The sequence below is a fragment of the Camelus dromedarius genome, chromosome 30, assembly GCF_036321535.1.
Source record: "Camelus dromedarius isolate mCamDro1 chromosome 30, mCamDro1.pat, whole genome shotgun sequence".
NCBI classification, from domain to species: Eukaryota; Metazoa; Chordata; class Mammalia; order Artiodactyla; family Camelidae; genus Camelus; species Camelus dromedarius.
In genome coordinates, this window is record NC_087465.1 from 2554894 (window position 1) to 2674223 (window position 119330).

Below are 119330 nucleotides of genomic sequence, written 5' to 3' on the forward strand. Positions count from 1 at the left end.
CTTCAGCATTTGGCCCTCTGGGCTACACTTGGCTCCTGGACTTGCTTGTCTGCACTGTCAAAGGGCCTGGGCAATTTGGACTCATACAGTCGTCTACCTCTCTGACCTCTGATAATTGCCTCCAGATTTTCCTCTCTTTCACTTAAGTTGGGAGGAGAGACAGAGGGAGAGAGAGAGGATGGATGTGTGGCTGGAAATGAGTTATCCTGGCCTATCTCTTTAAAACTGTGTTGAATGCTAACATTAACTTCTGATATGGAGGTATTTATGTTGCTTATGATATTAAAATGAATGGCTAAAAATAACTTTTGTTTGCTCAGGAAAGCCAGAAACAAGCGCAAGGCCGGTTGGGCACGTGTGGGTTAGAACTCTGCTGGGCAGGCAGTATTACAGATGAGGGAAACCACGGAGGCCAGCTGATCCCCCTTTTTTATTTTCCCTTTTTTTAGAAAGTAAAAGCTGGGGAAGAGGGCTGGCTACCTCTGAGGCTACTTAGACTGTGTGTGTTTTTCTGGAAAACATCTTCATTGTTCAGGGTGAGAAGCTGGAGGTTTATTTTTGTGCATCTCTGTTTTTAGCTGCAGATCAACGTTGCTGGCTCACGGTGGAAGCCCCTTGTAGGAAACACCCCTTACTGCACGTGTCCCTGGAGCATAGCAAGAGCCAAATTATCATCCCTAATGGGCTGATTGTCTGGGGAGAGGAAACATCTTGATACGTCCCTGAGATAGATGTGTCATGTCAGAGAAAGTGTCACAGGTCCTCGACAGCTGACACTCAGGGACCGCTAGGGGTGCGATGCCAGGTGCCAGGCCTTCCAGCTCACCTGCCCAGGGACTGCTGTCCATCACATCTCATTACCCAACTGTGTACACTTGGCTGCCATTTTCCCAAAGACACTTACGCAGTGGTATTTTGTAACGACGTCAATTCTTTTCCTGTCTGACCTAGAAGATTACGGTGACTCAATGCTGGCTGGTCAACCTTAAAGATTAAATCGAGGACATTGGCTTAATGATTTTAACAGCTAGTGTAAAGGATTTCTCAAGTGTGAGAATCATGATATAAGATACGGCTGGAAATTCTATTCAATCTTAAAGAGAAAGTAAGTCACACAGCTCAAGGCGTACTTCATGACTGTGTTTCTTAAAGAATAAGCTTCACTTTTTAAAAGACGTAAACAGAAATAAAGACATGAGTCTTAGGAAGAATCAACAGGTGCTGAACTTGTAAAATGCTCTCCTATGTGAATTAGGATCAAATTGTATGTTGATAACTGTGCAAGAATTCTATTCTGATTATGAGAATTATCTTCTTAGTTGAATTCCATTGGGTTAAACTTTTATTTGATCTAGTTCAGGATTTTTCAAACATTCACATGCTTAACAATCTTAGGGGCGCATGGCCATAATGCAGACCCCGGGCCACGTCCTCAGACCTCGGCAGGCAGGTTAGCTGGTTGCCCGGCCCTGAAGCACCTTGCCACGCTGTTCTGGCCACTGGACGCAGCACTCAGGTCAGATGGAAGGAGCAGCGCGAAAGGCAGCCTCCTCTTTGCCTCATAGAGTGTGATTTCCCTCAAATTTAGCAAAGCCTTCTCTTTTCTCTGAGAAAATCAAGTCAAATGATTTTATTTAAAAAATACTTGGTACAGACTCTATGGATGAACAGAGAAGCAAGATAAATATCAACAATACAGAAGCTCCTTTTCCTTTGGGATTTGTTTCCCCTGCTGCTTTTTTGGAAGGCAGCAAGCATTTGAAGCTCTTGGGAACACCGCGTAAGAGGAGAGACTCCACCCTCTGTGCCTTCCGAGTCCTACGCCATTGCCTACTGGGCTTGGCTATCCCACAGGAGCCGTAAACTTGATGTGCATAAAAGCAGGGGTACCATCAAAATCCCAATGGCATTTTTTTTTTTTTGCAGAAATAGAAAAGAAAACCCCCAAAATTCATATGGAATCTCAGATGATCCTAAACACCAAACATTTTTTTGAAAAAGAATAAAATTGGAGGACTCAGAGTTCCTGGTTTCAAAACGTGTAACAAAGCCACAGTAATCAAAACAGTGTGGTGCTGGCAGAAGGATGGACAAACAGACTAACGGGGCAGAACAGACAGCCCGGAAACACACCCTGGCGTTCGTGGCCACATGATCCTTGAGGGAGGTGTCAGGAACATTCAGCTGGGAAAGGGCGCTCTCTCCAACAATGGGTGATGGGAAAACTGGATGTCCTCCTGCAGGAGAGTGCAGCTGGACCCTTCTCTTACAGTGAATAAAAATTTCCCTCAAAATAAGATTAAAGCCCTTAACATAAGACCCCAAAACTATAAAACTTCTAGAGGAAAACATAGGAGAAAATCTTAATAACATTGGATTTGCCAATGATTTCTTAGGTATGACACCAAAAGCACAGACAATGAAAGCAAAACAGACAAACGGGACCACATCAAACTTAAAACACTTTTGTGCGTCAAAGGACTCGATCAACACCGTGAAAAGGCTGCGTATGGTGTGGGAGACATATTTGCATTTTGTGTTCTTTTGTGAGATGGTCAGTCAGGTTTGGCCACCAAAGGGGAGTCAGGAGAGGGGCAGGAGAATGATGCTTCTTACACTCCCAGGTCCCAGAGACGGGGCGGCAGGCCATGCCGTGCAGGGCCATTTGAGGGGCACACCAAGGGAACCAGCTCAACTCAGCAGTTGGGGGGCTGAGAGACACAACGCCTTTACTGGGGTTCAGCATGGGCTACACAAGAAACAGGCTTTGGTACATGTGAAGGTCACTAGGTCACAGTCAGGGAGAGGGCAGGGACCAGCCTTCTCGCCCTGATGCGCTGGTCCCCAGGGCTGAGTGGTCACAGCCTGTCGGTGAGGCTGTGGGTGAGGCAGCAGGAGAGTGTGAAGTTGGAAAGTTGACAACATAATTGACAAATCACATATCAGATAAGGGGTTAACATCCAGAACGTATAAAGAATTCCTACAACCCGACAACAACAAAAATCAAATAACTTGATTAAAAATTGGGCAAAAGACTTGAACAGATATTTTCCCAAAGAAACATAAAACAGCCAAGAAACATCTGAAAAGATGCTGAACATCACTACTCATCAGAGAAGTGTAAATAAAAACCACAGTGAGACATCATCTCGTGCCCACTGGAAGGATTACTATGAAAAAAACAAAACAGAAAACAGCAAGTGTTGGTGAGGATGTGGAGAAACTGGAAACCTTGTACCCTGCAAGTGGGATTGTAAAATGGTGCAACCACCATGGAAAACAGTGTGGTTCCTCAAAATGTTAAAAACACAACTGCCATGTGATCCCGCAATCTCACTTCTGGGTCTATATTCAAAAGAATTAAAAGTAGGGTATTGGAGAGATATTTGCATAGCTGTGTTCATAGCAGTACTCACAATAACCAAGAGGTGGGAGCAACCCAAATGTGTATTGATGGATGAATGGATAAACAAATGTGGGGGGTCCATACAATGGAATATAATTCAGCCTTAAAAAGGGAGGAAACCCTGCAGCACGCTACAATGTGGATGAAACTTAGGGACATTGCGCGATGGGAAATAAGCCAGTCACAAAAAGACAAATACGATAGCATTCCACTCAGATGAGGTTCTTAGAGTGATCAAATTCATAGAGACAGAAAGCAGAATGGTAGCTGCCAAGGGCTGGGGGAGAGGGGAAAGGCAGAGTTACTGTTTAATGGGTAGTTTCAGTTTTGCAAGATGAGAAAGTTCTGGAGATGGATAGTGATGACGGTTGCACAACAAGGTGAATGTACTTAACACTAATGAACTATGTACTTAAAAATGATTATGATGTTAAAAAAACAAACTAGGTGTGTCCCTTTTCCTGTGACCGCCCTCTGCTCTGCATTATGGGGATGCTTTGTTGGAAGCATCAACAGTAACTCTGAATGATGTCGGCAGGAAAGGAATCAATTCCACACATACCATGTTTAACTGACTTGAAGATGTCCAGTGTGATGGATGCTTTTGTGGTGGATGAGGCCAGTGCTGCCCACATCCCCCTCTTCAAGTTCATCTCTTGGAGAGCTGACGGGGACAGCTCTCCGCTGGGCACCCCATCCTGGGGTTTGCCTTCTGTTGGAGGGAGCTGCCCCACCCAAGGCTACACCTCCTACTCAGTGACTGGGCTCTGTGGGGTTCAGAGCTCCTACTCCCCCGCCTTCAGGCGGGACCACCTGCAGGGCCACGGGCGCAGGGCTCCCTGGGGGCTGCCAGGCCTCCATTTTTATTCATCACAGATCAGCCTCTCCGTCTCCTCCTCCTCCATCCTGCCGCCCCTATTGTTCTGGGGAGCCTTCCCCAATCAACCTTCTGCACTCAGATCTCCCCAGAGGCTTTTTTCCTGGGGAACCTGGCCTAAGACAGCATGTTCCCATTTGATTGAGAGTCTTTTTCTTTCTTAATGTTCCATAAAATAAAGGTGTGACTTACCACTCATGGCGTCTTAGATTCCATAAAATAAGCTGGGAGATAGCCAAGGGCAAGGGTGGAGGTGGCGGAGAAAGGGCACTGGTGGAGACCGGAGCTCAGAGGCCTTGGGCACCGTGCTGCTTGCTGTGTTTAGACTTTGTCTTGGAGGAAGGTCACATAAGCAAATATGGTTTTGGAAAGATCTGCCCGGTTGAGGGGTGGATAAAAGATGGAAAGGACAAGGTTTGGAGCAGAGGAAACAGAGCCAGCTGTGTACGCAGGTGGCATTACAGAGGCGGAATCGCCAAGGTTTGTCCACTATCATGGCTGTGCAGATTTCTGGCTTGGGGACCAAATTGCAACAAGCCTGAGAGGTGGTGATGGTCTGCAGGGTGCCCCGTGTTTTATATGCCACGAACAAAGAGGAACAAGGTTCCCAGTGACACTATGACCTGCTGTTGACTGTGGGACGCATCCTAGTCTCAGGTATGTCAAAAAGTGGGGAAATGCACGTATTAGCATTGAAGAACTGTAGTGCCTGCCCTCTCCCTCAAGTCAGGTCGGGCCACCTGCTCGGGACGTCTCCTTCAGCCCTCGGCGAGGGAGGCGCCCCGTTACGGCCTGGGCGGCCGTCAGCCTGTGGGCGCCGTTGTGAACCTTCACGAACAAACACCCACGGAAGCCGAGCGCGTGGGCCGCTCTCTTGCAGGGTCAGGGATTCAGCAGCTGGAACAGGAAAACATCCGGCCGGATCGCCCGCGGCTGCAGGTGTCTCCCGCGGACGGCGGGCCCTGACGGAGCGCTGTCCCTGCCCCGGCGGCGGGCGCGCGGCCGGCCCGCGCTGGGCGCCACGCGTGTCGGCGGCGGGGGGACGGACGCGCTAGAGCGCTTTTCTCTTGCAGCAACTGGCCCAGGAACTCCCCGGCACCAGACCCTTGCTGGCTGTGTATGATGCTAATGGGGGATGCAGTGTCTGAGCTCAGAGGGTTTCAAAGAAAGGTCCGGGGGGTACTGGTGCTGGATCCAGGATCTCTTTAAATTTCCAAGCGATTGTCCCTTGGAGTACACATTTATACCGCGGTCACAGCTGGATGTTTTTCCCGATGAAAATCTGAGTATCTTCAAACACAATGTGTCTTGTTCCAGTGAGGACTTTTCGTCACCGTGTATAACAAGGAAGACTCTTTGTGGTCTTCTTCCATGCTGATGTGACTCAACTAAAAGGACAATGAAAAAAAAAGACCCTTAGAACTTTTTGCATCGATCATTTTAAGGAGCCTGTCATTTTAAAGGAAATTGAGAGTTTCTCTGTTCACTCTGCCCATTTTGAGCTTTGCTGGCAGATTACCAGGGTCAAAACCGCCCACTGAGAGAGGTTGCTTATCACCCACTGAGAGAAATCTGGGGCTCACTGACTCCAGCTCACCTTCCCAAACCCTCCCCACTGTGCCCCGTGGGAATCGCGGCCCACCCACAGCACTCGGCGCTAGCGCTGATCTCGTCTTTGCTTGGCTGTTGTCCTAGTCTTGAACACTCACTCCTCTTCTCTCTCCAAACCCTAACCAGACACCAATACCCGCTTCGGACCCCAGTTTATCCTGGAGCTTCTCTTAATCGCAGTTGTTCACAGAGACTGATTTCTTCCCTCCTATAAGAGTTATAACTGGTACCATCTGACTTCTTTATTTTATTTTTTTAAAATTCTAGTATAGTTGATTTACAATGTGCTACTTTCTGGGGTACAGCACATTGATTCAGTTATACATATATATGTTCTTTTTCATGTTATTGTGATAGGTTTTTGCAAGATACTGAATGCGGTTCCCTGTGCTAAACAGTAGGAACTTGTTGTTTATCTGTTTTATGTATAGTAGGGTGTATCTGCAAATCCTAGACTCCTAATTTATCCCTCCCCCACCCATTCCCCCCAGTAACCATAAGTTTGTTTTCTAGTCTGTGGGTTTGTTTCTGTTTTGTAAGTTCATTTGTGCCATTCTTTTAGATTTCACATGTAAGTGATATCATATGACATTTGTCTTTCTCTGTCTGACTTACTTCACTTAGTATGATGATCTCTAGGTCCACCCATGTTGCTGCAAATGGCATTATTTCATTTTTTTATGGCTGAGAATTCCATTGTGTGTGTGTGTGTGTGTGTGTGTGTGTGTACACACATATATCACATCTTTATCCAGTCACCCGTCTTTGGCTATTGTAAATAGTGCTGCTATGAACGTTGGGCTGCATATATCTTTTCGAATTAAGAGTTCCCTCCAGATATATGCCCGGGCAGGAGTGGGGTTGCTGGATCATATGGTAACTCTACTTTTGGTTTTTTAAGGAATCTCTATACTGTTTTCCATAGTGGCTGCACCAAATTATATTCCCACCAACAGTGTGTACCATCTAACTTCTTTTGTCTCTTTTATTATGATAAAATCGTTCATTTCTCATCTTCTGAATCACATGGGAAAGTCTTCATGGGTGGGAATTTTCTAACCTATTTATATATTCTTTTGTCTAGACACAGGATGCAGCAGATAGAAAATATTTAGAAATAGCTCGGTGAACAAATGAATAGATGTTAATTTACTGGGAGGGATGGAAGTGTTCCTGAGACTTCTTGTTTGGGGCAATAAAAAAAGAAACAGCAGCTTTGCCACCTGGAAGGGTAGGAATCTGCCCGGAATGCCCTGGAAGAATGTGCCCAAGAGACTGACTGCAGGGACCAGAAGCATCTATGTGCTGGAAAGATCGACTATGTAAAGCTGTTAAACACACAGAAAAGAGACTTGGAGAAAAATCAATCCGTGTATGTGTATGCTGTGCTAAGCATTTGAAATAAGTCAGGGAGGTCTCAAAAAATATAAGACAAACCAACTTAGTCGGACTTAGAATCCTCAGAGCAACAGATGAACACTGTAAACACAGCATGCTTTACTTATAAAACTCTTGGCTTCTCTAATTGTCTTATTTATCCAAGAAATATTTCCTGAGCAGCAATCATATGAAAGACAGTGTGACAACGCCCCAGAGAAAAATCAAGCACTATCCTTTCTGCTAGAGCCTTCCCATCTAAATGAGCTATTTGCCAAGGTCATTAAATCCAGGTCACAAATTCTGAGCTGTGACGTTAAGTGAAGTAGAATTTAGTGGAAGAAATAACTGTTAACTGAGCTGGTGGGTAAGAATGTGGGAGCAATGTGAGCCGCCTGGTTAGAAAGATTCTGGCCTTTCTCCTTCTGATCCTGGTGGCTGGCTCGTCCCCCACCTCAGGCTGTGTGCTTCCTCCAGGTCACCTATAGCCTCCCCAGCCCTCCAGTCTCCCACTCCAGGCCCTTACCTTGGCTGCTCCTTTTCCAGCCCTTTCATTCCACGGGGAACACTGGATGCTACCAACCTAACCTTCAAGTCTCAACTGCCATGCCAGCTCCTCTGACCACCTGTGACTTGGTGAGGGACATTTTCCCTCTTCATGTAATAACTGAGCATATGCCAGCCACACAAAGCATTTTCATCTTTATTTAACTCACTTAAAACAGAGCTGCATGGTAAATTCTATACAACATTCACTATACACACACACTTTTAGACCAAGAGAGGTAATTCTGGATACGACTCAGCTCTCGGTAAACCATGAATGACGCCGGGGATGCCCAGCACAGACTGACAGACTCCTGCATGGAAGGGGAGTATTTCCACCTCTGCTCACCCCCTGCCTTAGCACGCTGCATCGCGATCAGCCAAACCTCTCACCTGGACCGCGGGCTCCTTGGGGCCGGGCTCGTAGGCAGGTGGACAGCTGTGCCCCAGCCCAGCCCCTCGTACCTGGCGCGGATGCGAGCTGCGGGCGCGCGGGGCAGGAGGAGCGCCAAGCCACTGGGCGCGTGCGCGTGCACGTGTGTGTGTACGGGTGTGCACGCATGCACGTGTCCGTGCGTGTGTGCACGGGCGTATGCGCGTGTGCGCATGTATACGCATGCGCATCTGGTATGTGCGTGTGTGTGCGTGTTTGCACATGCAGGTGCGCGTGTGCGGTGGGACGGGACGAGTTCAGGGTTGTCCCCCGGGAGTGCGCGACACAGCCGGCAGGGTCCCCGTGGCTGCCGTGGAAGGTGCGCCGGGACAGCGGTCCTCAGGCGAAGGCGACCACCCGGGCTGTAAAGGGCCTCGGGCCTCCGTCCTGCGGGGCAGAGCGCGGGCCGGCGGCGGCGGCGGCGGCGGCGGCGGCATCATCGCCGCGCTGCGGACAGAGTCCGGCTCCCCCCACAGCCGCGCCGGGGCCCGCGGAGCGTCCCCGCCCGCGCCGCAGGGGGCTGCGCGCACCTTCCCGCGGGGGACCCGCGGCCTCCCGATTCCACTGGCTCTCCGTTCCGTCCCGTCGCTCCCGACGTCACCCCTCCCCACGCTGTCACAGGCTGACTTTTTCATAGCCTCTTGCAAACTGTTGAAAAAGGGACCAGGCTGAAAACAAGAAAATAATTTCCGTGCAGAGAGCAGGGACCGTTCGCGACCGCACTGTGTTCCTGCGAAGGACGGCGCCGTGTGACCGCAGCGGGCCAAGCACGCCTTCGCGACGGGGACGTGGGTGGCGTGGCGTCGTGCTGCAGGTACTTCCCAGCCTCCAGGATGTTTTGCGTTAGCCTCAGTTCATGCCACAATCTTTCCTCATGAGGATGAAACGGCGTTTATTTAATGAACATTAATTTTTTTTCTTTAACACACTTTTCATTTCAGAATCTTTTTAGATTTACAGAAATATTGGGAAAGTAGTGCACGGAGTCCCTGAATACCCCCGACCGTTTCCCCATGTTAATATCTTACCCCTAGTGTAATTTGTCACGACATTGTGACGTGAATGACCCAAGAGTGACACGTTAGCATTAACTGAGGTCTCTACTCACAGTTCCCTAGTTTTTATGTGATGTCCTTATTCTGTTCCAGGGTCCCATCCGGGACCCAACGTTACATTTAGTTGTCACCTCTCTGGAGTCTCTCTTGGCTGTGATGGTTCCTCATTCTTTCCTTATTTGGGGCACGTACTAATTTTAAGAATTATTTAATTTCTGGAATGCTCCTTATTTCTCTAGGAGAGCGGAGTCCTACTCAGTGAGTTCATATGACACCTTGAACCCATTTTAAGAAAATAAATGCCAGGTTGTGAGCTCCTGGGGGATGGGAGTGGCTTCTGGATATCGACCCACCGCTCGGGAGTCTAGTTCCTGGCACAAACTGGTGCCCAGGACATAATGTAGCCAGTGTCTTGATTTACTTTTAACCATGTCGCCACAGTTATAATGACCGATGGGCTAAGGTCCCTTCTCTTAAGGATCTAAAGATAGAGGTAGAGACAGTGAAGTAGAAAAAAAAATATTTTTTTATTTGGGAGGCTTGCTGGACCCCACGTACAGAGTTCCGTGAGGGAGACAGCGATCATTTTTGTTGAGGCCCTTGGGGGTTGAACTGAGTCAGGAAAGCCTTTTGGGGGAGGGCTGAATCTTGAAAGATGACTTGGTGTTCAACCAGCAGAAATGGGCAGAGAAATCTTGTCTTAGTTTATTATGGTTTAGATTTTCTGCCGTTTGAAACAATCTGGTAACCTCTAGCTTTTTGAAAACTCATTTACTTTATGCCAAAATGTAACTTCCTGATTAAAAGAGGAAGGAAAAATAGAAAGGTGCCTTTTGAGTGGTGCTGTTTGAATAGAACTTTTCATCACTTTTCTAGTGATGATGGCTATCTGTGCTGTGTAATATGGTAGCCACTAACTTCCTGTTAACAGAAGGAAAAATAAAAAGTTGCCTTCTACTGGGCACTTTTAATGCATCCAGCGTGACTGAGGAACACAATTTTAAATCTTACTAAATTTTAGTTAACTTAAATTTCAATAGTTATATGTAGCTAGTATTGTATTGACAGTGCAGGCTTAGGACAGTAACAGAGATCTCCTGGGCAGGACAGGACAGCTGATTTCAGGGAGAAAAAGTGGTTTAAGAAGAATGAGATACAATTTCTCTGAAATAATGAAGGTTTTTAATATCAAGGGGAATAGGACTTTGGAAAAATACTATTTTCTGTGCTCCCCAAGGCATCTGCCTAAGTGCTTGGAATGCTGCCAATGGGTGTGTGAAAGATTGTTCTGTGAACAGCCTGGTGATCAACTGGGAGGTGTCGTTTACACTAGACAAGATTGTTTGTTTTCCATTGAGGCATTTTATTTACACATACGTATTACATCCCTAGCCAGAGGGTCCCAGGATTTTTCCTCCTGTGTATTTTCATCTTGCTTCCACGTGATCCGTGATGCCCGCTGGGGTTGGTAGCAGAGTGAAACCACACTGAAGAGATGGGAGCAGGTTATTCTGCCATTTTCTTGAGATCTTTGAGCTGCACGTCAGATCTGGGCCCATCGGGTTCGGAACAATTTATCCAGCTCCGTGGTCATTGATGGTTTCAAATGCGCCGGTGTAACCACCCTTCCCCATCACAGCGGGGGCCGGACCACGGCTTTTGAGCACTGCCTGATAGCATCCCGGGGATTGCCTCTCTTTAAGGAGCGGTTGATGTGCGTGAGAGCGTCAGCCAGGACGTTCGCACCCAGCATCGTGTGGCCTGGGAAGGTGGCGGAGAGAGCTGGACAGTTTTGAAGGCCCATCAGAGGCTTTCCAGTACCAAGGGGTTTGCAACTTGTAAATACTTTGCAGTTTTTAGACATAGGTATGGATTAACACTGTCTAGCAGACACTGTGAATGGCAGTAGAAAATGCACACCTAACAGGGAATAAGGAGAATGCCAGACGTGCCCACTTTTTGAGGGTGTAAGGGGTTCAGAGTCTCTTCACAGGAGAGTAACTGTTCTCCAGTCCTCCAGGCCTTTCATGGGGGTTGCAGTTTTAGTTTTTGTTTTTCTTCCACAAGCAATCTGATTTTGGCCTAAATCTTAGCCCCCGGGGAGAAATTAGTGATTGTATGTTATCACGTGCTGTGTTCTTTATCCCTACGCCTTTCTCGCTTCAACAGACAAAGGCACCTTGGTTAATTGAACTCAGTGGCCTCCACATTGTTATCAACTCTCTGCCTTGGAGAGGGGTTGGAAGTTTCCTCAGAAAGGACACACTCTCTAGGGCAGGCGTGGCGGGGGGAGGGACCTTCAGGAGGGGTCCTAGGGAGAGGGGGAGCGTTCTCTTGAAAGGCAGAGGGACAGAGCTTACATGGGCAGTTCCCTCAATTTTAAAAAGGCTGCACAAAACGTGGACACACTTTTCCCTCATAGCCACGTAGGTGCAGGCGGAGGAGGTCGCTTTGGGAAGAACCGTGTGGTTGGGCAGGTGCAGAGGAAAAGAGAGGGCTTTGCCGTGTATCTTGCCCTTTGACTTTTGTTCTGTGTGCAGGTAGTGTCTTTGACAAGGCAATTACATTTGAAATAATGAATTTAAAACAGGTAAAACATGATGCCCCTCCTCTCTAATTGTTAAAACAACTGCCGAGAGTAGGTGCTTCGTTTTGGTGTTCACAGTACGATGTATGCAGATTAAAGACACTCTAAGTACTGCTCCGTGTTGTTTGTGGATAGAGACATGATTACAGTGTAGGAACAGGGATGGGGAAGACGCGTAATCCCCAAATTAGGCTAGTAGCTACCTCCGGGAGGGACGGAAGGGCGGGGAATGGGGACTTTTCAAGTGGATCTGTAACGTTCTGTTTCTTTTCATGAAGCTTACGACATGTCAATGTTATTGACTGTCCGATTTTTGTGGGGGGGGGGGTTGGGTGTATTTATTTATTTATTTTTGATGGAGAGCCTGGGGAGTGAGCCCAGGACCTCATGCACGCTGGGCACGTGAGCTGTGCCCTCCCCCCTTTGACTGTTCGATTTTTGCTGTGACTCCTGTGTGTTACACGTATGCATGTGTATATCACAGGTTCAGACTCAGGTATAATTCCGTCTGACTTCAAGCCAGCGCCCGTTTTGGGCGTCTCCCTCAAAGTGAATAGTCCCAGCAAAGGACAAAGCTCCTCCCAGTAGGAACTACCACCGGCAGCCCGCGTTCCCGGCTCTCGGCGAGCTGTCAGTGGGGGCGGTCTCCCAGATGCCGTCCGCCTCTGACCCGGCCTGCCGTCCAGGAACCCCACAGGACGGGGCCGCAGCATCGCAGGGAGTGGTGGCTGGTGGCGTTGCGCGCGGGCTCGCGGGCCGGGGAGGGACTGAGCTCCTGGCAGGGACAGCACTGTCATGTTATTATTCGTTGGGGGTGAGCCCGCAATGTGCCACTGAGGCCACCGGGGCAGCATGCCCTCAACGAGACGGCTCTTTCCTTCAAGCCACTGCCTGGTGTCTGGCTAGAAGGCAAAGCTCCAGGGTTTACAGATTTTCCATTAATTCTGGGTAATTCTCTGACTGTCATCTTGAAGTCCTTCTTTGGCTTCAGCACTTGGGGAATGTCGTCTATGTTTGAGGGAGCAGGTCTCCAGGCTGCAGCAGTGACCTGCACGTCTGAACACTCCGGATCTAAGCAGTGCCTGTTCTTCTAGGAATCGGGGGACTTTTAGCTCCTTGTTTAGTCTCATTCACTCAGAAACCAAACTTGAAATGTACTAAGTTGATAAAGTGCGAGGTGAAGAGGGTTTGGGGGGGTCTCAGAAGTCAGCCTGAGGGTCCCCAGAGAAGTGTAAGCTCGGAGCTTCCCTTCCACATGCCCCCCTCCAGCCCCCATTAGGAAGGCAGGTGCTGACAGCAGGGGAGAGGGGGCAATCATATGCAAATTTCTGGTTCCAAGTTAAAATGTTTTCTTTTGCATATTATCAGTCACCCAGCCTGGAGCTATCCGGAGGAATTTTCGCATCCACTGGCTAGTGATGAAGGCAGGATAAGAGGCCCTGCAAGGGTCAGGTAATATGTGACAGACCTTCAGAACAAACATTTATGGAGGACTTACTTTGTATAAGGCAATTGCAAAGAGCACCTCCTCCCAAGAAAGGGTGGTAGACTCCCTAAGTCCTGCTAATGGAGTTTAACAACCAGGAGGATTCGGAGGAGACTGGGGGGGCGGGGGGTGGATGGCTGAGGCTGGTTAGGGAACATAGTTTGCCTTGATCCCAAATGAGTTTAGAAGACCCGAGAAGGAAACACCTTTGTCTTCCTGCGCCCGGATTGTCTGTGACCTGGCTCATGATATCCGGGTTATCCAGACTAACATTCATAGTTTAAGACTTCTGTTTAAAGCCCACAAGTCACTGTGCTCCGTTGCTATGTATATATGTGTGCATGTAGTGTTATATAAACTGTTATGTAAGCACGTGTGATTTGGTAAGCCACAATTATGGCATAATATAGAATAGTTTAACCTCCCTAAAAAAAAAAAACTCCTGTGCTTTGCCTATTCAGAGCTTCCCCAAACCCTTGTCAGCACTCATCTTTACCTTTGTTGCAGTTTTGCCTTTTCCAAAATGTCCTACAACTGGAAGCGTACAGTGTGTAGCATCTTCTGTCTGGATGCTTTCCCTTAGTTATAGGGACTAAGATTCAACTGTGTCTTTTTGTGGCTTGATAGCCCATTTCTTTTCATCCCTGAGTAATATTCCAGTGCTCGGATGTACTGCAGTTTGTTTATCCATTCACCTATTGAATCATATTTTTTGGGTGCTCCTTGTGTTTGACAGTGATGACTAAAGGCGCTGTACACGTTCACATAAAGGTGGTTGTTGTGGACGTAAGTTGGATGAATACCTAGAAACATGATGGCAGAGTCACAAGACTGTTCAGCTCTGTGAGAAACTGTCCGGCCATCTTCCAAACTGCGGTCCTGTTTTGCATTCCCACCAGCAACGAATGAGAGGTCCCGCTGCTTCCGCCCTGGCCAGCAGTGGATGTTTTCAGTTCGGGGGACTTCAGTTGTTCTCAGACGTATGTTGTGGTGTCTCACGGTTGTGGCTCTTCTACTTACAACTTTCCCTTGAATAAGCAGCTAAATGACTTCACTCCGTGCGTTGAAACCTGATATAGGCCTCTTTTTGTTAGAATTTTCCAAGAGTTATATTGAGAGTGTCCTAAAATAAAAACTTAACTGTTATGTTACGTAAGCACATACGCTTTGGTAAGTCACAGCTCTGTTTAGTTGGGGCATAGCCTCTGTATGATCTGAAAATTCTGAAGAATAAATTACTAGAGAAGCAAACAAAAATGATTACTTTAGCATTTATTGGACACTTACTATAGACTTGGATAGAAAAAAACTAATATACAAGTTTCCATCATCCAAGCTCATAATCTAACAAGTGTATGTGTTACCTGTACTGTGACTTGAAAGAAGCTTGAAATAATGACCCTGGACAAAGTCAGTAGAGAAGATACATTTTTGTTGCAAATTTGGGAGGGAACCTTTTTATTTAACCATGTGTTATTACCTTTAAAAAAAACACAATTGGCATAAAGGATATCACTTTTTATATTCCACTTTATATTCTTTTTCTTAATTTTATTTTGTGTTGAAGTGTAGTTGATTTGCAACGTTACTTTCAGGTGTACGGCAGAGTGATTCGGTTGTACATATGCATGTATATTTTTTTCAGATTCTTTTCCATTATAGGTTATTATAAGAATTTGAATAGAGTTCCCTGTGCTCTACAGTAGGTCCTTGTTTATCTATTTCATATGTAGTAGTGTGTGTCTGTTGATCCCAAACTCCTAATTTACCCCTTTCATGTCCATTTTGTATTCTTAAAATGACATACTATTAAATTCAACAGAAGCTTTCTCTCTGTGGGATGTTCCAGAGGGTCCTTTCTCATTGCCTGCATCTCTGCGGGGAGGCCAGGCTGATCTTTGCTGCTCCTGCTGGAAGCCCGGGGAACTCATCCATCTCAGATTGTACAAGTCGGCAGTTCCTTAGTCCTCCCTGGGATTTGGGTTGGGTAAGAATGATTTATGCTAGGAGGTAATTTTATTCACATTTCTCCATTGTTTCAGAAGGCTGAAGTTGAGTAATGATGTAACCTCTTCACATCAGCGGGCCTATTTAACCCTACTTTTGGTTTATTTAAGTTAATACTATCCGGTACTTGCCTATTTTGATTTTCCCGTATCTTTGAACTTTGCCCCCTCCTTATTCTTGATAAACCTGGGGTCTGCCCTTACCATCCTGCTTGGTCTCTTAGGATTTGCAAATTACGGCTCTGATTTGGTTTAGAAAAGACATTCCTGTGCATTTTTAAAAACTCTCCACCCAGCAATTACAGATAGAGTCACGAAATAGACTTGAAATCCCCGGTTACAGGATAAAGGAAAGATAAATCAGTGGGAGTTTTGTCTCCCTGTCATGAAACCTAGTTTTTGACCCTGAGAGTTAGGAAGCCTGACAGTCACCCGCTGCTTTGTTCTTGGTCTCTGATTCCTCGTGCTGGTGTCAGCGCCCACACGGTTCCGTGTGACTGGCCGGCTCGCTTCGGCCCGAGGATGCCCAGGGTAGCGCCGACCTTCCAGGCATTCATGTGGGTGGTAAGAAGAACTGGGCACGTTCCCAGCATTTTCTTAGTGTTCCGTAATCACCTTCAGATCTGACTCACTGGGGGCTGTCATGCCGGTGAGGCCAGAGCTGTAGATTTGAGGCAAAAAACCCTCAGGTATCGGGAGTCAAGCTGTCATTTCTGTCTGTCTGGAGGCCAACATGATCTCAGAGCACCTTTCTGCTATAGATCCTCAGGGTAAATAAAGGCGAGCTTGTTCAACTGCAACAGTCCATAGTAATAAGTTTTTACTATAATAGGAATGGCAGGTGGTCGTTGTAGAATATCAGAAAGTAGAGCAAAAATAAAAATTAAAGCCTATCCCCAAATATGGAGGTGCCTTAAAAAACTAAAAATAGAGTTACCGTATGATCCAGTAATCCCATTCTTGGGCATATATCTGGAAAAGAGGAAAACTCTAATTCAAAAAAATATATGCGCCCCAGTGTTCACAGCAGCACCATATATAAAAGCGAACACGTGGAAACAACATAAATGTCCATCAACAGATGACTGGATAAAGAAGATGTGATATATATATATATATATATATATATATATATATATATATATATATAATGAAATATATATATATAATGAAATACTACTCAGCCATAAAAAAGAATGAAAATTTGCTATTTGCAGCAACATGGATGAACCCAGAGATTATCATACTGAGTGAAGTAAATCAGACAGAGAAAGACACAAATGTCATATGGTATCACTTATATGTGGAATCTAGAAATCTAGAAAATGTAAATCAACTTATTTACAAACCAGAAACAGACTCACAGACATAAAACACAAACTTATGGTTACCAAAGGGGAAGGGGGTGGGGAGGGATAAATTGGGAGTTTGTGATTTACAGATACTAACTACCATACATAAAATAGATAAACAACAAAGTCCTACTGTTTAGCACAGGAAACTGTATGCAATATCTTGTAATAAACTATAATAGGAAAAAATGAGAAAAGAATGTATATACATATATATGTATAACTGAATCACTTTGCTGTACACCTAAAGCTAACACAGTATTATAAAGCAATTTAAAAAAAAGAAAGAAAAAAAAAGCCTAGCTCACCTTCTTCACCCCAACTCGCTACTAACACCGTGCACGCCGCTGGGTTGTCTACGTGCACCCGTAAGTCCATTATCATTATCATTATCATTATCAAAATGTATCACACGGTACCTGCTGTTTGGGGACCTATTTTGCCAGCCAGCCATTCCCATTTCAGTAGGTTTTCTTCTCGTGGACAACCCCACCCATATTTGGACTTCCCACAAATGTCCTGACTGTTGGTTCTGCAAATGAGTGTCCACTCCGATGTCCTGCATTGCGTGTGGTTGTTATAACCTACGTGTAAGGAACATTTTCTGTTTCTGTCAGAATTTGCCAAAGCTAAATACTGTGTTTCGTCAGAACTGGTTCTAACCAACGGACTTGGTTAAAGCACCATGAACTTCGAGACGCCCTTGTACAACAGACCTTAACTGGGCCTCACCGAAGACGGTTTCTCGACCAGTGGACAGTGGGGCTTGTTTTAACCAGCCTTGTACCATGGACTCCCCCTGCAGGGTGCGAGCTCTTGTGCCCAAGTTAACGTTACTGCACACCTGACCCCGCCACTGTCGACCCCCGACTAGCCCCTGGAGACGACTCCTCAGTGGGTTTCTTTACTGGCGTGTGTCTCCTTGCCTGGCCAGGAGGTAGCAACTTGACAGTGTTTTCTTTTTCTTTGGTCTCTGGTGGCCTTTACTTTATTCTTTGAAACTACAGGGTTAAAGAGATTAATTAGGAAGCCCTGGATGCCAGTATCAGAACTGCTCCACATGCCGACCTGATCTCTGCAAAGGTACGTTGAGTTGGGCTGTTCGGAGACCCGACCCCGAGATGGTAGCTCAGCCCAGGTGCCTGGCGTCCCCATTTGAGGACCCCCCTGGCCCTGGCTTACCTGTTGGCTCCTCCTCCAGGGCTGTGTGTCCCCCGGTCCATGTTATCATGTTTTCGATACGGGGATTTTTAGATCTGTTTCTTTCTGTGTTTCTTTAAGGTTGGACAGAGTTGTCTTAGAAACAGTTCTTCTGAAGTTTGCTTACTTCCGCAGTCTGCAGGTTTGCCTGGATCTCTTAAACAAATAGCTGGATTTTGGAGCCACCCGCAGCAATGACTGGAATTCATGAGGCTTTGGCCAGGCCTCATGCGGTGTGTAATTTCCTGAACGTATCAAAATCCAGGGTGTCAAATTTTGTGTTATAAGCACTTCATCTCAGTTTGACAAATCAGTGTCTCTATTCTCTATTTCCTTTTGCCTTCGATGTAAAAAAAATAGATTTATTTCTGATTTTTGAAGTATATATTGCAAGTTGCAGAGCTTGGGTGTTCTCTGTTTCCTCGAGGACACGCTGTCTCCTGCCGGTTGAGGCGCTTGCCTGCTGCCAGGTTGAGTTTCCTCGCTGTGAACGGAGGCAGCACGCCTGCGCCAGAGTTAGTCCTCGGACTGAAAAACAGAACTGCTTGAAAGCATTGATTTGTGGGTACTGAGTGTTTTATGGACTGAAAATCATTTATTATTTTAACCTGCATTTTCTGTTCTCTTTCAGAGCGAGTTACTGTGAACAATCCAAGACAGCGCTGGCGGGGCTCCGGACGCGGGCCGAGGAGCAGTGGAGGTAGGACTTGCCTGGTTCCGGGTCCTGTGGTTTGGGCTCTGCAGGACCTTGGCAGTCCTGGAGTCTGCCCTCCAGCAGGGCCGGCATGGTTCCCTTGAGGAAGGTACAAGTGCCAGAGAGCCATCTATTGAGATGACTTCACGTGACACCTGGAACATTTCGCCTTTAAAATAGTGGCGCGATGGAGTAAAACGTGTCTGTGGGGGAATTCATGGCCGTCGTGATTGTGCTGGCAATGGTGGTTTTGTGTGTGTGCTGACGACAGTATTGAGCACTGTTCAAGGGCTGTTCACGTGTCCCCTCTTAATTCTGACACCAGCCTCACTGGGGCAACATTGTTATAATCATCTAAGTTGGTCCTTCTTTTTTCTATTTTTGTTTTACCTTTTTCATCGTGGTTAAAATACACATGACATAAAATTTACCATTTAACCAGTTGAAAGTGTACAGCTCAGTAGCACTAAGGACATTCACACTGTTGTGCAGCCATCACGCCCACCGTCATCTCCAGAACCAGATCACCTCCCCAGACTGAAACTCTGTCCCTATTAAACACTAACTACCCCCACCACCACCCAATTCTACTCTATCTCTGTGAATCTGACTCCTCTGGGTGCCTCCTGTAAGTGGAATCATACGACATTTGTCCTTTTGTGTCTGGCTTATTTCACTCAGCCTCATGTCCTCAGGGTTCATCCATGTTGCAGTGTGGGTCAGAATTTCCTTCCTCTGTAGGCTGCACAATATTCCATTGTATGTATAGACCACATTTTGTTTATCCATTCGTCAGTGGGCATTTTGGGTTGTGTCCACTTTTTGGCTGTTGTGAATAATGCTGCTGTGAACGTGGATATCCATAGACGTCTTCAAGTCTCTGCTTTCAGTTCTCTGGGGTCTGGACCCAGGAGCGGAATTTCTGGATTATATGGCAATTCTCTGTTTAATTTTTTGAGGAGTCACCATTCTGTTTACCAAGCAGCTGTACCATTTTACATGTCCATATGCAATGCACAAGGGTTCTGATTTCTCCACATACGTGTCAACAAATATTATTACTTTTTTCACATTAAAAAATTTATTCTTCTACTGAAGTTTAATTGATTTACAGTGTGTGTTAGTTTCTGGTGTACAGCATGGTGATCCAGTTATACATATATATATTCTTTTTCATATTCTTTTCATTATAAGTTATTGCAAGTTATTGAATGTAGTTCCCTGGGCCATACAGTAGGACCTTCTTTACCTATTCTATATGTAGTAGTTTGTATCTGCTAATCCCAAACTCCCAATTTATCCTTCTCCCCTCTTTCCCTTTGGTAACCATAGGTTTGTTTTCTATGTCTTCCATCATAGTTTATTATAAGATACTGAATATAATTCCCTGTGCTATACAGTAAGTCCTTGTTGTTTGTTTATTTTATATATAGTGGTGTGTATCCATTAATCCCAAACTCCTAATTTGTCCCTCCCCCTCTTTCCCCTTTGGTAACCATAAGTTCGTTTTCTTTGTCTGTGGACTCTGTTATTTTTTAGGCTGGTAATTCTTGATAAATGCCTAGAAACTTGATGGAAATGGAACAGAATTGAAGCGATGTGATGTTCGTAAACACAAATCTTTACTGTATCATACATCTGCGGTGCATAACTTTGATGGCTGATTCTTAGGAGAAATTTTAATTTCTTTACATGTTTGACTACTGCTATGACTATTATTTTTAATTAATTTATAAACCTTCAGTAAGCTTGGGGAAAATGCATGAGAATTTTATGTTAAAAATGGCTCAGATACATTTTAATTATCACTCTTATTGAAGGGCTAAAGGGAGCCCTATGACCTCAGGCAGGGAACTGATCTCATTCAGATCAGAATCTATTTTGAAGTCAGTGCTGAACATAAGACTTTAAAAAAATGAAAATTTTTAACAAAAAAGGCAGTAGAAGGTTTGAAAAAAGAGCCAGAAGACTTTCCAGACATCAAATAACTCTTACAAGTCAGTTGACTTAGAAGGAGAAACCCTCCGGGTTCAGTGGTCAAGAGGCAGGAAAGTGAGGTTTTATGAGCAGAGAGGCCGTGTCAGGAAGTCTGCTCACCTGGATGCTCGGTGTGTATTTTTAAGATGTTCGATTTTACTTTATTCTGCCCGTGGTGTTTCATCCCCTCTGAGATGGGGACAACTATTACAAATTATTCCGAGTCATTCTACTACTCAGTGTTGGCCATCGAATTCCCAAGTGCCCGTCAGGCACTTGCTCATTTTCTTCCTGAGTATCTGTATGTTTCTTCCTGATTTGGAATCCTTACCTTCTTGACTCAGGCCCTTTGTTGTTGTTGTTTTAAATTTATTTGAAGTGTTTGATTTATTTTTAAAATTTTGATTGGGGAAGATAATTAGGTTTATTTATTTGTTTATTTATTTATTTTTACTGAAGTACACAGTCAGTTACAATGTGTCAATTTCTGGTGTACAGATGAATATATGTATGTATGTGCATGACTGAGACATTGTGCTGTATTTATTTATTTTTTTAATGGAGGCACTGGGGATTGAACCCAGGACCTCAAGCATGCTAGGCACGTGCTCTACCACTGAGCTATACCCTCCCCCCTTTGTTGTTTATGTATGTTGCAAGTATCTTCTACTCGCTGGCTTATATTTTCATTCACTGATTCGTGTCTTTGATAAGCAGAAATTTTTATTTTTAATGTGGTCCAATGTATAAAGTCTTTTCTTTTATCATTTGTGCTCTTTATGTGTTTAACAACACATTTGCTGATGGCAGGCCATGCAACTTCTCCTGTGCTGTCTTCTAGATATTTTACTGTTTTCCTTTCATATTTTAATCTAAAGTCTTTTTGGAGTTTAGTTTTAGATCTGATGTGAGACTTCTCCCATATGGATGTGCCACTGCCTGGGCACAATTCATTGGGAAGACTGTTCCTTCCTCACCACTCTGCAGTGTACTCCTTCCCAAATAGCAGAGGTTGGACATATAAAGGTCTCTCTTTGGCTATTGATTCTATTCCACTGGTCTTTTTTTCTGTCTTTGTATCAGCATCACATTGTCTGGATTATTGTAGTTTCTTAATAAGTTTCATATCTGGTAGAGCAGATCTTTTCACCTTGTACTTCTCCTTCAAGATCTTGGCTTTTCCTAGTCCTTAGCCCTCTATTTTAATTAGTTTCTCAAGTTACACACACACACACAGGCCTTTGGAATTTCAACAGGCACTGCAGTTACTCTCTGGTTGATTTAGGGGATGAATTGACGTTTTTACAGCATTGAGTCTTCCAATCCATGAACATGGTACACCCCTCCATTTATTTATGTCTTCTCCAATTTCTCTGAGTAATGGTTACAATCTTCTGTCTTGTGCTTTTCTATTAGAAATATATCTAGCCACTTGATGTTTTTATGCTGTTGCAAATGGTATATTAAAAAATATTTTCTAGCTCCTTTTACTGATTTAGAGAACTATAATTGATTTTTGTCTGTTGACCTTGTATCCAGCAACCAATCTTACTTATTTTTTTAAAAATCTTTTTATTATAAAAACTTCTGAACAGATACAAAAATAGGTAGAAGACTATAGCAGACTCCCTGTACCTATCACTCAACTTCAGCCATTCTCAAATCAAATCATACACTCTTATTTCGCTTACCCACCTCCCGTTTCCAGAACACACAAAATATTTTCTGGGATGTGCACCCCTGATGTCCTATTAATTTCATTTATATCTATGTCAGTATTGATGGAATTTATTAATTCTAAACATGTATTATGTAAGATCCTTTGGCTTTTCTTCACACAAAAAGCATTACTTGTAAATAAGATTTGTATTTCTTATTTCCTTTACATATGCATTTTATTCACGTCTTTTCTTGCCTTGCCAACCTGGTTAGAGCACCAGTACAGTAGAAGTAGTGATAGAACATCCGTGTCTTATTCCAGTCCCGGAAGGCAAGCTTTCAACCTTTCACCACCACGTCTGGTGTTTGCTGTAGGGTTTTTGTCAATACCCTTTGGTTGATGAAGGAAGTTCTTCTCTATTTTTAGTTTGCCAAGAGTTTTTATCGACAATGGGCATTGCGTTTCTTCAGCTGCTTTTTTTCTGCGTATATTGAGATATTTGTATGACTTTTTTCTCCTCTATTCTGTTAATTTCATAACTATTTCATTTAGTGATTACTTGGTTGGCTAATTGATTTTTAAATATTAAACTGATCTTGCATTCATGAACTATCTTTAGTTAAGTGCAAAGTATTATCTATTTTCCATATTGCTGGAATGAGTTTATTAATATTTGGTTTAGAAAGGTACGAGTGAGATGGCCTCATAATTTTCCTCTTTTTATAGTATCCCTGTCATTTTTTGGAACTGGAGTTACACCAACCCCCTGTGGAAAAGTTAGGGTAGTGAAAGAGTGTGTGTTTGGAAGAATTTTTCAAGGTGTGAAAGAGGACAAGTCAAAACTGTTTCAGCTCCTTTTGAAAAGTTTGTTAGTGCAGCACAGGTAGGCAAAGCAAATTTCTGTTCTTTGTTTTTTACATCAAACCTTAAGAGGTCGTGGCTTTCTGTGTCAGCCTATGAAATAGCCTCTTTGGAATGCTCTAAAATCTTCAGAAAAATAGATCTGCAAAACTCCTCATGTCAGTGTCCTAGACCTCACTTGAAAGCTCAGATCTGATGATAACGTGTTGAATATACCATTATTGTTAGTTGAAGATTCTGTCAGTATGCACACATTGGGGCAGACTTCAGCATAATTTAGTATTTTTCCCCCTTTGTCAGGGCTGAATACAGATCCATTAGATGCCTCGGTATTGATCCTTTTTAAAAAAATAGTGGTAAAATATACATAAATTAAAATTTACCATCTTAACTACTTTTCGATGTATAGTTCATGGTATTAAGTACATGCACATTGTTGTACAACCATCACCACCATCTACCTCTGGAAATCGTTCATCATCCCAGATTGAAACTCCATCCCCTGTTAAACGCTGACTCCCATCCCTCCTTTGCCAGCCCCTGGGAACCACTGTTCCACTTGGCGTGTCTGTGAACTCAGCCACTCTGAACACCTCATTTCAGTGGAATCATTCAGTATTTGTCCTTCTGTGGCTGGTGTTTTTCACCTAGCATTGTGTCCACAAGGTTCTTCTGTGTTGTAGCATGTGTCAGAACTTTCTTCCTTTAAGGCTGAGTAATATTCCACCATAGGTATAGGCCACATTTTGTTTATCCATCCATCCATGGACTCTCGGGTTGCTTCCACCTCTGGGCTATTGTGAATAATGCTGCCATGAACACAGGTGTACACATATTTGTTTGAATCCCTGTTTTCCATGATTTTGGGTGTATATAAATTTGTTTCTTGAGTCTAGAAAAAGTTATTTTCAGTTTAGTTAAGCCCACTCAGTTGAACACTTTCAAGTTATGTGGAAGACGTCAGTGACAAATAGAGCAGATTCTGGCTGGTGGGGGGCTACAGGTCTGATGGAGGCGGATTGCTCAGAATGCTGATGCCCGTTCGTGTTCTGGTCGTACCCATCAGGACAGTGGTTTTCATCCATGACTTGTAGCGCATTAGCTCGGGACCAGAGCCCAACAATAGCAGGAGATCTGAATTCTCATTTTTCGCTTTAGCCAAAAATTTAAAGTCGGCGTTACGGAGTCAGACAGCCCAGCTCTGCTGCTTAATCGCTGTGTTACCTGAAGCCACTGACTGCCCTCCCTGTGGAACGGGCTTGATGCTGCCGCACTTGGTGTGGTGGTGTCACTGTGGGCCCTGGCAGGGGCCTCTCGGGGTGCCCGGCACAGGTGACCTCGCAAGGAGCAACGTGCGGGCCCCGCCCGCGCTCCCGAGCTGGGATCCCCGCCCCCGCCCCCTTGGAGCCAGAGGCCGACCTGCGCCCATCCGCAGCGGGGCTGGCCGGGGGGCGGAGGGGCCGGCCGCGCTCAGTATCAGCCCTGGACAAGGGTTGTTATTTTTCCTGTCATGTTTGTTGGGGTCCAGCTCCAGTTTGTTTTTCTTGCAGAAAGGCAGGAAGGCCAATTTGGAACACACACAACTCACATGTCATCGGCGGTGGCTCGCCCAGCGCCTGGCATTGGCTCCCTGACAGTTAAAAGGCGCGGGTGGGCGAGCCCCGGGAACAAGGAAGGGGAGGGAGAAGGCGAGATGCTTATCTGCGGCCTCGCGGGGCCCCATTCTTCTCGGCCGCGCCTCCCCCGGGACCGGGCCGGCCCCCGCCCCCCGCGCCGCGGCCGCCGCCCCTCCCTCGCCCGAGTGCGCGGGGGAGCGTCCTGCCCGCCCTCAGGACGGGCAGTCCGGGTCGCGGGAGCCCCGCAGCCGGCGGGAGGCCGGGCCGGACGGGGAGAGAGCAGTTAACACTGTAGACCCGAGAGGTCCTGCGGTGATGGGAGCGGAGCTGGGTGGGTAGTGCTGGGGGGCACCCCACGGGGCGTCCCCGGGCCTTAAAGCGCGCGGTGGTGGGTGCGGGAGGCGCGGTGCGCGCGGCCCTGGAGACGCACCCCAGCCCCGCAGACTGGTGAGGGTCCCCCTCGTTCCGGGGGGCTTGTCCTTACAGCTGGGTAAAATTGGAAATTAAAAAATATGTAAACAATGACATTTCCAAAATCAGGCTCCCTCAGTCAGTCTATTAGCATCTCTTTTCGGGGTGAGGGGAGGGTACAGCTCAGGAGCAGAGTGTGTGCTTAGCGGGCCCGAGGTCCTGGGTCCACCCCTCAGTACCTCCATTCAGAAAAGGAAATAAATGAACCTCATTACCTGCCCTCCCCACCAAAACACACAAAACAACAACAAAAGTTTTAAAAAGTCAAAAACAAACAAACCTAATCCCCCCCAATAAAATTCCGAAAATTAAAAAAAAAAAAACCACCTATTTTGGGGAGTCAGTACCTTTCAGGGTATTTAGCTCCGAGGTATCAGTGCTCTCACCTGTAACATGGCTAATGGTTGGCTTTGCTTTGCAGGGGTTTGAGAGGGCTGGGCGTAGCACAACCCTACCCCTAGTAGTCACCCCACAAATGACAGCTGTTTTGTGATTTCCTGTGTCATCATTTCTTTTTTTTTTTTTTTTAAATGACGGTGGTTGTAGTTAGAAGAGAAGCGAGAGTCATGGTTTTCAAGTTGTCTTTGAAAAGTTACACTACCTGGTGGTGTAAGATCAGCACATTAAACGTTCAAAAAAATTTTTGCTGAATCAACTAATACTTTGTGGTCATTTCTCTTTTGTGTATTTTATCCTCCAACTGCACAATAAGGCAGCAGCCTTGTCTTCCATTTCCTTGAGACAAAATCTGTCTTTCCTGTCAGCGTTCTGTCGTGTTGAAGCTGCTTCTTACGTGGATTCTGCTTGATAGCCCCCCAACCCCGTCCTCTAATGCGTTTCACTTGCTTGTCAAGCTGGTCACAAGCCCCGTGCCAGAGGCAGTGGGTCCGTGTCCACAGCTAGCCGCAGCACTGCCCACCCCACAGGCCCTTGTTCAGTGTACCCTGACTGCTTGTCGAGAGGTGGTGTCTCTTCCTCATCACATGGAACCTCGGCCGCCCCTGGGACTGCTTGGACCAACGGACCGCAGCGGAAGTATGTTCTGGGACTGGCAAGCCCGGGTGTGAAGGATGGTTTCTGTGCTGCTGCTCTTGGAAGTCCAGGAGGTAGCTGTCTGGCTACCACGGAGACCCTGCAGAGAGGGACACTGAGAGGGAGAGGGCCCAAAACCATATAGAAAGAGAAGGTCAGCTGTTCCCTGCCCTCCTGACCCTCGCTGGCCTGCTAGGCACGTGCATCTGAGTGGCAGATCAGCCCACAAGCAAGACCAGCCCAAGACCTAGCCTGGCCCAGGCTGCAAAATCACGAGCAAACCAATGGTGACTATTTTAAGCCACTAAGTTTTAGGGTGTTTTCTTCTGCACAACAGCTGATCAGAACGTCAGATAAACTAATGTTGAATCTTTGTTGAATTATTTTCAAATGTTTAGTGAGAGTGGTTTTTGATTCATACAACTTTAGTTTATTAAAGGTGATCTTGTGAAGACTGAATATGTGACAATTTTATAAGCACTGTGTTTTTCTAGGTATACCAATGTGATCATTCTTATGATTTAATTCTCCATTTCTTTTTCCTGGTCATTTTACATTAAAATACAAGATATTTTCAAAGTGTTGGTCCCAACTGACATCATAGTATAAATGTTAGCCATACTGAGAGTTTTTAATGATTGTTTCCCTCTATTTAAACTTAGTAAATGGTATGTTTTTAATTTTGATGAAAATATTCACAGTAAAACAAAAAAAGTTTAAAAAAAATGTGAAAGTTTGAGCTCCCAAGAAGCAAAATAAGTGTAAATGCAGCCTAAAACAGAATAATCATTGTTTTCCTCTTTTTATTTTATTTTTGTAATTGTGGTAAAATACACATAACATAAAATTTACCATCTTAACCATTTTTAGTATTAACCATTTACTGTCCAGTTCAGTAGCATTAAATACATCTACACAGTTGTCCAACCATCATCACCATCCATCTCTGGGACTTCTTCATCTTCCCAGACTGGAAGTCTGTCCCCATTAAACACTCATTCCTGTTTCCCTCTTCTCAGCCCCCGGCCCCCACCATTCTACTTCCTGTCTCCATGAATTTTTTTACTCTAAGTACCTCACATAAGAGGAATCCTGTAGTGTTTGTCCTTCTGTCATTAACTCAAGGTTCATCTACATTGTAGGATGTGACAGAATTCTCCTCCTTTCAAAGGCTGAGTAATATTCCATGGTAGGTATGGACCACATTTTGTTTATCCATTCACCCATCAGTGGACACTGTGTTGCTTCCACCTCTTAGCTGTTGTGAATAATGCAGCTATGAACATGGGTGTGCAGATATCTCTTTGAGTCCTTGCTCTCAATATACCTCTTAAAAATTTTTTTTTAGAGGAGGAGGGTATAGCTCAGTGGTAGAGCACATGCTTGGTGTTCACAAGGTCCTGGGTTTAATCCCTGGTACCTCCATTTAAAAAATAAACAGATAAATAATGACCTCCCCCTAGAAAAAATTTAGAAATTTTAAAGAAAGGGAAACACACACACACAAATGTTTGAGGTGTAATGTGACAAATAAAATTGCCTTTATGTCTTATTTTTCTCTTTTAAGAAAAAGCATTTTGTACATGGTTTCTGCTTTCCATTGACCTCTTGCTGGGTTTTTTGTTTCTTTCTTTATTTTGTTTTTGTGTTAACACATAGTTTTATAGCACTTGATGAAGGTAAGATATTTAAGTCAGCAGGGTTAAATTCAAGTCACTTCATTAAAAATTTTCTTTAAATCACTAAGTTTCTGTGACACCTGGGTGAGTTCCCTTGCCTGTCCGTGATTCCGGTCCTCGTATGTAACTGTGGGGGACAACACCAGGCTGTGGCTGCTGGTAAGGACGGATGAGCTGATGTGGGTAAGGGCCGGGCACGGGGGGCGGTGCTGACAGGTTAAGTCCGCTCTCGCCCCCCACCAGCTTTATCGAGGTGTAATTGGCAAACAAAAAGTGTGCATGTTTAAGGTGTGCAGTTGATGCTTTATATACATGTGCACTGTGAAGCAGTCACCACAGTCAGGCTAATTCCCGTGTCCGCTTCCTCCCGTAGTTGTCTTGTGTGTGTGTTGGGGGGGGGGTGGTGAGAGCTCTTAATTCTTGGCAGGTTTCAGCCATCCCTACAAGGCAGTGATGTTAACCACAGTCACGTTGCTGGACTTTAGCTCCCCAGAACTTACTCATCTTGCACAGCTAAAACTTTGAACCCCTTGTCAGCCAGCATCTCCCCATGTCCCCTCCCCGCCCCCCCCCCCGGCCCCTGGCAGCCTCATTCTGTCCTCTGCTTCTGTGTAAGATTAGTGCTGAGTTGGTTACTGCAGGGTCTTCCTGGCTCAGGAGGCCCCCCAGCCATTCTGCTGCCTCAGACATCGCCTCAGCCTCTCGACTGGACTGGATGCACACAAGGAGGGCGTGTAATTTCTAGGTTATGGGTCACACTTTCACGATCCTTTGCATATCCAGTAATTTTTCATTGCATGCTGAGCATTCAGGAGGATGTATGTTCAGGGCTGTTCGATGATGCCATCTTCCTTTAAAGACTATTGAGTTTCTGAAAAAGAATATGAAGATGAATATATGTATGTGTTTGCATGACTAGGGCATTGTGCTGCACACAAGAAGTTGACACATTGTAACTGACTATACTTTAATTAAAAAAAAAAGATTATTGAGTTTTAATTCTAGCAAGTGGTTAATAGTGGGGTCTCTTGATCCTACCAGGTGAGTCTGTTTCTGTTTGGCCTTCATCCTGGGGTCTGGTCCTTATTCTGGGATATGTTCTTTACTCAGAAGGCATGACCTTTCTGGGAGCTGAGTTGAATGCCTGTGGCCGTGGGAATCCAGCTTCTCCCTGACCTGGGGACCCCCGTTGAGCTCTCCTCTGCAGCGCCTCTGGGAACTCGCTCTGTGCTGGTGGGGTCCAGCTGCCAGCCCAGGACCAGGGGCAGCTATCACTTCGATTCTGCCATCCCCTCTCCCTTGTCCCTGTCCCCACGAATTCCAGCTGCCCCCGCTGCCCCAACCGCCTCCATCTGCCTCTACTTACGTCGTAGAGGTCAGGGCTGTGTGCTTGGGTTCCACTCCCTGCATTGCCGTCCGATATGACCCTGGGCTGAAAGCCAGGGTGAATTGGGGCTCATTTCGAGTATTTCCCTTTTCTCAAGGATTGCCACCCTCTGCTTCCTGTTGTCCAGGGCTAGAAGACATTTGGTTTATATACATGGACAATTTAATAGTCATCTGCGGTGGGAGGCTAGGGCTGGTACGAGGTACTCGGCCAGAACTGGAAGCTGGGAGTCTGAATCTTGGCAGAAGCAGCAAACCTTTAGGCTAGGAGCACTCAAGTGGGATTTACCTCTGTGGTGTGTATGATTTTTACACTATTCTGCCTAGCTTAATGCGCTTCTGTTTACATAAAATGGTAGCCTTCTATAGCCTAAAAGAATTTTAAAAATGTTTTCAGCTCTTATTTTTGTTTAATTTTATTTTAAAATTGAAGTACAGTTGATTTACAACGTTGTGTTAATTTTTCGTACAGCATAGTGATTTGGTTATGCATACTCTTTTCATATTCTTTTTCATTACAGGTTATTATAAGGTATTGAATATAGTTCCCTGTGCTGTACAGTAGGATCTTGTTGTTTATCTGTTTTATGTATGGTAGTATGTATCTGCTAATTCCAAACTCCTGATTTATCCCCCTCCTTTCCCCTTTGGTAAACATAAATTTGTTTTCTATGTCTGTGAGTCTGTTTCTGTTTGGTCAGTGAGTTCATTTGTATCTTTTTTTTAGATTCCACATATAATTGGTATCATACTTGTTTTTTTCTGTCTGACTTACTTCACTTAGCATGATCATCTCTAGGTCCATCCATGTTGCTGCAAATGGCATTATTTTATTCTTTTTTATGGCTGAGTAGTATTCCATTGTATATGTATACCACATTTTGTTTATCCAGTCATCTGTTGAAAGACATTTGGGTTGCTTCCATGGCTTGGCTGTTGTAAATAGTGCTGCTGTGAACATTGGGGAGCATGTATCTTTTTGAATTAGAGTTCCCTGAGGATATATGCCCAGGAGTAGGATTGCTGGATGATATGGTAAGTCTATCTTTAGTTTTTAAAGGAATCTCCATACTGTTTTCCATAGTGGCTGCACCAAATGACATTCCCACCAACTCAGCTCTTACTTTTAGAGATAATCCCAATCCCAAAGGGTAGAGATTTGTCAAGGTCAGAAGCTGGGGGAAGGGCAGAGCTGGGTTCTCTTCTTGGACGTGGTACTTCCTGTGGAGGCAGGACGGCTCGCTCGCTCTTGTTATCTTCCCGTTTCTTGTCTTTGACTCTTGTCGGTAGAGAGTAATGAGAAGCTAGCTGCCGAGGGAGTTGGGGAAATGTGGTTTTTGGAGTCCTAGCCAACCTGTGAGTCACTGAGCTGTATGGCAAGTCTTCAAAAAAAATTAAATCTAGAATTATTATATGAGCCAGTAATTCTACTTCTGGGTATACTCCCCAAAGAACTGGAAGCAGGGAATCAAATAGAGGCTTGTACATCCATGTGCATGGCAGCATTGTTCACAGCAGCCAAAGGTGGCAGCCACCCAAGTGTCCATCCATGGATGACCGGATAAGCACATGTCGTTCATCCGTACAAAGCTGTTGTAGCAAACCTTGCAAAGGAGGGAGATTCTGACACAGGCTACAAAATGGATGAAACCTGAGGACTTCAAGCTAAGTGAAGTAAGCCGGTCACAGAAAGAGAAACACTGTATGATTCCACTGATACGAGGTTCCTAGAGGAATCCGATTCACAGAGACAGAGGAGGACGGTGGTTTGCGGGACTCGGGAGAGGGAAGCGGGGAGCTACTGTTTAACGGGACAGAGTTCCAGCTTGGGAAGATGAAAAAGTTCTGGAGACAGATGGTGGTGATGGTGGTGACACAACAGTGTGAATGTTCCTAACGCCACTGAGCTGCACGGCTGGAAATGGTTACGATGGTAAACTTCATGTTCTGTGTATTCTACCACGAGTAGAAGAAGAGTTACAGAGCAGAACATTGGGGGAGGGGGCGTGGGGCTGAGAGACACTGATCAGTAACCCACACAATAGCTAATAAGTTGTCATCACTTTCTGCCGCTGTCTGAATGTCGATGGGATACAGTGTCCCAGCTCTCGGGCCCTGTGTGTTTGAGACATTGCATTAAGCTGTGGAGCATTAGAGAATCAGGACCCTTCCTCGTGGGCCAGGTGGGGCTCCCGAGTCCTAAAGGAGGCGGCGCAGAGTCCTTCACGTGGTAACACGTGAAAACACGCCAGGCCCTGGACCCATTCTACAGAAATGGCCCCCTTGCCGGGACACTTACAAGGGCGAACTCCATTTAAATACAGCTGAGCCTTCAATAACACGGGTTTGAGCTGTTTGGGTCCACCTACATGCAGATTTTTGGAAAAATAACCCACTTTGGTGCTGCAGGGTGGGTTGGTTGAATCTGCTGATGGGGATGAGGAACTGGGACACGGGGGACCGACTGAGGTTATACGTGGTCTTTGATGGAGTTTGGGGTGGCCCCAGTCATCCCCCCACCCGGCCCCGCCTTGGTCAAAGATCAACTGCTCACAGCCCACAAATGGTCGTGTGGGTTCCTCTCAGGTGGTGTCTGGCCCTCACTCCTGGTGCATTAGGAGTCTTTATCTTGGGGTCAGTACTGGCCTGAGTGGAAGCAGAGCTCTGGAGGCGGACCGACCTTGATTCAGCTCTGGGATCTCTTTTCTCTCCCGAGTTCTGGTGGTTTTCATTGTTCCCCATCTAAAGTGTCATCCTGCCCCCCTGACAGTCTCAGACACGCCCAGCTCTGTCCTGGGCTGGGCTCTGCCTTCCAGGGGTTTCTCTGCTCACCTTTTCTCACGTGCTGCCCGTGGGGACAGTGCTCAGGTGACCTGCTCTCCGTGGCACGGGACACAGCACAGAACCTCTCCGAGGTCCCAGTGTCGTCCCTGTAAAGTAGGGTAATAATCATACCTCAGAGGCGTGCTGTGAACATCAGAGAACAGCTGTGTGACAGTGTTTGTAAACTGCAGAGGTGAGACACAAAATACCACCGTCCAGTACCTTCTGTTAACGGCTGAGCATTGCTGAGAACTGCTGTCTGTCACTCCATCCACCTCCCTTTCTGGCTGTTTGTATGTTTATCTATATGGATACACACACAAGTAAGAGAGACATACAGACACGCGCAACTGAGTCGACCTATTTATTTCTGTGTTCAGTGAGAGCCGAAGAGAGTACGTTTATCCCTCAAGGGCCAAATAAAATCCCTGGGCTCTGCACTGATGGGTCCTGTCCCAGAACCAAGTCCCGGGGCCAGAGGAGCGCCCCACATTGACCTTGGGTTCCCTGAACCTTTTGACAATCAAAGATCAATTTTGAGTCAATCAAGGATTTGATTTTTGGGAATCAGTGCCACCCGAACTCCAACAGGGTGTCACGTGGAGGAGCAAAGGGGTGGAAACGTAAGGGAGCAGCAGTGTCCGCGGTGGCCTTTCAGTGAAAGAATGTCTCTGTGTATTTATATTCCTACATATTGACGCATTTCTCGTTCTGGAGAGAGTTCCGTCCTTACGGAAGGAGCTGGGACACATCTGTTGCTCTTTCTTGGATGTTGATTTCACGCCTATGCGTCGGTGCAGGCCGAGTGGTATGGGTCTGATGTGAATCCAGTGTTTAGTCTTGCATCTTAATACACTGTACGACTCAGAATTGACAAGAAAGGACTCCTGGCAGGTCAGAAATGTCCTCGTGGAGTATGAGTGAGACACAGGAATCGAACAGAGAATAAGCACTATGAAAAGAAAAAAACTTACCGTTCAGGTTAGGCCAGTGTATTCATCAGCAGATGTGTACTGAATGCTTGCCACGCTCCAGAAACTTCCAGGGAAGCAGTGAGGAGGGCGCGGAGGAGGATCCACTGTCTAGTAGACCAGCTGGTGTCCAGCGCTGTGCAGGGAAAGCTTAAAACCTGGGATAGGACGCCGCTGTAGAGGGATCCAGGGTTTTGCAGAAAAGGGGAGGCCCGAGGTCTGAGAGCCCCTCCTTACTGGTGCCCAGCGCAGAGCAGGGGAGGAAGGGCCTGGCCTGGGCCGCCTGCTTCAGGGCCCTGGCATGTCGCAGACCTCTCTGAATCTTCATTTCCATTTGTAACGGGAGGGTAGCCCCCATCCCTGGCTGTTATGATGAAGGTGGTGATAAATGCAGGGATGACCAGTTCCCAGCCTTCTCTCCCAGCACAAGAGACACAGAGGGCCCACAGAGCCTGTCTGAAGCCCCGACTGAAAGCCGCCCCTGTAAGAAGTCTGGGTGAGTGTCCACGGACAGATGCCTGCATAAAGAAGATGTGGTGTATATATACACAATGGAATACTATTCAGCCATCAGCCATAAAAAAGAATGAAATAATGCCATTTGCAGCAACATGGATGGACCTGGAGATTATCATTTTAAATGAAGTAAGTCAGACAGAAAGACAAATATATAATGTTGCTTATATGTGGAATCTAAAAAAAAATAGAGATTTTATTTAAAAACCAGAAATAGACTCATGGACACAGAAAACAAACTGTGGTTACCAGCGGGGAAAGGTGGGGGAGGAATAGATTAGAAGTCTGGGATTAACAGGTACACATTACTGTATATAAAATAGATAAACAACAGAGACCTACTGTGTAGCACAGGGAACTATATTCAATTTCTTGTAATGGAAAAGAATCTGAAAATATACATATGTATGTATGTATATGTATAACTGCATCGCTTTGCTGTACACCTGAAACCAACATTGTAAATCGACTACACTTCAGTAAAAAACAAGAATTAAAAAAAAAAAGAAGCCTGGGAAAACGACAGAGGAAAAATTCCACCTGGCTTTGCCCCTCCCTCCCTGAGACTTGCATGTTGCTGCTCTCAGAGGCTGGTCATCTTTCAGATGACCCCTCCCTTAGCTGCCCCCCCTCCTTCCCCTTCCCCCTTTCCAAAAAGTAGCTGGGTTTCTGTTCCAGTTTTGCAAACACCATTCTCACCCAGGTGCCAAGATAAACGGCCGACAGGGTTCACGTGTGAATAGTCCTGGAGGGTATTTGGTTAACCTTCCCCCAAAACCCGCTGACCCCGCTCCCCCCAGGGTAGCTGCCTCAGAACCTGCTGTTCCCCGTGGGGGTGGGGCAGGTGAGAAACCAGGAAGCCGAGATTTCTGCCAGGGTCTAGAAAAAGCGCAGAGATCATCTGTGTGCTGCGAAGTGGCTTTCACACAAAACTGATAAAATCGTGCTGTTTTTGAAATTAAGATGTTGGCACGGAGCGGGCACAGGTGCGGACTAAGTAAGTGGTGGCCTCATCCGGACTCAGAGCGGGTGGCCGCGGTCAGCCTCCCTCGGGCTCCATCCCCGTCCTGCAGTGGGGAGTATTGGGAGACACTGGTCAGTGTGTGCAAGAAAAATAGCTGGAAGGTGAAGTGCCTTCTGATAGCGTTTAAAACATTCCTCCAAAATACACAGATTTAACGAAGAGAGGAAAAATTGAGCGACGATAACACTGTCGTCGGAAAACACAGCCTGTTTCTAGGGAAGCGGCGATGTTTTCCTTTGTCGTAAAAGCAGAATGTGACAGGGAACTTGAGGATCCAATTCCTGAACCCAAGAGTCAGGAGTTGAGTCAATTCCCTTGTTTTTGTAGATTTAACAAACAGCCTCAGAAGTCTGTGTTCTTGGAGAAGCTTAGCCATTTTTGCCGCTTCACATCTTGAGTTTCCTAAATTACTTTTCTGTAAAAGTCCGTTTCGTTTTTCATTATTATTAGTCTTAAATAAAAAAAAAAAAAGAAGCTTATGCCTCCCAAATCTCAGAAGACACATAAACAAAAACGAAGCCAAGGGAGACAGATGACCCCACCCCTTTAGTGAGTAGGCTGACAGCGGACCTGAGACAATTTCAGGTGTCATTTGTCCTTGGAGAACTTTTTGAGAACATTTTCCTCTACAAATGGGATGATATCTTTTTTTTCTTTATTGAAGTGCGGTCAGTGTACAGTGTTGGTTTTGGATGTACAGCAGAGCAATTCAGTTATACATATATGTACATACATACATATATATTTTGAGTTTCTTTTCCATTAAAGCTCATTACAAGAAATTGAGTCTAGTTCCCTGTGCTGTACCATAGGTCCTGGTGGTTTATCTGTTTTATATATAGTAGTGTGTGTCTGTTAGCTACAAATGGGGTGATGCGGGACCCTGCTGTTCTCCCTGAGCAGTGCACCCCCAACACCTTTCCAGGACAGGAGTGTGTAGCCGCAGTGGTCCTGGGTGCTGCGTGGCTTCTGGGATGGTCTGTCAACGTTAGCAGAAGGGATGAACTTCTACTTACAAGATAAATGGACTGGGGATGGACCGTCCGGCGTGGCGGCCACGGTCACACTGCTGCGTGGTGTTGAGGAATGTGGTTAAGAGACAAGGTCCCAGGCGTTCTCATCACAAGAAGAGTGTTTTTTCTTTTCTTCTTCTTGTATCTGTTGAGAAGATGGGTGTTAGCTGGACCACTGTGGTTGTCTCTTCACAGTGTGTGTGAATCACACCATCATGCGGGACGCCTTCCACTTATCAGGGATGGACGTCAGTTGTTTGTCAGTAGAAGTGGGGAGAAAAGAGGGACAGAGTTCCTGCCGTGACAAAGCTTATAGTTCAGTGAGGGATAAAGAAACAGGGAACTGAGACACCACCCGGCTGTAAAGGGCAGGTGCGGGATAGAACCACAGCTTTCTGGAAAGAGGTGTATTTAAGCGGAGCCTTGAAAGATACGTGAGAATTAACCAGACCAAGAGCCAAGGGAGGCTGTTTGGGGCAGAGGGGTCACGGGAAACCAAGTGGAGGTGGGTGTGGGTGTGGGTATGGCCAGCGCACCGGGGTGGGGAGGTGGGGACCTGCGGCACCAAGTCAAGGTCAGAGGTGACAGAAGCTCCCTGAAACATGGCTAGGGAATCCAGATTTTAGCCCAGGTGCATCGAGAAGTTGTGAAAGTGTTTGAACAGGAGACCGACGATCCGGTTGGAAAGATTATGCCGACTGAAGTCTGGGGAGGGGCTTGTCGGAGCGCTGGAGGTGACGGCGACACCAGGGAAGAGGCTGCTGTAGACTTTGGAAAGGGGACACAGAGAGTGGAGATGGAATCGAGATATTTAGGAAGTAGATGGGAAAGGACTTTCATTATGTCTGTAATGGGCATGGAGGTGCGTGGTTACGCCCCCCTAAGAAAGGACTTGCCACCTGGGGGGAGGTCTGCCAGCCACTCGGACTGCCTCCCCAAGGCCCTTCCCGGTGGCTCACAGGCAGGGACTGAGTGATGTGGCCGCAGAGGCCGTTCCTGTGGGCTCCGTGAGGCTGTCCCTGGGCCTGCACCACAGCTGAGGTCCTCTCTACCTGGCCCTGCCTTCACCTGCTCCCCAAGGTGCCCACCCTAAGGGCACCGGGCGGAAGAGAGAAGGAGGGTTTCTGGCAGCTTTGCTCCCTAGGGCTGGGACTGAGGCCGGAGAGCCAGGCTCGGGGTGGGGGGTGGGGAGCAGATGGGGACCGCGTGGCCCCAGGGTGCTTGTGGCTGGTCCATCTGGAGACACCCAGTAGGTGAGTCACTGACCTTGGTCTTGAGGTGGAGTCTGCTGTGAAGCTGCATGGTCATGGCTGGATCTCTCTCTTAAATCAAAGTACAGGTGATGTACAGTATTGTGTAGTTTCTGGTGCGCCGTGTGAGGATTCAGTGACACGCACACACTCTTTCTCACTGTAGGTTATCACAGGTTGTCCACCAGCTCCCTGTGCTCTGCAGTAGGTCTTTGTTTATTTTTTTAACTAATTTTTTTCACAGATGTGTTCTCTCTTGCTGTCTTTTCCTGGCATCTCTATGCTCACGCTTTTTTGAAATACGTCCCGTTTCTTGAGTATGCTTTGCTCTCTTTAACCCGAGTCCTTATACCATCTTCTCTGCCTGCCTGGAATGTTCTCCTTTTCTTCCCCAACCTAGTTTGTGCTCCTCCTCCTGACGCCGGGACCTCTCCCCGGAAGGCGTCTCAGATGCGCCAGCTCTGGCTTAGGGACCTGACTGACACCCTCGGGCCCCGAGGATGCGTATCCCGGCACGCAATATTATAGTGGCCGATTTTCTTCCTTGTGTTCTCCCCAAAGTGTATACACTTCACGAGCAAACGGACTTTGTCCGACTTGTTGAAAGCTTTATCCGCAGCACCTCCTGTGGTCCTGACACAGGAAGTGTCAGTAAGTAATTGCTGAGTGAACCAATGATAATTGAAGGAAAGTCTTAGAAAGAGGCAGAGGACTGCCCGGACTTAGTGCAGAGTCAGAGACAGAAGAGTAAACAGTGATACGAGGGGGCGTGGCCACCAGGTAAGGGTCATTTATTTACTAAATTAACCAGAACTTGTTAAACTAGCACTGTTGGACATTTAGGTCCTCCCAGCATTTTCTTAGAGATCTGTTATTACACACAAGGCTGTTATAAACGCTCTTCTCCATATAGATTTTGTGTGTATTTTGAAGTATATCCTTGAGATAACTGGGTAAAAGTGGAATTTCTGTGTCAAAAATTTCATGTTACTAGATTTTTGATATCTGTCAGTGACCTTTTGTCCACTAGAAACATGATTTTATTTTTGTGCTTCTTCCCAGCCCTGAATTTAACATTTTTGATGCGAAGTTTTCATTTATTTATCTATTCAGTTTCAAAAATTGTGGTACAATGCATATAACATAAACCTGACCCTTTAAACCATTTTAAGTGTACAAGTCAGGGGCATTAAGCACATTCAGAATACAAAGCAACCACCATCACTGTCTACCTCCGGCACTTCTCTTCATCATCCCAAACAAAGCCTGTGTGTTCTAAGCAAGGCCTCCCCAGTCCTCTCTCCCATTTTTTGGGAGAGGATTTGTTGCATGTTTGGGAAGAAATTTGGGGTTTAATTGCATTTTCATCCAGCAGTGGGAATGTTAATTGACTCTTAAAACCTTCCGATTCTGCATTAAGCCAACCCTTGGGAACATGGTTGAACAGAGCTTTGAGAAAACAATATTCAGGCCCACGTGCCATAGAATAAAGAGCCCTTAGGGTTGTTTTTCTTTTTTTTTTTAGACCCAGGGGAGCATTCTTTTGCAGTACTCAAGAGTGCCTCAACTTGAGAGATTTTTTTCCAGCTCACAGTTTGAAATAAGCAAAGACCAACATCTTTAGGATTTTGGAAGCTTGTCCCAAGCTAGAAATAAGACACAGGAGGGTTCTCGTTGCTTCTGCAGGTGAAATTCTTCATCCTAAGTTTTGATGACTAAGTGTGATGAGGTGGCGTGTTCCTAAGTGGTAGCCGTTTAAGACCGTAAAGAAACATTCTGTTTCTGCTTTGAGATGCTTTTCCAGAGAAGAGAGATTTGCACTGATTGTCACAGCTCCATAGCAGCTTCTGGGGGCTTCCATGAGAAGTCAAAATAACCGGGGAGAGGTTGAGAGACTCTGGGATGGGAGGAGCGTCTGTCTGCGACCTGGTGGGGACCCTGAGGTTAAGGTGTGTCCAAGACCACTGGAAACAATGGCCATTTGCAGCTCTGCCGGGTCCTGGCTCTGGGTTCTTTCACTGTGAGAATTACTAAGCAAAGAGGAATTGTATTGAAACTCTGGGCAAAACAGGAGGAGAATTTATGGAGGATTAACTTTCTTTCATCTTCTTACCTTTCAAATCGGGGAACAAGCCCAACACACTGAATTAAGGGGAGGAGCCTTCTTAAAGGCTTTGAAGTTTTTCTTTGCAAAACAGGGTTGAATTTATCTGAACTCTTTCCCTTCAAAGTAAAAGCCTGATAAGCAAACGATTTCCTTTGTGCATTCCTCTTTCTTCGTGAATTAACAGAGATTATGCGGTAAAAAAAAATGGACCTGATAGGAAGTGGGGCAAGCCGACCCTTTAGAATATTAATAAGTGCTGATGAGCTCATATGAATGACAGAACATTTTAAAAAAAATTGGAACATTTATTTTATTGTACTATTTATTTATTTATTTGGGGCTGGTGATTAGGTTTATTTATTTGTTTATTTAGATGACGGTACTGGGGATTGAACCCAGGACCTTGTGCATATTGAGCACCTGATTTTCCACTGAGCTATACCCTCCCCTCAAGAACAGTTTTTTTTTAACGATAAAAAGTTTTTGGCGGGGGGCGGAGACGAGGGTGTGGCTCAAGTGGCAGAGCACGCGCTTAAGTAGGCACGAGGTCCTGGGTTCAATCCCCGGTACCTCCATTAAAAAAATAAACTAATGATTTCTCCCCCACCTAAAAAAAGTTTCCCTTCTGCACTTTGGAAGCAGCATAAAAACCTTAGGACGGTGATAAGGTTAACAGGTGGAAAAAAATCCAGAGAAAACTGACCCTGAGATGTCTGCATCTCGCTCTACTTAAATTCAGCCACAGCCGTCCCATGGTGGGGCTCTTATGTTAAAGTCTCTGAAGAAATAAACAGTAGGGCGGGTGTAGGAATGTTTCATGACAGCCAAAACTGACGTCTGACACAGGGCACCAGTTTTGAAGGCCACAGCACCTTCAGAATACTTTCTGGATCGCGAGCGTGTCCTGCAGTGGGCTCAGAGCGGCTTGGGTCTGGCCGGCTCTTGACCCCCCACCCCACACAGCCTCTCTGGGACTCAGCGTCCTCCTCTGTGCAGCGGGACAATCAGGAAACTGCTTCTGATGGTGGGAGGGGCGCCGTGGGATTGTCAGAGATGCTCACTTTATGTACCACCCCCCCACTATGGTTGCTTTCTTTCTTTTTTTCCTCTCTTTTTTTTAAATTGAAGTACAGTTGATTTACAATATTGTGTTAGTTTCAGCTGTACAGCATATTGATTCAATTATGTCTGTTTTTTCAGATTCTTTTCCATTGTAAGTTATAACAAGATATTGACTATAGTTCCCTGTGCTGTATAGTAAATTTTTTTTTAAAATATGGAACGCTTCACAAATTTGCATGTCATCCTTGCACAGGGGCCATGCTAATCTTCTCTGTATTGTTCCAATTTTAGTATATGTGCTGCCGAAGCAAGCACGTAAATTCTTGTTTATCTATTTTATATGTAATAGTTTTATCTCTTAATCCCATACCCCTAATTTATCGCTATCCCCTTTCCCCTTTGATAACCATAAGTTTATTTTCTATGTTTGTGAATCTCTTTCTGTTTTGTAAATAACTTAATTTGTACTGTTTTTTTAGCTTCCACATATAGGTGATATCATATAATATTTGTCTTTCTCTGACTTAAATCACTCAGTACAATAATCTCTAGATCCATCCATGTTGTTGCGAATGACAATATCTCATTCTTTTTTATGGCTGAGTAGTATTCCATTACATATATTATATGTGTATAATGGAGGCCATTCTGATCCTTCATGTGGGGTCTGTTTGTTTGCGCTTAATTTTTTCTTTCTGGAAGTATACAGAATTTTTTCTTTGTCTCATCTTTTTTTCCCCATATATATTCTTTTTTTATACTCCCTGTTCTGTGGTTGCAATATCTTCTCTTAGTTAATATTAGTTTTGGGGGGCAATGTCTTTCCTCTGTGTAGTCCCTTTTTTCTTTTTTCAAGTAACTTTCTTCTGTTTCTCTCTCTCATTCTTTGATGAATTTCCTCAGCTATTTGGTAACCTGGTTTTGTTCTCAAATGGGGGGAGACTGAAAAATAGGTTGGATGTTCTGATAAGAAAGTCTTTGCTGTCGGAAGATGGGCCTGGGCTGGTGAAGTACACATCGCTCAGGCCTGTGTTTTAGGTGTTTCTCCCGGAGCAGGTCACGTTCTCTGGAGAAGACATCCTGTCTTCTGCCAGGAAGGGGAGGCCTGCCCACCAGCCCTAGGAGACCGAGGGGGGAGGGTAATGGGGCCTCAGCCACCAACCCCTTGTCTCCACGGTGTGGACCCGCCCCTGTGCACGGTTTTAATGCTCCTCTGAGAGGAACCCTTGGTTTTTGCTCTGGTTGGGAGGTGACTGGTGATCTGACGGCTGCTTGTGTAGACTTCCCAAGTCCCCCACCCCCACCTCCCGCGGTCCCAGCGGGGCAGTTCCGGAGGTTTCCACAGACTCGTTTTAGTCAGTTGGACTCTTCACTCTCTTTTTAGGGTTTTGTTGTCTGGGGGCCGCTAGTTCATTCTCTTCCACCCGTCTGCTTTCTCGCACCCAGAGTCACTGCTGTTAACGCCTCTGTTTCCTCCTTCCTTGCGGATTTCTGCATGGACAGCTCTCCTTCCTGCCATTTCAGGGGAGCCCCAGAGCGCCAGAAGTAGGGGGCATCCTCTCCTGTGGCCTCTGCTGCGGAGAGTCTTTGCACGCGTCCTTGTTATGGGTTTTCTGACTGTCGTCTTCTCCCCAGGCCTTTTCCTTTCATTCCTTATCTGTCCTGTAGCAAAGCAGTTAGGAGAGCATTTTCCCCTCATGTTAGACAAACTATCTTTGAATGATACATTTCAGACCATTCATCTGACAAAAATTATTCTGCTTTCTTCATTTTGATGACACAGACACCCAGGGAAAGGAAGATTACATGACAGACCAGAGTTGAGAAGGGAGCAGGTCAAATGTCATACAGTAGTTGACGAACTTCCATTCCAAGGGCAGGTGTACGGTCACACTTACATTCTCAAGGAATGGTGCTCACCATCTGCCAAGAGGGCCAAAGCCCTTAGAATAACCTTGCAGCAAAAATGTTTTTAGGCGACTGTTGGCCTAGTGACATAATACAGCATAAGTCCTGCAAAGGGAAAATCTGCTAAAGCTTGCTGGCCTGTGTTTTTGACAGCACCTTACTTCTGAGAGTGGTGGCGAGGCGGCGATGAAAGTAGTATTTGGAGCGCGGCACGGGAGAGGAGACTGCTTTACAGTGTTGCCTAGCGCAGCATCACTCTGGCCCGACCATTAGTGCTCCTCCGCAGTGCGGACGGAAGCCTGCGGTCCCGTGACACTGGGGACTGCTGTTTACTTTTTGGCACCTAAAAAATAGTCACTCAATTCATGGAAAGCTTATGGTGTCCTTGATTTCCACCAGAAGCTTAGAAACATTCTGAGAACTCTGAGGAAAACCAAAGAAGACAGCACCCCGAATTCAGAGTGACAGATCTGCAGGGGGGTCAGAGCCATGTCACACACTGCAGCCAAAGTTCCTGCCTCCGCCTTTATTCACCAACTGGATAATTAAGCCACTAAAATGAAAGCCAGTAAGAAAAAGAGGAAAGAACACAAATCAGGAAATAAAGGAAAGTGTTTAACATTTATTGCATGTGTGTCCAAGCAAATAACATTTATAGTTATGAGTGAGGCATCTTCGTGGGCCTCAGTGCAGGCTCTGGAGGTAGCGTGTTGAACTCGGAGTCTTTGCCATTTGATTTCCTTTGTTGAACAGAAACCTTAAAAGGAACTATAATTGGGAATTTAACACAGGCAAAGTCCTAAGCTCGGGGTTTTCTGTGAAGAGTGCTATTACTATGTCAGATAGCCGCTGTCTTCCAGGAAAATCCACCTGTCGTGTGCAGTTCCTGTGGCCACATATTCCGCCGGGAGCTTGCTGTGAATAAATGCGCATGTGTGGGCAGTCCTCATTTTCACAGATTCTGTTCTTGTGAATTTGCACACTTGCTGGCGTTTATTTGTAACCTCCAGAGACGTGCTTGATGCACCTTCCCCGTCATTGGCAGACTTGCGCAGGGCTGGGAAAATCTGAGTTTCCCACTGAGCCTTTTCCAGCCGAGGGGGAAACAGGGGAGATGCCTTCCTGCTCCAGCTTTTACTGTCAACATGTGTCCTTTTCTCGGTCTATTTAGTGCCATGTTTTTGCATTTTTGTTGGTGATTCCACGGCTTAAAACGTCTCCCAGGTGTTGGGCGGAAGTGCTGTCTGTTGTCCGAAGTGCAGGGCGGCTGTGATATGTCTTAAGGAGAAGCTTTGCTCAGGCCAGGGTTACAGCACTGAGTTCAAGTTAATGCATCAGAAATATGCATGGAGTAGGGGGTCTTTAAACAACACACATAAAACATGGCTGCGTGTTGATCCGTTGATGCAAATGTTGTGACCAGAGACAGAGGAAAGACCGGTATTTCCCCAAGGAGCAATTACGGTATTTGCTCAGTGTTGGCGGTGACTTTATAGAACACGACTACCGCGAACAGGGCACGTGTACATACACACATACGTACGTAGTACACCCGTGTGCACACATGCAGAAAGCTATCTTCAAGGAAAATCAATCGAGTGGAGAAGATAAAAATATAAGAATAAAAGAAGCAATACAAATGGAAGCATTTGAGTGACAACTTAAAGAGGCTAAAACAGGTTGGCAGCTGAATGGAGAATGAATGAATCCAGCGAACTGGTTCTTGGAATCCAAGTAAAAATCTTCCCTGGCAATGAAAGGGAGCACGACGCCCACTGCTTGGCTGCCTTCTGCTTGTTTTTCAGTGCGAGCAAAGCCGTATCCAAAATAAGGAGGGACGCATTCATGTTACATAAGACTCTTCCTCGTGGAGGGACTTCCCTCGTTTTCCTCTGTAGCAAGAGCGCTGTCTGATCTTTTCCTGCCATCTAACAGGGCGATTGAAACCGCTGCTTAATGTCTCCCGGGCAAGTTCAGGTGCTCTGAAAGTGACAGATAATCTGCCTTTCTGCCAAGCGTCAGTTCCTGCTTTTCCTTTTGAGCAGTGGACCAAAGCGTCCAGGTGGAGACTTTAAAACCAGAGTTTGTGACTACTAGATGAAAAAGTTCACTTAAAAGGGCCGTTCTCAGAGGAGGGTGATGCAAAAACCACTTTGACTTTTTGTCAGATGCTTGAAGCCCCTTCAGAAATTCTGGCTGAGACTCACAGAAGAGAGTTCACAGCTTAGGTATAATGATACTCTTGAGTCCATTAATTTAAAAAAAATTTTTTTAAAAAATCACTATTTTCTTCCAGTTTTATTGAGATGTAATTGACATAGAGCACTGTATGCTTTTTTGGGGGGGGGAATAATTAGATTTTTAAATTTTGTTTTATTTACTTTTAGTGGAGGTCGTGGGGATTGAATCCAGGTCCTTGTGCATGCTAGGTACACACTCTATCACTGAGCTATGCCTGCCTTCTTGAGTCCATTAATTCACTGTTTCTAGCATTTGATCACTGACCCGCAGGCTTTGTTCATGGAGGAGACATTAAATTGTTTATTCTTCTTCATTTCTTCTTCTTTGTCCACATCTGGTGCTCTTAATGTTATCTCCCCAGAAGCACATTCAGCTCCCTTTGGCTGGCTCTGTCTCCCTTCCCGGTGGGTTGGTTCATCAGTCCAGTACCTTTACAATGGAACAACTCACCCCAGGTGTCCCCCAGCTTACCCCTGTGTCCCCAGTCCTTCTCCTGACTCCTCAGCTCTTCCAGTCAATTCCCAGTGTCATTCTTCTAGGTCAGACTTGATCTCCCATCTCGGATCGCCTGGTCTTAGCTTTTCCCAGAGCATTTGTCCTGCCAGACCCACAGGTAGTATAAAGAGAACTTAGAACAGCTTATCTGAGCTCGGTCATTGTTAAATGCCCTTGGTCTCAGTGAGCATGACCAAGAAGAGGAAGTCCCTCACCCACGGAACAATGAGCGGGTAGCCTTGGCAAGAGCAGCCTTCCCAACTGTACATTTCCTTGGTGATGGCTGCCATTATGTGAACCCCCCCATTTCTTCAATTTCAGATCCCCAGACCTTTGATTCTCTTGCTTTTGGCTTTGAAAATTAGTTTGCTTAATGAAGAGTTTATGTCTTGTGTTTTCTTTTCTCATCCTTCTGCAGAAGCCTTTGTTACTACATCCTTAAAAAGTTACCAGGGTACTGAATGATGTTCACAAATTTTACTTTAGCAATCAGGATACCTAAAAGGATTAAGAGGACAAATGAGAGGGATGGATACTGAATATAGTCCCCTGTGCTGTACAATAGAAACTTGTTGTATATTTTATATACAGTAGTCAGTATCTGCAGATCTCGAACTCCCAATTTATACCTTCCCACCCCCATTTCCTCCCTGGTAACCTTAACTTTGTTTTCTATGTCTGTGAGTCTGTTTCTGTTTTGTAAATAAGTTCATTTGTGCCTTTTTGTTTTTCAGATTCCACATATAAACAATATCGTATAGTATTTTTCTTTCTCTTTCGGGCTTACTTCACTTAGAATGACAATCTCCAGGTCCATCCATGTTACCGCAAGTGGCATTATTTTATTCTTTTTTATGGCTGAGTAGTATTCCATTGTGTAAATATACCACAGCTTTTTTACCAGCCACCTGTACTTGAACGTCAGAACAGCTGCCTCCGCGCTGTGAGCAGCGGTGCCTGCTGCATTGCTGTTTTCTTGCTGTCCTGCTGAGCCGCGCACTGCCACATGCACCACCACATGCACAGCTGCTCTAGGGCCTGTGGCATTTGGCTCGTTTCTAATTTTTGATTATTGGAAATAAGGCTGTGACGAACCCTTGTGCAGGGCCCTGTGCCTGCGTGCTAGCGTTTCCCCAAGTTCTGTCCGCGAGTGTCATTGATCGGTCACTTTGTATGCAAGTCTCCTACCTTAGAGGACAACATGAAGCTTTTTTCCAAAGAGGTTTTTACCACCCTGTACTCTCACTAAGCTAATCAGTGTTCACTGATCGCCTGCAGTCTGTTCAGGTCTTGAGGGGAAAACAGTAAACAAAACAGATGAATCCATGGGCTCATTACCTTTACTTTTCAATAGATGGTGACAAATAATAAATAAGGACATAGTATTCCAAGTGATTAAAAAGACTGGAACAATGACATGTAGGAAGGGGGCAGAGGGGGAGGGCAGGCTGCTCCTTTTAACACGATAATTGGGGTGGACTTTCTGTCTCTCCGAGGAGGTTAAGGTCAGACTGAAAGAAATGTTCCCTGATGTTGGTTTGAGTTTCCACGTGTTGGTTACTGCTGATGTGGGTTTTTACACACATTGTCTTGGCTGTTTGGGTTTTTCCTTTTATGAAGTGCCTATTCAAGTCTTTTGCCCATTTTTGTATCATCTTCCTTTATTTTCTTATCAATTCCTTAAAAGTGGCTAATTTGCTTACTGGGGTCTCTTGGCGAACCCACTTAGTATGTAGTCAGACTTCACTGTCTTCCCTGCGTGAAGCTGTGCTTGTTGCTGAGTTCTTTCCCTCTGACTTGGTTTCTTGGTGGGAGCCCTAGTGCTGATGCCCAGCGCTGCCCAGTGGGCAGCGTACGCTCAGATGCCAGGCTGAGGCTTCCAGTGATGGGCCTGGGCTGCTGGGCCGGTGCCCTTGACCTGCCCTCGCTTTCCCAGGGAAGATGCCAAATGGCGCCTTCTTGCTTCCTGAGCCACTGGGTGACGGCGTAGCCCACCGCGTGCCACCCCGGCCTCTGTGCCCTGGAAGATGCTGTCCCCCCACCCCCCACCTGCGAATACACTTCCCATCTGCTCTGCTGCTTTTCTTCCCACCTCCTTTGGGAAATGCCCAGCCACCCTGGAGTCTCTCCTGGTCCCCACCCCCAACCGGAGCTTGGGTTGGGACCCCTCATTGGTCTTCCTGTTGCATCCATTCTATTCCATCATCACCTCCCTCACCACAATGCCTGCAAAGTATTAGCGTCTTAAAAAGGAGGAAAGGTCTTAGCGCGCTGTGCTGGGTACTCCAGGAGGCTCAGGGCAGCCAGCTAATCCTCGGGAGCCCAACGCCCAGCACAGGGCTCAGCGCACGGTGGGCACTGATTAATGGTTGTTGATGTGGAAGTTAACGCTGAGACGTATCCTCAAGGTCATCGGCCTAATGAGTTGCTGGCTGGCTGCATTTGAGGCAAGCCATTTATGAAGGTGAGGACTTTCTCTTGTACCATTGACTCAATGTAGGATTTGTTTCCCAGCACACAGGGGCGGGTAGTGGTTTGAGGTGGACGGGAGGAACAGGGAACACTGGGAAGTCTGCTAGGACCACGACCGGCCCTCAGAGCCGGGTCGAATGCTGGGTGAAGGCCACGATCAAGTCCTCGGGAGCAATTGCTGCCCTGGGTCCCTGAAGAAACAGGCCACTCACATGTGGGGGAGACCTGCAAAGCCTGATACAGGCTCGGCGTGAGCGCCTTGTGTGGTTTGGATGAGTTTGAAGCAGCCGCCGTGCAGACTGTGTGCTTGTCACACTGTTTATCTTTTAAAAATAGGGCAGTGGTTACACAGCTGAGGCCCTGAGCCTGCCCAGCTCCCTGTGCGGCTCTGCCGGACCCCGGGCCTGACAGCACTTCCTTCCTGACCCCCAGGGCCTTCCTGCTCTGGCCTTATCGCACAGAAAACTTGACACTGCGCTGGAATGCTCTTAAGGTCCATACATGGAAATCCTCGCTTTCTGCATTTACAGACAAGTGTCATCTACAAAACGCTTGCTTTATTTCCAGACTTAGAAACACTTTCTTTAGTCGGTGGGCTTAATACGACTCCAAAGGAGCAAGAAAAAAAAGCACTTTCCATCACCATCCTTTGTTTCTCCCTGAAATTTTAATCTCTTGTTTTTGAGCCACAGACATAAATAATAAGTATGGCATATATGTACCTAGTCCAGGAGACAGAGGCTCGGGGCACAGCTCCCCACACGTGGGGATTATGCTTGTTTTGATTTCCTCCGCTTTGTTACGTCTCCGCCTTAGAGAAGGAGGGGAGTGGTTTGCTTGCGAATGTTGTTATATGAACAAATAAACTGTATCCTGACATGTCTGGCTTCCCTTGCCAATTTTAAGTGTTTTAGCAATCACAGTGGTTTTTTGTCTGTTTCTCATCATCTGAGATCTCCTGATGTACTTTCTTTCTCCTCTAAAATTTCAAGGTGGATATGAGATAATCGTCACGTTGAAAATTAAGATTGGCACAGGGAGCTATATTCAATACCTTGTAATGGCCTATAATGAAAAAGAATATGGAAAGGAGTATGTATTATGTATGTGTATAACTGAACCACTATGCTGTCCCCCAGAAATTAACACATTATAATCCAACTGTACTTCAATAAAAATTATGTGTAAGATATGTATTATATATAAAAAAGTAAGGTTGGGAATGCCAGGTCCATCAACCAATACTGGATCTTAACAGGGGACTGTATTCGGTATCTTGTTGTACCCTTTAATGGAAAAGAATATATGTGTATATGTATGTGTGTGACTGGGGCATTATGCTGTACACCAGAAATGACACACTGTAACGGACTGTATGTCAATTGAAAAAAAAAAGAGAGAGAAACAGGGCTTACAGCCTTTTTTTAAGGCTCTATTTTCAGAGCTATTTAATATTGGCGAAGCTAGTGCCACAGAAGGCACTTCAGGAAAACAGTGTGAACAGCTCTCTGCTTTGCAATGTGGTAAAGACAAGCCCTTTTGAAAATAATTTAAACTTTGGCATGGTGCTGATCTGGAAAATTCAGGGGGTTCAAGGAGAAGAAATGCCGCCTAAAGGAGGTTCCTGGGAGTGTCTTGGCTTTCTCAGTTCAGTGGCTTTTCATGAGCTCATCCGCCTTCCTAAGATATTCCGATCTTTTCCCCTGGGTTGGGGGAATTTCCTCAGATGTGATTAAAGACAGGGCTGGGCTGTGTCCTCCGCAGGCAGAAGAGTTAACGTTGGAAACAGGAGGGCTCTTGGCACCTTTCCCGATTTTATTTCAGAGGAATTCCCGCTTGAAGAACTGCTTCCATGATGGAAGGCAGGGGACGGAGGAAGCCTTTTGAAATGTATTTATTTTTTAATTTGAAAGTTGAAGAGTGCACCCCCCCATCCTCCTTGGGAAATTACTTAAGTAAGAGTCAAGGGAAATGGTTTGAAGTCTCTTTTTCAGGATGAGTAAATTAAACAAGTGAGGGATACTGGAAAACACTCATTAAAGGTGCACCACCGTCTGAGTCATCATTCCCAAGTGAACATGAGTCCATCATGCGAGGGGCGGGTGGGCCCCTGGTGACGGTGGCCCAGGGCTTTTACTGGTTCCTAAAGAATGAGGTGGCTTTAATGAAGCTGCTGTGTGTGACTGTGAACTCCCCTGTGACGTGTCTTGAAGGAGGAGACTCACGGAGAGGAACAGGGACCAGCCCTGGGCTGGAGCCCGAGGACAGGCTTCTCTGCAGGCGGACTGGAGCGGGCATGCAGGGCCGAAAGGAGGTTGGGAGGGAGCAGGGCCTGGACCGTGCAGGGCCTCGGGTCATGGTTAGAGCTGCAGCTGTCTTAAATTGTGGTAAATCTACGTGACACATAGTTAACCATTTAACACCGGTAAGTGTGCGATTCAGGGGCATTAGGTATGTTCACATTGTTGTGCAACCGTCCCCACCATCCACCTCCAGAACGTTCTTCGTCTTGTGAAATTGAAACTCTCACCCCATAGACACTCACTCCCCTCCCCCTCCCCCAGGCCCCGGCAGCCACCACACTCCTTTTTGTCTATGAGTCTGACGACTCCTGGTCTATGTCATGGAAGTGAATCCTGTGGTGTTTGTCGTTCTGTGACTGGCTTATGCCCCTCAGCATGCAGTGTCCTCAGGGTTCATCTGTGTTGGGGTATGTGCTAGAATCTCCTTCCTTTTTAAAGCTGAATAATACTCCATTTTATGTAGAGACCACATTTTGTTTACCCATCATCTGTCGATGGACATTTGGCTCTTGTGAACAATGTTGCTATGGACAGCATTTCTGTGAAACGCTGTAAAACGGGAGGCAAGAGTGTACAGATACCTGTTTTGAGTCCCTGCTTTCAGTTCTTTTGGGGTTATCCAAAATGGAATTTCTGGATCACATGGTAATTCTGTTTTTAATTTCTTGGGGTGGGGGAGGTAATTAGGTTTATTTATTTAATATTATTACTTTTTTAACGGAGGTACTCGGGATTGAACCCAGGACCTCGCGCATGCTAAGCACGCGCTCTACCATTGAGCTCCACCTTCCCCCACTGTTTTTAATTTTTTGAGAAACTGCAATTCTCTTTTCCACAAGAGCTGCACCCTTTTACATTCCCACCAGAAGTGAAGAAAGGATCTAGTGCTCCACATCCTCGCCAACACTTACTATTTTCTGTTTTTGTTTGATAACAGTCATCTTAATGAGTGTGAAGAAGAGATGGAATTCTTAAGTTAGAAGCCATTAAAAATTTTAACACGGGAGTCACCGAATGTGCTCCTAAGTTATGCATGCTACGCGAGAAACCCGTGGCAGTGGACACTTGCCCAGAGGACTGGGAGAGAGGGAGACTGACTTCTCCCTGAATACCCTTTTATACTTTTTGAAGTTTGCATCATGTGCACTCAAAAATAAATAAGCGTAATTTTTAAAATTAGCTTTGCCAACAATGTATTCCAGCGCCCTCGTCTTTCATCTTGTCTTGGATCAGTAAAAACTCCGTCCTGAGACTGGAACTAGGTTGCGAATTGGCTTTGAGAACCCCACCTAAAGCGCTTTGCAGCTTCCTACGTGGAATTGCTGTGCCGTGGCCCCTTCCCTCTGGGAAGGCGACACACTGCGGAAACTGTTAAGTCTTAAGAGAGGAGCTGTTATTTCCAGGGCTGAAGAAGAGATTCACAGTTTCGAAAGACTCACTCTTCCCCTTTTATCTGTCCTTGTTTACCCTGATGGCAAAGTTCACGTGAGGAAACCTGTCCTCCCGGCACTTTCCTTGCCAGGGAGTTTGTCATGTTGCCGGGGACCTGAGTGCCTGCGTTTATTAATATGCACTACACATTGTGTTTATTTCTGTTCCATCAAGGTTTTGCCAGATTATGGCCTGTCTGTGCCTGATAGGGGCTGTGTTTGTGCATGAGCACAGGGTCATCTGATAACAAACTGTCGCATCGTGCGATTAAACGATGTTTAAAATGGGTGTCAGCCAGGAGAGTCTGACTCCCAGCTCGCTGTCAGAAGGCCCCGTCAACAAAAGAAAGTTCAAGGTATCTTGGAAGAGGTCATTGATTACAACCAGCGTCTTGATCGCTCTGGACGTGTTCCTTCCTGCAGAGACACAATTAAAATAATGTTGTACAGTAGAAATTTTTCATTGTTGGAGGAAATTTACCCCCCCCCCCAGAGGTAAATCAGTGTAAAAATCTGTCTCATTTTCAGGAAGATAAAAAGGAATACTTTTAGAAATTCACTCAATGAATTGTAGAGGGCTTGATGCTTTATTACATGCGTCAGTTCCCAGAAGCTGTTTATCACAACTTTCCCTACAGTATCCAAGGCCACATGGGCAGGCTGAGAGCCCCGTGGGGGCTGAGACTCTGTTTCACTGCCTTCTGTCTCCCTGGTACAGTTTTGTGGCGCACACTAAGTGCCTAGGAAATTTCCGTGAGAGGCTGGGTGAGTCGGGCAAGTTAAATCCAGTTACTAGGCAGGAATATTAACTCAAACTCCAACTTTGACTTGTACCACTTAGGCTGTATTTTCTGTATTGACACATCTCTCTGCTTGATCAGTGCTATCATCAGCGATATAACTGAATTCGTCTGGGAAGAATCGGGAGACAGTTTTGTCCCATGGCTGAAGCTCAGAACAATGCCACCCGCATCACTATTGGTTTTCCCAAGAAAAATCCCAAAATTAAAGTTTGTCCTTATTACTTTTTGGCCTTGGGCTTTTCTCCTCAATACTATGGGCGTATCATCTTGTTTGACGTCCTTTGACACTTAAGAAAAAGTGCAAAAGGAATGAATTGGTGTTCCTTTCCGTGAAGTCTGGTAATTTTAGTAATCCTTTGCCCTGTGAGATACAAGGCAATTCTGCTTCCTCTGTAGTCTGTTTTTTCTTCCTTTCTTTCAAAATAACCTGCCGTCTTTCCAAAATAAACATGAAGGGGAAATACATTAGTGGGTATGTAATCACCCAGGTATCTGCAGCGCATGCCTCTGAGAAAACAGTCAGAATAAGAGTCATCAGAAGTTTATTCTGGTCTTACACAACAAGTCAGTGTTCTTGTCTTTTCTTTATAAGATTTTTAAAAAGAGGCATAGTCACATAAAAAGTTGGCCAGAGTGAAAATTAACTAGCGATCTACCTGGAACCTATTGTCTCATAGCCTTCCAATTCAAAGGTTGTGATCTTGAGTGAACACCGTCAGATTAATTGTTTTACAGATCTCCAGCATTCTAGAATTACAGTACCGGTTCCATTTTTAGTCAGTACTTACAAAGCCTCATTTGGATGATCTTATCTGATAACTATGTTAACCGTATAATTACCTTCGTTGTGTGTCTTAATCAGAAAATGCATACGTAGTATTCGTTTTTATATACCTTGAATTTATTTATTTGTTTATTTATTTAGGGAGGAGGTAATTAGATTTTTTTTTTTAACGGAGATACTGGAGATTGAACCCTGGACCTCATGCATGCTAAACACGTGCTCTACCAGTGAGCTACACCCTCCTCCCTTAAAACATGTTTTTTTGTTAGTGGGGGGGGAATCCTTGAATTTAAGCATTCTTCTGAGATTCCATTTAGCCCTGCAGGGTCAGTGATATTTAAGAAGCATTCAGAAAACTGGCTTGCTCAAAGACTTCATCCAATCCAGTAATTTTACTGCTTTCAATTTATGGTTCAGAAGATACGGTAATCACTCCCCTCCTCCTCCTCTAGTTCATCTGCGTCTTTTCATCATTAACAAATATTTAACATTTATTCTCAATGGTGTACAATGGGAATTCACAGTTTTCAACTGCTGCCCTTAGCTCTCAGAGCAGGAAGCTGACCTAGGAGTCAACTCCTGATTCATTCTGTGTCATTACTGTGGCCAGGACAGACTGTCAGAAGCACAGTGTGTATTTGTTAATAAAGATCCCGCTCTCTTGGAGTCTGTGGTCACTTGTAGGGAGCCAAGCAGAACTGTCTGTGTGCAACCTAACTCACAGGTGCACAGCCTCCTCCAGTCTGAGGAGGGAAAGTCTGCCCGATGGCGTCGCTGCGTCATAGGTTACAGGGTTCACTCCTCTTGGGCAAGTCAGCTGCTTTTGCCGGGACACAGGTTCATGAGGCTGGAGGATGCTAATTACAGATCACTCTTATCTTGTCACTAAAGTCACAAGGAGGCTTATTTGCCAGCTGAAATCTTTTTAAAAAATTCCTTTTCGTATTCTTTTTCATTGTAAGCTATTGCAAGGTATTGAATATCGTTCCCTGTGCTGTGCAGTAGGACTTTGTTGTCTGTTTTATATGTGGTAGTTAGTATCTGCAGATCCCGATCTTCTAATTGCAAATCCTGAGCTCCCAATTGCAATGGGAATCTTAGAGCCAAAAAAACCAAAATTACAAAAAAATGTTTCAGTTTAGACTGGCTGCACCCTCGAATTTCAGATTACCCTGAGAGTAGCATGTGGAGTGCATAAACCTTCCTTTCCCTTCGAATGCTGGTTGATGACAATTCTGCATGCTAACAAGTCCCTCCAGCCAGGACTCTGGAGGGACAGCCGGTGGCAGTGAGGTCACAGCGACACCCCTGGGTGGGTGAGGAGGGTCAGTGCGGAGGCTGGAGACCATCTTTCCCGTGCTCTCCATCTGAAATGGACCGAGGGCTTGACTGGGGCTAGAGGTGGGGTAGGAGGGACAAATAACCTCCGCCCAGGACTCAGGAACTCCATGTCATTGTATCTTTAAGGTGCTTACAGCAATGCCTGTCACAGAGTCAGCACCCGACAGGTTTACTTATGTAAACAGCGGCTGTGATCACTGTTTCCTGTTAGAATCGCAAGATTAAAATAAAGGGAATAGCTCAGCGGTAGAGCACATGCTTGGCCTGCACGAGGTCCTGGGCTCAAGCCCCAGGACCTCCATAATAAATACATTAACTAACTAACTAAATAAAGCTAATTACCTCTCACCCCCCAAAAAACAACAAAAAATAAAAATAAGCTTCAAGGTTATATTATACAACACAGGGAATATAACCAATGCTTTGTAACTACTAATGGAGTATGATCTTTAAAAATTGTGAATCACTATTTCATACACCTGTAACATAATATTGTACATCAATTATACCTCAGTTTTAAAAAATTAAAAAACAAACAAACAAAAAAGCTAAAGAGCAACCTGTTAATAAATTTGAAACCTTAAAAAACAAACCACATTTATCACCTCACATAGTTAACATTTTGTGTGTGTGGTGAAAACACTTAAGATCTACTCCTTTATGCCTGCACCCCAGCGTTCACAGCAGCACTGTTTCCTACAGCCAAGACGTGGAAGCAACCTGAGTGTCCATCGACAGATGACTGGATAAAGAAGTTGTGGTATATTGATACTACTCAGCTATAAAAAAAAAAATGAAATAATGCCATTTGCAGCAACATAGATGGACCTGAAGATTATCATACTGGGTGAAGTAAGTCAGGCAGAGAAAGGTAAATATCATATGATATCACTTATATATGGAATCTAAAAAAAATGACACAAATGAATTTATTTACAAAACAGAAACAGACTCACAGACATAGAAAATAATCCTATAGTTACCAAAGGGGAAAGGAGGGGAGGGATAAATTAGGAGTTTGTAATTAACAGATACAAACTATTATGTACAGAATAAACAATAAGATCCTTACTGTACAGCACAGGGAACTATATTCAGTATCTTAAAATAACCTATAATGGCAGAGAATCTAAAAAAGAGTAAATATATATATACACACACATATGTAACTGAATCACTTTGCTGTACACCTGAAACTAACACAACATTGTAAATCAACTATACTTCAATAAAACTTTTTTTAAAGTTCCCTCTGCTGTTAACATGTGGAAAATAAATAATGAAAAGAATTGCATGACAAAAAAAGGATCTTCTAACAAATTTCAAATATACACTACAGTATTAATAGCTCTAGTCACCATACTGTGCATTAGATCCACAGAACTTGTCTTATAATCAAGTTTGTATCCTTTGACCTGCATTTCCTTACCCCCCAACCCCTATCCCCAGACCCTGGTAACCACTTTTCTACTCTATGGTTCTATGAGTTCAACTTCTTTAGAATCCATGTATAAGTGAGTACTTGTCTTCTGTGTCTGGTTTACGTCACTTAGCATGATGATGCCCTCCAGGTTTATCCATGTTGTTGCAAATGGCAGGATTTTCTTCTTTTTTATGGCTGAATAATATTCCGTTGGAGTATTCCAGCACCTGACACTGGGGAGGTGCAAAGCAGGGAGTGGGGAGCTGCAGAGAGTGTGCGCGCGCACGCGCGTGTGTTTGTGTTTGCGCATGCGTGTGAGGGGTGTGGGCACAGGATGGCAAGGATGAGCCACGGGGCCTCGGTTTTCCGGGCTGGACTCCCAAGTCCTTTTTGGTAAAATGTCGGGGCAGATACTCTGTTCTAGAAGGGAGCTCTTTTAAGGCGGAGGGCGCTCCAGGCTGCTGGTGGCTCGCACCTGCCACCTGGGCACAGCAGCATCTTCACTGGCTGCTTGATGGAGCTGAAGGTGCGGGCAGCCCTCGACTGCGCACTTTTAACAGGTGCGCCCTGAAGGCGTGCTTGGGGCTGTGCGGGGCGGGGAGGTGGCCCCCTCCTCCAGGGTGGGGAGGATCCTTCCACGGGGGCGAGAACTGGAGTGTCTCCTGCTGGGTGGCCTCGGCGAACGCGGGGCCCCTTCTGCCGCCGCTCTGCTCAGCCTGGATGCTCTCCCAGAGGCAGCGAGAGGAGGGCATCGCCGTGCTCGGGCCGAAGTCGTCTCCTGGGAACGGCATTATCTGTGTCCTTTCCAGCACGTACGCTTTGTAAATAGTCCGGAGTCCCCACTTCCCTGCTTTGTTAGCGTGCGCTGTCGTCAGGGCCTGGAGCCACTTGGCCTTTCTGTCAAAGACACTTGTTTATGTGTCGTCTAGAAAGCCGACCGCTGCCGGGAGGGAGGCCAGCTAGCCTGGGGAGTGTGTTGGGAGTGCGGGCCAGAGGGTGTCTTGTCTCCCCCTTTGACTTGCTGGCCTGATGGGAGCTCAGTGGTGTAAAACACAGTGAATTTTATAAACCGAGTTTCCACAAACAGGGAGATGGGAAACTGCTTCCAGCCTTCCGGTAAATTGCCATGTTTCTCATTCCTCTGGGAATGATCTTCTAAGCTGTTAGGATTTAAATTCTGTGTTATCCACCTCAGACCAGATACCACTGCCAGAAAAAAGGGGAAAAAAGGGAGGATAAACATTAAATAAAAAAGAGGGACTGTCGGGCTGAACAGGGCTGTCCTCTGCAAGGAGAACAGAATAAAATACCTTCTCTCTTGTTTATTGTGGTAAATCACACAGAACATGAATTCATCATTTCAACCACTTCAAAGTGGCACATGGTAAATTTGCAACGTTGTGTGGGTATCACTGCGTTCTAGGACATTTTCACCACCTTGCCTACCCTCTCCTTTTAAACAGCTAAGATTCCATCTGCTAATAAAGAAACCAGACAATTTCAGTCAGCCGTGATCGCAGTCAGTTCATAAAATACCTATTATATATCGACCATCCTCAAGGCACTGCGGCCTAGCTGGATTCCTTGCTGTGGGCCATTATGAAGAGATTTAGAGACGTTCTTACTGTATCGTTTTAGATATGAGCAGATATGTGGATATTTTTTAAAACTATAGGAGAAATTCTTATGGGGATAAAATATATTTGCCCTGATATTTGTGAAAAGATGGGTAGGTTTTGTTGACTATTTACCATTTTCCTTAGTTGGATGGAAGGTAATTTGACGTGAAGAATATTTTGAAGAAATCTAGTTTTATTTCTTTTATGTTCAGGGGGCATCTCTGCTAAAAGAAAAGGGGAGGTAAGAATACATTTGATTATTTAACTTAATAAATATCAAGATGTACTATATGTAGTGAAGTAAGTCAGACAGAGGAAGACAAATACTGTATATTTTCAGTTATCTGTAGAATCTGCAAAGTAGAACAAATGAATAAATAGAACAGAAAAGAAACAGACTCATGGATACAGGTAACAGACTGGTGATTACCAGAGGGAGGGCTGAGGGGAGGGGTCAGACTGCTGAAGGGGATTAAGAGGTACAAACTACTAGGTCTAAAATAAGTTATAAGGATGTATTGTGCAGCACAGAGAATATATTCAAAATTTCATACTAATTTTGTATGGAGTGTAATCTATGAAAATATAGAATTACTATGTTGTATACCTGAAATTAATATAATAATATAAATCTATACTTCAATAAAAATAAAAATAAACAAAAATAAAGATGTAGATAGATAGATAGATACAGATGTACAATAATATTGCCTCACACTGGTCAGAATGGCCATCATTAAGAAGTCCACAAGTGATAAATGCTGGTGAGGGTGTAGAGAAAAGGGAACCCTCCTACACTGCTGATGGGAATGCAGTTTGGTGCGGCCACTATGAAAAACAGTATGGAGATTCCTTAAAAAACTAAAAATAGACTTACCATATGATCCAACAATCGCACTCGTGGGCATATATCAAGAGAGAACTCTAATTCAAAAAGATACCTACACCCTAGTGTCCATAGCAGCACTGTTTACAGTAGCCAAGACGGAAACAGATGGTTGGATAAAGAAGCTGTAGTATATATATATACAGTGGAATACTGCTCAGTCATAAAAAAGAATAAAATAATGCCATTTGCTGCAACATGGATGGACCTGGGATCATCATGCTAAGTGAAGTAAGTAAGACAGAGAAAGAAAAATATCATATGATATCACTTATATGTGGAATCTAAGAAAATAGCACAAATGAACTTATTTACAAAACAGAAACAGACTCACAGGCATAGAAACAAACTTATGATTACCAGAGGGGAAAGAGGGGGTTGAGGGATAAATTAGGAAAGTTCAGAATTTGCAGATACAAACTACTATATATGAAATAGATAAACAAGGTCCCACTGTACAGCACAGAGAACTGTATTCAGTACCTTGGACTAGCCTATAGTGAGAAGGACTATGAAGAGAAACACACACACACACACACACACATATATACATATATATAATATACATATATATATAACTGACTTACTGTGCTGTACACAGGAAGTTAACACAACATTGTAAATCGACTATACTTCCATAAAAATAATGTCCTTTATTACTATTACCCAATAATGAGGAGATACAGAAGCAATGTGGTTATCCCATCAACGGTTTGACAGCTGAATTTGAACGTGATGATTTTCCAGAAGCTCTTCTTGCTCACTGATGCCACCTTTAAGCAGGCTGCACCTCTCCTTTCGTTACTTAAAAAAAATTTCCCTAGCATATACTCTTAGGGGAAGTGCGAAGTTAAATTTCAGAGAATCTCGACAAATTCCAAGTTATTAGAGCCCCAGAGGTCACTAATCAGCAAGTGCTCTGTGACTGCTCTCGCTAACAGATAGCTTTGTAGCAAAATGATCTCATTTGCTAGAAACCCACAGTTACTTCCTTCTCTGCAAGCTAGTTACAGAGTTCTAGTTGTAATGTGAGTCACTATTTCTAGCCAAGTGACCCATTCAGGGCATTTGGGTCCATTACATTCTGGTTTCTGCAGAGTACTGGGCATCTGGTATTGGGTGTGCCTTTCAGACGCACCTTGCATCCATCATTGATCATTTTTACAGTTTACAGATCACCTCTCCACCTTTTGCCTCCATACTCTGTTGTTCTGAGTGTTGCGATCTTTTCTTCAACTTTGGGACTCTGCATTTGCCTCTTCCTTTGTTTGTCACTTACAAGGGCTGATGCAGCATCATGTTTTATCCAAGGCACTGTCTGCAACATTTTAGTTATAAAACTGAAATAGAGATACTGAGTTATTTCCATGTAACTGAAGCGAATACAAGAATCGACTAAACCAGGTAATGGATTCAAGAATGTTTCTTATTCTGGACAAGCTGAGCTTGAAACTGATTTACTAGACCTGACCCAAGGGTTTTTTTCCTTTTATTCCTCTTCAACGCAGGATTTCCAGCTCCAAAAGTTACCTGAACTTTCTTGAGAAAGATCAAGACATAGAATTTTTGTGAAATTCCTGAGAGGCACTTTAAGCAAACCCAGCACCCAGCCCTGGATGACATGAAGTGTATCAACGATCAGTTGAGGTCTCACTGACCCGATGGAAAACTCCAGATTGATACTGCTTTTGTTGAACAGCCCATGATTTCATTCATTTCATTGGCAGGGATTCTGAGTGAAATTGATGAGGGCCGCAGAGCAGAGTTAGTGAAGCGAGGGACGTGTCAGTGTGCCCGCCTTGGCCTCTGCTGTCTGGGTGCCCCCCACCCCCTACTGTTTGCTCTGGCCTCTCCCTTCTAATCCAGCCCTCTTCTAATCCAGCTCCTAAGGCTTCACGCTCGACCTTGACCTTGCTTGAGCCTCCTGGCCCACAGCCCTGGAAGGGCTCCTGTTCCGCTGGGCATGGCAGACTTTGTTTTCCATGTAGGCAGCAAACTCACACACCACATACACCACCCACAACACACACACCACCCACAACACACACACCACCCACACTTACACCACACACACACACACCACACTTCACAATGCACCATACACCACACACACCACACACACACGACGTCTCAGATGCAGCACCCACAAAAGCCCTTTCCTAAGTTTTACACCGGATGGACTCTTACACCCCATAACCTTTCCAGGCAGTTGTTGTTCTGCCCGTGGTCTACCTCCGTGCCCCTAATAAAACAGCTGTCCAGCTCGGTCCCGGCCCATCGGCATAGTGCCCCTTTCTGGCCCCAGAGCTGAGGAGACCCAGCCTTAGGGCTTCTGCTGGGGCTGTTGAGAGGAACGCACCCTCCCCTTTCCAGCTGGGTTTGGAGCTGTGAGTCGTAATCCTGAGTTGCTGGAAGCCATGAGGGGGGTGTCTCTTTGAGAGAGGAGCCAACACAGAGAGACCAGGACGGTGACTTCCCTGCCAGGGCCCCTCCCCCACTTCCCACATGTCACCCTGAAGCTTCATCTTCGCTCAGATCAGTTTCAGTTGGATTTCTGTTACTTGCAGCCTAATAAGTTTGGGATAGTCGGTGATTTTTAGAGAAAATTAGTTATCCTTCTGAGTTTGAGTCCACAGAATTTCTCCAGGACTGACATATTAACTTGTGTGTTTAGTCAGTATCTTCTTTCCACCAGTAAAATTTATATTTACAAGCTACATGGCATATGGATACATACCCAGAATGGAATTGCTGGATCACATGGTGGTTCTGTGTTTAACTTTCTGAGGAACCACCATAATGTCTTCCATAGCGACCGCACCATTTTACATTTCTTCCCTCGTTAGTCTTATGTAAAATACGCATCAGCAGAACATACGTGATCTAGTAAACGTGGTTCCTCATCTGGACCATTAGCTTCTAGGATGAGCTGTTACAGGACAAATCCTGTGACGGTTTCTGATAAAGCCATTGTAAGCAGAGTTATCAGTTGTTGGTTTTTCAGTATACTGCCAAATTGGCTCCTATCAGAGGATCAGGGTCCATACGTCTTACGCCTGCCAGACTTCCTGGAAGCTGCTCGTTTACCTTCACTCTCTGATGACTGCATCCACTGGATGTCCGTCAGCCAGTATGGAACTCTTGACCAGTAACCTGGATCCTTAGGAAGAGAATAGAACATTCAGAGAAAAGTGAAACAGAACTATTTTATTTCAGTATATTTGAGAGAGTATGTACTCAGGTTTACTTTAAAAAAGAATTAAATCCTTAAGAACAAATGCAAAGAAGACAAAGATGCCTAAAAATTGTCCCTTTAGGAACCCAGACGTGTTAAGAGGGGACCCATTTGTCAGAGGGGGAGGTTCAGGCTCTGATGCCTTCAGTTCCCAGAGCCGGACAGTCCTGTAGAGAATGGAAGGAACCATTCTGCCTACGCTGAATCTTTGACAGATCTCCCGCAGGAAACAAAACCATCCTGGGGGAGCCAGGGTCCGTGTCCTTGCAGCCCATCCACATGTGAGTGACGTCCAGCGAGGTCCCTGGAGGGAATCCAAGGAGAGTTTGCTGATGGAGAGAGTTCTGAAAAGGATGTGGAATGGAAACATGGCTTTTGAGGGGAAAATGGTCTGTTGTTAAATTTCTGACCGTTTCTGAAAAATCTTGTTCCAGTATTTTAAACAGGTATTGATAGATAACGAATGACAATGGTACTAGAATTCTACTGGGAGCACTGGAAAGTGAGATAAAGGGTTTTACTCAAAAATTTAAATATCCCCAGTACATGGGAGGGCACATCCTTTGCAACTACTTAAACTAAGATAAACACGTTGGGATGGCAGTGTGTCAATACATAAGGGTGGGAGGTAGTTTCTCAAAATTCTTGCAGGGGCTGGGTGTTGGCATCACTTTGTGGATGAAGCCACAGTATTAATGAGAGGAAGCGTGCCTGGGTACCTGGCTTACCATCAACCTGCAGCAGCTGGGCCTGGAGATCTGAAAACAGAGGTGAGCCTGCAGTCGTGCAGCCATAGCCTAGGTGCTATTTCGAGCCAGGAAAAGTGAAGCTCGCGGCCACACAAAGGGCCTCCCCGATTGTGTATTGCTTACTTCCTCACATTGTGGGCCTCCAGGATCTGCTGGCAAATGAGGCGGTGAGTCAGGACCCAGCAGCTGATTCCAGGGCCTAGATAAGGCATCTGGAAATCTATCCGTGAGCCTGAAGGGCTGGTGAGGCGGCCACCCACTTTATCAAGGCTGCTCAGGTGGTCCTGCTGGGCCCCAGCGGGGCCGAAGTGCAGACAGGTTTGGGCCAGGCCGCGTGAATCTGTGGAGTGGGAGACCCAGGCTCAGCCCCGGGAGGGAGTCTCTCTACTCAGGGAAAAGCCAGGGCTGTGCCCAGCACTTGGAAGGAACTGAAACGTTCTTCTGTGCATGAATTCTTTCAGTGAAACCTTAAGGATACATCCCCAAAGGTTGCAACCCAGATAACAGCTGAATAGCCTATTATTTTTCCTAGAAATAGGCAGGCAGTGAATACACAAGCTGACCCCCTCACTGTGCCTGGGGCATGAGTCTGCCCTGCCCCCCAGCTGGTCCAGCCTGACCTCTCCATGAATTCCTCCCTTCCAGGGGTTCTCCTCACCTGAGGGCCAGGTGATGGAGGCAGGATGCCTGCTGGAGATTCAGCTGGAGTGTTCACACTCATGGGTCCCCACAAACTCCTGCCTCCGAGCTATTCTCCCCAACTTTTGTCAGCCATTCCCCCGTGTATTCACTTCCAAATGCAGGACCATCTTCCATGTCTCACTTTTCTCTGTCCCGTACCTAATAGTTTGTTTAGGTATTTATTTATTTTTTATTGTAGTAAAATTCACGTAACATAAAATTTACCAGTTTAACCATTTTGAAGTATACAGATCTATGGTATTAAGTAAATTCATTTTATGGCACCACCACCACCACCACCACCATCCAGTCCCAGGACTTTCTAAAAAAAATCATCCCGCACAGAAACTCTACCCATTAAATAATAACTCATTCCCCTCCACTCCCTCCGGCCCCCAGGAACCTCTACTCCACGCTCTGGGGCCTCACATAAGCTGAATTGCACAGTATGTGTCCTTTTGTGTCTTCCCTCCTTCCCTTCCACCCCTCCTCGTCCTTCCAGCACATACCGGTCGCGAGCCTACCTGTGCTGGGGACGCCGCAGACAGCATGGCCGTTCTTTCATGGGATGAACTAATGAAGAAGACAAATAATAAATGCCTAAAGTGAATAAATAACATGACTCAGGAGAGTAATAAATGCTCTAGGGCAATCAAGACGTGTGCCAGGGGCGGTGTGTGCTCCTGGACGTAGCTCTGCGGGGTTGTGGGGGGCGCCCCCTGAGGCCTGAGCGAGACCCGGGAAGGGAAGGGTCAGCTCCGCCCCGAGCTGTGGGAAGAGCCCCCGGGGCCCCGGGGCAGCCAGGCCCGGGGTGGGGACAGGCCGGTGGGCTGGGTGCGGCAGCCGGAGCGCGCGGAGGCGCCGTGGGAAGGGACGTCAGAGGGGCAGAGGGCGCCTCGGTCTGGTTGGTTCTCAGAGGTGTGACGAGGACCCGGGTTTGATCCCAAGGACCATGCAAAGCCTCTTAGGGGGCATGTGACACCATCACGCGTGCACTTAGAAAAGCCTCCTCTGCCTGCGGGAGGCGCGCGGAGACGAGCGGGGCGAGAAGCGGGGAGGCCAGGTGGGCGGCGCCGCCGAAGGGCAGGGGCGCGCTGCGGCGCCCACCCTGCAACGCGGCTCCCGGGCACCCGCCCGCCTTTAGCTTAGGCCTTCTAGCTTGCTAACACCGATGAGGAGCCAAGCAGATACTGTGTTGTCAGGATCAACCCCCGCCCCCCATCTTAATCGTGTACTAACTAGTAGAGTGAATTGACTGAATTTCAAAGGTCAATAGGGAAACGCTTTAAGAAAATTTTAAAACAAATTTCCCGCAAGAATTTCTATATGCCAGAGATGGAAGAGACAAATTCAGTTCTTTCATCTCTGTCTGATACCACATAGTGTTGATGTAATTTTAAATATCTCCTGGGGTGTGTTTTTATTGTTTCTTAAAGGCAATTGTTTTCGTATTTCAAACATCCTTCTATTAAGAATTTAAATTGTAATTTTTTTTCTATTGTAAACTAACAAAGAGCCAGGGAGTGTATATTCAGTATGAGGAGTAATTAAAGACAGTTGACTGAGGAATTAAAAAAAAGTGTGACCCAATACTTTTTGAATTAGTTTCCTAGATCTATTAAATTATGTTGGATGGTTTAAAAGGAATTCCTGATCTCCTGTAAAATTGTTTATTTCTGATACTTGTTGGTTACTAATCTTAATCCTTCACTCATCTCTTGTCCCTTAATCCACGTGAAAAAGGGGGAAAAAAGCAGCATTGATTAGCCGGGCTAAACATCAAAGGAATGATCTTCCCCACAGATTGGTCCCTCCACTCTCTTAATTGCTTTGCTGATTTCCCCAAACCTTTCCCATGTGTCTACTGAACTGCTCTGCTCATTCCTAAAGCCTCAGGTTTGTTGCCAGAAGGTCTTCCTTTTTATGTTTTTTGTTTGTTTGTTTGTTTGTTTTTCTGCTACAAGTTCTTGTCCAACTAGTGGTTCTTGGAAAATTGTGTGGTGCTGCCCTGCGATCAGCACAGGGAATACCAGACCTCAGAAACTCAGCCCCACCTCGTCTTGTGCATACCTTAACTAAAACTCAGGTCTCTCAGGTACTCGTTTCTTTAGAAAGTGCATTTATTTCCGCATGAACACAATCAGAATCGCTCTGCCTTTTTTGTTTCTTCTTTTTTAGGAATGAAATTAATGTGATGATAACCTCCTTCTCCCCAGACCTGGGTATCGATTTCTGCTTCATTTTTCTGGCCCCTCTTCTAAGTTCTGAAGACACTACCAAAGAGGAGTATTGATCAGCAGGCTGCCTGTCACTTCCTTGGGCACAAAGGACACAAGCCCTGTCACCTCCATGCCCCAGAATAGACCTAAAGGTAAAGGGTCAGAGATGAAAGGCCTCTGATTAGTCCTCCTTTGTAATCAGCCTCTCAGGAAGCACTGAGCCTCTGTTTACACCTGTCCTTGGAGTTTAAGATGGAAAACTTTTACTCCCAGGTCCGTGCACGGATGGAGGTGAAGCAGAACTCTTATCTCTCCCGTTTCTTACGGGGAGAGACGGATCGTTTGTTGTTAAGGGGTTTGTCCTTTTAGGTAAAAAGCTTCTGTTTCCTGGGTCTTTCGTTGGTTGACCACACTGCTGGGACTTCATCTGTTACAGAAATCAACACTTTAGGCGTTGAGTAAAGAACACCCCAATTAATTTCCTCCAAAGAAAAGAACGTGCAGACCCTGAGGGACTCCTTTTTCTTTCCTTAAGTTGCAACGATGCCATTGATTTCATTGTTAAGCCAGAGCAGAGAGGGTCAAGGGAGTTTCAAGAAGCCTAGAGAAGGAATGCAAGAAAAGTCATTACTCATCCCCGTTCACTGAGTGGCCGATTACAAGTTAGGACAGCAACTCTGAACCGCCACCTGGAGAAGAGAAATTTTCTAAAGTGGCCTTGGCTTAACCCATCCCCTTGTGGTTAACTCAGTGACTCACCTTTAAAACCCTGGTCCTGTCATGAAATTCTGGTAATCCTTTGTTAATATTCCGTCGATAGTCTCTCCTTTCCGGCCGCAGATTATTGCCGTAGAGCGGGCATGCGCCGCTCATTTGAGTTGCAGTCTGCTCCCGCGCTCCCCCAGCTCCCAGTCACGCCCTGGCTGTTTGTGTTCTCACTCATCAGGTCCGGGAAGTCACTTACATGCGTATCTCCTACGTTATGTCCAGTTTCCACAGCTGTGAACACATGACTATGCAATATGTCCAGCAAGCTGCAAAGAAGGAAAACATGTACGGAGTTTAACTTGATAATAAAAGTGGTTCTTGCAGGGGGAGGGATAAATTAGGGGTTCGCAATTAGCAGATACAAACTACTGTATATAAAAGTGACAAACCACAAGATCTTACTGTATAGTACAGGGAACTATATTCAATATCTTATAAAAACCTATGAAAAAGAATATGAAAAACGATATGTATGTGTATAACTGAATCACGATGCTGTACACCAGAAATTAACACAACGTAAATCAACTCTACGTCAGTTAAAAAAAAAACAACCCAGGGTGGGCATTACGCCTGGTGATTTGGGGCAAGGACAGCCCTCCTGGCCTTTCTCTCTCCTCCTGCCCCCTTCCCCGGAGGAGGGAGAAGGAGAGGCAGGTCTCTCTGGTCTCAGAGCAGTAGTTTTCAGTCCTTTCCCTTTCCAGAACCTGCAAAGCTCTCTCCCAAATCTGTCCCATCTGCCTCCCAACCCCACGAGAGCTCCCTCTTCTCGTCTGTCCCACCCCAGCTGAGAAGCCAGGGAGCAGGTATGTCTGGGGTTAGGTAGCTGCCCTTTCACCCCACTTAGTGGATCATTCTGCACCCCAGTTAGAACCCTTGTGTTTGGAAAACATGATTGGAAATTGTTTCTGCAATCAGCTGAGTATAAGTAACTATAGATATGAGGCCCCCTTTTTTTTTCAAAGTTTAGACGTGATCAGCTCTGTAGACCCCTGATTTGCTCAGAAGCAAATAACACATGAGCTCAGTTTCCCTAAACATATTTTTTTCATGTGTACATCCAACTCTGGAATATTTCTGTTGGTAATAAAATGTAACATTTTGGGGAAGAGTCCGTATAGAAAGTAATTCTATTTGTCCGAAGTTTATAGATTGTGACACTGCACCTAGCCAATGAGGGTCCCAGACGTGTGACTCAGAGGTGGTTTCCTTCTGCGCCTCCAGTGTCCTGAAAGAAATAGAGTGGTTTTCGGGGACCTCTCTGCAAATACCAATCTTATTGTGATAAGCCAGAAATCTGCCCTATTTGTTTTAGAGTATTTTCCATCCACATCGAGCCCAGTTGGTAACTCGACTTGTGTCAGAAAACAATTCGCATAGATACCAGGATTAGTAGGCCTTTGAAGACAGTGTCAGTCAAGATAGGGTCACTTTGTACCCTCTTGCTCCTAAATCCCGCCGAAGGTTGTCTCCTCCTAGCTGCCCGGCCAGCCTGGGTCACTGATTAACAACCCCTGGGCTTGGGACCGCTGCTTGCCCAACGAGCGTATGATGAAACTCAAACTCACTCGCTACGCCGTGTCACCGGCCAGGAAAAGGTGCCCTTCAGAATTAAACTGGTGTGGCCGGGTTAAGTCAGTACAGCGTTTATTGTTTGCTTGTTTGATTCATTGACTTTATCATTCTCTCTCACACTGTATGTACATCTTTCTGTATGTTTTTCTGAACCATTTGTACATGGGTGCTTCTCCCACGCCCACCAGTATTTCCTCCACACATTCCCCAAAGCGGGTATATTCCCTTACAGATTCGCAGATTAATGATCAAATTTGGGGAATTTAAAATTATTTCCAAACTGTGATCTAATATGTGTCCCATATTCTAATTTCTTTCTTTTTATTAAACTCTCATCCTACATTTTTTGTTGTTGCTGTTGTTTTGGACGAGAGGAGGTAATTAGGTTTATTGATTTATTTTTTAGTTTTTTAACGGTGGTACTGGGGATTGAACCCAGGACCTCGTGCATGCTAACCACAGCACTCTCCCCCTGAGCTATACCTCCCCCCGCCAATTTATTGAGTTTTCCAATAATGTGCTTTATAGCTAATTTTTAAATTTTTAATATAGAATCTAGGCCAGGATCATTGTTATACTTAGTTATGTCTTGTGAGTCTCCTAAAATTTGGAACAGTTCCTTAGTCTGTGTCTTTTACCATTAATATTGTGGAGGAATACAGGGCAGCTACTTTTTCGAGTGTCTCAATTTGGGTTTCTCTGATTCCCCTTCGCTACCCACCCCAGCTTTATTGAGGTATAATTGTGTAAGTTTCTTAAATTTTCTGGGCCTTGGTTTCTTTGCTGCAAAAAGAGAACAGTGGTGGTAACTTCTTAGGGTGATTTTAAAGATTCAATGTATTGATATAGATAACTAGTAACTGTTCACTATGTTATCAGCTATTTTTATGTCTTGAAAGTATTAGTCTAAAAAAATGTGGTCTGTACATACACTGGAATATTATTCAGCCTTAAAACGGAAAAAATTCTGTCACATGATACAATATTGGTGGACTCTGAGGACATTAGGCTGAGTGAGATAAGCCTGTCATGAAAGGACTATATGATTCCACTAATGTGAGTACACAGAGTTTCAAATTTATGGAGAAAATAAAAGCCATGGTTTCTGGGGCTGGAGGAGGGGAGCATGGGAGTCAGTGTTTCACGGGGACAGAGTTTTAGCTGGAGAAGATGAAAAAGTTCTGGAGATGGGATAGTGAGGATGGTTACACAATGATGTGATGGTGCTTAAAGCCGCCTAACTGAACACTTAGAAATGGTTAAAATGGTAAATTTTGTGTTACGTATCTTTTACCACAGTAAACATTTTGGAAAACTTATTCTGACTGCTGTGTGGAGGATGGGGGTGGAGGGCAGGAGGACGCAGAGCCAGCAGTCAGGGGCTCCACCCATCTGGTCTAGAGAAGGCAGTGATGATGCTGGAGTTTCATGGAAGAAGACGCATTTGGGGTGCAGTTTGCAGTAGTAAAACCTTAAGGACAGGAGCTTGCTGGAAGGTTGGATAGGGGGCTGAGGACAAGGAGAGCTTTCTTCTTTCTGGCTTTAAAGGTGGGTGATTTCAAGGGGGGAGGGTATAGCTCAAGTGGTAGAGTGCATGATGAGGTCCTGAGTTCAATCCCCGGTACCTCGTCTAAAAATAAATAAATAAATAGGCCTAATTACCCCCCCCCCCCCACACACAAAAAGTTGTACGATTTCACTCTCTGTATCTTTTAAACGCTAACTCCCTGTCCCCTCCCCCAGTCCCTGGTACCCACTATTTTGCTTTCTGTCCCTATGAATGTGGCTACTCTGGGTACCTCAAATGAGTGGAGTCACATAATACCTGTCCTTTGGTGGCTGGCTTATTTCACTGAGCATAATGTCTTCAAGGTTTCTTCATGCTACGGCATGTGACAGTGTTTCCTTCTTTTTCAAGGCTGAGTAATAGTCCTTTGTATGGATATATCACATTTTGTGTATCCACTCATCAGTCAATAGACACTGAGTTGCATCCATCTTTTGGCTGTTGTGAATAATGCTGCTGTGAACATGGGTTTGGTACAAATATCTGTATAAGTCCCTTTTTTCATTTCTTTTGGATGTACATCCAGAATTGAAATTGCTGGATCACATAGTAAGTGTAAGTTTAATTTTTTAAGGAACCATCATACTGTTTTAATTAATTAATTAATTAATTATTTTTTAATGGAAGTACTGGGGACTGAACCCAGGACCTCGTGCATGCTAAGCACATGCTCTACCACTGAGCTGTGCCCTCCCCCCAGTTTACTTATTGTTTTTAAGGTACTATCTGCTGGCTTCTTTGTACTCCTGTACCTTGGACCTTGCCATACATGTGATAAGTGCTCAACAAATATTATTATTACTTTTGGTTATTTTCTTTTTTCTCTCCTTTCTATTGAAGTATAGTTGGTCTACAATATTAGTTTTGGGTGTACAACATGGCGATTTGGTATTTTTGTAGATTATGCGTCAAAGTTATTATATGTTCAGTTTGTCAGTTCCGTGTATACTGTGAGACTGTTTATCCAAACTGAAAGGGACAGTGAACAGAAATCTAGGTAGTTAACCAAGGAAACCACTGGATTCCCCTGTCTCCTGACCTGTCCCCTACCCACCCTGTCCCCTGTCTCCTACACCGCCCCCCCCCCCCACTCCTCACCCCCGTCTCAGACACACGACGTTGGGGCAGTGTGCCGGGCTCCGCGCCGGCGCTCCTGGTTTCGCCGGCAGTCCGTGCTGCTGCTGCTTCCCGGGCATGTTGTTTCTTTACTGATTCATCCATCTGAGCGCATCTCCTCCCTCACCTCCTTTCCCTTCTTTTAGCAGAGAGTTAGGGGACAGAGATAAAAGACAGACTGAGAATAATGAGAAAGCCACGGACCTCTCTGGCTCCAGAGCCCCTCTGGGAAAACGGAAGGGGCCCCTCCGCGATGTCTGCGCCCGGCCGCTCTAGGGAGCACGAGGGGACCTCCGGGCCGAGGGCAGCTGCTCTGAGCCGGCCCCGTTGAAGGGCACCGAGCTGGAGCCTGGAGGTCACGGCCACCGCTGGCGCCTGCTCTGAACCTAGCAGACAGCGTGCTCTCCTTGCACGTCGTCCATGCCCGCTTCACACTGTTGACCTGGAGAGATGAACGGCCTCGTCACCTCCCGGGGCTGCAGCCGCCGACCTCCCTCCTCCCTCCTGCACAGGCAAATATTTACCAGCTCTCCGACATCCCAGAGGTCAGCCCTGAGGAGGTAAAGGCAGTGTTCAGAGCCCCTGGAAGCGGAGACTTCACGTTTATTCAAACCAGCATTGAGAGACTGACCCCCTAGGGAGCGTCTTGAAAAACTTTTGGTCTCAGATATAAGCTTGTAGACTCTGTGAGCTTCCTCATTGTCAGCATCAAGTCCAGGGAATGAGAAAAGAAGGAAAAAGAAGAAGGGAAAGAAAAGAAGAGCTGAAGGAGAGGGAGAGAGATGAGGGGGCAGTCCTGGCGGCCAGGGTGATGGACACACGTCTTTCCTTGACGTTCAGCCCAGCCGTGACCTGCTTTCTGGATGCAAACTGAACTGGGGGAAAAGCAGGTCCCATGGAGAGCATCAAGCGCCTAACAAAGTGAGTTTTGGAAGCATAACCATCCCATTCATTCAGTCAGGCTCTAGAACCCAGATAAAGCCCTGAGCTGGAAAAGATGTGAGATCAGCTGTTGGAAATAAATAAAACACGTCTTGAACTGAGCATCACAACGGTCCTTGATTTTTAATCCTCATCGTAATCATGAGAGGATGGTGTTGGATCCCCATGGGCCAAGAGAGGCTACCTCAGGCAGAGAGCACCAGTGACCTCCGGAGCCCACACAGCACGTGAAAGGTGGGGCCAGGCTGCCACGGTTGTTCTGTGCTGACTCCAAACCTACCCTCATTGCACCGAAGAATCTTTACTGCCACTTGAACCCAGACCACAACAGATTGGGCTGGAAGCAGACCTCAAAGCAAACAGCAGCAGAGCAGACCTCGGGAGAAGCAGCCGGCTGGCAGGTAGTCAGGCAGCGGGGACCCGTGTGGGAAGGCCGGGGAGGAAGGCGGCCTGGGCACCCGCGGGCCCGGCTCCCACGCAGCCCGCCGCCTGCGAGCAGGTGCTGGGACACGTTTCCTCCGATTCCACGTCCATTGTTCTGCCGTTGTTGCACCGTCTCACTGTCTATCACGGACGGAAATGAAATTGGTCTGGAATGGTTTCCTCTTCCCACAGTCTTCCCCGGCTGTGTATTGATAGATGGCTTTTAAATATAATATCCTTACAGACAGGAAAATTAAGCTGATCTATCCATTTAGTGGCCAGAATTGTTTTTTGTTTCTGTTTTTTTTCTATTTTAACATGAGACAATGCATTTGCCTCTTCAGTCCTCCAAGACTTCCTTATCATACCATAGTCTAAAAAAAGGTGACTTAGTTCCCTGGGTCATCCGGCTGGTCAACTGGAGATGAGGGGTCAACACTCTGGGCCCTGGGCACCCTTCTCCCCAGTCCCAGGCCACGGCCAAGGTCACAGGTTTACAGAGCTGGGTGGGAGGAGCCAGACCCCTGCACCCTTACCTGGTCTTTCTTGCTGTCTGTCTGTTACCTAGAGATGTTTCCCCCTTACTTTCCGTGGCTCCCAGAAAACCCCTTCCTTTCTGTGTTTAGGTTTTTGGTCTGTGGCTTGGAAACAACATGCTGTTTCTTTTTGTTTTCTTTATCTGCAGCTCAAAGCCTCTTTCAGACCCTGGGCAGAGCAGGCTGGTATTTGGCTTTTGTTACTGCCCCCTGTCAGTATAATTAGTTATTTCTGTGACCTTAGAAATGTCTGTTAAAAGTACATTCCATTTTCGTTGTAAAACTTTGTCCCTAAGCCAAGATATGGAAACAACCTAAGTGTCCATCAACAGATGACTGGATAAAGAAGATGTGATATATATGTGTACACACACACACACACACAATGGAATACTACCCAGCCATAAAAAGAATAAAATAATGCCATTGGCAACAACATAGATGGACCTACAGATCATCATACTAAGTGAAGTAAGTCAGACAAAGACAAATACTGTATGATATCACACATATGTGGACTCTAAAAAATAAAACAAACTAGTGAGTATAACAAAAAAGAAGCAGACTCAGATATGGAGAACAAACTCATGGTTACCAGTGGGGAAAGGGAAGGAGGGAGAGGCAACATATGGGGGTAGCGGGGTAATGGGGGTAGCGGGGTAAGAGATACAAACTGTTATGTGTAAACTAAGCTACAAGGACACATCGTACAACACAGGAATATAGCCAATATTTATAATAACTATAAATTTGGAGTATAACCATTAAAAACTGTGGATTACAATATTGTACACCTGTAAGTTATATAATATTGTACTTCAACTATACTTCAATTAAAAAAACCTAAAAACCTCCACTTTATCCCTGATTTTCTTTTCACCAGGTCTTTTCTGCTCGGATCCAAAAGGTATTCAAATAGCTTTTCTGACACTGGTGCCGACAGTGCTTACTTTCCTTAATCCACACCATGAACACTGCTGTTAGATGACTGTTATTCGCACTAATGTTTGCAGGGGAATTTTTAGAAGCACTTTCTCATGCACGCATGCATTATCCCATTTATCTCAAATAACCCATGAGGCAGATACTAGAACCAGCCTCTGTTTTGCAGATGAGGAAGCTGGGTCTTAGACACTCCAGATAATAACGCGCTCATCCACCGCTCCGGACCGGCAGTGCTGGGGTTGGAGCTGAGCCTGTCCCACTGGGAGGCCCGGCCACTGCCCAGGAGGGTTCCACTTGGGGCTGGCAGAGCCTTTGACAGTGAACTGACGGGTGGCTCAGAAAGGTCCCCTGGGTGATGCCACGTGCTCATTTCCACCTTGAGCACCGCTGATCTCTTGGATAAATTCCACCACTGTTTTCTTTACTTCTACCATTAAATATAATTCCTTTCAATCTGTAAAAAATTTATTCAAGAAGCCAACCCACCTGAAATGATTATTTCACCTTCTGTACTATGAAATCCTTTAGAAGAGTGATTGGCCTGAAGGATTATATTTGCTTCTCAAAAGGCCATTCTTTCTTGTCCTGAAGCACCTTTTGGCTAGAAGACTCTGGCAGCCTGTGCCCTAGTTGGAACACTTGAACTGGAACAGAATTTTTACACTGTTTATCCTCTGGTGAGGGTTTTAAGGGGAAAAGTGTCAACATAAATTTGGAATTTCCTGACTTCTGCAGATTTGAGTTATAATCTTGACAGGACTAGAAAGGAAATCTTAAAAAAATATTTTAGAGTGTTTTATTGTGGAAATGTCCCCAACCATTTTCATCCCATTTTCCCAGAGAAACCTGACAGCTTGGGGAGAGGGGAGGGGGGAGGGCAGAAGAACAAAACCCAACGGGCCACATCCTTGAACTCTTTTGTGTGTTTAGAACAATGTCCAGTTAAAATCAAACAATATTGCTGCTAAATGCGTCTAAAATAGTCCTTGGTGAGCGCTCTGGCCGTGGCAAGGGCGTTTTGGAGGGCTGGTGCCAGCCAGGGCCTCTCTAAAGAGGGAGGGTCTGATTCGGACCGAGGCAGCCAGGCCTTCTAAGACCCAGGATCGTCCCCAGGGCCCTGCCACCACCTGATGCGCGCCTGGGACCTGGAGCCCCAGCCCGGGGGCGGGCGGCGCGCAGAGCGAATACCAGCGCTGCGCCCGCCCGAGTGGAGAACAAAAGCCGGGCAGGGCCGGGGAGCGGGCCAGGCTCGTAAAGGAGGCGAAGTCACGAAGTCTGGCCCTCCGGCCAGATTTCCTCGGGAAGGTGAGGTGTGGCCGGCACTGAGTGTGTGCACCGCCTGGGAGGGGAGCACGCCCTGCCTTCAGACGGCAGGCGCGGGGGCCTGGCCCGCCGCCAGGGAGCCAGACGCCAGCCCCGGGCCCTGGGCAGTGGGAGCGGTCGCGGGCCGGCCACACAATGGCATTATCTCGGCGCAGCGCGGCCGCAGGGCCGCGCGCCGCTTCCTGCCCCGGCCCCGCGGCACAGCCTGTCCCGCTTCCCGCCGCCTTCGGCCGCGCTCGCGGGCGCGCCGGGCTCGGGCAGCGGCGAGCGGCCGCCTCTTCCTTGGGAACTGCAGACGCTGCAATGCGGTCATCCATTGTATTTTTATCCCCCTGCAAGGACAGCCGATCATGAGTCACCTGGGGAAAGGGATTAACTCTCAAAACAGTTTAGGTCATGCAGGCGACCGCCGGGCTTCGCAGAGGAGGGAACACAGAACCAACCGTCTTCGGAGTCACAGCAGCAGCGTCACACACAGCGCAGCTTGTCCATCTCAGCCTCCCAACCCGCGCCTGAATCCCTGAGCTCCTTCAGAGGAGGGAAGCAGAGAGCCGGGGGCAGAAGAAAGCCTGGCAACTGTGTTGGAAGGAGCTTGCTTTTAACCTCTAGTCGTTACTGTCAATATACTTGGGCCGAACTTGGTCTAAACTGGTACTGTGCTCTCAAACACCAACTTGGATTAAATTCTAAAAATGTAAAAAGTCGTTAGACCCTGGTCCTACCAATGTGTCGGGAGGGACGAGAAAGACTAGGTTTCGTTGTTTTGGTTCATTTGGTGGCCCTGGATTTGAGACGTGATTGGATTATTAAATCACTGACCAAGTCTTTGAAACTACATGCCTTTGCCAGAAGGTTTAGAACCTTTAGCAGCCTGCTTCCAGAAATCAGGGGGTTCATCCAACAGTTACCAGAAATGCTCTTAAGCCTTCCGCTTCCGGGTCAGGACTGTTTTGGCAGCCGGGGACTTGGCTCCTGGAGGAGTGTGGGACCAGGCTGGTTTTGGGGGAGCTGAACCCTCTGCTTTGTGCTCAGTGGCCACTCCTGCGCTCCCAGTGCAAACCAATTTCAGGAGACCTGGACAGTGGCTGCTCCTGGTTTGTCCTTAACGCCTAGATGGCTTTTCTCCCTCACCCGTGTGTGTGGCGGTCCCTCCCATCCCTGCTTTTGTGGAAATGGGCAGGCTTTTTTGGCCTGGACTCAGCAGGATGCTGGCAAATGTTTAACAACCAGCAACAAACAGCCCTGATCAGACATTTTTCATGCTCTTTAATGGGCCAGCCTAGAAACATAGACTTTTTAAAGCCATGAAATGTCTGCAGCATACAGAAAAACACAGAGAATCATATAGCAAACGTTCAGATGCTCACCAGCTGCCTTTAGTGAAATCTGTACATTTTGTGATGTTTATTTGAGAGTTTTCTTTTAAAGAAACAGCTCAGGACAGCTTGGTCACGTCTCGGACCTCCTTTGCCTCTCTCCCTGCACACAGGTGACAGCTGTCTGAACGCCGGCCCCTGTCTTTCCCTGCCTGCTGGACAGATGTCCTCCAGGCGCTCCCCACTGTGGAAAGGCTGGCATCCCTTCTGATGACTCAATACAAGCTTGTCAGTATTTTTGGATGCCACCCTTGGCTGCATGTGTTTTATGTACAAAATGTAATGTTTTCACACATCTTAGAATTTGAATATAGGCTGTGTTATAATGCCTGTATAGGCTTTTGGATTGGCTTTATTGAGGTACAATTCACATACCGTGCAGCTCATCTACTTAAAGTGAACTTTCAGTTGTTTTTAATATAGTCACAGGATTGCATAACCACCACCACAGTGAACTCTACAACATTTTCGTTAGCTGCCTCCAAAAAAACCCTGTACCAGTTAGCACGCAGTCCCCTTCCTCCCACTTCCCAGACCGAGGCAATCACTAATCTGCCTTCTGTCTCTATGGATTCGCCCATTCTGGTCATTTCATATAAATGGAATCTGACAGTATGCGACTTTTTGTGTCTGGCTTTGTTCTCTTAACATCACACTTTCATGGTCCACCCGTGTCGCAGCCTGCCCTGGTACTTCATTCCTTCTCCTGGTCCAGTCTTCCACTGTATGGAAGTATCACGTTTTATTTATTTATTCGTCTATTGATGGATATTTGGGTTGTTCCCACTTTTTGGCTATTATGAATAATGTTGCCGTAAATATTTCTGTGCAAGCTTTTGTGTGAACACGTTTCAGTTTGGGGGGTATGCAGATGGAATTGCTGGGTCATAGGGTATATGTATGTTTAATCTTTTGGGGACCTGCTGGACTATTTTCCAGAGAAGCTACAGCAGTTAGCTGTAGGAAGGTTCTAATATCTCCATCTCCTCGTCAAAGCGGATTGTCTGACTTTCTCATTACAGCCCTCCTAGTAGGCGTGAACTGCTATCTTGTTGTGGTTTTGATTTGCATTTCCTCAGTCACAATGATAGTGAGCATCTTTTCATGTACTTGTTGGCTATTTTTTTTTTTGGTGAAACGTTTATTCAGATCCTTTGTCCATTAAAAAGAATTAAATTTCTTTTTTTTTAATTACTGAGTTATATGTAAGGGCACTTTGCATATTCTAGAGAAAAGTCTTTAACAGATACACACTTTGCAAATATTTTCTCCCATTCTGAGGGCTGTCTTTTCACTTTCTTGATGGTGTTTGCTCTGTGTAACCCTCTGAAACTCTTTAAGTTAGTAGACATGGATAAACAGAATTATCCAGTTAGAACATGGAACACTAGCACATTAATTTTAACAGATTTCATCTTCTGTATAGTACTGAACCGTGCATGTGTATTGTGTGTTGAGCTGTTGATCCATTTGCTCATCAGGGGAAATTTGGGTCATTTCCAGTATTTGGCTGTGACTTAGAGCCAGTGTGGACATTCTTACCCATGTTTTCAAGTGTTTGTTGGAGAAACTCCTAGGAATGAAATGCCACATCTCCCTCACATGCTCCTGGGGTCTGAATGCCTGTCTTTAGGTTCATTGTCAGAAGTTCTTTCTTACCAGCAGTGTATTAGAGATCTCAGTGTGGGACACCCTGGCTAATACTTAGTACTGTTTGACAGTTAAATTGTGGGTATTGAGATTGAAATGGAATCTCAGCACTGTTTTAAAATGTGGCCTTGCTGGCTATCAAACTATGGCAGCCTGTGAGGGACAGATTAGCTGTGGTGCCGTTTTGTTGCTCGTAACACAGAGTTGAGAAATTGTGGCAGCAGTGCGTTCTTGTGTGCGGCTAGCTCGGGAGACCCTCCTGTGAATAGAGCAGGGTGAGTAATGGTGCGGCATGTTGCGTGGCTCCCCGCACTCTCTGGCTGGCTGCGTTACGTCGCTGATCACGTAGGCTGCATGCAGTGGGGGGCGTAGTCTAAATCTGCAGCGTGAGCTTTTGCTGTGGGTTAGAGTCTTTGGATATTTCCCTCCAGTAAGTTTTCCAAAGCCAGGAAAGTTCAAGAGTTTAATTAAAGATCATTGGTCCTTTCAGCTGTGCTGCGAGGGTTCTCCAGAATAAGTCAGGAAATCCTGAGCTGGTCTGTCTAAATTCTACTTCACTGAAGTGGTGAAAGATGAAAGTTCAGCCTCAGAGTTATTCTTCATTGACAACTGGGGTAGACTCCAGTTTGCACCAGATTTTCTTGGCCAGACTCTCTCACCTCTCTGGGCAGTGGGTGAAACCTCAGCCTTGGAAGCTCAGAGAGGTGTAGGCTGTGCAGAAGAGAGCTCTGACCCCTGTCTCTGCGCCAGTGACCATCTAGTGGTTGCACACTTTAGGCTTTGTCTCTAAATGACTGCGAATGTGCCATTGACCAGACGTGGAACCATCACACCAGGCAGAATGGGCTGAGAATGGAAACGTCCTGGTTCCCAGCCCTGCAGATGTCCAGCTTCTGCTGGTACTGTCTACCTCTTGAGTAGTTATCATGGAATTCAAGAGAGACCTGGATTAGATCTGTTTAACGATTCAGCTTGTCGCACATTAGCACTGTCTTACCAAACTTCCCTGTGCTTGGGTTCCCTCCTCTGTAAACTGGGGATGATGATGTACCACCATCCCCCAAGGGGAGTGTCAGGATTAAGTGAGATTATAAATATAAAGTGTGGGAACAGTGCCTGGAAAACAGAAAATGCTCAGTAAGTGTGATCTCGGACTATGACCGTATTATTACTATTTTCTTCCAGTTTTACTGTGATTTAACTGACATACCACATTGTGTAAGTTTAAGGTGCACAGCATAATGATTTGACTGACATATGATTGTATTAATATTAACAATGCATCCAATAAAGTCAGGGGAAAATTAGTTAATTCTTAACGTGCACAAAAATTTGTTTGGCTAATAAACCTTTAAACTTTCTGGAGATCATTTGGGTGCATTCAATTACATACAAACCCATTGTAGGTCTTCTCAATACATGGTCAAATTGAACTTAAAAATAAAGGAGAGTAATTTTACACACAAGGTAAAAATGTAGCTTTAATAGGTGGTCTTGTATATCTGAATAGTTCTTATGATTTCAGGACATATATATTGTCACAGAAATAGTCTATGAATTAATTTTAATATTGAAAACTCAGAAAGCACATATGGTACCATATCAACACAGCAAATATTTTAAATATCATATTTAAATTTTATTTTACTGAATGCAGACTACAAATGGAGTTCATCTTTAAAACAGTCTGGATTTTTAACTTCCTGGCTATTTTTTTTTTGACTTATATAATTAAGAACCATTCAAGTCAACATTTAAATAAACAGTTTTAAACAAGTCATAATTAATTCCTTCCTATTTTTTATCAACCAAGAGAGTTGAGAATACACACACACACACAGAGTCCTCCCTACTTAACATCTGGTTGGATAGGACATTTCAGGTCACAACTGTAACAAATCTAAGTTTTATATAAATAAATAATAATAATTTAAATTAAAATAATAATTTTAATTAAAAAATAAAGAATAAAGAATTCTTTATAATGAGTGTAACTGTTACATAATCATGAACCTTCACCAAAACTTACATTGTCCAAGAGCAAGTGATTTTTCATTTCAAGAAGTGGCTCGTAAATGTTTTCTTAAGTCAATTATAATGATAAATCTGCAGTATTATCTTAAATAAATATCTTCTAACGTTTTCTCTTGATGTCCCTGCCCAAAGTGAACAATTTATTTCAGAAGGATTTTTTTTCTGCTGACAGGGAAGTTAAAAAAAAAAATCATTCAGCTGAAGAAGGTTTCCTGATAATCACAGAATCTTTGAAAGCTTGGCCCTGGACATCACTAGATGACAGCCTAACCCCGGGGGTCCCCTCACAGAGAGGAAACCCGGGTGAGAACTCAGTCTCCTCTGTACTGGAGGGCACGCCTGCCAGCCCTGGCCATTTTGGAAGAGGGAAATCTAAACAGAAGCATAAATAGCCACCGACAAGCTTCAGGAAATAGCAGTCAGGGGGAGTCACCAACGTTGTCAAATCTTAGGTTTTTTGATTTGGGAGGTGAGATGAAAAAGCAGGAACTATCCTTCAGTCCTTCATGAAATAGAAATATTTGCCAGTCCGACGAATGGAAAAATACTGTGCTTCAAAAGTTTCCAGAGAGTAAGCATTGAAACTATGATTTGGGTAGGTTTTTAAAAATCTTTTACATGTAAAAGAGTGTGCAGATCATAAACACACAGCTTGATTAGTATGTTCTTCTTTTAGTGCATGCCGAGCATGCAGGAGGTCCTGGGTTCAATCCCCAGTACTGCTGTTAAATAAATAAGTAAAGCTTCCCCCCCAAAAGAATTAAAAAATAATTTTAAAAATTAAAAAAATATGCTTCTCTTTTAAAGTACAGTGGTGGTGAAAGTATATCCAGCACAAATGTACCGTTTTAACCATTTTGGGGTGAATGCATCAATGGCATTGGGCACATTCATGTCATGCAACCATCACCACCATCCACCTCCAGAAGTTTTTCATCTTCCCAAAATGAGACCTCATACCCATGAAACACTCCATCCCCCCATCCCCCAGGTCTGGGCAGCCACCGTCCTACTTTGTCTCTGACTCAGACGACCCCAGGCATCGGTCATATCAGTGCAGTTATGCTGCATCTGTCCGTCTGTACCTTCATTGAGCATAATATCCTCCGGGTGCAGCCTGGTGAATTTCACCAAGTTGAATACACCTGTGTGACCAGATCAAGTGCCAAAGACACCTCTTGTGTCCCATGTCCAGTCGGCACCTGCTACCCTTGAGCCATCATGAGGGTAGCCATGTCTGTGCTCAGTGAGAGGAGGAGGCAGAAGAGGGACCGAGGATTCTGCCTCTCTCTTCCCCAGGAGGAGAAGCTGCACATGTGATCTGTTTTATACACTGGGCTTTAGCCTGCCTACCAGGGAAAAGCCTGGAAGCTGTTGGTTTAGGAAATGTTCACACGTCACTCCCAGATTGTCTGGAGAAGAGTCTTGCGTCTGCCCTCATTCTGCTGACCCCCGATCTTGAGACTTGGTTTAGGCAGCATCTCCTGCAGGAAGTCTTCCCTAAGAGCTCTTGGTGCCTTCCCGCCAAAATGCGGTCCATCGGTACAATGGAGTATTCCTTCAAAAAAGAAAGGAATTCTGACACATGCTATACCATGGAGGAACCTTGAGGATGTTACACTAAGTGAAATAAGCCAGAAGCAGCACAAATACTGAACGATTCCCTCATGTGAGGGTTCTAAAGTGGTCAGACTCAGAGAGACAAAGAAGCCAGCAGTTGCTGGAGCCAGAAGATCCTTCTGCTAGTTCTCCAAACATCTGGAAGTTGGTTATTTCTACACATTTCAGTGTGGTGTCCTCACAACTGCTAAAGAAAGCATCTTCCACGCACTGTCTAAGGAGGCATCCACGCAGCCAGGGCAAGGCCCAGATCTGCTTTTCTTTAATTTCAGACTGAGAATCAACAGAAAACATATCAATGCTGATAAACAGCCAAAAATATTGAACAAAGTTCACATAACATACTTACAGCCACAATAAAAACCAAAGAAACTCACAATTTGAATAATATAGTAACTATTTGTGGCCTATGAAATGCCAAAATATTTTAAAATTTTAATTAGAATTAGGGGTGATTTTTGTTTTCTCACTGGTATTTGTCAGATTTTTAAAAACTACTAAGTATGTGCTGTTTTTATAATGGCTTCCTTCTTTCTCTTTCCGACTTACCTCACTTAGTATGATAATCTCTAGATCCATCCATGTTGCCGCAAATGGTGTTATTCTATTCTTTTTTATGGCTGAATAGTATTCCAGTGTATAGATCTACGAAAACTTCTTTATCCAGACATCTGTCGATGGACATTGAGGTTGCTTCCATGTCTTGGCTGTTCTAAATACAGAACTAGGTTCCTACACATGTGGCTAGGAAGGAGGAAAATACAGATATCACATGAGCCTGCACACAGGAGACGGATGAAGGACAGCCCAGATGCACGGCTTGTTCCGTTTTTATGCAGGAGCTGGACCAGGAAGAGGTCGGGTCAGTGATGAAGAAAGATGGGGGGGCTGTGAAATTGTGAGTCCAGCCTCCCTGGGGGGCTTCCACGGAAGGAGGAGGCCAGTGGGCGGGGCAGTGGGAGGGGCGTTTTTATTGAGCAGCTACTGTACCCCACGTGGTGTTCTCCGTTCCTTCCACCTGTCACCCCACATCCTCCTTCCCTGGGTACTGAGTGGAGCTTTTCCATGGGAAGGAGTGTCGTGTACTCCAATGACAAAACTTGGCATTAGAACTACTTTCCAAAGAACCGTAAGACAAGCTTTTCTTTTGTCTCAGGTTATGAGCAAGACCTAGAAGTTGAAAGCCGAGACCTGGATACCTAATTTGTCCAGTTCAGTCCTGACTCACTGGATGGCCTTAGTGAAATCATTTTCCATCTGTGAGTGAGTTTCCTTGCTGTGAGGACAAAACTAAAAATACATACTGTCTTCATGGATTATGGAAAGGACTCCTGAGTAATCTTTATTAAGAAACTGCAACTTTTTTTTTTAAGGAAAAAGAGGAGAAAGAGATACATTTCATCACAGAGGAAATCTGTTTGGGAGTTGCCTGATCCTAAAATGATATGATATAAAATAAAAAACTCTCTTCAGCCTCCTCCTTTAGACCAGGAGACAGAACCTGGCTTCACTCCAGGTTCTTGGATGCCAGCTAAGAGCCGGCCCAACGCCGTGAGCAGCCCCGTGATCCCAGCCGGCTTCCAGAAGACACGATGTGCTCAGGAGGGTGTGGCGTGTCCCGTGTGCCTCCCCAAGGAGCTGGGACCCCAGGCCGGAGAGCGTCTCATCTCCCCGTGTCCTCCAGGCACGCTCCGCAGGTGCTAAGTCCACCACCGACTTTTCTTTGGAATTTACACGACCCCATTCTGGGGGCTGCTTACAAATCTAGTTTTATAGACAATGGGTTTTCTCATTTTAACCAGGAAATTCTGCTCCATTTGCATTATTTTGTTACAATTTTACCCCACTCTTCAGTTCTCATAGCTAAGAAGGTTTTGAGTAGGGTCATCCCTGGGTCCATCCACGTTGCTGCAGGAGGTGCTGTTTCGATGACAAACGCCACCTGCAGCTCTTACCAGCCCTGCGGCCCTGGGAGAGCGACCCCACCACCTGTGTCTCAGATTCTTCCCCCAACACGGAGGACGTAATAACAGAGCCTCGCAGAGTGTTGCTTTGTTGTGTGGATTCAGTAAAGCAACATGGAGAGCCGTCGAACAGGGCCTGGAGCACCCAAGTCCTCAGGAGGGGCTAGTGGTCACTCTGGGGACACGGGAAGACAGGGCGTCTTCCAGGAGAAAGACGGCCTGGAGGCGGAGCGCAGGGTCTCATTCTGTGTCCAGTGGAAGAGGCTGTAAGCACCATGTCAGCCCCGTCAGTGGAGGCTGCCTCGCTGCCTGCCGGCCCTCTTCTGAATGGGTTTAGACTCCGTCTGGGACGGGGGAACACGCTGGCTTCAGGGCTGGGGCAAGAGGGAGGGAAGTGACATGTCAGCGCGGCCGCCGCTCTGGGTTGCTGCCTACGACGTCCGGTCGGCGGCAGAGCTGGATCGCGGTGAGATTGAGAAGTGGGTGCAGTTTTACCATAACTGCTCCCAGCTTCTCTAATGTGTTTTCTCAAGATCTACTCCTTCTAAGGCTTTCCAAGGTACCAGTAAATAACATATTTTTAGTGGGTGTTTTAAGAAGTATACGCACCCCAAATGGGAATTTGATGAGCAAGTCACTTCAAGGTCAGCGTGCACCTCCCCCCCACCCCAACAGTAGCGCTGTAAGTGTTAGGATGGCAGGGAGCTCCGCTGAGGCCTCTCCTGGACACTCCGTGACCTTCACCAGAGCCTCTGGACCTGGTTCTTCCTCTCCGTCCCTGCTTTCGCCTTCATCCTGACACATCTCAGCTCCTTGACCTGTGACCTTATTCTCTGCTGGGCCACGGCTTCCGGTTCTCACGGTGCAGAATGTGAAGTCTGAACCACGTTATCTCTTGAAACAGCTCCATCTCGAGAATCACGCATTCCAACATCCTCCGCGCTGGCCGCAGACTGGGTCCCTGCAGCTTCCTGGGCAGGGGTTCCCACCACCTCCATCCTTCCACCTTGGGGTGTAACCGAGCAGGACCCTATGGGGCTTCTGAGGACAGACCCTTCCCCATATCCCGGCTTTAACTCCTGTAATAGTATCTGATGCATCTTTCCTGAGTATTTTGGATGCTAAAACCACCACTAAGTGGAGGAAATTAACTACTTGATGATCGTGAACACCCGGTCCCCAGATGTTCCAGTGCCTGAGGATTCATCACCATCAACCAATGAGAGACCAGTCACATACCTGGGATGGCCCTCCCTCACCTGGCCTGTAAAAGTGCTTGGCGGAAACCCTTTGAGGAGTTCGGGGTTTTAGAGCACGAGCCACCCAGCTTCCTTGTATGGGCGCCTTTACAGCAGACACTGCCCTGCCCTCCACCGCAGCCCCGTGCGCAGGCGAGCAGACCCAAGTTTGGTTCGGTAACAGGGGTGCCGCCCACACTTCCGCCCTTTCTCGCTGTTCACGCGCCCTCCTCTGTTAGCTTCCCCAGGATTCAGGTTGGATTCCAGGGCCCATCGTGCCAGCTGCTCTCCTGTGAGCACTCCAAGCTCACCTGCCCTTGTTTTGTTGCACGTGTCTGGCAAGGTTGAGATGGAATGAGCTCAATTATGCTCGCTCTGTGTCCCTGCCCTGGGCACTGGGCACGGCTGGAGGCAAGTCCCCCAGCCAGGCAGACGGCTGTCACTGTACAGCCTCCATCACCAGCCTCACGGTCCTCCTTCTCTGGGTAGCCTCACTGTGCTTCTCTGATCTGCCTACACTCCTGCCTCTGAAAACACTTTTCAAACATTTTCCATCTCCTTCAGCCCCAAATATGACCTACCTCTCCACGGACTTTGGTTTTCATTTTTATTTCATAAAAAATAGTCATATCGGTCCAGCTGGTGGACTTTGTGCCACCAGATCGCCCCCACCACCCACATCTCCTCTGGATGCAATGCAGCGGCCTTTCCTCCTCTAAAGAAGACTTCTTTTCCATCTTGCTCTGGGCCTGAAGATACTGAGAAGTGGTTGACAGTTGCGGCAGTGGGGAGGTCATTGGTAAGCCTGAGAAAGCCACGTGGGAGCGGCTAGAAGGTGAAGAAAGCAACCAGACAGCCACAGAGCACTCGTTTGAGAAACGTGATTCTGACGGGAGGCCGTCACTTACTGCTTTCTCCCAGACCTGAGCCTCTCAGCTGTTGTCCTGTTCCTCCCCTCCCTCCTCTCTACCCAGTCCCTTCGGCCCTCCACCTCTGTCTTCCACACAATAGGAGCAGCTGCAGGACAAACAAGAAGCAAAAACACCCTCCAACCTTGCATCTCTCAGCTATTGACCTATCGGTGGCTTCTCTTTGTGATAAAATGTCTCCGGCGTCTTGCAGGTTTGGAGAAAGTAACTTGCAAGGAAGATGCTAGAATCAGTTTAACAGATCAACTCCTCATTGACTGACTGCAGACCCTGTACAGGGCACTGGGTGAGGTGGTGGAGCATCCAGGTTGCATAAGACGCAGCTCTGTTCTCCAGAGCCTGCAGGGTGGCCCTGGGACAAAGCAATGGTGACACAGGGCACTACAAGCAGGAAGTGAAGAGGGTGGGGCCCAGGAAGCACAAAGGAAGAAGGAAAGTGAACCCTGTCTGCCGGGGTCAGGAAAGGCGGTGCCTGAGCCGGGGTTTGAGAGGGGAACCTGTGGGGCTGAAAGTGGAGGAGCGGAGACAGGCCGGGCGCCGGGTCGTGGGGGCTGCAGAGGCCGGTGGGGCAGGTGGCGGTGGGCAGGGGGAGAGCGGGCTGGAAGGACAATGATCTCAACCAGGGCACGGGGGCTCACACCGAGGATCCCGGCCACTTAGTCTCTCTAATCCCAAGGACATCAGAACCACTGTGTTTGGTCTAGGTATGGTCCTAGGTGCTAGCAGGTGCTGCATAAATGAAGAATGAGTGAATATTTTCTCTCGTGAAACTTGCCACATTACGTGTGTTGTTTGAATGAAAAGGGCTGAAGCACCTAAACTGCTCAGAACACTGTGAGGCACAGAGCAGGAGAGGCAGTGGAGTGTAATGGTGAGAGCTTCACTCGATGGGACTGGGCTCCCGGCGCGAGTGTGCTGGCTTCATTGCTCACCGTGACTGTAACCAAGCTCCCTGCCTTCATTCTGATAGCGCGTGATTCACAAGATTATCACGACGGGTAAATGAATTTATACGTGCAAGGCACTTAATGCTTTGTAACAATTCATGATCATTGTTCATAGTTACCATTAATACTAAGTGTGGTTAGCAGTGACTTTTAACAGTTTAAATTATGATTAAATAATTATTGACCATGATGATGGAATCCCGTAGGAGCTGATTCCTAAAGCCCTGCCCCGTCTGCCGCCCTCCCCCCACTGCATCATTTCCTGGCGTATCCATGTCTTTTGCGGAATGTTGGGATTCGGATCACTCGTTGTGTCTGTCAGCTGATGGAAGAGGATTCTGCGCTGACAGCCGCATGGGAGATTGGGAACAGCCATCCACAGACCTGAACCTCACGGTACTCCAGCGTCTAGGGAGCTCTGCTCCCTCATTTAAAGTGTGCTTGAATAATTCACATATAAACCAGTGTGTCTGCCTGGAATTATGTTCTGGAAGGCCACAGAAAGAAATCACAGCTTGAGGTGTGCACTCTGGGAGGTTCACATGATGTCCTTCCCCCATTTTTTGTTTATTGTCATGTCAGCTTTCAGATCAACTGTTCAGCTCTCGAGACGAAAGTGCATGTGCTTTTCTAGTCTTTTTTTTAATCAAAGCACAGTCAGTTACAACGTGTCAATTTCTGACGTACAGCATAACGTCCCAGTTCTGCATATACAGACATACATTTGTTGTCATAGTCTTTTCCATTCAAGGTTGTAGCATATGTTGAAAAACCATAGTAACTAACAGGGTGAAGCAACAGAAACCGGCTGCAAAGCTTTCACTTTTAAAGAGTTTCCAAGCACCCTGCCCTTTCCCTAAAGGACTCTTTTCCCTTTTATGGATGAGCACTGGGCTCTGAGACAGTGTAAATAGAGCTTCCTGTTCAGGGCAGCGCTGGCTCCTGCAGGAGCCCAGGGCTCCTTTGGGAAAAGTTGATAGGAACTGGGAGCTGTGTGTGACCCAAGGCCCGGGAGTCAGCTGAGCCAGCGGGGAGGGAAACACATTGAGCAGCCCCTTTGTGCAGACCGAGGTCCCAGAAGCACTTCTGGGAAAGCAGATCCGGTGCTGTACACACAGTCCTCGTGAAGAATGGCAGGGAAGCGGGCCGAGCTGCAGAAGGACGTTCCCAGATTAGACGCCCAAACCTTGGACGTGGCCACTTTGCAGAACGCGGAACGGAGAGCTGTCTGGAATTCCCACAATCTGGGGATCATGTGTTTCACATGAGTAGAGATGGAAAAGTCAGAGAAAAAAGAAATTGATTCTGTACAAGCTAACTTGAGTTCAGTAGGAAATATTTTTTAGGGGGCTTGCTGCTGACACTAAGGACATGAAAATGAAAATCTATTTTCCTTCTTTCTTAACCTGAATATCTTCCTATCCTTTAAAATTTTTTTTCTTGTTTATTTATTTATTTTTACTAAAGTAGAGTTGATTTACAGTGTTGTGTTAGCTTCTGGTGTACAGCCTGGTGAATCAGTTACACGTATATACATATTCTTTCTCACTATAGGTTATTACAAAATATGGAATATAGTTCCCCGTGCTCCACCATAAGACCTTGCTGTTTACCTGTTTTATAATCTAGTGGCTTGTATCTGCTAGTCCCTAACCCCTAATTTATCCCTCCCCCCATATTTTCCTATACTTTCAAGTGATAATGGTAAAAGGAATATTTATTTGTGGTTGAGTTGATGTGTCATTCATTCTGATAATTTTGGTCTTTGACTTTTGTGCATTTCACAGTCTCATCCATGGTGGCAAGAAAATAAACTAACATGGTGCAACTAACCCTTTCAGACTTACTCATGATGGTGTGATGACAGTTGTAAATATTACTTTGATGATAGCTAACACTTACTGAGCACTGGCTATGTGGCAAGCAGTGAAATAGACCAGGAGTCTCCATCAGTGAAACACGGCTTGAGCCTGAACCAACAAACTGTGTTTGCTAATTCAGTGTAAAGGATACAGACAGACCCACCACACTGTTACATTACGTGCGCTTAGAAAGCATAAATAAAAATACAAACCAAAGGAGTGATGTGAATAAACAAATAGAAGTTCTTACGTTTTCTTTTGCAGGATGGTAGTTTGTGTGCTAACGGAGTATGGACACCCCAGTTTGGAGACCACTCTGCAAACACTGTTATAAACTGTTACAAACAGTATAAACTGTTAGTATTTCCATTTTAAAGATGCACACACTGAGGTGTACAGAGGTGAAGCCCTTGCCCAAGGTCACTGGGGTGTCACTGTGGGAAGGGCTATGTGCCGCTTGCCACCCCTGGGACCTCATTACCTGTCCCATTTCTGCAGCTGCTCCAGCTGCATTCCAGGGAGCTTGAGCCATCCTGCCAGTGTGTTCATATTTCTGCCACTTTGTGAAACAGTGGATGGTTTGCACGTGCAAACCAATAACCCAGCAATTCAACCCAAGAGAACTGAGAAACATACATTCACCCAGATTTGTACACAACTGTTCATAGCAGTTTTATTCGTAATAACCAAAACCTAGAAACACTGCAAATGTCCATATGCTAATGAATTGATAAATGTGTATATTCATTCAAAGGAATATTACTCAGCAATAAAAAATGAAACGACTGTTAATACAGACAACAACACGGATGAATTTCAAAAACGTTATGCTAAGTGAAAGAAGCCAGACTGAAAATATGTTGTCTGATAACATTTATGTGAAATGTTTTTAAAAAGCGGAACTATAGAGACAAAACATGAAAAGTGGGCTTGGGGTAGGAGCAGGGACTGATGGGAGATTGTCAGCAGGAAACGTTTCGGGGTGATAAAGACGCTCTAAAACTGAATTGGGAGGAATTGAATAACTGCATTAACTTACAAAAATCACTGAATGGTAGATGTAAAATGGATGGGTTTTAGGGCGTGTAAATCATACCTCAATGAGCTTGTATTTTAAAAAGAGAGAAAAAAGGGTGATAAAATCATTTACTATTATTTTATTTCCACGAGAAGTCTAACATTCTTTTCCCAATGGTCCACACTTAACCCCAAGAAAAATAGTCTCAAAATTTTTTTTTTTGAATTGTTTGTGTGTTTGAGAGGAGAGTGAGAGTAAATAACTAGTTTTACTAAAATTATTCAATAAACATTTGCAACCTGGTACTTGAATCATCCCGTAAATACACATATTAATGCCCTGTGCTCACTCTTTTGGTTTTTTAACCATTTTATTAATCATTAAATATAATTCACAGACCATACAACTCACCCATTAAAAGTGTCCACGTCAGTGGACTTCAGTATATTCAGAGTGTGTTCACCACTATCTGTTTTAGAACATTTTCGTTAACTCCCCAAGAAACTCTGGTTTCGAAAAATCTAATTGGTTTTCGCAAAAAAATGCATGTTGTTTATGTTGCTTATGGTAGATTTGTTATTATTTAGTGAATTAATAACTATTTTGAAAAGTTCTCACTGTGAAGATCTAGTGTGTTTGCTACTGGTTGATATGGTCCACATAAACAAAATCTTTCGGGTTTCTCAATAATGGCAGAGTGTAAACGGTTCTCGAGACCTGAAGGTTTGAGACACGCTGGTCTGTAGACTCATTATCTTGACTTTCTCAAGTTCCACACGTTTCTCCATTTCAAAATCCAGCTTGGTTTTTGTTTCTTATCTTATTTGACCACCTTAAGCCTCTGACATTGTTGTCCTCTCCCTTCTTAAAAACCTTTCTGTCTTTGATGTTCGAGACACCGGCCTTCCATCTCTTCCCACCTTCCTGCCTTTCCCCGCCCCTTCGCTCGCTCCTTGCCCTTACACATTGGTTATTCTCAGGGTTCTGACTCCGATGAGCTCTCCCCCTGGTCCAAGTGTTTCCCCTGTGGTGTCTCATCCACACCGTTGGCTTCGGCTGCTGCCAGTGTATCGATGCTCTCCAAATCTGCAGAGCTTTCCTGGGCTCTGTGGTCCCACTTCCAAGTGCCTGTTAACACCCCACGAGCATCTGGAGGTGGACACGTCCAACTGAAACTCATGAACTTCCCTTTTTTCAAACTCACTTTTTAAACTTGGGCTACTAATATTATTATCCATTCATTTGGAAACAATAAAAAAGGAAATTCAAAACACTAATCTTGAAAGACTTGTGAAGTTATCTTTGAGTCCGTCTTTTCCTGCCCACCCCCCATGTACAGTAGATCCTCAAATCCAGCTCCAGCACCCCCCCCCCCCAGCTCTCATGTCTGTTCCTGTTCAGGCTCACGGCGTCCTCTCCCTGAACTACCGCAGCTGTCCTGTCGATCAGCCGGCCTCCTCTCTCCCAGTTCCTTTTCAGACATGCACACGCGTCCACTGTCATTTGGTTTTTAAAGTTCTTCCCTGCTTTCTCCTCATCTATAGGATGATTTCATGGTTCATATATATATATATATATATATATATATATATATATATATGCACATATATATAACTTTTATTTTTTTAAAGTTTTTTTAAAAAACAGAGGTATTGGGGATTGAACCTAGGACCTCATGCATGCCAAGCATGTGCTCCACCGCTGAGCCGTGCCCTCCCCCACAGCCCCGATTTCACGGTTCTTAACCAGGCTCTGGCACATGGAGGACTTCGTCACTGGGCTCTGCTGAGCTTTCCAGCTGTGTCTCTCTCCACCCCTGATGTGTGCCCGTTTCTGGCCAATGCTCTGCGCTGCCCCTGTGCCTTGGCTCTCTGGGGCTCTCTGTCTAGACTGGCTGTACCCTGTCTGTCAGCAGAACCCGTCCTGTGGGTCTCTTGTTTTTTCCAGGTCTCTCTTCAGAGCCAAGTCCTCTCTGAGATCTTCCCTCTCTCAGCCCAGGGCACCTCTGCTCCCTGTATCTTGCCAACTCAGAAATCCACCTGAATCCACTCGAATCAGCCCTCATCACATCTCACTGGGTTGTGGATATTTGTTGCCATCTCTCTTCCCCACCAGACCGGGAGCGTGGGCTGCATCCCCGGTACGCCTCCCAGCTCCCGTCCCAGCTCCGCCGCGACTGTGGGGAGGCTGGGGTGAGCGGGGACGGGACCGTGCTGCCCCGGATCTCTCACTGAACCACCAGCAGAGACTCTTTTCTCTTCATAGTTCGAATCAGCGTGTGAATGTAGTGTTTGCTTCAGCACCACAGATGCTAAGATTGGAACCGTGCAGAGAAGCCTAGCACGGCCCCTGTGCAAGGGTGACGTGCAAACTCGTGGTAGGTTCTGTGTTTTTTTTTACATTGTCCTGAATTTAATTTAATTTAATTTATTTTAAATATATTTTTATTGAAGTATTGTCAGTTTAAAATGTGTTAATTTCTGGTGTCCAGTGCAATGCTTCAGTCATGTAAGAACATACATATATTCCTTTTTCATACTTTTTCACCACGTTCCATATTTTTATGTATAAAATAGATAAACAACAAGGACCCCTGTACAGCACAGGGAACTGTACTCAATACCTTGTGATAAGCTGTAATGAAAATAATCTGAAAAAATGTATATAATATATGTATGACTGAATCGCTTTGCTGTACACCTGAAACTAACATTGTAAGTCAATTGCACTTCAATAAAAAAAAATTTTTTTTAAAAAGAGATGTGAATATTGAATTGCTTCATCACGGAGAAACAGGCACAAAATAAGTAATTGTGATGACGCAGATGACGTGAAGTTCCCCTCTGGCCGGGGGCTCGGGGAACGTTCCCTGTGGCTTTCGTTTACCGCTTCTCCTAGATGAGCAGAGTGGAGAAGGATGCAGAGAAGGATGCTGAGAGGGCAGCGATGCTGGGATGAACGCGCTAGTGGGGAAAGAGAGGGAAACCCAGGCGAGGGACTTGGGAAAAAGAGGTCCTGGAAGGGCGACGAGGGAGATAGAAGAATACAGCGGGGGAGCATTGTGGGAACAAACTCAGAAACAGCCCAGAAGAATAGTCAGCTCGCTGCCAATAAGGAGCCACGGGGAAAAAGAAATACAGGAATGAGAGGAAACTCTGGCAGGATGCAGCTTCACAACTCTTTTCAGAGCCTGAGCTCTCGCCGGCGTCTTTATATTGTCTCTGAAGTGTGTGTCCACCCTGACTCCACATCCAGTCAGGCCTTCTCTGGAAAGCACTTGGGGTCAAAAGGCCAGAGCCCCCATGTTAGAACTGGACACTGTCTTCTGGAGGAGTGCACCACCCTAGGAGCCAAGCCAGCTGACACCCAGTCGTCCGACCGTTGGATGAAATAGTTCCAGTAATTGTGAGTTTGCTGTGATATGGATGCGATGCCCATGGAACCCCAACTGTCCTTCTGGTGTGTTTCGATAGGATTTTCGTAAGACCCCATGCCAAATTTAATACTGTCTGACATCAAAAGTCAGAAACAACTCTTGCTCAAAAAATATACAGGAGTGGAGGAGGGTAGAGCTCAGGGGTAGAGTGAGTGCTTAGCAGGCGTGAGGTCCTGGGTTCAGCCCCCAGTCCCTCCATTAAAATAAATAAATTAATAAACCTAATTACCTCCCCCCAAAACAAACAAAAAACTAAAAACAAACAAACAAACATACACGAGATCAAGGCTATAGCCGGTAATTGCTTTGCAGACCCTTAGAGCTATAAATTTAATAATAACTTAAAAATTGCAGCAGAACAGAAGGGCTGAGCTTATAAATCCCCCATTTTTTAAAATGCAGGCTTTCTCAGGAATTGGAACTTGAGCAACAGGCTGCAGACTGAATGGACTAGGCCACGTGTTGAGACAAATGTTAAGTGATCACATTTTAAAACAACACATGCTTTCTTATTGAACCCATTCGTAATCCTTGCCTGGTTTTGCAAAACACCACGTCTAATCACTTCAAAGTCAAAGTCAGCAGAATAGACGAGAAAGCAGATGTTCTGCCAACACACGAATATAGTAACTTTCATTTTCAAAGTTCTCTCGGCGTGTCGTTCAGGCCCGCAGAGAAAGCAGCATATGGACACCCTCACGTCAGAACATTGGTGTCCTTTTTTCGTTTTAGTCCCCTTCAAACGCCAGACCACTAACTAAGCATTTAGAAACAAGCAGGGTCACAGGTTCTGTCCCGGAGGTGAGGCTCCGCCGGTCCTGCGCATAGCTTGTCCTTCAAGGGAGAGACGGCTGTGTGCGCAGGAGAGGAGGCAGGCACCTGGCGCTTCTGTCCAAGTTAGCGTTGAGGGTAACGTTCTTCCTCAGCTGCCGCCTGCTTTCTGTGACTCTCTGTCAAGTCTCACACCTTGTCCGTGGGGCTGCGGAATATCTGAGGCCAAGGGGAGTGGGGCGGCCTGCGGGGCCAGCTCAGGATGCTGGAGGCAGAGAGACGGGCCCGCGGTCACCCAGCAGCTGGCCTGGGGAGGAGCTGGGGCTGGAACTTGGTTTCCCAGCTCCGGCACCTGTGATGTCACAGCACATCACCTGCTCCTCTGCCCACAGGAAAGACTGCCCCTGGGGCAGCTCCCAAGGTCCAGGACATTTTCAGATCCGTGAGCCAACCTGCTTTAGGAGAACCTGTGTTGGCTCCCCAGGCAGAGGAGGCTGCTCAGCCGTCTCTGGTGAATGTTTACAAATGATGAAGGAGGACGGTGTGGACATCGCACAGGAGGTCGAGCACATAACACGTGGCAGTTTAGCTGAGCAGTCAGGAGCCATGGTGGGCCTCCCGCTGCCCGGGCTCCTCCTCCCGCTGTGCCCGGAACGGCTTCTCCGTGGCCGGGGCCGGCGGCGGGGTCCCTCTGGCCTCTGTCTCGGGGCTCCTGTGAGTGTTGGGGGGGGCACGCTCACCACCAGGCCTGCCGGATGGTGAACACTGCGCGTGTTAGCTGTTTCAGAAAGTGCTAGACAGAGCTGCGTTTTACTTTGAGGCGCCCACAACAATTTGGTGGCATCTGAAGGTGCCAAGTGCAGTTGCTCTCCTGCAAGGATGTGCGGTCTTTCCAGCAGCTCTTCCCGTAGTGGGGCGCCCAGCTGCCCACCCTGAAGACCCCAGCTGGGTCCCTCACGTGCAATTGGCAGGAATAAGAGCCATGATCTTTTAGGGCAATAAACAGGCCAGCCCGGCCAACCCACAGGCTCTCTGAAGGTGGAGGCATCACCGCTCTGTAAAAGCTCAAGGTACCTGGTTCCAATCGGTACCACACACCATCCACTGCACCCGTGTTGGGTCCTCCCGGGGGTTTGGGCCAGGAGCTCTGGGTACCTGGAACCTGCAGTGCTCAGGCATCACACAGGTGCGTCAAAATCACCGAGCGCCCGTCCCGCGCAGAGCTGCCCCTGCTCCTAGGCCCGCGTCAATGGTCGCTGCCTGTTTGCTTGCCCAAGTCTTAAACCTGGGAGTCACACTCCACTGCCCCCTCACCAGAACCCCCTACCACATAGTTTCCACCTTTAATCAGTTCCCTAAGTCCTGCCATCTTGGTATTGTTCAAATCCAAGTGTCCTTTATTTGTAGTGACACTGTCTTGACTCCAGCAACAGTAATATGTTACCTGAACTAATGCAGCCACGTCCTTGTCCTGCAGACTGCTCCCTTCCATCACTGTCCCTGCTGGCAGTCATCTCTGGCCCATGGCTCGGGGCCCCACTGCCCGCTGGAAGGAGCCCAGCAGCCTTGGAGTGGTTTCACGGGCCACTGCTGTTTCAGCCTGCCCGCCACCCCTCCTCCCACCTCTGGTCACAGTGCCTGATTCTCCTTGGGGGGCCCTCCCGCCCCGCTCCCCTCCCTGGGCTTTGATCCCCAGCTGCTCCTCTCCACCTCCTCCGGTCAAGCCAGCTCCAGGGCTGACAGGGGAGGGAAATGTGGTCACTGGCACAGTGACTGATGCAGGCTTGGTCGTCTGTCTCCATCAGCCCAGTGAAAAATCAGTCTTTGGAACTATTGGTCAAAAAGAGCTCCTTCTGTGGGTGGGTCTGAATGCCAGGCAGTCTAAGCCTGGATCTATTGGTGGCTGTGTGGACATGGACCCTGGACCTGCCAAGAGATGGGCCAAAAGGGCAGAGCCTGGGTCACACACACCACTGACACGTCAGATGCTTGGGTTCAGGCTTGCTCAAACCCCATACCCTCTGTCTGTTCAGTTACATAGGCCCTTTTTTGTTTCAATCTATCTGACCTGATATCTTCCTTTTTGAGAAAAGACATTTGGTGCAGACTTGGTAAATTGGTGCAGCCACTATGAAGAACAGTATGGAAGTTCCTTAAAAAACTAAAAATAGACTTACCATATGATCCAGCAGTCCCACTCCTGGGCGTGTATCTGGAGAAAACTCTAATTCAAAAAGACACCTGCACCCCAGTGTTCACAGCAGCACTGTTTACACTGGCCGAGACACGGAAGCAGCCTCAACATCCAGCAAATGAGAAGCACCTACTGCAGAGCACAGGAAACTGTGTTCAGTGTCGTGTAATAACCGATAATGGGAAAGCCTCTGAAAAAGATAGTGTATATATGGATAACTGAGTCACTTTGCTGTACCCCTGAAACATTGTAAGTCGACTATACTTCAATAGATACAGAATTTTTAAAAAAGAGACAGACTTGACTACCACACGTGGCCATAAAAGACCCTGAGTGATCAACTTCTCCCTGCCTTTGGTAGATTCCATAAGGAATCTCTTTTGCCCAGGGGCCCTCCTTTTCTGGAATTTCCTTTCCTTTTCTTTGCTTGACTAATTCATATTCATTCTCCAGGAATCAGCTACGACTTCACCACTCCTGAGAATCCTCTCCTGACCACCACCCCCCTCAGCTCCCTGATCAGGACCCTCTCACAGCACTCACCACAATGCACCCAAAGTGCCCGTCGCTTTTGGGGTGCCCTCTAGACTGCAAGTTCTTTAGGCTGGGATCACATCTTTTCACGGTTGTATCTTCAGAATCTATATGTTTACTCACGTGTATGAGAGAAAAAGTAAAGCTTCTGAGGGAGATGAAAGAGAAATGATTATCTTGGTTTAATCGAAAAAGTGATCATGTATTTTAGAAAGATCATTCCCTTTGGCTAAATCATAGACAGTCAACCAGGCCAGGGAAAGCTTGGAGGCGTGGAGACCAGCTCCCGTCATTGGATGAGAAATGATTGAATTATGAATTGTGATGGTGGGAGTGGGGATGGAGGGGAGTCACAGATTCAAGATGTTCGAGAGAGATGAAGGCCCAAGCCTGAGGAAATGTGGGGCTAAAGAGAAGAAGAGGTCCAGACGACTCAAGGTCTCTTGAGACAGGGAAACTCACAAAGGAGATGAGTTTTTGAAGTTAAGAAAATTTGTTTTTTCTTTTCTGAATAAAAAAAATTTGAGATGTAATTCATGTACCATAGCATTTACCCCTTTAAAATATACAATTCAGTGGCTCTTAGTATATTCACAAGGTTTACCACCGTTACCTAATTCCAGATCATTTCATTATTTCTCCAAAAACCCAATGCCATTAGCAGCCACTCTGCATTGCCCCACCGCCCTGGCCTCTGGCAATAATTTACTTTCTGTCTCCATAGATTTGCCTATTCTGGGCATTTCATATAAATAGATTCACATAATATATGGTCTTTTGTGTCTGACTTCTTTCATTTAGCACGTTTTCAAGGTTCATCCGTGTTGTGGCTATCAGTATTTCAAGCCTTTTTATGGCTGGATAATATTCCACTGTATGAATTTACTACAACTTGCTTAACCATTCATTAGTTAATGGACATCTGGGTTGTTTCTACCTTTTGGCTATTATGAATCATGCTGCTGTGGACATGGGTGTACAAGTTTCTGTGCAGACATATGTTTTCAGTTCTCCTGAGCATACACCTAGGAGTGGAATTTCTGGGTTATATGGTGACTCTGTGTTTAACTTTTTAAAGAACTACCAGACTGTTCTCCAAAGTGGCTGCATCATTTTACATTCCTACCAGTAGTGTCTGAAGGTTCCGATTTCTCTGCCTCCTTGTTGACCCTTGTTACTGTCTGTCGTTTTGAGTATAGCCATCCTGGTAGTTGTGAACTGCTATCTCGTGGTTACATGAAAGTTTGTAATTTTGATGATGTCCAGTTCACCTATTTTTCTTTCTGGCTTGTGCTTTTGGTGTTACAACTAAGAAATCACTGCCTAATTTAAGACCATGAAGGTTCAAGCGTACGTTTTGTCTACGAGTTTTATAGATTTAGCTCTTACATTTAGGTTTTTGATCGATTTTGAGTTAACTTTAGTTACATGGAGTGAGGAAGAGATGCAGTGTCATTCTTTCACTGTGGCTTTGGCTCTCTGGACTGTTTGAATCTCCGTATGAATTCTGTGACCTACTTGGAAATTTGTGCAAATAAGCCAGTTGTGATTTTTAGGGGGATTATGCTGTATTTACAGATCATTTTGGAGAGTATTGCCATCCTACTAATATTAAAGCCTTTTAGTCCATGAACATGGGATATCTTTACATTTATTTGCTTAATTTCTTTCAATAATGTTTTGCAGTTTGCAGTGTCCTTGGACTTCTTTTGTTAAATTAACTCCTAGGTCTCTTGTTATTGATGACATTGCTAATGGAATAGTTTTCTTGATTTCCCATTCAGGGTTATTCATTATGACTGTAAACAAATACAACTGAGTTTTTAACAGTTGATCTTGTATCCTGCAATCGTGCTGAACGCATTTATTAACTCTCGTACTTTCTTGTGTGCATCAGTTCTGTTTTTTGAAGCATTAAACTCTAGGTGTTGAGCATGCTGTTCAGCACCAAGGTCCAGGGCTGGGGAAGGAGTGTGGGGTGGGCCTGGGGGTCCCCGGCACTCCAGAGAGTAGATGGGACAGACAGAGCAGGGAGGCTGTGGACAGTGGGGAGGGAGAAGCGTGGGACGGACCATCAGGAAACACCGACAGGCCCAGAAGGAGGACTCTGAGAAGCAAGGCACCGATTGTATTTTCATCTTAAAATTCAGGTTAGAAATTGAACTGTCTTTTTCCCCAGAAGTCTTTGTATCTATTTCTTTTGATTCTGGGGAATTGAGATGAAGAATCCTTATCAGAACTTTCATCTCAACGCTTTCTCAAGTAATATACAAAAACAGTGAGGTGACTATTGCTAAACCTTTTGAAAACTGACTCTATTTCCTCATGCCATTCATTATGGAGACTTACTCTGAGCATTTTGGGCCAAACTTGGGGGTTGAGGTCACATACTTAATGATCTTTTTAAATATTTATAACCAGACTTTTGTTTAAGGGAAGGAAACCCGAAAATATCACCCTAGAATCGGTTCTGAGGCCAAATTTTTAAAAAATTAACCTAATTCATGGCATATTTACAGAGGTGGAAGAATTTGGACGTTTCTGTCTCCATTTCCTCTTGATTTTTTTTCATACTTGACATTCCTTTCACCTCCCTCCACCCCTACACTCACATCTGCTGTGTGTGTTTTGCTGTTTATTGATATGGATGCTCCAAAGTCAACAGGTGTCTGATGTCAGAAGTCTTTTGTGTTTCCTTTGGATGCTTTCCAGTGCTGGATACAGACGTGTTTGGCGGAAACGGCTTATCTCTTTCGTAGGACCTGCTGGCTGGAAGGTGCCCGAGCGCCGCTGTCAGAGGAGTTCTCCATCAGTCTGGCCACACACCTCTTCAAACGTCCAGGTCTGAGTTCCAGGTAGGGTGTGTTGTGTGATGGACATGGTGGCAGTGTCCACGTAGAAACCGACAGAAACATTTTTACTCAAAACTGTGGTCTCTAGCAATATCTAGGACTTGTTTTGAAAAGGAAATAGCTGTAGCACATGGCAGCCCTTCTTCCTTGATTTCTTACAAGGCTTTCTGTCAGGAGGTCCACCGAGAATCTGAACGTTGACTGTGTACTGCTATGTGTAAGCATATAGTACACAGCACGGTATTTAGATGCTCATATGGAAAAGAGCTGGTTTGTATGTCAATTTATTTATTTCTACCATGACCCAGTCATACTGAAAGAAAAATTCCTAGATCCATCAGAAAAATAATTAAGATAATTATATTAAGACCTTCATACTCACTGAAGTATTTCAAGTGCTTAGTTACTTACTTAAGAGACGTGTTTAATGTTCACTAAATGAAACATAATTGCTCTATATTCTTAAAAAATTTTTTTCTGTTTCACTTTTTTTGGAGGGGGATTAGGTTGATTGATTGATTGATTTTAATGGAGGGACTAGGGATTGAACCGAGGACCTCATGCCTGCTGAGCACATGCTCCACCACTGAGCTCTGCCCTCCCCGCAGTTGCTCTAAATTCTTACTTTAAGTTGTAGATTATACTACCCTCCTTCTCAACGTCATTAAAGAAGCTCTTTCCAAAGCAGGACAGTAGCCTTTGGTGTATTGTTGAAAGTAAAATGTGGTCTGCACACAGACCTGATTTGGGGAATTTTAGCCTTTTTCTCTGGCTCTAAGTGGCCCCTTGTGAGCTCGGAGTCCTCAACTCCCCCTTTTCACGCCAGGAATTATTTTATAGAATTTCTCAGTGACAATCAAATTGGTTTTCCTTTCATAAACATAGTCAAAATCTTCCACTACTACAATAAGTATCACAATTAGAATGTACTCTGAGGCCTAATGTCATAGTCTCTGGCCCAAGAGGGCGGCTGAGAGGGTGGCCCCGTCTCCCTGGGTCTTTGAGCTGCGTCCACACACGTGAATTACGGGGCCAGAGCGGGGCAGGATAGGACATCAACACAGTTGCAGTGTTCACAGACCACATCAGAGGGCACTGAGAGGGAGGTGCCATGGGGGGGGGGGCGTAGCCCGGTGGTGGAGTGTGTGCTTAGCCTGCACGAGGTCCTGTGTTCAATCCCCAGAGCCTCCAAGTAAATAAATAAGTAAATAAATAAATACCTAATTACTTCCCCAGCCAAAAAAAAAAAAAAAAAAAAAAAAAATTAAAAGAAAAAAAGAAAGAAGTGACATAATCTACAGACTCATTTGAAGAAAAGGGAATGTTCTTGAGCTTCTAGGCCACCCTCTGTGAGAGCTCCAGCAGCTGAGACATGTCTCAGCAAGGGGCAGGCCCTGCCTCCAGATCTCCTGTTTACTTCTGGCTCTGGCCATTCTCCTTGTGTGGGACTGTCCGATCAGGGCTGCCTTAGAACAAGTCAGCAGGGACAGGACAGCCTCTGTGCTCGGGGGGCCCCAGGTGACAGCTCCTCCTGGCCTGGCCGGCTCTGCCTGAGTCACAGCACCGTCTGCCCAGCTCAGCCTCTCGGCCCCACATCGTCACCTCCCTACAGGCGGCCAGGCCAGGCCCCCTGATGGGGCCTCGACCCCCTGCCCCTCCGTCTCCCTCCCGGCCTGCCCGTGGTACCCACCACTCCAGTGCCTTTAAATAGATCCCACAGCCCTGTCATCTCTTAGCCCCAGGGACCCCGTTGGTCTCTTAGTGACCTGGCCCGTCACCACCCATGCCAAAGTCTGACAGTTTCTGCTTCTTGGACCTTTAAACATTCCTCAGATTTACTTTGATTGCTGGGAGAAGCTCGGTTTTAGCCCGACTCTTATCAGGCGGGCTGAATGGTGCAGCTGGGCCGGGCTGGGTTGGGGATTACCTCTGATTGCTTATTTTAGAGAAAGTCAGTCACACAGTCGTAGAGAAACCCGCCCCAGTGGGGTAGGAAGGCGGGATGTCAGATCCCGTAGCTGCCCCTGATTAAGGGCTTCTTGGATGAAAAGCACTGAAAATAAGACACACCGTGATGGGGTTGCAGGGCTTCCTTAAGTGCAGCTCCCCCCTGGCGATGCTTCTGTGCACCTCGGCTCTCCATTCCGTGTTTTAAGTCACGGACGTTGCCCAGTAGGCTTACCTCACCTCCTCTGCCCACTTCCAGGGACAGGAAGCCCCCCTCCCCTGCCTGACTCCACCTTCTGCAGCGATAGCAGGACACACTCTTAGCCCAGCAACTTCAAAGTCAGGCAACGGGAAACACAGTGTGGACTGTCTGTCCGTCCTCTGGTGCCTGGCGGGCAGTGGGGCCCTTGGAAGCAGAGGGAGATGCTGTCCTTTGAGAATTCAGCGTTTTTCTTCCTTTCTTCTTCCAAATGCCTTTATCCAGAGAAATATCAAACATGATACTCCAGCTCCAGACTCAAGTTCCCTGTTGAGACATAAGGCAGCGGAGAGTCTACTGAGAAACTGCAGGCCTGAACCTCCTTGTCGACAGTTCTCATCGGTTCAAGTAGGCCACGGCTCTCCTTCGTAATTTGCATTTTCAGAACACACCTTGCCTTTTTTTGGTCTTGCAGCATAGTTGTTTTTGTTTTTGTTTTTAAATATATAAGAGCAGGTATTTAAATACATGTCTTTATCCAGGTGGCTTTATTTTGGTGAGACAAGTAAATAATATTCAAAAGGAGGGAATCAGCATTATCTTAAAACACCCCTGAAATCTGTTTCTAAGCCCCAGGTTCCCAGCACTGGTGAGCCCGCCCAGCCCTTGGCAGTGGAGTGGACTGGAGGGAGGAAGGAAGGAAGGAAGGAAGGAAGGAAGGAAGGAAAGGGGGAAGGAAGGAAGGAAACCGAGCTGTGCCCTCAGAGAGCCTCTAGGGACACGTTAACCAGCCCGTGCCACAGACCACCTCGCTGGGAGTGGCTCTGATGTGGAGCTGGCTGGCCATTCTCCGGTTGCTGTGTTTACCTTTGAGAACTGTGTTCCCTCCAAAGGGTAGCTATGGATACAACAGAACGACACGAAAACTTACCCTGTGCAGTTAGATGTTTCGAAATCTGCCGAGGTTAACACTGGGATCAGCCCAAGTGCCTCGAAGTGGACGGGAGCCACCTCTGCACTGACTGGCCCTGGCAGCAAAACACCGCTAAGAGCCGCCCTAGAGACGGAGGTGCGGAGCCATTTGCCCAAAGTCACACACGTAATGGCAGGGCCAAGATTTGAAATCAGCCTGTTAACCATCAGGGTACATAAATGGCACTCACTCCTCTCACTGGCCCCTCTGCCCTGGTTTGTGAAGCTCTATTGCAGCCGACTGCACGGGTACTGAGCTGCTCCGTACAGGGCGTGGCCCTGGGACACGAGTGATGGGGGCGGGGGGGGGGGGGGGGCGGCCCCGTTCCACCTGCAGCCCGGTGCTGGCGGTGGCCGAGATCTGACTTCGCTTTGCTCCTCCAGATCCCACCCGTCCTGATGGTTCAGCTCTTCCTTCGAGTTTTTTCGGTGACCCATCTTCCTCCGCGCCATTCCCTGCCCTCCTTTGCTTGAATTAGGCAGATCTGAGCGCCGTAGCCCACGCTCAAGTGAACCTGCGTCTTTGAAAATTCTTGGAGCGTTCACAGCCTTGTGCATGGCACCAGCTGGGTTAACCCTCATGATGAACGCTTCCCCAGGGTGTAAATCACTCTCCTGAGGCACCAAGAAGTAACTCCCCCAAAATCACAGAAGGATCAAGTCATAAGAACTGTGCAAGTCCGTCATTCCCTGTTCAAGACTCTGAAATCCAAGCAGCTCTAAAAACTTCTGGCAAAAGCTGGTCTCGGTGTGTGGTCACTTAACAGGTTTTCCATTGCTTAATGTAAAGTTTAAGTTGATGCGACCAAAAACCCCAAGCTCTTCCCCACCTCAATGGGCTTGAGGCTTCACCGCTTGTCCTGAGCCCACTGACCGAGCCCGCGTGGCCGTCCGCCGTTGGGTGAGCATCTGGTGGGCGTCCAGGGAATGGAGGCAGTCGGGGACCGTGCAGCCTCTCTCAGGCCAACTTGCGAACCTCGGGCCAAGTCCTGCCAAATGCATACACATTTAGCAAGTAAAATTTAAAAGTCATGCTTTCTGATCTTTTATGCCCAAAGAAGTCCTTCCTCTCTGTCCTCAGTCATGCCAGGAGCCGCCTGCATGACAGTTTGCAGCCGAATTCTGATGTGGAGCCACCTGGGCTGGATGGAGCCTTGGCTGGCCCACAGCCTCTAATTCTAAAATAAAAAAGCAAAAACAAACCACGAAAATTCAAAAATATTTTTACAACTTATTTGGCAGGAAAAAATTTGATCCTAAAGGCTCTTTATAATTTCATTTATCCGCTGAGTGTGAATGGTCAAGTGTTTTGGGCTGAGATTTTAATTTGTTTGCTTGTAAGGTGATGCCCCAGATCTCTCCAGGTTATTAATTAATATGTAGTACATGCATTATATTCCCTTTCAACTTGGCCCTGAAGGCTTGGAAGAGGGGATTAAGAGCCTGTGATTTGTTTATGCAAGAACCAAAGGGCCATGGGGGTGGGGGTAGAGCTCAGGAGCAGAGCGTGTGCTTGGCTTGCATGAGGTCCTGGGTTCAACCTCAGTGCCTTCGTTAAGGGGAAAAATAAAATAATAATAAATTCCCTTAAAAAATAAAGTTCATGACTCATTAATTAAAAAGAACAAAGGGCCATGTAATCCTTCCAGTCGCTATAACATTTACCAGCGAAAAATTATTTACCACGTTTTATTCAGATTAACAAATCCATTTTTGATGCAGACAGTAGTGGTATACTGCCTGCCACCCGTTTCAACAGTGAAGTTTCTGATTCAGGTACTGAAATGCTAGCTAACCACTCCTGCTCTGTACATCAAATATAATTTGCATGGAAATAATCAGCATACAGACACTATAATATTGCCTGCACTGAAATTTTAAGAAATGTTAATTATTCAATATGAAATTATCTTAAATTTTCTTATAAACCTGCCCATAGTTTAAAACAGGAAAGTATAAACAGTATTTAGAAAACACAAAACATCATTTAAATTTTATTGGAAAATCCAGAGGAGTGTGGTTTCAACCAGCAACAAAGTGTTACTAAGAGGTACCCCATACCCCCTGCCCCCCGCCCCCAGTTTCCTTTTCTCCTAAGGAGCGAAGTCATGTTGCTTGATGCCACCGTGGGTAAACACGAATCCAGCCTGATAACCAAAACTGAAACAGAGTATCAGTGATTGGTTTTGAGCTGGTTATCCTCATGACATAGGGAGGAAAAAAAATGTATACACACACACACACCCCCTAATCAAAAAACAAAAACTACTAATTTCGTAGAAAATCCATGGGTCCCTGAGAATGCCTGGCATTTCCTAAGGCCCACGGCCCTACTCTGGAAACGCTAGACAAGCAGGTGAGTTTACTCAGCCTCCCAGAAGCGCTCCTGCCTTTAAGCCGTTCCTGGAGTGTGACAGGAGTATAGGTGCACGTGGTAACCCGTGGAGCCCTGCCAGGAAGGGCGATAGTTTCTTCTAAATGCTAAATAAAGCACCAACCTAAATTGCTTAAGATGAGTGGAAGCAAATTAAAAGTGAACCAACAGAAATTTTAAATGAACCCCCAAAAAAATTCTCAGTGCATTGGATTGGAATTGAATTCATGTGAAATTTTAAATGCCTGGCTTTTATCACAGGAAGGAAAAATTTTGTGAAGAAACTTCATGTATTGTGGTACCTGGAACTATGAAAAATATTTTGCTCATCCTATCCGTGTATTTCTCATGTAGGGATAGTAGGCATACTTCCCACTATAGGATGTTACGCCTGATAGTATCCAAATGGTGGGTGTGGGGCTGCACGAAGCAGGTATCTAGCTTGGTGGTGAGTTGTATTTCAGGAAGGACAAAATAAAGAATGCAGGAACTCACTAAGGATGCTGCAAGACAGATGAAGAGAATTTGTGCTGTTTCAGAGAAGCTTCAAAAAGTTAAGCCTTGTACTAGGCCATCTGCAAAGCTGGACCGACACAGAACTAAAGTGAGGTTCTAGGACTAAACCTCCAAGAAGATCGTCAGTGCAGCATTTGCTTCAGGACCCTGAGACGGTTCTCAGATTGTCCCAAATTAATCTGAAGCCAATCAATCTACAGAGAAAGTTGAACATACTCTAAGGATGGGTTGGTGAGAACAGGGTTATTTGTTTTGTGCCTTTATGTTCTATAGTAGACTTCTGTTTCCTGGGGTATATTAAATGATTGTTAAAAAAAAAAAAAAGCACAACCCTTCAGTGGCATAAGGCACAACAAACAAAAGTAAAGTTGATCCAAAACACTATGCTCAGTGCATACGCTTGCTGTTATGTGTAGGTTTTTAGTGTGAAAAAATCAGCTTTAAAGTTATTTTTTTCAATACTAATGTAATAATAATCAATAGGATATGTGTGCGTGTATATAGCTAGACATATATTATATATAATATTTAATCTGCTGGTGATCAAAGTGACAACTAATGTAATAATAAAGGAAATACAGACAAATGCTTGGATTTGGTCCTGTTCTCTGTCATGTGTTTGGTTCTGTAACTGTCTACCTGGCGTCAAATGTAGATTTTTCTCTGCTGTGGTTGCATTTTTTTTCTTTCTAGACTTAAAGACATGAAGAACAATAACTCCACAGTCTTCCTGGCTACTTCTCCACGGATTCCACAGGGACTGAGGGCGCCCTGGACCTGCAGATCTGCCTGGACAGTGGGAAGGACCTTCCTGGTTGGATGTTGGGGCAGCTCAGTCTGTAAACGTGTTCCTTTCGGTATCAGTTTAACTGAAAGCTGCCTTCACTTACTGTCAGTTTGAAAGTGACTACGAGGAAGAGGGCCCGTTTCTCCCAGAGCTTTTATGTTCCCTCTAGAGATTGTTTCTTTTCCAGTGGAAGACTTCATAGTCATTTATAACATGGGCCGTGCCAAAATGAGTGAAATACTGACTAAATGTCTAGCGCCACCTATTGGTAGTAAAGTGTACATTGATTCTTGGTGACTTAAACGTTCCCATTAAAGAGTAAGTGGAGGTGATTTTGACTATTTTTTTTTCCCAATTTCAATGTTCATATGCATACTTTATCATGACCAGTATATTTAAATATTAATAATAATAATAATTGAATACTTTAAAGTTATTGTTTGAATTACTCAGTTTCACAGTTCCCACATGCAGGCACAGTCTACTTTCAATAGTAACGTGAAAAAGGTAGAAAGATTCTGAAGTACCAGGAAGAAACAATAACATGGCATTTTTCACATTAAAAAAGTGCTTGTCTTGAAATACATATCATCACCCACAACACAAAGTGTCCTTTTAAAACAGTCTTTGGATTTTTTTTTTCCCTGACATTAAAGAGTTTGAAATAATAAAGCCATTTAAATTCAGTTACTCATCTGTGCTAAGAAATAAATGGGCCACAAACAGAGCTGGATTTCCACATACAAAAGAATAAATACAATGAACACTACTTCCATAATTAAATGGATTGAACACTTAAACAAAATGAGGTCTATACATACAATAAAATATTATTCAGCCTTAAAAGGGAAGGAAATTTGGATGCATGTTACAACACAAATAGATTTTGGGAGCATTAAGCTAAGTGATACAAGCCAGTCGCAAAAAGACAAATATTGTACTTTTAGGACAGAGTCAGATTCATAGAACAGAAAGTAGAATGATGGTTGCCAGAGGCTTGGGGTTGGGGAGCCGGGGTGTTGTTTAGCTGCTGTGGAGTTTCAGTTTTGACAGGTGCAGGGTTCTGGGAGTTAGTTGCATACCAATACCAATGTACTTACGCTACTGAATTGGACACTTAAAAATAGTTAAAATGATACATTTTATGTTGTGTTTTTTAATAACAATTAAAAATAAAGTCTAAGAAATGGCTCAAACAGTGTAAATGCTCAAAGTATAAAATTCATTAAAGAAAACAGGCATTAGTCTCCATGATCTCGGATTAGGAAATAGTTTCTTAGATACGTCATGATAGAGCACAAGCGACCAATGAAAAAATAGACAAAAATGGGCTTTATCAGAATTAACAACTTTTGTGCTTCCAAGGACTTCATCAAGTGAGTGAAAAGACAGCCTGGGAGAAAATACTTGCAAATCATGTATCTGATAAGAGACTTGCATCTAGACTATAAAAAGAACTCTCATAACTCAACAACAAGAAGATCCACCAATTTCAAAATGAGCTTGAGTCTGAATAGAACTCTTTCTCCAAGGAAGATACACAGTCACCAATAAGCACATGGAAAAATGCTCAATATCGTTAGTCATTGGGGAAATTCACATCAAAACTACAACCAGGTACTGGTTCACCCCCCTAGGATGGCTGCCATCAAAAAGGCTGAGAATCACAAGCGTTGGTGCGGACGTGGAGAAGTCAGGACCCTCACGTGTTGCTGGTAGGAGTTTTAAATGGTGCAACCACTTTGGAAAACAGTCTGGTTGTTCCTCAGATGGTTGAACAGAAAGTTACTGTAGGGTTTAGCAATTCCGCCCCAAGAGAACTGAAAACATGAGTCTGTACAAAAACTTGTGTACAGATGTTCACAGCAGCATTATTTATACTAGCCCCAAAGCAGAAACAAACCGAATGTCCATCAGTGGATGAATGGATAAGTCAAACATGGCGAGTCCTTTGGACAGAACACTGTTCAGCTAGAGGGAGAAACGGAGTGCTGACTCATGCTGCCACAGCGATGAGCCTTGACAGCATCCTGCCAAGTAAGAGAAGCCGGTCACGAAGGACCAGAGGGTGAGTGATCCCATTTCTGTGAAATGTCCCAAACAGGCAAAGCTACAGAGACGGAAAATCAGTCAGCGATGTCCTAGGGCCCTGGAGGTAGGGGATGGGGCAGTGAGGAGTGACTGCTAAGGGTTTCTTTTCAGGGAGGTGGAACGTTTAAAACTGATTGTGCTTATGGTTGCAGAGACCTGTGAGTATGCTAAAAGCCAGTGAACGAATTTTCCCCTTTAAAAAGGTGAATTGTAGGACACGTCAAATATATCCCAAAAAAGAGCTCTTATTTAAAAAAGAGAGAGTGAATGGGTCCATTCAGCATCATTAACTTGTGACATTGATTAAAACAGTTTAGAACGGTAAAGACTAGAAAGAGAAACTCTGAACACCCTTGCCGGTATTAAGGCATAGAAAACGAATAGAGTCTAGATTTAATGAATGTAAGGTTTTACGGTGATTTATGCTTTGAACTTCATTTCGTGACAATAAGTAATTTCCACTAAAATTGAAAATAGAGGCATTGTTATCATTCTGTATCCCACACTCGTTCTTTACAGTCAGCAACATGAACTTGCAGCTTAAATCTAGACATTGCCCGCCTCCCGGCCCCCTTGCCCCCCCCCCCCCCCCCCCCCGCCACTGCCAGAACCGCCGCCCCCGCCTGGGATTGTCTTTCATATATGTTAATTTCCTAAGTGCACAGGCTGTTTTCATTCAGAACGTGAAAGACTTCCCTAGGTAAACTCATTTTAAAGGTCTTGATTTTCACAGCCGCCTCTTGCATTTGGAAGCTTAAAGAATCCCTAGGGCAAGGTTTCTCCGAGCCTCTTAAGAACCACCTGGGTGAGAATTTCCTAGGCTGCTCGGTGAAAATGCAGATTCTTGGAAGTTTCCGCCAGCCCACCACAGCCCCAGGTGACTTTTATGCACACTAGAATGGGTCGATTGAGAAACAGTCTCCCCTGCCTCATCCGAGAGGTGGGACTTTTGAAATCTTATCACCGTATGGAGAAGTATAGAATCCTAGACTGTGAAAACTGAGAGGCACCCAGGAGTCATCTTGTGCAACCGTCTCATTTTATGGAAGAAGAAATGATTAACCCAAAGCCACACTGCCCTACAGAGCCATGACCGGGACCAGGCGGGGCGCAGGGGCTCTGATGCCAGGGCAGCCGTGGGTCAGATGGGGCAGAACTAGGTAGACTGGGTACCACTGCCCCTGAGTACATCCATCCACCATCAGGTGGGACCTCGAATCTTGGTTCTAAATACCAACAGGGAACTCCAGAGAAAAGAGGACTGAAACAGCATGAGAAGAGGAGGAGCTGCCACTGCAGAGGTCATCTTATTTATTTTCTCTGTACGGCTTTTCTGCATTCATTTCAGTTTAATATTTAGTCTCTAGAAAGCATCTCATGCTGTCTCTTAAATGCTATGCATGTATGTAGGTGAGAAAGCTGACTGCTGTGTTGGTGCAGTGACTATTACCCCTTTCTAGCTGGAGACTGGTGGCTCCCAATGGAGAAATTTCTAGTTTCTTGAGATGTTTCAACAAAACAGTGTCAGAAGACGGTTCTCTCTCTCTCCCCCTCCCTCCCCTCTCTTCCCTCTCTCTCTCTCCCCTTCTTTCTTTCCTTCTTCTGCCCTGGAATTTGGCCAGCGAGATTATTTATGGCTCCCAGTTCACATCACACCTTAATAATAAACAGGAGCAGTTTTCCTTTGTTTTCAAATTTCAACAGCAGGGTGGTTAAAAATTGGCTCCCATCAGAAAGCTCTTTTCTCCAAGTCTAATGTGCTATGCCGTGTATACACATGATTAACCGGTACAATACGTACAGCAAAGAAGCCAGGTGAGAGATTTATTGATTCTGGCTGAAACAAATTGAAAAGTAACCTTGAACACTTTGTGAGTCCATAATGAGCTCCACACATCAGCCTGGGGGCCACGTTAGCCCGTCCACTTAGTTGAGGCAAAGAGCCTGTGTTTGATCTAACTTAATAAAGTAATTCCAATGTAAAAAGTAGGTCAAAATGATGACATTCTAAAATTCAAAGTTCTTTTTTTTTTTTAATAAGAGGAATGCATTTATTTTAAGTGGGATTAATGATTTTGGTAAAAGGTAGTATTTTGTTAGATACTTTGAAAGGACTGTCTAACCAATGAGTACTTTGTGGTTGACTTGTGGGACGAATGAATGTCCCCAAGTTCAGAGCTGATTCCAAGTAACACTCAATGACTCAGCTCTTCGAGAAAACGTCCCTGCCTCTGATGAGTCAAAATTCAAATTGGGACCAGAAACTAGAACATGGAGTTATTTAGCGTAGCTGATAGGACTCTGTTCTACTGGTAGTCACCCCATGCGAGTTAAATGTTGCCTGGCAGTATTATGAGGCTGTGTCTTCTGAAATTAAGTATAAGCTTTAAAAAAAATCTGAATAATCAGAACAGTAGAAAGAGCCATCATTATTAAACCCTCCTCCACCAATTAACTTTCTGAAACCAGAAACGGATAGGCTGTGTGTATATAAGCACATGTGAATTATTAGGTTAGTAGATTTCAATGTCAACTTTCAAACTCAGATTTTTTTTTTGTTATTAATGGTTTTTGGTTAGTTGGTTGGTTTGGGAACCATTAAATAAATATGTCTTTCCTTGGATCTTAAATTCATAATGTTTTTCTGTTTAAGTTAGGAATGATCTGTTTCTATAAAAGCAGAGAATTCCATTTTTACGGGAGCTGAGAAGTAGGTGAGAGTGGGTAAAGATAAATTAGCATTTTGGTTATTGAGAAATCGTGATTCTTTTTAGGGATGTAGCCACACACACCCCCTTTTTTCCCCTGGCCCAAAATAAGAGTGACTAAACTCCCCAAAGGGTGGGTAATAAAAGAGTGAAAGTTTTCATTCTGACCACCATATACTACTTGTTTCGGTAGAAAAATCGCCCACAGATTTCAAACCTGAACAGTAAGCTCTTGGTTTGTTTACTGTAGAAGTCTTATTTTCTCTTCTGACAAATGTTTCCAAACAGAGAATTTACCACAACTTTAGGAAAATATTTCTCTTTGAGACAAGAAGGACAAATAAGATGTTTAAACAGCAGCAGGTAAAGACCCTGGGGTGCCAGCATCCCCCACACCCAAGACGTCCCGCTTCACAATGAAACGGCTGTGTTCCTGCCCCCAAGGAGAGCTCTCTAGAAATTTCCACCTTAGGGCATGTTGCCACAGACGCTCAGGCTTAAATCAGAACACACTCCTGTTAGTACAGAGCTCGGTTTGTAGAGAAATAATTATTCTCTTCGTCACTTTGAGTCCTCAGGCACAGAAAGAAAGCATTTTCACACAGAACACGGTCACAAGCCTTTTAAATCCATTTGTAAAATTATTTTGGTTCTTATGGAAAAAGATGAAATATTGAGTACTGATGAAAATTTCCTCCTACGTAAGTATTTTTCAAGCTCATTTAGCCCCCGACCTGACATAATATCGCTAAACGTTAAGTTAAATGTTTCTAGAATATTTCATCAAATCCCAAAATGAACAAGTAAGACTGGAGAAAAATTGCTAACCAGCATGTATTAGGGAAATGAAAGAAGTTTGTATGTTAAAATTTTCTTCCCATCCCTGAAATTATAAATGTCCTTTTAAGTTGATTAACTTAAAAGTTGATTAATACTTAAGGTAAACGTATATTTCTTTTTCTTTTTCTTTTTTTAAGTTCATCAGTGTTCCTGCCACAAACCTTAACTGCGGTTTAATCTTAGTAAGACTGAGAAAGTGAGGGTGAAAACTCATTTGCCCGTTCCGGGCAGGAAGGTGGGAGAAGAGGAAACATTTAGGGTTCTGAAGTAGAATTGTAGAAATGCTTTGAGAAAGCTCTTTCCAGAGTATCTGTGCATTAAGGTTTAAAACAAGACATAAAATAGTAGATAAAGCTTAAAAGCAAACTTGTCAGATGATAACGTTATCCTATAACTAATCATAAATCAATTAGCTTATGTGCTAGAGCATTTTTCTATTAACTACCCCGGAGAGAAGATGATCCATTTACTGCCGGGTGGAAACGTGCATGCGCTGGGGTGGGGGGAGGCGGGAGGAATCCCGTCCTGCTGGCTGATGTCTCAGGTGGTGCGTCTTCCAACCAGCGTTTGATTTCAAATGAAACGCTTAATATCTGTCTCTTCCAGACTGTCTCTGACTTCTGATTTTTTAAATAAGAGCTTTATGGAGATAGAATTTATATACTGTACCATTCACCCATTTAAAGTGTACAGTTCAGTGGTTTTTAGTCAATTCAGAGCTTGTGAAGTCATTTCCACAATCAAGTTTATCATATTTTCATCAACCCCCCGCAAAAGAAACCCCATACCTTTTAGTCATCACCCCCTGCCTCCCAGCTCCTTTATACCCCATCCCCCAGCTCTAAGCAACTGATAATCCATGTTGTCTCTAGATTTGCCTATTCTGGACATTTCATACAGGTGGAATTTTGCAGGATGTGATCTTTTGTGACTGGCTTCTTCACGCAGCTTGATGTGTTTTAAAGGTTTAATGTCTAATTGAAAAACCAATTTCCATTTGGGAAGAGTTTCAAATTTCCAGAACAGTTACTAAAATAAAAATTGTACAAAAAGTCCGTATGTCCCTTACCCAGATTCACCTATTGTTAATCAAACATCTGAAGGCTTTTGACGTCTTTGTTACTGCAGCAATAAGACATTTTTTAAAAGTTATATTTATTGGGTGCTTATAAATAATGTGGATTGCCATTTTGAACCTTCTTAAAATGACTTGAAACCCAGGAGCTAACTCCGTGGTAGACATGTATTTGATACAGGCCAGCTGATTTTGTGGATGTACCCAGCAGTACATGAAATTGGAAGGTTCTAGAAACTGAAGTGAACTGAAATGAACACACAGGAAACAGAACTTAAGGAGGCCAAGAAGACACCAAGGTCTTTCCCACCATTCTTATCCAATTGGACTTCTCATCAACCAGCATTTACTAGGCACCTCACTTTGCATCCCAGAGTGGTATAAAGTCATGTAAGGAACGGTAGGACAGGTGGTGAGTTTTAACAAAAACAACCACTTGCAAAATACTGTGGCCTGAACTTTGTTAGCAAAATTATGAAAAGTAGTTATGGAAGGCATGAATAACTAACCCTCTCTGGGAGGAAGACACTGCAGGAATCGCAGAAGGGGATGTCCCTTGAGAAAGCTCTGGACATTCTTTTCCCTACTGGCCAAAGGCATTAAAGATGGCCCAGGCTCTGTCTTTTTATGGAAGAAGTGATAAGGTGAAGTTAAGAAATCCTTTCCTCTGAAGCTTTATTATTTTGCAAATAACCAGCTTTCTTAGTTCGTGTTTTAGGGGAAATCGCACTCAGGGTACCCTGCATTTAAACTAGCATACATGATAGTTTTCCTCTACATTGCAAACATACGCGTGTATATGTATAACTGGATCACTTTGCTGTACACCTGAAACTAATATTGTACATCAACTATACTTCAATAAAAAGTAAAAAAATAGCATACAGTATAGTTTTCCTCTATGTTGCAACAATTCTGGTGCATGTCATTCAGTTTACTATTGTTTTTTTGGTCTTTTTCTGGGGTGGGGCGGTAATTAGGTTTATTTATTTATTTATTTTATTAATGGAGGCACTGGGGATTGAACCCAGGACCTTGTGCATGCTAAGCATGCACTCTACCACTGATCTATACCCTCCCCCAGTTTACTACCTACAATATGTTAAAGTAGCATTTCCCAGCCCAGGCGGGGAACAGGACGCTGAGGATGCCTGTGACCCAGGTTCCCGGGGCCCCTGCAGGGTGATGGAAGCTCTGCTGGGCAAGTCTGGGAAACTGGAGCACATCCCCCAGGAGTTTATGATGCTAAGCTCAACTTAGAAACACCCCGTTACCAGATTCCTCATCAAAGCTTAGTTTGTGGATGTAGAAAGTGCTACTGCAAAAATACTGAGTAAAAAGCATGTTGTTCTAAGCCTTCAGGGCAGGTCGGAGCACTCTAGGAATTCAAGGGGGCTGGAGGCCTTCAGGAGGTGGAGGAACAATCAATCGGGGCTAACGGGAAGATGGCAGAATGGGCTTCTGCCTGCATGAAGCCATGTGAACAGTGTCACAAGGTAGGAAAGGCATAAACTGTGGAATCAACCGATCCAATCCTTTCTAGGGTTTGTGACTCTGGGGGAGTCATTTCGTCCCTGAACCCCATTTTCCTCTTGTGAAAAAATAAAAAAGAAAGGAAGAAAGAAGTAAGCATATCTAACTAGTAGGGTTATTTTGAAGGTTAAATTGAAGTATGTATATACAAATATTTTGCAACATACTGGGTAAATATTAATTCATATGTTTTGTAAAACAGCAAATCACTTTTGCACACCTGTGTCCTTTAAAAAGCAATACCAACTTTTTTTTTTTAAGGAGCCAACCTACCACATTAAATGTATTATGCAAGTCCGTTATATCGGAAAATAAATCTACAAAAGGAACCGTTTTTTCTCCTTAGTGTATTATTCCCTGTGGTAGCGATTTTAATAGTTCTTGCTCTAAAAGAGTTGAAGACATTTGCAGACGCCTGGCTTAGAGAAAACCTGCAGATGTTTGACACAGTAAAATAAGATAGTTTGATGATCATTTGAGTGCAAGGAAGCTATTTATAAAAAAATGTAAAACTGAGGGAATAGGACTAGACAATTCAAGCATGTTTGAGAGTATAACTAATTGCAATTTTGAATGCAAGGAATTTTGGAAACAGTGTCTGCCTGGAAAATACAAATTCACATCAATTAACAAGTTAAAGCCCTCTTTCTGAACAAAGGCCTTAGTATTGTAATAATATATTAGTGATACCAAAAATGTCAATATTTTGTTATATGGAAATATTTTGTTATATGGAAACATTTTCCTTCTTTGGAAAGTTAGCAGCCACAGCTCTTTGTTGGCAGTGATGGGAACAAAAGGAAGATGGGAACTGAAGGGATTTGTGACAGGGAACTTAGAAATCAGAATGAGTTGGGGGATGGGGTGAGCATAGTTTGGCCCAAAAAAGCCTGATCCCATTAAAAGACAAAGGATGCCGAAAGTCAGGGAAGCAGCCCAGAGCACCTGCAGGGACAGCACAGGGTGGCCTGCGTGTTGTCAGAGCTTTAAATGCTTTAGGTGAAGGACTTCATCCTTTAGATTTGGCTTCTGGTCCCAGATCCCCCAAACAAACAAAATGTGTGTGTGTGTATTTAAAATATAAAAATTATATGACATATATTAAAGATATGTGGGAGCAGCCACAGCTAATAATGTAGCTTGAAATATTTGGCAGCAGAAGAAAGAATTCAGATCTGCGACTTGGAAGCAGGTCACTGGAGGGTTACCTTAACCTAAGAGGTCCACTGCCAGATCTCTCCTCTTTAACCCCCGGTGCGCTGGCTTCGCAGGCTTTCCCTCCCGCCCCTGCGTGCCCCCCCCCCCCCAGCAGCGGAGCTGAACACGTCCACCTCCGCTCAGCCCCGCGGCCTGACGGCCAAGGCGGACAACCCCACTGTCCCACAGTAAACACTGGCAGTAAACGGCCTGCTGCTGACCTGGTGCTTACCAGTGACGGACCTCATCTAATACCACTTTTATAATCAATGGGATGTTTCCTTTAAAGAAATAAATAAGGAACTGGGGACCTGAAATTGCAAAAGGACGAAAGGGCTTCGGCCTGCAGGCCGGTCTTCCCTGGGGCGGAGGCCTGAGGTCTGCGTTCTGCGCCTGGGTGCGGGGTGGATGCGGGGTGGGTGCGGGGTACTCAGGCCGCAGGGGAGTTAACAGCCAGGGAGCAGCTTGGAACTTTGGGAGCAGTTTGAGAGTTGGTTGATGTCTGAGGAACCTCGTCATTAAAAATGGGAGCTTGTGTTTTGCATGACTTGGTTATTTTATTTTTCTAGTGATTTCTTTTTATTGCATTTTAAAGGCCTCGATGGGGGACAGAAATAAAGGCAGAACCAGATCCTTCTGCACAGCCACTTTGCGAAGCTTTAAAGACGGCTTCATTTCCATCAGCACTTCAGCCTCGAGTCATTTTCTCCCCAGAAACAGTGGCCCGGCGTCCGGGGCGGGGTGGGGCAGGCGCGGGTCCTCAGATCTCCGGGGTGTTTGCGGTGGGCGTCGGGCTCCTTCTGAGTCGGCCTGCAGGTGGCTCGGCAGAGGTTCCTTCCTCCCAGCTCCTGGCTCCAGGTGATCGCTGTGGTCTCATCCCCTCAGCAAACACCTTCAAAGAGCCGGCTGCAGATACTGAGTGGCGGGGAGACTGGGCTCCTCCAAACAGGGAGATTGCGGTGGGGAGGGAGGTGAAAATCATATTCTTAATCACAAACAAACACAATTAACTGGCAGCTGGATTAAGATACCTAATCAGTCAAAATTATTTAGAGGCTCTTGTAACTAACACCCCCCTTTTGTAAGTTCTTAGTTACTCTGGGAGATAACACTCTGTTAATGAAATACGCATCTGTAGGGAACATTCCTCGTCTTAAAGTGACAGAAGGAGGATTCAATAAAAGCAACACAGGCCTTGAGAGAAAAGAGTGTTTTAAAGAAAAAGACGAGACACAGGAAAATGCGCAGCGAGAGACCACCCAGCAGTCAAGCATCCCCAGTTTTGGTCCCACTCAGGGCAGAGGGACATCCTCCGATGGGGCCATCTTTCATCCATTCAGCTCATTTTGCTGAGTTCCGATGACGTGCCTGCCAGTCGCCAGCTGTCCTGGGCGCGGGGACAGGGCAGTGCGCATCAACACTGAGGTCTCGGGGAGCTAGCATTTAATGGGGAGAGGGACAGACATAAACAAACAGGTGTAAAATACGGTGACTGCTAATAATAAGTGCTTATGGGACATTATGAACCAAGTAAGAAAACAGAGCATGACAAGTGTGTGTGTGTGGGGGGGGGGTGGCGGTGATGGCAGATGGTGACTATTTTAGTGGTAGGATGGTCTCCCAGAGTAGGTGTCTTTGGATGGGGGAGCCAACCACAGGAAAATACTGGGGACTTTGGTTCCACGCAGAGGGAAGAGAACGTAGGCTTCAAGGAGGAAAGAGCTTGGCATGTTTCAGAAGCAACCAGAGGCCAGTCGGCTAGACCGCAGCAAAGGAGGCACCTATGTGGGGCCATGTGGCCGCCATGATGGTTGGGGCGTTCACACACGATCGAACTGGCGTTGGTGATGCTGTGTTATGCACGTGCATCAGAAAAGTTCACTATGAGAAGGTACTCAAGTCAAACGCTAGGCAAGAGTGTTGAAAAGTCTGGACTAATTATCTTTATACATCTTTATGTGTGTCATATAATTGTTAAATAGAATAAATATTTGCAAAAATCATATTAGCCTAGATCCTTCCACCACTGAGGACTTAAACTGCTCAGAAATTAAAGTTTCAGTTTGAACACCTATCCTGAAACTGAACTGATATATTAGATATGTTTTGTAAGTCTCTCTACATACAGTGACCAAACCAGTTAATACATACACGTATGATTAATATTTGTTAAATCAGTCATGCTTAGAGTCTTTGCTTAACCAGAGGCTGCCCCTTCTAGCTCTGGGATGTTTTATCAACAGCCTTTCTGGAGAAATGACCCAGCAAGATTTTCCTCCTTTAATTCTGGAAAGGGACAAAAGATATGCCGAGGGAGGAGGCTGCTAGGTGCCCTGGACTGTCCATTCCAGCTGAACTTGGACCCGCTCACCCTCAGGGTTGCACAGGCTGCCAGATGCAGCTCGTGAGGTCTGCTAAGAGCAGCCGTGGACAGGGCCGCGTAGGGAGGGGGCCGTGTAGGGAGGGGGCCGCGTAGGGAGGGGCTAAGTCTGACTGGGAGGCTCAGTGGTTGGTCTTCATATTAACACGGTTCCACTGACCTCTCTCTCTCTCCCGCTGAAGATGGAAATGACTCATGGGAATTCAGTCATGCATAGAAGCAGTGTAAATTAGATTGGCCAACCTCTGAACTTGGGGCATGTCATGAAATCTGACTTGTTATGCGTTATTTTCTTCGTTTAAGATCATGGAGAGTAATGTGTGGGTGGGTGTGGCTGACCCAGGGGAGAGGCAGTGTATTTACGAAGTATTTCCTTAAAGCTGCCACCGGCTCTAAGAACACTTCTGGAAAATATTATTGAATTCATATTCCCCTTTCTTCCTGATGGTTTTTAGTAAAAGAAATCCTACGAGGTCAAGCCAACTTCTAGTTTTGCTCCAGCCACAACTGAAAGCTCAAGAAACATTTTTTTTTTATTTTCAAGGTACAGTCCTGCACTTTGAAAATGCGGGTGACCCCACCCCAAGCAAACAAAAACAGTGCCTTGTCATTTTGTTTTTAACTTACTCCCGAGGAATGTGCCAGCAAGTCAAGACAGTAAGGAGGGAAACTTTGATGTTAGAGTTTATGATCACATTTTTTACTCAAAATCATTTGAAAATAATTTTAAACAAGTAATTATTTCTTTCCTTTGCTTCTAAACATGAAAACAGTGGAACGCTGGGGGAGATCTGAACAGAGGTGCTGGTGTGTCTGGAAGCCAAGAGCAGGCAGGTGGAGGAGAGGCGAGATGGATGACAGGGAGCAAATATACAGATATATTGAGGGCAGTGGGAGTCAGGTTTCTTACCATCAGAAAAGGGATTCACCCACGTGGAAGGACAGCAGGCCAGGGAGAACCAGAGGCTGTTGGATTGGAATTTAACTCCTGATTTTTCATAATTTGGGGAGATACAGAAACAGCTCTAGATGCATGAGTGCATGCACACGTATGTTTCCTAGCTCTCTCTGCTAAGAGTATTTAGAAGCAGTGATACCCGAGTCCCGAGGAGAACCCAGATCTTGGTTTCGAAATGCCATCCTTCACTAGAAGATGCCCATGACTCCCTGGAGAAATGACTGAATCAGGGTTGAGGCAGGAAAAGTACAAGATGAGCCTGGAATGCCTAGTTATGGCAGAAGGTAAGGAAACAGTCCAAGGATGACAAGGACGTATAGAAAGGATACAGGAGTCAGCTGGAAAGGTGTCCCACTGGCCACACCAGTGACAACCTGAGCCCCTAAGCAAAGAATATCAGTTAAGGATGAGAAGCCACTGAATAAAGAAGGAATGCATACGTCCCTGCTAATATAAATAAATAAACAAGTAAGTAAATGCAGGGGAAACTTCCTCCCAGTAGAAGGGATACATAACTCCGGAAAGAATGATGGGACTATAAAGCCACCGGCTGAGCAGATGCTCAGCTAGGTGGATGGAGGCTTAACGGGGATATGAGTATAATGGCAGAATTCCCACTACAAAAACATACTTATCAGTTGCAGAGGGGAAAATGATGACTTGAAGTTAGAGAAACTGGGCAGACGACAACTTGATCAGGTGGCCGAGGGTAACTCGGCAGTGATGGTAGGGGCCGCATCGGGTCTCCCTTGTCACACCCTGGGAAGGGAGCACCACCGTTTCCGCGGTCTCCTGCCAAGAATACGTGAGCCCACAGCAGACAGGCCTGTTGATGGGACGCCTTTGGAACAAAAGCCCTGCACTTGTTAAAGCCATAAAGGTGAAAAGAGTCAGCGAAGAACTGAGGAATGGTTCCAGATGGAAGTCAAAAGAGACGTGATAACTGAGGGCCATGTGTGATCTTGGATTGAATGTTGGACCAGAAAGAAACGGACTTCATTGGAGCAGTCTGCAAAATTTGAATTGGGCAGGTGGCTGAGACGGCTGTGATGTGTGGTGGGCAGCAGTGTTCATTTCCTGATTTGTTTGGTTATATGGGAGAGTGTCCCCTGGAATATTCAGAGTGAGTGAGACATCATGCGACTGCCTGCTCTCAGATGGTTCAGAGAAAGGTTTGGGACACACATACATATACGTGATTAATATATCTATATACCTAAGCTAGAACACACTCTATGGGTGTATCACATTTATGCAGTGTCTCTAATGACTGTCTACATGCTAATGTTGTAGGATGGTATATTAATGTGCTACATATTTATATTCTCTACATTTATATATTTTTAGAAAGGGAGCGAGAGAGCAAGTGTGGGGAAATGTTTTTGTTTATTTAGACTGAGATGGAGCAAAGGAGATAAAACGCTAACACACTGGAGCATCTCAGTGAAGGTGATACAGTGCTTTA

The 119330-nt window shown here is 45.5% G+C and overlaps 1 long non-coding RNA gene, 2 other non-coding genes and 1 pseudogene across 3 annotated transcripts; 2 read left to right on the forward strand and 2 right to left on the reverse strand.

Annotated features, from left to right (window-relative positions):
- The first annotated feature begins 8951 nt into the window (after nucleotides 1-8951).
- LOC105097061 (uncharacterized) lies at nucleotides 8952-98283 on the forward strand. Its single transcript, XR_837897.3, has 3 exons — nucleotides 8952-9065; nucleotides 18569-18637; nucleotides 98196-98283. It is a non-coding gene; the product is annotated as an uncharacterized LOC105097061 (long non-coding RNA).
- On the reverse strand, nucleotides 10695-11059 carry LOC135319687 (small ribosomal subunit protein uS8-like; annotated as a pseudogene).
- Nucleotides 40288-40394, reverse strand: LOC116149683 (U6 spliceosomal RNA). Its single transcript, XR_004133325.1, has one exon. It is a non-coding gene; the product is annotated as a U6 spliceosomal RNA (small nuclear RNA).
- LOC116149690 (U6 spliceosomal RNA) lies at nucleotides 90789-90895 on the forward strand. The gene has a single exon (XR_004133331.1). It is a non-coding gene; the product is annotated as a U6 spliceosomal RNA (small nuclear RNA).
- Nucleotides 98284-119330: the final 21047 nt, after the last annotated feature.